The sequence below is a fragment of the Salvelinus namaycush genome, chromosome 18 (genome assembly GCF_016432855.1).
Source record: "Salvelinus namaycush isolate Seneca chromosome 18, SaNama_1.0, whole genome shotgun sequence".
Classification (NCBI taxonomy): Eukaryota; Metazoa; Chordata; class Actinopteri; order Salmoniformes; family Salmonidae; genus Salvelinus; species Salvelinus namaycush.
The window spans coordinates 2514078-2658256 of NC_052324.1; the positions used below are offsets into that span (position 1 = coordinate 2514078).

The 144179-nt window shown below is 43.4% G+C and overlaps 3 protein-coding genes across 8 annotated transcripts; 2 read left to right on the forward strand and 1 right to left on the reverse strand.

Moving 5' to 3' along the window:
• The first annotated feature begins 8880 nt into the window (after positions 1-8880).
• On the forward strand, positions 8881-16730 carry LOC120063013 (phosphoinositide-3-kinase-interacting protein 1-like). Of its 2 annotated transcripts, XM_039013096.1 has the most exons (6): positions 8881-9119; positions 9541-9669; positions 10245-10361; positions 12568-12732; positions 13017-13095; positions 14801-16730. In XM_039013096.1, exons 1-6 carry the CDS (start codon positions 9053-9055, stop codon positions 15012-15014), a joined length of 771 nt encoding a protein of 256 aa, XP_038869024.1. In that variant the 5' UTR covers positions 8881-9052; the 3' UTR covers positions 15015-16730. The 2 variants fall into 2 exon arrangements, with proteins under 2 accessions (XP_038869024.1, XP_038869025.1); XM_039013097.1 differs by lacking the exon at positions 9541-9669.
• Positions 16731-16943: 213 nt separating this feature from the next.
• Positions 16944-49894, reverse strand: LOC120063014 (LIM domain kinase 2-like). 4 transcript variants are annotated; one of them, XM_039013098.1, is made up of 16 exons: positions 49682-49894; positions 46990-47086; positions 33891-34026; positions 29910-30019; positions 29392-29580; positions 28770-28875; positions 24264-24478; positions 23936-24122; positions 23727-23813; positions 23198-23329; positions 22356-22412; positions 21689-21754; positions 20690-20864; positions 20516-20571; positions 20149-20306; positions 16944-19670 (listed from the first exon to the last, which is right to left on the reverse strand). In XM_039013098.1, the coding sequence occupies exons 1-16, from the start codon at positions 49695-49697 to the stop codon at positions 19460-19462; spliced, it is 1998 nt and encodes a 665-aa protein (XP_038869026.1). In that variant the 5' UTR covers positions 49698-49894; the 3' UTR covers positions 16944-19459. The 4 variants fall into 4 exon arrangements, with proteins under 4 accessions (XP_038869026.1, XP_038869030.1, XP_038869028.1 ...); XM_039013102.1 differs by lacking the exon at positions 46990-47086 and having other exon boundaries at positions 49682-49893; XM_039013100.1 differs by lacking the exons at positions 46990-47086; positions 49682-49894 and adding an exon at positions 34701-34829.
• Positions 49895-54205: 4311 nt separating this feature from the next.
• On the forward strand, positions 54206-99522 carry LOC120063015 (sodium- and chloride-dependent GABA transporter ine-like). 2 transcript variants are annotated; one of them, XM_039013104.1, is made up of 14 exons: positions 54206-55133; positions 59709-59843; positions 74051-74261; positions 74498-74630; positions 75077-75211; positions 75414-75517; positions 87138-87262; positions 92274-92386; positions 94047-94187; positions 94508-94607; positions 94750-94850; positions 95054-95224; positions 96029-96164; positions 96418-99522. In XM_039013104.1, exons 1-13 carry the CDS (start codon positions 54878-54880, stop codon positions 96137-96139), a joined length of 1836 nt encoding a protein of 611 aa, XP_038869032.1. In that variant the 5' UTR covers positions 54206-54877; the 3' UTR covers positions 96140-96164; positions 96418-99522. The 2 variants fall into 2 exon arrangements, with proteins under 2 accessions (XP_038869032.1, XP_038869031.1); XM_039013103.1 differs by having other exon boundaries at positions 96029-99522.
• The last annotated feature ends 44657 nt before the right edge of the window (positions 99523-144179 follow it).

Genomic DNA, 144179 nt, shown 5'->3' on the forward strand with positions numbered 1-144179 from the left:
CTCAAACTCTGTCAAATTGGTTGTTGATCATTGCTAGACAACCATTTTCAGGTCTTGCCATAGATTTAAGTCAAAACTGTAACTCGGCCACACAGCAACATTCATTGTCTTCTTGGTAAGCAACTCCAATGTAGATTTAGCCTTGTGTTTTAGGTTATTGTCCTGCTGAAAGGTGAATTCATCTCTCAGTGTCTGGTGGAAAGCAGACTGAACCAGGTTTTCCTTTTTCCTCCTGAAAAACTGACAGGTCGTTAATGAATAAAAGCATACCCATAGCATGGTGTTTGTGTTAACCATCCCACCATATAGAAAGTTTATGACATGTGATTTGTGCACCTTACAGGTTGGGTGCACCTCCTTCCAGCTCTATCCATTTCTTGTGTGCAGAGCCCAAGTGGGTTTGGGGGAGTTTATCCTCTGAGAGCTCCGACCCGAGGCTGTCATTGGTCAGTTGTGCGGCGGAGGGGCGGCGATGGTTTGGGACCAGCATGCAACAGGTGCTGCAGAAAGTCACCCTGCCCAAAACCTACTAACAGTTTTCATGGACTAGTTTTCAACGCACAATATGAGGAAACCAAGGCATTAAAGATATGTTTGACTTAAAACACACTGCTGCATGAGGCTGAAATCAAGCTGAGAATCTTTTATTTTCTCATGAAATGGGTGTGTATCAGCTCACAGCTATTATATACTAACTAATCAGGCAGACCTGAACAAGACCAGTCAAGGATATCCGTCCTTTTTCTCTGTTGTGTCAAAGTCATTATGGGTTCGCTGAGATTGTTGTATTAAAGAAAACTAAGTCAACACTGCACTACATTCTCTCCATAACCCATTGGTGACCAAATAGTGATCTGCCTTTCAGTCCACAAATGTTTCCTGTAGCATAGTCTGATAAGAGCTCTTGATACTTCCTCTATATAAAGAAAACATTATTTTGCCTTTGATAAAAGCCCCATAGGTCCAATCAATATGCTTGTGTCAGTGCCCGTGTTACACCTCCTTCAGTTTCTGGAAAGCTAAGTGTCCCCACCTATTGGCTGCCCTTTTAGTCCCTTTAATGACTCCACATTCCTGAATTGACAATGCTGACCTGACCTTGCTGTGTTATGTTGAATGGTGTTGAATGGCACTCTGCTCCGGCCAACCTGAAGGAGACGCTGTTGGACCAGAGTGTGGAGTACAGCAGGATATACTGTATCTGACAGCCCTAGTGGCAGTGATGACTCTGTCCCAGGACCCATCTCCTTCTCCCACACTGGATGGTCCAGTCCTGCTGGAGTGTGTGGAGCTGCTGCTGGTGGCCCTGGCGGGCAACAGAAGGGGGTACAGAGTTCCTCTCCCAGACCCTGTGGGATGCCAGCCTGCTGCTCTCCCAAAGGTCAGGATACAGATTCAGCACACCACACTCTTCTCTGTTTTTTGCCATGATTTATTACACTGTACAATAACATGTCATTATGGTGTCAGAGACACAATAAACATGCCGAAACCTTCAGAGTCTTTTTCTTCTCCCTCTATCTCAGTCTTCAGACATCTCTGTTTCCTTGCTGGTGCAGTCTGTTGGCGGTCCACCTGGCCCTGAAGGCCCCTGAGGCTCTCAGGATAGCCTGGGCCCCGTCTGGCTGGGGCCACGTCACTGAGCATGGTCCTGAGGGACCACACTCCTCTCCCTGTCTTCAGCACCAGGTAGAGATCTAGAGCAGGGTCGTAGATTAAAAAGTACAGTATACTATACCTACTGACTTCCTCACAATCTGCTGTCGTTTATCTTGTCTCATCATGATAATATCCTCTACTTGTGCTTCCTCTACATGTTGATCAACACAGGGCTTTACCTGCTGCAGGATGAGAGTAGGCCAGGAGAGGAGGGGAGAGGAGCTTGTACCTGATGCAGGTCAATCAGGCTCTGCCCTTCCTGCTGGAGCTGCTGCTGGAGGAATACTGGGATAACGCTGGTGCCCTGGAAGTGTTGCTGTGTCACCTTCCCCAGTCTGACCTGAGACCTGTACTGAGGGAGGCCAGGGACACTGGGTGAGTTACCGCACTCACAGGCAATTAAAATGCTCATGTAGACAGAATATTAGCGATGAGCGATTTAGTGCTTTTTGAGGTCGGTTCAATTATTTAAAAAATGATCACTGTTTCGGCTTCTATTCTTTTCTGTTTTTTTTTACATTAAATGCAATATGCATTATGTAAGTTGAATGCTGTAACAACACAGAATAAAACAATTAATAATGTATTATTTAATTCAAAGTCATCATCTCATCTGTCTGACAAAAATCACTATTTTAGTAGTTCTTCAAAGTAAATAAGGCATACATTTGACTGCTGAATACCAATACCTCATGAAGCAACTGCTCTCTATGCCATGATTTATAATTTATAAGAGCCCTGATAATTAACTACATTGACTCTAATCCATTGCGCGGCTATTTGTCGGGTCTGTGTTTCTTTTACGCCTGCTAGATAAGAAACAGAAGCAATGGAGTATGGTCATTGTAGTTAATTATCAGGTTTTCTGTGCTAAACTATGTAGAACATTGGCCTGTTGGAAACTACAACTCCCTACTACATTGCACAGTTCACGCTTGATCTGATTTATCTCTAGAGAAACTGCAGCGTAATGTGCACATTGAGCCCGTTGGAAAAAAACGAGCCAAATGGAATTTAAATAATTGAACCGATGTCGGTCAATTACTTGTTTAAAAAACGAAAAATAGCTAACATTTCAGTTAATCACTCATCACTACAGAATATGTATTTTGTCACTCAGTCTTATGTACTTTTGTTGTTGTTCATCGTTCACTCTGTGTTTCACAGGTGTGCTAGTCTATGAGCTGGATGAGGTCAATGTGTTTGCAGAACCGTCTGTGATGTCAGCATCTCGGCTTCCATACCTGCTTCAGCTCGCTGAAAGTACCCAGCATCGTCAGTGGTGGCAGAGCGCGTGGGTGTGTGCGCCAGGAAGAATGTTACAGACCTGCTGGAGAACCTTGGGGTCTGCAAAGACCTCCAGCCAGGTAACACAGAGGCCAAGGACCAAGGGCCACATACTTACTGATCGTGTCTAACTGTTCTTCCATTCTAGGTGAGACACAGGACCCGGCCTGGTTGGCTCTTCTCATGGATTCTGGTTTCCATGGTGGCCTGTTGGCCAGGCTAGTATTCCTCCTGTGGCTGCTGGAAATGTCTGATCTACGGCCCCTCTGTGATCCTAAGAGTTTATGTAAGAACATCCAGGAAATTACCTGTATGTCCAGCCAGAACGGTGTCCAGTTGCCTGCTGCCTTTACTGCAGCTATGACTGGAGACCTGCCTGGATGATACAGTAGTCTGGTTCACACAATTTATTTCCTTAGGACCTCCTCTTTGATGATCTAAGTCCAGAATAAATACATCCATGGATGCTGTATGAATGCCTACAGAAGTTACAAACTATGTGGACTTTGAATGGACACTCTGCAGCTGCTTAATTCCTATGTTCCTATCCTACACTACAGTACAATGCAGTAGCATTTGGCAGGAAGGCTCTCAGATGAGTAATGTACGAGAGCTGACTGACTACAGCCAGATGAATGGCAATGATCAGATTACTTACTGCTGCTGATGAGGCCTGCTAAGTATTGAACAGCTATAACCTATGGAGAGCCTCTCCTTACACCTACAATGCCTGAGCTGAGTGTATATACTGACTCATCCAAAGAGCCTCATTTCAGTTGATGCCATTGCTTGTTTTATTAACATTGTGTTTCCATGCATTTGCATGTCTGTGTAATAATAATGCAACCATGATGCAAGTAATATTTTGCATGGTTTTAAAAGTTATGTTTTTAATGTCATAGATTAAATAATCTATTCAAGTGGGATTGTCCTCTCTTTCCTATAGCCTTTCATGTTTAGATGTGTTTTATCTGTAGCCCAACGTTAAATCCCTCTGTTGTACTTGACTAGACCATGAACAAAGCCCCTCTGTGAGGATATGCATACAGCTCTGACTCCCTAGACCGGTTCCAACTGCCTCTGACCACTCCTGGTGTAACTGTCATACCCCCAACAGCCACAGCAAGGCACCCTTCATTTCATTTCAACAATATATTGATAAAAGTCCCCTTGTTCTAGAGAGATTTACACTGTTATCAAAACGTCACGCCAGGGTAAACCTACATGAAACACAGCCCCTATTTGAAGTGTTTCTAAAATTCCCTATGGGAATAATAAATGGTTTAAAAATTATTGGAACCATTTTCCGGTTTGACCGCTAGGTTTTATTGGTATTATGACCACTCCACTGTGGGGTTCTATTACAGAAAAAAAAAAGTTGTTTGTTTCATAAAATGAGCTAATTAGTACAGTTTCATTTCCTATTACACTACTCTGGACAGGTCCATCTCCCTGGTCTCGCATGCACCTAATATATACAACAATCAATGTCTTATACATACACAAGACAATCACAATATGATACACCAAAGGCAGACCATATTCTATCCTGGGTATTTTCTTCTCACCCACGTACTGTAGTCTTACGACACACTTCTTCTTTCTATATTAGCTACGTCTTATTGGGTTTCATCTGCAGCAGAGAGACTCAGACGGTGACGTAATGCCAGCAGTAGGCCGGCAGCAGTAGAGACAGACAGACAGCAGGGTTGGTGAACAGCATGGGAATACAAGGCTTTATGCTCTGTTAGTGGCCGGCCTTCTGCCTGGATAAGTGTCCATTGTCAGACCGCCTGCCTCCCTCCGTCAGATGAAGATGATTGACTGTACTGTAGAGCTGCTGGTTGCCCTGCAACACCCTACACACTAGAACAGTCTTACATCATAATCATTACAGCAGTCCACTCCTTTTGTTGGAGATGTGCATCTATCAGTGCAGGCAAATATTTGATAAGAGGCTACAGCTACTGTGCTGTCCACCCTCTTTGGAAGCGTTTGTGTGTACATTGGGTCTGAATGACCTTTTCTAATATGTCCTTGATGTGCTTGGAGGAGGTCAGTGTGATCATGTGTGATGTAGTGTTATTGAGGCGAGGAGCGTATACACCAGATGTGATCAACAGTCAGACAAATAATAAAATGCTGCCTTCTTGGCCTTGGAGGAAATAATAGTGTGGTTCCAGGATGTGGAGGGCAGCACACAAAGGGGGTAGTGATAACTTAAGAAAACAAGAGTCTATTATCAGAACGTTTGATTCTGAAAAACCATTTCCACATGCCAGCATATCTATGCGGTCTCTTTCAGACATGTTTACATGATCATATATCTGTTTTTCATTGCACTGACTGCCTGTCATCCACCTCATGCTCAAGTGTTGTGGTGAAACTTTTTTGCTACTTTTACCAGGTATGCTTTATTTTCATTACCAAGTTTTTTTTTAAATCCTGTGGTATTTAGTGTTGGTCCCTATTGGTTTACTGTAGACATCTGTCATCTGTCTGAGAGAGGTCTCTAACTCTCGTACCTGTGTTCATCTATTTTATGTAACCACTTCTGAGATCAAATTTGTATTAATAACTCATACATGCCACTTATTCAATCCATGTTCCTAAGACGTCTTAGAAATTAGAGACACAGGGAGATAAACAGGGTGTATAATCTTACAGGATTTAAATATGTCTAAGAGCAGGTACAATACTATAGCACTTTAACATAATCTACTGATTTACCCATTGTGATACCAACACTATGTGCTTTGAAAACAAACAGTACAAATGTTTCTATGTGAACTCTGTGCGACTTACAGACAGACAAATAACATGTTGTGATTTCGGTCCTTGAGTATGTCTGAACACTGAACTAAAAAATACATTATGAAATGAATAATGGAAACAACTTGTGTAATCTTATATACAACCCTTTAGTATTTTCTTGCTCCTTTCACTTCGGTGTTGTTTCCTTGTCTGGCTCACTAACTATGACCTATTTAACTGTCCAATTGTTTTTCCATGGGAAACTTTCCATAGATAATTAAGAAAATGTAAGTTTTTTTCCGGAGTGTGTGTGTGGGTGTGTGTCGGTGTGTGTGTTTCCTGCACTCTGGCTAGGGTTTAATAGGAACCTGGAGGCAGACCATCTGGCCTTATTAGAGCCTTTGTTACCATTCCCTGAGACTGCAGGGTTACCTGGATACAGCCTCAGAGGTTTTCATTAAGTCTGTGTCCATGTAATGAAATGATTAGCCACGGCAGACAGGAACAAGGCCAAGTAAGCATCAAGGCTTTTATGAGCTGTGTGTTCCATTTAAGGTCACAAGGAATCTGCTTTTCCACTCACTGACATATCACTGCCAGTCTTCTGTTCTGGTTAAGAAAACAATAAGAGGGAACATTCACACTTTACTCAGCATCAACACAACATGATTTTAGGTCAACTCAATGTAAAGAGCTAATCAAATATATGAAGTCAGTTTGAATAAGATTGGTTTTAACTTCCTCTTACACTGCTATCAGCAGCAGTGGGTATTTGTGTTTACATGAGAGAAAAAGAGAGCGTGAGAGAGTATTTGTGTTAGCTTGGGAAGAAAGAACGAGTGACTGTAGAATGGGATAGAGAGTTTGAGAGAGAGAGGGAGAATGTTTGTATTGGTAATTGACAAAGCAGGGTGACATTTGTGTGAAAAGCCGCTGCTGAGTGAACGCTGACTGAGTCATGCTCTGTTAGTGGCCTGTGGCTCTCTCCTTCTGCTGGGGTCAGCCAACAATGACAGGGGCCTCTCTCCTTTAAGCACCCAGCTGCCTGCACAAGGAGAGGAGATAGCATTTAACATTGGCCTCCTTCGGTCCCCATGCCCTTATGAAGTCTTGGCCTGTCAGTGACATCAACATGGGTCAGTGACTGAGGCTGAGGGAGAATACAGTAGGGTTGAGAGAGAGGGGCTGTGTGTGGGGATGAAAGGGTCTGTCTGGGATAAAGTGTTGAATGTAAAGTCTATTGCCAGCATTATTTTATAGGGTGTGTCTGATAATAATTAAAGTAACTCTGACACTAAATTAACACTGTCCTTAAAATATTGTGAATATTTTTGGTAAAAGTTTCTCTGGGATTAGACCTCCTGTAAGTAAAAAACCACAGTGAAGTTGAAATCTCTGTCAACAAAATTTGCAGAAAGGATTGTATTTAGAATGAAGGCAAGTAAATCATTAGAGTGTTTTATTTTAGTGTTAAAAAGCAGGAACGTCTGAATAGTAAACTAATCCAGTATGTCTGTTGGCTGAGTGTGAGTTTTTGGGGAAAATCTTTTGACAGCTCAGGAAGGCAGAGATTTGAGATATACAGTGGAACAGTGTCTGGACTCTGAACAGTCTCTAAAGTGATGTTTTGGAAGCTTGCAAAGTAGGGCAGTGGGGCAAATTATTTATGAGTGCTGTAATGTGTTCTATTTGGCCTAGTGGGCCAGCAGGATAAATGGTGAACAAACAAGGGAGAAGTGTTTCAATGCTGCTACTGTACAGGGAGATTGTTCCTTTTTTCTTTTGCTGCATTTATTTTTTCTTTACATGTTTCCTGCAGCCTATAATCTGATTGTCAGGGCAGTTCTATGCTGCCAAAGGAGGAGATCAAGTCTTACCACCATAAAAAAAAAGATTGGAAAAAACTGATCAGTGATCAGTATAACAAGGCCCTTGGTGACCAAGTCTAGAGTAACAACTTCATGGTTCTTCCTCTGTTTCATTTAACACAGGTTTCAGATCAGAAGATCCAAAGGAACCAGATATTATTTACCAATAAAAACAATTATTAAGCCACTCAAATATCAGGAGAAACCATGAGTTATTCAAATCAAACTGCGTTGTATGACCCTCACCATAACTTCATTAAAATGAGTAGCATTCAGTGCCAAATAGGCTTAATCTATTTGAGCATGTACACCTTCAGAAAAAAGGGGTTTTCGGCTGTCCATAGGAGAAACGTTTTTGGTTCCATGTAGGACCCTCAGTGGAAATGGGCCGGAGTGGTGTCCCACTTGTCCCCCATCCCTAGAAAACACAGCTGATTAAAGTAATTGCATTCTAAACTGAAGATCATGATTAGTTGATTATTGGAGTCAGGTGTGTTAGCTGGGGCTGGGGCAAAAGTGTGACACCACACAGGCCCGAAGGACTGGAGTTGCCCATCCCTGGATTAGAACATGGACACAAAGGCCATTTAGTAGACTACTAATTGGGCTTTGCTGGGATTAGTAGTCAGTTGAGTTACCTGCAGCAGGCTCACGTTGTTGTACAGAGACAACATTGCTTCATTTATTTTATTCGCAGTGTCACGCAACAGGTGCTCAAACTTGGTCCCAATGGATAAAGCTTGTTTTCTGCAGTGGTGGAAAAAGTACAAAATGGTCATACTCGAGTAAAAGTAAAGATACCTTAATAGAAAATGACTCAAGTGAAAGTTTAAATATACTTAAGTATCAAAAGTAAATGTAATTGCTAAAATATACTTAAGTATCAAAAGTTCCTTATATTAAGCAAAGCAGGCGGCACCATTTTTAAAATTGTATTATTTATGGATACTCAGACATAATTTACAAACGAAGCATCTGCCAGATCAGAGGCAGTCGGGATGTTCTCTTGATAATAAGTGTGTGAATCAGACCATTTTAGTGTCCTGCTAAGCATTCAAAATATAAGGAGTACTTTTGGGTGTCAGGAAAATGTATGGAGTAAAAAGTACATTTTCTTTAGGAATGTAGTAAAGTAAAAGTTGTCAAAAATATAAATAGTAAAGTACAGATAGCAAAAAAAACGACTTAAGTACTTTACACACCTGTTTTTCTGCATGGAGAGGTTGGCTCTAGGACCTTGAAGATGCTGGCGCCACGGCACGATACTGCAAATGGGACTTCCTTGTCCAAGAGAAAGGCTGTTTACGAAGAAAGCTCTACTCACTTCGACAAAAAAGGGCTGATCTGCAGATGGGAGCAGTTTGACTGAATTATTCAGCATAGGCTCTTCCGCACAAAGTAATTTTTTGGGTTGAGAAATAACCTATCAATTTAATTTTCGTGCATATTGTTTTCGTTTTTATTCATCCTATAAATTCTACAGTATGTTTTTGTCGTTGCACTTTGTTTTGCTGAGCGTCGCTTTTGTGGACAGCGCATCCATTGTGGAAGGTAACATTCATATGACTGAAAATCAATGCTTTTGTTCACATTAGTCCACATTATCCGATAGAATGTGTGCATTTGTTACTTAATTAATGTGCAAGGCTTTGTTTAAAAAGTTATCATCCTATTTTCAGTTTAAAATGTGGATTTTATAGTTACATTATTGTGTAGGACCTGAGAAATGACTAAGCAGTTGCAAAATAAGTTATAAAATGTATTTGTTTACAACAAGAAAATTAAAGAATACAATTTTTGTTGATTATTAAGCATAATTGTGATACTTCCATGGGAATTCCTTTTTGAATGTATGACATTGTGAAAACATCAGACTTTTTTACATTCCACACTTAGTATGTTTTATTTGCTGGTAATTTATCCTCTTAATTTTCAATACAATTTTTCCATAAATCACTGAATGCGTCCCCAGACTGCATCAGATTCAATGGTGTGGAGTACAGAGGGGAGCAACAGAGCTCCTCCACAGGACTAACCTGTCTAAACTGGACCAACACAACCCGGGACTATGATGTAATGGCATATACAGATTCACAAATGGGTAAATTACATTACACAATCAAACATGTAATATGCCATCAAATTGATGTTTCATTGATTTGACACAAGTTTATCATCTGCTACCATTGCTATGGTGTTCACTACAAGTGCCATGATTTAAATGTCACTCACATTTGTTTTAATGGTAAACAGTTTGTTTGGTTATAGATGTTATTTAGAGTGTATAACTGCAGGCTCTAGTCTCTGTGTGGGTTATATTAGCAAGGTCAGGTTTGAACTTTGAATCTTGTTGGCAAAATACCTACCCAGAGTATGCATTTCAGTAGTACAGCATATCAAAGATGTCACATGCATATCTACACACACACACACACACACACATGTTTGTTTAACTATCCTTGTGGGGACCAAACAGTTTATTCCCATTCAAAATCCTATTTTCCCTAATGCTAAACCTAACTTTAACCCCTAGTCCTAACCTTAATTGTGATCCTGAACTTCAGCCTAAAATGGCCTTGTGGGGACCAGCAACATGTCCCCACTTGTCAGAATGTTCCTTGTTTTACTATCCTTGTGAAGACTTGGTTGATGTGTCCTTTTCTTTATGCTCTGTAGGCGTTGGGGACCATAACTACTGCCGTAACCCAGACTCTTCTGAGAAGCCCTGGTGCTACGTGACTGACCTAGACGCACAGGCCCGGAGACAATCCTGTGCCATTGACACCTGCAAAGGTATTTAGCTAGGTTTCCATCCAACTGGCAACACATTTTCATGTGACTATTCTAAAAGCTGCATAAAGAAAATATGCACATTTTCTCACCAGTGGCATGTTTCCACCAAACTGACTTCAGTACGTGATGACATAGTGCACACAAAATGTACTTTTTCACTTAAGTTTTCATGTACCAAAAAAAATCTAAAGTTCAATGCGTTTCCATCGCATTTTCAAAGTTACTGATAGTTTTGTCACTAAAACCGTTGCATTAAATTGCAAATGTGCCTACTCTGGTTTTGGTCTGTGCGCTCTAGCCAAAAGCTTGCGCGGGTATGCTAGTCGACATAATGAGATTATTATGGATAAGGGAGAGGATATTTTTATTTGTCATGTCACCAGAATAAGACCCTCAATATTTATTGGAAAGGAGCATCAAGATCACTGTGCACTTTCACCACCCTGTGAAGTAAATAATTTATTTAATCTGTAGCCTAATAAACTGCACGGTTTCCCAAGTCATAGTCGGAGGACCACACACCATATCAAGTTAACTTCGATATGATGGTTGTTCTATCAATTTTTGGTGTTTCCACTGCCATTATTCACATAATTTATTTTAGACACACAAATATCGCACAATGTTGAACGAACGATCTGTCGGCATTTATAAAATTGTACCGAAACTTCCTGTTTCCATCACAGCTGTCGTGATTTATTATTTATTTTTTATACGGTATGACTTTACTTGCGTAAAACATGTGGATGGAAACGTGGTTTCTGAAATACATACAGTGCACAGGTGAACGCACTATATTGGGAAAATGTATGTAAAATGCTGTTTAAACATAGCTGCGACGGAGGGAATATAAATATTGTGCACACATTGAAATGTAGGTCAAGGCTGGGCAAAATGCATTACTGGATGGGAAAAAGACTGTCGTCTCAGCCCTTCCCTAAATTGAATCTAGATGCAGTTCTTGGAAAAGGGTGTCACTGTATTTGGGGAATGTGTAACTTTTAAAGAGATTAAATGTAAATCTTTTTCTGAGGCTCTTTCTAACCCTGTGAATGTTATTATTAAATCCAAAGTGAGAGTCTGGAAGTGGTATGGTGGGACTTTTTCCCCCCCAGAGTGGGCCGTGAGAACAAAGAAAACACATGGCTCCCCTTGGTTTCTTTCTTGGGAACCTAGAATGTATTTATTCTCATAAGGAAGCTAGAGCACTTTTGCTACAATATTTTTTGACGGTATATTTGTAGTTATTTTATTTTAATGCAACAATTTATACAAGAACTGCTGCAAAATTGTAGAGATCCTATTAAAGTATTCTAATTCCTAATTCTTTGTGCATAATGCCTAATTAGCTGTCTTATTTGAACATCTCTAGAGAAATATCTTCTCCCACGTGAGAAGCTGTGGGAGAAGAAAAGACTAGGCCAGTTTGTCAGTTAATCCACTTTGAGGTTGTTTCCTGGGGTTTGACCTTTGCTCTCACATTGTCTGGGAAGGCGGTGCATGTCAAGCAATAACAAGGGCCCTGTCCATACTGAGCCTGTAGAGCCATAACTTGTTAGGCAGATGGCTGCCTCAGGGTAGGTGTAAGCCCCACCCTATTTCTCAACCCATTGGTGGAAAGTTATACTTTTACCATGGAGACAGTAGGTAATTGGCTACTGATGGTTATGACCTCAGGCTCTTCAACTCCAGCAGAGTTGATAAACAACTTTTTCTGGAGGGGTAGGGCCTGACTCAGTGGAGCTCAAGAGCAGATGTTGACACTAGCAGCTTCCTTTCCTCCGAGACGTGTAGTGCACTTCTGCCCCATTTTGCTGGGAAATGGCTGTCCTTTTTTAATAATTTAATTTCTTTATAGAACTGCTTCCAAAGTGAACAAATGATGGATAATCCAGTAGCTCTCCTCGTCCTACTGAGTCCATGCAGCAATGTTTTTAATGTCAAAGGCAGTGATTTTAGAAACCATGCTGTCTGATTTCTTAAAATAGGACAAAGTGGAAATTATTCACACATTTATTCTACAATAAAAGCACTTAGAGTGAAATGAAACAATACAGTTAAATTGAATCCACTACTACTATCATGTGTTCAAGTATGCAAACCCAAAGGCAACATCAGTGAACCTAGAAAGCAAACTAACATGGTGGTCGGGCGGTGTATGGGGACTGGCTGTTGATCTTATCTGCTTTTCTCATATTGTCCACAGACGAAGCCCCTACAGAGGCAGGCCCCCTTACCACAGCACAGAGAGAGGTCTTTGAGCTGACCAAGTCTGGGTCAGCCCAGGGAGGGGGCGCTGCGGTCCAGCCAGTCATTGGCATCAGCCAGCGGATACGCACAGGACCCAAGAAGAAGGACCTGGGCACTCTCGGTATGTCCTTATCTCACTGCTGAAGCAGAGGGATTAACATAGGGGGGATGTCATAGGGCCATAACGTGAGCCTCAAGGGATACTCTTAAAAAGTGGTCCAGCTTGATGCAGCTTGGCTTGGTACAATAGAATGAGATGGATATAAATGAGTTAAAAAGGACTCACAATATTATCATATGGATAAAATGTGAGGTGCACTGATATGCACATTTTCAAATGCAGACTGTATACAAACCTTTGAATTTAGTTTGGTAACCATAGTCTGTGTGTCTTGTCTCTCTCAGGCTATGTGGTTGGCATCCTCATGATGGCCATCATCATCCTCATGGGGGTGGGCATCACCTTCGGCTACTTCTACAAGAGGTCAGTATCAGCCACTATGCTATACTAGGTGCTCCGACTGGCGACACAGAGCATTACAACCCTAGCTATTGTCTACTACTTTGTTAGGTTGCATCATGTGGTATGTCTGAGTGACATAAGAAGTGGAACCCGGGAACCACTAGACCAAATGGTGCCTCAGAGAGTAGGGACACACAATGTTACATTGATTTGCAACAGATGCTTATTTCTACAGCGCAGAGAGACCGAAATAGAACATTAACAAAATGTTCCGCTATATTGGTGATTCAGAACTCTGATGTAGCGTTGCACAGCTTAGACTTGTTGTGTCCATGACACAGGCAGCAGTTAAAGGCTTGGAACCTCTCAGGCAGAATGTCAGTGGGGTGAGGGAGGGCTTGTGTGGGCAGTTGGCACAGAATGTTACCAGGATGTGGAGCAGAGGCCACAGGCTGCCTCCCCCTCTACCCATCCTGTTGCCTCCCTCCACTACCCATCCTGATAGCTGTCTCTCTCCAATGTGATGAGGCCTGTTCAGAAGCAACATGAAAGCGGAAGGGAGAAAAAAAGAGAGCGCCTGTAGCCTGGCTATTTTAGGCACCCGCGTTTGATGTTTCTGAAATAGTGGAGAGCATGCAGGAGTCCTGGGGGGAGATAGAGAATATACTGCAGTGGTGCAGAGAGAAGGACCCAGTTCTGCAGATGGGGTATTCTGACTGATGGCCTCTGGCACAGAACTAAATGTTCTGGAGCTCCAAGTTTGTCTGTCCAATCTGATTATGTGACTGTCAGCGTTATCTATTCTAAGAAGCTGGGGGGGTGGTGTGTTTCAAATAGCTTGATTTAAATCGGTCAAGGAAATTGATTTCTTTCTCACGTAGTAATATCAGGTTTAAGAAAAAAGTTTAGCCTCTGAAGCCCGTGCTTATCAAGTCAACAAGATTTGGAAGGATGGCCCCACAAGACTAGGAAAAATGTGAATAGTGGGTTTAGGAGTAATTGCTGATTTTTAAAATTACACTATGCAAACCCAATGCATAGGAATCAGTGCTGTAGTGGAGCAGAGCACAGTTGCGTAACGTGTCGCATAGAAGCAGTCAAGCAGGAAGAGGCGCCAGTCCAACAGTATGGCATGTTCCCTGTGTTGGATGGGGTTCAGCAGATCTCACACCCTCAGATTGTACCCCAAATGACACCCTATTCCCTCCATAGTGCACTACTTTTGAGAAGAGCTCTAGGAAATAGGGTGCCATTTGACACTCTGCCCCAGTCAGCTGCCTGGTCTGGCTTATGTCATACTGCAGGATGCCTGCCACCACCTAGCCCCGGTCCCATCAAAACATTCCCTGTGCCAGACCAGATACTGTCTCGAACCGGTCTGTCTGGCCCTGTCGTTTTTGCTACCGCAAGGTTAATGGCCACTGTTGAAAATAGCCTCATCCCAGTGATATGAGACTCAGTATGGGACGTTGCCTCTCGTTCTGGTCATAAATAGAAATCGCTACCTAGCTGTCTCTGTGTTTCGAAAGATGATGCAGGTCATTGGAAGTTTCCGAGGCACGCTATGATGAAACTCTGATTCATAGCAGTGTTTTTTTCCCCTTCAGGTTAAAGACATTAGTCCTGTAAACTGTTAGTGTAAACAACACCATGCGCCTACATAATCTGCTCCGATGATCAGTACCACCGTCATCCTAACCTCTTGTGTCTGTGCTGTTTGTTGCAGGGGTCGGGACCTGAAGAAGCAGCATGAGCAGCGAGTGTATGAGCGGGAGATGCAGAGGATCACCCTGCCCCTGTCGGCCTTCTCCAACCCAACCTGTGAGCTGGTGGATGAGAACTCCATCGTCATCATGGCCGAGGAGCAGACCCCCACCCAGGAGGGCATGGAGGGGGGAGACCCCCTGATGGGCCAGCAGGCTGGTACCCCAGGAGCCTGAGCACTGACCACCCCACTGGACTGGGAATGAACAAGGACATTCGAACCTCAGAGGATCCAAATACTCCCCTCAGCCCCCAAATCACCCCCCTTTTTTAAAGGCCTATGAGGAGAAGGGGAGCAGGGCTGAGCTCCAAAGACTAAACTGTTTCCTTATTGCCCTGGTTTTAACACACGTGTCACCAACAGGGAAAAAAGATGACAACAGGTGGAATTGAAGGACTAATTTCACTCCACATGGAGACCAATCGGGGATGGTTGTGTACAAAAGTGCATGTCAGGGATGCTCATTAAGAAACAGTGCATTTGATATCCAAGAAAACATGATCATGGGCTGACGCTCTGCTATAGCAGTATGATTGTCTTGTGAATGGGATGTGCATCAATCAACAATAATGATGGAGGGTGATGTTATAAGCTTTGGATGAAGAGTAGGAGACAGTGTTTGGAAAGGGGGAAATCATAGCCTTTACTTATTCTTTCTTTTTCATATTGAGGTGTTCGGCAGTTTGGTGTTATGGGCTTACCTGAGAAAACAATGCTACACTTCCCCTGGCCCTTTTGGCTTTGCTAGGGCGGGTATGGGGAGGGCATCTACTATAGGAATAGGATAGCCCTGTTAAACATCTGCGTTAGACATCATAAAGACCATTGGAACAGATGTGGAGTAATTAGTTAGCATCAGGGAACAAAGACCGTTGGAACAGATGTGGAGTAATTAGTTAGCATCAGGGAACGAAGACCGTTGGAACAGATGTGGAGTAATTAGTTAGCATCAGGGAACGAAGACCGTTGGAACAGATGTGTGGAGTAATAATTAGCATGAGGGAACATTTGTCAGATCTGCAAAAGGAAACATCTCCTGCTCTCTGAAGCTGTGACGTTGCCTTAGCATAATGCGTCTGAATGTATTTGTACATGGTTCCCCTGGTGACCTTTCTGTTTAACTCATAAGGCTGGGTGATAGAAACCAAGGTGCAGTAACTAGAAACATCAGGAGTCGTTGGCTTTACATGAGAGGACAGGCTGTATGGTTCCTTAGGTTAGAGACTGACAGGAAAAGGGAGACGTCTTTGTAAATCGGAGAGTCTGTTCTCAGGAGGAAATGCAGCATCACAGCTGTGAAACAGAATACAGCTTAGTCTGAGGTCTGGCTAGAACCGGACAGAGGCTGTCTGAATGACGCTTGGGCAGAACAGAAGTCTGTTTAAAAGTTGAAGCCTGGGGCATTAGATTGAATTTAGACCATTTTGAATTGTGTCCCAAATGTCAGGGCAAGCAGACGAGCAAAGTAAAAGGGTAATAAACAGGATATGAGTCCAAAACTGAGGTAACCTACCATATTAGATATTTACAGGATGGAATAATTGCATAATAAGCAGCCTGTTGCATGTTTTGAAACAGGATGCTGAAAGTAATGCCACAGTTGGTTAGAAAATGTAACATGTTATTGACCAATGTAATATCTTTCTGCTTTACATGATTTCTCTATTCTGCTAATGCAATATCTTGCATCACTCCAAATGGTTGTCTTTTGTGATTTAGAGTTAATCTTTGAAATGGTTGTCATTCTCCATCACTGGTTACTCTTCAATCATTGTGGTTCCTTAGTTTTGGTGCAATGCTGTTTTTTAAATGTTTCTTCACTGTTGCTCATCATTGGAAATGAGTACTTGTAAGTTTGGCAGATTTCAATAAAATTGACTTTGAAAAAGCATAACTGCATCCTCATTCCTCACCTTTTAAATGAGTTCCTTAATTTAGCTGAAACCTGCTAAAAGTGAGTGACTCATGCTCACTGGGAATTCAATAAGACTATCAGGTTTAAGATTCACCCATTCCATGAGCAGCTATCCAAGTTATACACTACCACCCTCTAGTGGTCATCTACACATCCATTTACAAAGGGAGAGTAGGGTTTTTGTGTATCTTTAAAGTTAGCAAAAAAGAAATTGTATTTTATTCATTCAACATCATGGTGATAAGTGATTACAATGTGTACAAATCAGTACCTTTAGATTATGTTAGCATACAAAACCATGTTTATTTAAATCTCTATTCTAAACAAACCCTTGATTCCCTTAGGCATACATACATTTCTTACAGCCAACTTACATATATAAATCCAGTTTTATTTAACTACAATTCACTTGGTCAGGGTTTACAAAAGCAGCCCAATTTAGATATTTCACTAATTTGTCCTTTGACCAATCACATCAGAAAAATATACATTTAGCAGAGCAATTAGGGTTAAATGCCTTGCTCAAGGGCATAGACAGATTTTACCTAGTTAGCTTGGGGATTTGAAACATGTCTTACTGGTCCAACGCTCTTAACCGCTAGGCTACCTGATGTGATTGGTCAAGACGAATGTGGGAAAAATATAATTGGGTTGCCTGTGTAAACAGAGCCTTTTTAGTAAATTGTACAATGCCTTTGAGAGAGAGCAGAGCTCCATTGAGTACACACCAGGTTCATGCTGTCCAATCAGAGTTGAGATTCTGGAGCGCATACAGAGCTCTGTGTTGAGTGGTCCTTAACAAGCACCAGGTACAAGTCTGGTTCTAAAAGGCGTGCTGCATGTAAAAACACTACTCATCCTATAACAAACTCCAAATCAGTCAACAGCTCCAAATCACAATACAATTTTAAATCTGTCCATGTGCACGTGGACAAAAACAAATTCAGAGTTAATTTAGTGGATTAAAAACATTTTGTTAATTGTAAGAAAATCTATACACTACCATGTCCACCCTCTACAGTAACTTTACATTAGTAGATGCCCCACGAACCACAAACCAAATGACAATAAGACTAAAGGATGATTACTGTTAACGGTTGTAGAGTGGATCTGATGCCATCAGTGAAGCTTGGAAGTTCTCTAAAATTAAGGTCACATTTCAAGTTGAATCACTGTTTGACGAGGATTTTCCTGGTCAGTGAGCTCATAACATTCCTTTGACACAGCTCCACATATTTCTCTGACTGGTGTGACAGTGTGTGGCCTCCTCAGAGAGTGCTTGTTTGGTCCCTGCTGTGCTCTTCACACCAAAGGGGTATCCTACAAAGCAAGCTAAATCTACTTAGCGTTTTCTAAAGCTAACTAGTTTCAGTTAGCTTCACATTCCAGCTCATGCTTCATCCGTACTATGACGGTGGATATTGCTTTTCCGCCTGCCACTAACTCTAGCAGAATTATAACTGCGAGTGCATGTTGCACATGGCTAGTTGAATGCTGAACTCTTCATTGCGACAATGCTAAAACTTCGATCCATGAGCAAGTCAGTGCCACATTTTCATTTGTGCTATAGTCAAACTAAAATAAAAGTTATCTTGCAAATTCAGCAGGCTATGGTATATTTATTACTTATCGTTAATGCAGACTTTGGTGTGCGTATCAATGCACAACCGTCTTTCCCCACTCCTATCGATAAAATAACTGCATTAAGTCATACAAGTGGTACTGTGCTGGAAAATGTAAATGCATTCCGTCAATAATAAATGTGATATATTTTAATCAGTCGTCTTCCTCCAATTGAAAGGGATGACGATGCAGTCCTCAACGCGTGGCTCAGTCATTTCAGGGTAAGCAGAGTTACCTGAATTAGCCTGCCCCGGAAAAGGTTAGTTCTGAAGGATTCATTGTCATTGAAATTTACCTGGATAAAAGGTGAATCACCTTCGTATGACCGGTTATTCCGAGTTGACCAAAGTAACCTCGCTAACTACTCAAATAGGATACCCCTCTGTAGGAGGGTACCGCTTCGTAGGATACCCCTCTGTCCTCCTGTTGGTAAACAAACTTCACTCCAAATGCTCTGCCCTGGGTTAACTCCGTCAATCAGCTAGTCTGTCGCACATCTCTATTTTCACTGCTGCTGCCTGCCGAGCGAGTCTTCTCTCCACAATCCACACATAGCACTACAACTTAAGACCCACCCGACGAGATAAAAACAGTCAGTGAAAAACACAACAGCTTTCACATGAGGATTGATATTAAATTGTCTCGATAAAATAAGGAATCATATTGAGAGAGCAGAGAACCAACCACATAACAGGATCTAATAGCATGGTAAACCGATGTGTAAAACCCTGCATGTCCTGGTGTGTGCAAAAAAAAAGGATTTAAAAAATGTAACAGGACAAAAATAAATACCAAACGCCTCTAGTCTTCTCATTGAAATGTGTCTCCTCCCTTGTCTCCAGTCTACACACACTGCAGTTCCTTGGTGCTCTCAGAGCTGTATGGTCACTCACACACATCCACTACAGACCATATCAAAATAACACACAGAGAGAGGAGCTTGGTCCAGCTAGCTCAGGTTATCCAGTTCCCAGATGGCATGAGTTAGGTTTGTCTTCCCCACTCCTCCTCCAGCTGTGTTAGTGCAGTCCAGGCTGTGGTCTTGGAGGGAGGGCTTGGGGATCCAGAGGGGCAGGCGTCTGCTAGGTGCAATTGTCAGCCAGGCTGGACTCCTCTGGAGGGGCTGGAGTTGGGACTGTGCTCTGGGGAGCTGGGAGTGAGGAGCTTTCTTTTGGAGGGTGGAGTCGACACAGTTTCTGGTGCAGCTCTTCCAGTTCGGCTGGTAGACGGATGCCCATCTCCTGGTTAAGGAACAGGGCCTCGAAACAGTCCTCCAGCTTCTGGAAGGCAGGCCTGGGGAGGGAGTGGGGGGAGATACAGGGGGGTGAGAGGTTACAACCAGGAAGGAAGGTCATGGTGTGAGGGAACATGAGGGAGCAATCTGCCTTCTGAGACGGAGATGCTATCTGGTTCTGAAGAGTGTTCAGTTTTTCCACTTGCTTTTGTGGCTCTAGAGGGCAGAGAATAGCCTGGATAGTGTCTCATGGGGAGGCAGGGGAAAACTTTCCCACATGTGGCCGTTCAGCTCAGTTACAAACACTGCTTTCTGTTCCATGTGCTACCCCTCACCCCCTCTCTGTTATCTTCCTCCCTGGTCTCTCTCTCTCTCTACCTTTGTTCTCACTGTTACTTTGAGCCTTCAATTACAGAATGTTTTATATACATGCCTACTACAGCTATGTTGTCACTACACTGACTTGTTTATCAAAGTAATACATTACTCAGCATCTTAAGCCATCAGCCACTGTATAAAACAATTGTCTCAACTCACCTATTTTCAGGGATGAGGTCACAACAAGCCACAGCCAATGGGAAGAAAGCTGGTGGGCAGTTGTCAGGGAGAAACTTCTCCATGAACTTGTCTACATTCAGGCCAAAGTCATAGGTCCTGGGAAGGCACTCTGGGTCTGCATTCACCTGCCCAATAATCTACAATAACAGAGAGAGTTAAAAATGAATATAGACTCCAGATTGCAGTATCTGACCAACACTGTGGACAAATCAAACAAAATAAATGATACTGAAGCAATATTAGCGCAATTTCCAAACACAACAAGTATCCTCCATTTCAACATATAGCCCATAGCCTAATTATGTGAGTAAATATAAAAAGCAGGCCTTTAAAATGGTATTCTTACCTCACAAAGCACAATCCCAAAGGAGAAAATGTCCACCTTTTCATCATAGCGTTTACCTGAGGATGACAAAATGGACAGTTAATTAACAGGCCAGCATACAATGAATGAAGAAGCGTTAAAGTGAATGATACGTGTGATCCACAGCTCCAAGCTAGGTCCTCCTGCTCTGCTCACCATTCAGCATCTCTGGAGCCATCCAGTAGGGGTTCCCCACCACCGTGTAGCGCTTCTTACGGTCAATGCGCCTGAACACCCTCTTCTTATTGACCAGTTTCTCAGGGGGAGGTTGCTTGACCTCCTCCACCATGAGCCGGGATAGGCCGAAGTCTGCCACCACCACTGTGTTGTCCTGAGGGAGGTCAAGGGTTAGAGGTCAACAGAATATGACGTGGCAATGTAACAGTGCCAGGTGTTTTCTTCAGTCAAGGAGCATTTTACTTAACATACCTCAATCAATATGGGTCAAATAACAACAAAAGATAAGATTGTTTCCAAGAGTTGTTGCTTGTGTGTAAAGTCAATGACCAATAAAATTAAATAAATCACAATGAAGTATGGCCAGATGGGTATATACACTGTAAATAATGTGTGTTGTCTTCCTATATATTTATATATAGGAATACACTGAACTGAGACAGGTATACAGTTATACATAGGCCACTACATGTACATTTTTAATCTGTCTGTGGAAATAACAGACAAGACTCATTACACCTCATGGAGGGGTGCCATACAGTGAAAGCTCTGTAAAGACCTATATAAGCCTGTACTTTATTACTTACACAATATGTTGTTGTGAGTTGTGTTCTGCTGCTAGAATAGAACATAGCTCTACTTGGCCTGTACCAACAAGACTACTCTGTCCCAATCAAAGGCTTCTGTCACAACAACAAAACATGTTCTAGAACACCCTGCCTCCAGGTTAATCTAAAACAAGAACCTACACTACCCACAGTACATCAATCTTTAACAGTTTAGAAGCCAAACACACATTTTGGTATAAGAGAGAAACAATGACTGATTAACGAGAGATAATGAAGTAGGAGTTGTATCTGCATGTGTTTCTGTAAATGGATCAGGAAAACTGAAATGGATCTCTGCTCTTCTATATTCTCCTCTACCTACCTATCTTTGAGTTAGCGTGCCATGTACAATTCAGGATAGGTCACCTACCAGTTTCACCAGGCAGTTGTGAGAGTTAAGATCTCTGTGGATGATGCTCATTGAATGCAAGTAAGCCTGAAATAAGGAAAGAATATGAGTCAAACAAACCAATCATCCACAATGGAAGCAAACACAGCATATTAAAAGACAGAAATAGTGCTTTATGCTGCATAGAAAACAATGTAGCTTTAAAACGTCTCCCACTAAGCCTGGCTGATAGAAACTTCATAATTTGACAATGTCTTAAGGGAACAAATAAATGATTTTGTTGCCCTACATACTTGTGTTTCTTTGGAGGGACTGTGGGTTGTAAGGAAAGGGAATCAGAGAAGGAACTGTCAGTATTGAAGTGGTCTCTAGGGAAATGGGAAGACCTGCCACTCTGTTGGCTAAGACAGACAGTAAGGTATGTGGAACATATGGCTATCCCTAGGTCACTGCAAAGCCACACTCCAGTATGACCCATTGGCAAGAGCAATCCCTGCCTCAATTAATCTGATCTCAGTTCATAGAGTCAGATTCAACCTGAAACCAAGTACTGTACCTTTAAAATGCATTGTGTTTAACTACCACCATACATTTTGGAAGCTGCTCCAGCTGAACAAAAAGCAGCCAGTGTCTATATGGACAGTATTTAACCTCCAACAGTAAATATCCCTGGAAGGGGCCAACTCACCATTCCAGAAGCAATGCCTTTGGCGAAACTAACCCTCTGCTCCCATGGAAACTGGTCCTGTAGCAACCCAGGGAAAAATAAACAACAAGAAATGAATAGGTGGGCCCCCGAGTAGCCTTTATGGCTACACAGAATATTGTGGGAGTTCAAAGGAAAGTTACACAAAATCATATAGTGTAACCCACCACTGAAAATCTCAAATCAAATAATTGAAACTCCAGTTCCCTCTGATTGCTGTTGACCATATGTTTTGTTGGACTGCGGTGTAAATGATCCAATCTGGGAAGTAAGGGTGGTAATAAACTCCTTTGAATTTTCACCTGGGAACACTTGCTCTATTTACTCCCATTCCACATCTCTGCTGGTTGACATGCCAGCCAGCCCACCACTGAGCCAACAGCCTTTATCTGAGCAGAGTTTACCTCAGGTCAAGTCAGTCCCAGTCCCACACAGCACAGGCCCTTAAAGGGATACTTTGGGATTGGCAATGAGGCCCTGTATCTACTTTCCCAGAGTCTGATGAACTCATGGATACAATTTTTCTGTCTCTGTGTCCAGTATGAAGGAAGTTACAGGTAGTTTTGTGAGCCAATGCTAACTAGCTTTAGCACAATGTCTAGAAGTCTGACTTCCAGATATTGTGCTTACCTCTAACTTCCTTCATACTTGCCAGACATAAAAATGGTATCCGCAAGTTCATATGACTCTGGGTAAGTAGATAAAGGGCCTCATTGCCAAAATCCCAAAGTATACCTTTAAGGAAAACAGTAAAAGCTATTTATTTATAAACTGGGGAGTGGGAGAGAAGAGAGGGTTAAGTGAATTAATTAGCTGAAACGCACCATGTCTCTAATGAAATCCTTCAGTGTGCCTCCCTCAATAAACTCGGTTATTAAATTCAGCCTCTTGTCCTTGTATAGCACGCCGATGAACTTCAACACGTGGGGATGTTCCAGACTCCTCATCACTTTTACCTGGAGAGAGAGATACACTTAAAGCTGCAATCCTTAATGGTGAAACAGCCACGTCCTGTAAACAACCAACACAGTATTTTCTACCTCGGACATCATTGCACGCGCAATAGAAGACCACAATATGTACTGACTTTGTTGTACTGACTTTGTTTTACCATGCTGCGTGACTCTCCTCAACTCGACAACAATAACAATAACAACGGTGGTGGGCGGCCAGTGGCGCCATTTCCCCTTACTGCAGATTCCATCTTTAAAAACTCACCTTTATGCTTTCAATCTGAACTTTAACACCACAGCAATCAATTTCCACATTTTATCTTTGAAAAGAATCTGAAGCTTATTTTTCCCTCTGAAGACTGAAGCAAATCTGTAAAGATGAGTGGACTAGACTACTGACCTCCTTTAGAAAGGTCTTCTGCGTCTCCTCATCACAGCGAATCAACTCCTTCATCACCATCACCTCACCAGTGGCTTTGTGGGTCACCTGTCAATGAGGAGAAAAACAAAACACTGATGTCTGTGTGAAGACATGTGAAGGCATGGAGTAGATGTGAGAGATTGAGATGTGTGTGGAAAAAGAGGTTGATTGTTGGGTGAGGAGCTGACCTTGATAGCCTGGCCGAAGAAGCCCTTGCCCAGCACTTCTCCGTGGATGAGGTCACAGGGGCGGAAGATGCGATGGGAGCAGCTGCTGGAGGAGCGCAGGGACTCGGAGCGCCCAATGTCCCGGGTCAGGATAGGGCGTTCCTTAGGGGAGGTTGGCCCAGGGGACTTACAGATGCTGTTGCTACGCCTTCCATTTACAGAGAGGGACAATTGTCACTTAGACATACGTAGATCAAGATATACTGGAACAAAATATAAATAACTTTGTATCTCTCCATTTCTGCCCCCAATGATTAGACTCTCCTAAGGTCGGCTGGTTCAGCTGTACCTTAGAGACCTCCTCTTTAGGGTGCCGTCATCCACCACGTCTGTTCTCTCCAGAACACTGTTAGAGGGCGAAGAAAGGCGCATGCGGGAGGTGGCGGGGACCCCCAAGCGGTTTTGCGAGGACCCCAGTCTGAGCCTGTCCAACCGCTGCCTGACTGGATCATACTCTATGAGCAGCTGCAGTGTCTGACTGGTCCTATGGATGAGATCCTCCACCTGAAAACACCAATGAAAATACATAATCTGCTTGGACAAAGTCCTCATGAGCACGCAACACTAAATGAGAGTGGTATTGGTACAAGGCCCATAGAACACGGGATGGAATTAGAAGAACTAGGCAGGGTTCCAATGAGAACAGGTTCCTGATTCCTGACCACCCAAAGAGCTATCAAATTGACTTATACAACATGACTTGAATGGAGCCAAAGAATTTTAATTCGAACGCACTTTGTGGCAAACAGGAAAGGTGGGAACTAAAATGAGATCAGTGAATGCACCATTGGAATGCACATGGTTTGGTAAGGTGGTGTGGTGAGATTGTGTTGAGTCCTTCCAGATGCCATCCTCCCCAACTAAAGAATGTTTAAATTAAGGCAGAATGGACAGAATGCAAAGATCACGTTCTGTCTTCTATCCACCTCATTTTAGAACGTGGCTATGGGCACAGCCAAACAATGGAAGTGATAGATTTGACTTCCGCTTTACTTACCTACTACAGCGGGCCGGTGGCAAACTTGCTAGAGTAAATTATTTGAAGGAGTCAATTTATAGAGTATAAAAGTAAAGTAAACAAGTGTAATTGTATATGTAGCCTATTTAATTCACGTTCGCTAATGTTAGCTAGACCTACTTGTAGTTCTGTTGTGATAATTACGTTAGTGGTGTTGTTTAAGAGTTAAGGGCCATCCACCAAGCCAATAACGATAACTATAATGAGAAATTATAGGCTACATAACTATAAAACGTTGGTGAGCCTGTACAGGAAAGTTTATCATTCTATAGTCCTGCACCTGTTAATCAACTGATCAACGCATCCTACTGCACACTGCCTATTAATAAGGGGGTAACACAAAACCATTCATGAGGTCTCTAACGCACAGATACTGGTTCACACCATTCAGTGCTGTCAAGGTGTGTTTTGTCAGTGACAACTGCAAATAATACTTCAATGTACATGTAGGCCTAACAAAAAATAATATAACCTGTATTTAAATGTAGCAATTCGACAACAAACGGCATTTATCCTGAGCATCTTTTACAGCATGTCATTAACTAATTGCTCAAGTGGTTTGCAAGTGATTTCGGTTTTTCTAACGGTTGTCAATTCCTTTGGGTCTTCTTTTTCACTGTGCTCAACTAGGCTATGCCTGTGCAACTACACTATATATACACGAAAGTGGAGTGGATTCGACTATTTCAGCCACACCCGTTGCTGACAGGTGTATAAAATTCAGCACAGCCATGCAATCTCCATAGACAAACATTGGCAGTAGAATGGCCTTACTAAAGAGCTCAGTGACTTTCAACATAGCACCGTCATAAAATGCCACCTTTCCAACAAGTCAGTTCGTCAAATGTCTGCCTTGCCCCGGTCAACTGTAAGTCCTGTTATTGTGAAGTGGAAACGTCTAGGAGCAACAATGGCTCAGCTGCAAAGTGGTAGGCCACAAAAGCTCACAGAACGGGACCGCCGAGTGCTGAAGCGTCTGTCCTCAGTTGCAACACTCACTACTGAGTCCCAAACTGACTCTAGAAGCAAAGTTCGCACAAGAACTGTTCATCGGGAGCTTCATGAAATGGGTTTCCATGGCTGAACAGCCGCACACAAGTCTAAGATCACCATGCGCAATGCCAAGCGTCGGCTGGAGTGATGTAAAGCTCGCTGCCATTGGACTCTGGTGCGGTGGAAACGCGTTCTCTGGCGGGATGAATCACGCTTCACCATCTGGCAGTCCGACATACGAATCTGGGTTTGGCGGATGCCAAAACAACGCTTCCTGCCTCAATGCATAGTGGCAACTGTAAAGTTTGGTGGCAGAGGAATAATGGTCTGGTGCTGTTTTCATGGTTCGGGCTAGGCCCCTTAGTACCAGTGAAGGGAAATCAACGCTACAGCATACAATGACATTCTAGACGATTCTGTGCTTCCAACTTTGTGGCAACAGTTTGGAGAAGGCCCTTTCCTGTTTCAGCATGACCATGCCCTCATGCACAAAGCGAGGTCCATACAGAAATGGTTTGTATCGATCAGTGTGGAAGAACATGACTGGCCTGCACAGAACCCTGACCTCAACCCCATCGAACACCTTTGGGATGAATTGGAACGCCGACTGCGAGCCAGGCCTAATTGCCCAACATCAGTGCCCGACCTCACTAATGCTCGTGGCTGGATGGAAGCAAGTCCCCACAGCAATGTTCCAACATCTAGAGGAAAGCCATCCCAGAAGAGTGGAAGCTGTTATAGCAGTAAAAGGGGGACCAACATCTAGACCAACATCTATGTTAATGCCCATGATTCTGGAATGAGATGTTCAACTTTTGGTCATGTAGTGTATTTGCAATGCATCAGTGAAACAATGTTATCATTACCGGCCCAAAACAACCACACTAATGCACTTTCTCTCCTCAACTTTCCCCGAAATGCATTTTCTATGCTGTACGCCTGTTTTACATTCAGCAATTTGTAAAAGCAAGTCTGCTTCTTTCCCTGAATCGGTTATTGGGCTTAGTATTAAAAAGTATTTTTTTAAATGTCCTATAGCTTTTGTAGCCTATAGCTTTCCTGGGATTTCAAGAGAAGAGGAATGGCCTATTGTGGAGAGGCGTACGTAGCCTATAGCCTGTTGCGCACGGGAACAGCCGGAAGAGAGAGGGTAGTGATGTGTAGCTGAGGTAAGAAGCTAAATACTAGCTTGATATTAGGCCATTCATTAACTAAATATTAGGCCTATAGGCAAAATAATTACCTGTCAAAGTGTAAGAAAAAAAAGTTAACAGATGATGAAATAGAAAATCTGTAGTGCGTTCCTCCAGGCTGCGCTCTGTGGTCCCTGGGCAGGGCACGCAGAGTTCCACTATTGATTAGGCATAGGCCTACATTTTTAAGACAAGACAATTATTGTACCCGGGCTACAACAACACAGTGCAACAAGAAATGTATTGTCATTCTCAAGTGAATATACAATTATTATCCATAGGTTGTAAACTGCAGTGATGTTGGCAAATTTGAATAACCGCTTAAACGTCCTGTTTTGTTTCATGCCAAAATAACTGCATAGGTCTACAGCCTAGGCCTGATTATGAAACAATATGGATCAGTTTGGGTCTATTCTCCACAGTTTAGAAGCACAAGAAAGGTACATTAGCAGGCCGCTCATATGGTGTATTTTGTCAGGATGTAGCCTATCGATGTTAAGATAGGCCTACTACAAGAAAATATGTGATTCTCCTTTCAAACTCCCCGGGCCGCTAGTGCTGTAGCCTATTTTACATTCAGCAAGCAAGAGCAAGCGCACATCTCTCCTCCTATAGGCTATAAGTAGGCAAAAAAAGACTAAAATAAGTGTTCAACAACATTTTGTAGTCTGCTTTTTCCTGGGACTTCACAAGATGTAAGAGGAATAGCCGTGGCAGCGGAGAGGCCAGGTGCGTAATTGTGCAACAGAACAAAGGCTAGAAATGTAGCCTATAGCATAAGTAGAAGCGTATGCATATTATACCATAATTCATGAGCTCAATGTTAGGCTTAGTGCCGCAGTGAATATGTCCTGTCAATTTACACAGCGAAATAAAAGAAGTTGATCCTGAAGCTGATCCCGAAGCTGTGCTGAGTGTGCTCCCTCCCAGTCCCTGGGAACGAAGCTGGAAAAGCTACATTATGTTTCAGTTTTATAGGGACAAGAAATATCTTACCTAGGCTACAACATCAGAATGTAATGAAGAATATTATTATTGTTTTCAAGTGAGTACAAAACTCTAGTCTAGGCTGTAAACTGCAGTGAAAAGCATATGTAATTTGAATAACCAGTCAAACGCCCAGCGTTTTGAATGCATTGCAGTATTCATTTCGAAATAACTGCATTAGCCTGCCTGATTGGGTAACCATTTGGATCAATTATGGGGGGATTTCTCTGCAGTTTAGTCTACAAGGTCCAGACACATAAGGCCAGTGATCTATTGTATTTTGTCAGGATGTTTCGGCTAACAGAAACATGCTAATGCAGGGATTTCTAGTGGCGCACAAATGAATTATGAATAATGTGCGAGCGAGCGGGAAGTTGTATCCATAGTTTCTGCGTTTGGCTTCCGTGTTTTAAAAGTGTTTGAAAATGAGGTGCATAGTAGAGCAACGGTCACAAATACTTATGTAATAGTCAAACTTATAAAACACCACTGGGTTACTACTGAATAGAGACTACATTTCATTGCTTTATTCAAACTACTGAATGTTAATTATGCAGTTAACCACGTAAAACGTCAGTGAATGGTGAAAAACGGGATCACTCACCTCTTCCTCCATCAGTGTCCCCACTGGAAGACCGTTGATCTCCAGGATCCTGTCACCAACGTGGATGGCATTCCGAACTTCCGGGCTGATATGCATCCCTCTGACTCTGAGAGAAATACAGCACAAATACATGTCTGTCAGAAGCACCAGTATCAGCATGAACTATGACCTGAGTTCATACAGGTCTATCAGAAGAGAGCTGGTTCTATTGACTAATCAGCAGTGAGCACCTAGACAATACAGAGGTGGGTGTGTCGTACTTGATGTTGTGGACAGTCAATCAATCAACTAATGAGCAACTCCTTTGGCCGAGTCCGGATCAAGACTATAATAACGCCACCAAAGTAAAGAGACATGGGATTTAACATCCAGGTTACATAGTCTTATTGGTGATGTGGGACGGCAGGGGAGCCTAGTGGTTAGAGCGTTGGACTAGTAACCGAAAGGTTGCAAGTTCAAATCCCCGAGCTGACAAGGTACAAATCTGTCGTTCTGCCCCTGAACAGGCAGTTAACCCGCTGTTCCTAGGCCGTCATTGAAAATAAGAATTTGTTCTTAACCGACTTGCCTAGTTAAATAGATATAGATTCACTGGCTGTGAGTGACAGTTAAATCCACTCACTCTTTGACTTGCACGCTAGCCAAGCCGCTGGCCGCGTCCCCTATGACAGAGACAGAAAAGCCCCTCTTGCTGTTGGTGGCAGAGGGCATGGAGATGAGGGTGACCGTGTGAGGCAGAGAGTCCAGGGAGGAGTCGGCCGAACGCTTCTCCAACACGGGTGCCAGGACTACCTGCTTATAGCACTTCCCACTGAGAGGAAGAGGGAGAGAAGAAGGAAGTGGGGCAGTGTTGTGGATAATGTTATTAAAGTGTTCATCAACGTGTTCTACTTCACCTATGTCATCTGTCTGTACATTGTTTCAAAACTATTGCCCTTTGGGAACAGTAAAGTTTTATTGTAGAAAAATATGTAGAGAAGGAGAGAGCAGGTATGGCGAGAGTCAGGTGTGACAGACAACAGATTCATCAGAAATAGAGCGATGCTGCCTGTTTCCAATAATATAAATCACATTCCCTAAACTGCCTCTATCAACATCAGACTAAACAAAAGAATTGAACAGAATGAAAACAACTCTCACCAGTACAGTTTGGAGCGCTCCACCAGGGCATAGGTGTCCCTGTCCTCGATGACAACTTTGCAGCTCAGACACACAAAGCACTCTGGGTGATACTTGTATTCTCCGGCCACCTGGAAGAACAGATACAGGTGGTTTGTCTTTCCCATGGCTTTCCAGCTTCATGGAGAGAACTGTGCTGTGTGCTGTTCTGTACTGTCCGGTGTTGTGTGCTAGATGGTGTTGTGTTCTGTGTGCTGTCCTCCTCTCTTTGTGGCAGTGACACAGTCAGTAACAGCTGCTCCACTCTGAACATATCTGGAATATGGTATGATGTAATCCACCCCCCTGGGACCCAAGCCCTGCCTTCTCTAATGACAGCCTCTCATTGACGCTCTCTCTTTTCACACATTAACAAACTCTGAAAGAAAGTCTGGTTCTCTCACGCATGTGCAACAGCTTACTCATTCACATGTTACTTCTCTATAACTTAAACACTCCTAATCTATTGGTCTTGCTCTCATGCTAAATTAGACAAAGTATCCACCTCCTGAAGCAAGTGACACACACACACTCCTACACACATGGTATGTGCCATAGAGGAGGTTCAGAGGCCACTTCATGTGGGTTTGAACTTCATTCCTGGATCTGAAGTGATCATGTGATGTTAAGGCTGGGCGGGCAGCTGGAAAATCTAAAATGTGCTCCTGTACATGAGGCCTGGAGAGATAATCTATTTTAACCAGTCAGTGTTAACAGACTTCAATTTCATTGGAGTCTTAAGTCTACAACAACAACAACAAAAGAGCTGCAATGCCTTCTAAAGCTTGAATTCAATTTTGGTTAGAGATTTTGTCTCAAGACCTAAGCTCCTCACCAGATCATTTAGAAACAGGATCATTTCTAAAGAATGTGAATATATGAATGAAAACCTGTAGTCTTTGAAGTGGGATAATATGTTCCATTCTCCCCAGCTCTTCATTGTAGGCTGCTATGAGTAAAAGTGTTGGGAAAGGATCTTGTTGCTGGTCCAGGAGGCACTAGGATTAGGCTGAGTGATGTAAGCCATGTGTGCGTCTGTGGCTGTGACTCCCTCCCTCCAGGCTGAAGCATTACCACACTGACCCCAGTCAGAAACAGCCTGAAGGAACCCCAGCTAGACACACACAGCTGTGTCATAGTCCATAGGTGGCTGTGTGTGTGCAGACTCTCTCGGCAAGGGGAGGCTAGTGTGTGTGTGGAGCTGGTCTAATTTGAGAGGATTTACAACTGTCAAGAACTGTAAAACATCTCCACAGCCACAGAGAAAAGTAGGCAAACTGAAATGAAATGCCATGTGACGATCTCCTCATCAGAGAACAAAATGGCATTTGGTGCCATAGCCTGCCCCACAAACACACAACAGCTTTAAGTAGCTGCATGCTCCACACTACTCTCCTCTCCTGAGAGACCCAACAGCTTTAAGTAGCTGCATGCTCCACACTACTCTCCTCTCCTGAGAGACCCAACAGCTTTAAGTAGCTGCATGCTCCACACTACTCTCTTCTCCTGAGACCCAACAGCTTTAAGTAGCTGCATGCTCCAAACTACTCTCCTGAGAGACCCAACAGCTTTAAGTAGCTGCATGCTCCACACTACTCTCTTCTCCTGAGACCCAACAGCTTTAAGTAGCTGCATGCTCCACACTACTCTCTTCTCCTGAGAGACCCAACAGCTTTAAGTAGCTGCATGCTCCACACTACTCTCCTCTCCTGAGAGACCCAACAGCTTTAAGTAGCTGCATGCTCCACACTACTCTCCTGAGAGACCCAACATTTAACGCAGTGTTGGTTCGGCTGCAGTGTAAGAGAAGGCTGCCAATTCAACCCTGCCAGAAATACTTGGCACTTCGCGTACAGAGCCAATGTGTCCAAAACCAAATAGAAAGGCCCATTGTGTGTTTTGCTTACTGGCAAACTTCAGGTTAAAAAAAATACTTAATTTTGGGGTCCACTTTAATCCAGTTAAAGAGAAATGACCCTTTTGTGACCAGCAATTGTTTGTGTTTTCAGCAGTTCTAGTTGTATTTAGACCTGGTTTAATAGGGACCATAACACTGTTAAAATTAAGTTCCATTAAAAAGCACAGCACTCCAACCCCATGCATGGGAATTCCATAGCACTGATGAAACAAGAAGAAAGCTAACCAATATTCAGCCTTCAGCTACACTTTAATAGCATAACCATGAGCTCATGATCTAATCCTGAAAGATGAACATTGATTTGACAAACGCAGTCGAGCCAAACATTCTTACCTTCCCTTAATAACAGATACTTGATCTTTCAAAAACTGTCTCCAATAAACACTGTGGTGGTGTGGTGGCAGACTGGCCGTGCAGTGTGGGTAGTATCTGTTGCCTTTCCACCGCAGTGCACTGAATCAGGTGATGGACTGGTACCAAAACCACTCCACGTTCTCCATTTCCCCCCCAAAGTTCACTATGTGCTGGGGGAAGTGAACTGTGGAGACTGTACAGAGGAGAACTGAGCGGGGCCATGACGGGGGAACCTAACTAACACACAGACACAGAGAGAAGGACCATGCTGGGGGAACCTAACTAACAGAGAGAGAAGCATCCACGATGGGGGAACCTAACTAACACTGACACACACATTGTGCTGGGGGACCTAACTAACACAGACACACACATTGTGCTGGGGGACCTAACTAACACAGACACACATATTGTGCTGGGGGACCTAACTAACACAGACACACACATTGTGCTGGGGGACCTAACTAACACAGACACACACATTGTGCTGGGGGACCTAACTAACACAGACACACACATTGTGCTGGGGGACCTAACTAACACAGACACACACATTGTGCTGGGGGACCTAACTAACACAGACACACACATTGTGCTGGGGGACCTAACTAACACAGACACACACATTGTGCTGGGGGACCTAACTAACACAGACACACACATTGTGCTGGGGGACCTAACTAACACAGACACACACATTGTGCTGGGGGACCTAACTAACACTGACACACACATTGTGCTGGGGGACCTAACTAACACAGACACACACATTGTGCTGGGGGACCTAACTAACACAGACACACACATTGTGCTGGGGGACCTAACTAACACAGACACACACATTGTGCTGGGGGACCTAACTAACACAGACACACACATTGTGCTGGGGGACCTAACTAACACTGACACACACATTGTGCTGGGGGACCTAACTAACACAGACACACATTGTGCTGGGGGACCTAACTAACACAGACACAGAGAGAAGGTTCAGGTCCAGTCTGCCATCTTTTAAAGCAACCAGGATACAGAGCATGGTTGCTCTGTGTGGATGATTACTGCTGTGCCAGTGCCCAGCCCCCATGACCTCTCCTGTACATAAGTATTGACCTCAATCACCAAGGAGATGTGTGTTACAACATAGGGCTTCAACCTTCCCTGTAGGGATTCTGCTGAAAGTTGAGGAGAGGGGGAAAAGTGGGTAAAGCTGACAGTTCCCTGACAGTTCATTTGTACACATGGAGTAAAACAGATCCTATTGCTGCACAACCCACTGAGCTCATATCAAAGAACAGTGATTCACTGTGAGTTGGTGTTATCCGAGTGTGGCCCTACACATCTAACCTCTGAATACAATAGTAATCCTGACAGTGAATTATTAATATATTATCTAATGTACAGCTTTGTCTGACTATTCTCCATACCAACATGGTCGTCTTTATGTTCAATGAGATCTAAAAGTGAACCAAGCCTGAAGCCTACTGCATTATAATACCTGATACTCTGGATGCTGGGCCAACCTAAACGGCAACCAGGGTTCTTCTTGCTTTCACACAGTGATAGAACAGACCAGGTGTGCAGAAGCTCCAGGATCACAATCAGACTGGGATATACTGGTATGTGGAAATGACAAACCATAGTCTCAGTGTCTACTGACAGTGAGGTGAGGAGGATGGAGTGGGGTGACTCACCATGGCAGGTCCAGTCATGAGCAGAGAACAGCCGTGACACAGCTCTCCAAACTTCTCCCAGTAGTGTTTACGGCAGTACAGCTTGCCATCCTTCTCATAGTACCAGTTGGTCAGGTGGTCACAGCACTCCGAGCACCTGTGAATGGGAAAAACACTTTACCTCTGCAAGAAATGAAGAGAGAAGAGTGGACATACGGATCCTTTCAGCAGAGACCATATCAAGTGTAGAGCAAGCTGTTTCAAGGTGATTTAGAGGAGAGTCCCCACAAAGCCTGAGTGTATCATTTCAAAGACCTGTTGACAATCTCAAAGGCATGTGTTAGATTTCTGAAAGATTCCTATTGAGCAGAGATTCCCACCACTCAAACAATGGAGAGTCTGGGAGATGACATGCAGATAGAACCAATAAACAATAGACAAAGCTGGAGCAGAATAACTAGAAAAAGATTCTCAAAGAAAACAGCATCTGAAAAAGACAAATACACTGGGGACTTAGTGTGCGATCTAAGTCAGTTAATATTGGAAATACCTTAACCAACACGTAAACAGTTGACCTGTCTGTACACTTTCCCTCAACCAATCCTCTTTACAAAGAAAGTGACGGTGAAAGTATCCCTTAACGAGAGGCACTGGCACTGTAGACACAGCGCAGCAGAAGCCATTCATCATGTGAGAAATTACACTTGTGAACATGATACCTTCCACTCCCATGTTGCACTGGAGTGCAGCGGTTGCTTCAGGCCTTTCTTTAGGATGACGGTATCTACTTGTCTCTGATCGCCAGGGTACGATGTAAAGGAAGTAGGTTACCTTGTTCCTGAGACATGTCACGTCTCGTTGGTGTGATCCATCACAAGGTAGGTAACACTGTGAAGAGAGTGACTACACACACAATGTCTACATGAGGGCTGTGGTTTCCCAGAAGAATAAAGCGATAAGCAGCAGACCTTGGGAAACGCTGATCATTAACCTTACCTAAATACCAGCAACTAACACCAAAGGCTGCCCTCAGCTCTCCCCATCCACAGCCACATTCCAGCATCTTAATGTGTTCCAGTTGTTTCTGAGGAGGATGAAGCACCTCTCAGATAGAAACCCTGACAACCCTCTACACAGCCTGGTGGAGGGGGGGATCAACAAAAAATGTGGTGAATGCACTGATTTGTCTGAATTTATAGTTGAGTAATGCTTGATTTGATTAGGTTGTTGTACAAAAACCTTCATTTTTCACAAAACAATTCTGCCGCCACACCTCTACTCCAGAGCTGATTGATCCATATCCTTGACTGGAGAGAAACTTGGCAAATCAGGCAGAAATGTATGGCTTCAACAATAGAGACGGAATGTTCATAGAGTTAGGAATGCTGGAGTTGCCGAGAGATCAGGGAGCACCTGCAGGCTATGAGGATGAATGAAGTCTAAGTGAGACCCCTTGACTGGAGGACACTCGGTAAACTGGAAGCAGAAAAACATTGAGGTAACAGTCTTAACAAATATGCCAAGCAGCTGCCTGTCTGGGGTATTGGGGTAGTTTTTCCCTTTATAAAGCACCAGAACATCCCAGTGCTAGCCTGGGTCTGTGGGTGGGGCTCATTTTTATTTTATTTAACTAGGCAAGTCAGTTAAGAACAAATTCTTATTTACAATGATGGCCTACCCAGGATCAAACCAGGGTCTGTAGTGACGCCTCTAGCACCGCAATGCAGTGCCTTCGACTGCTGCGCCACTATGGATCACAGTTCTCTTAACCTGCAGTAGAGTTGATTCTGGCTCATCAGCGTTTGGAGATAAAATCCACTCCTGGAGATTAGGCAGGTCAATTCCCGTTTACAATGGTTCATTCTAACACAACACTTATTACTGGTAACTTGGACAAAATCTTATGGAGGTGGTTCATGGCTTCTGGTACATTGTGTGAGAAAACTAATGCTCCAAAAACATGCAGCCTACACACACAGACAGAGAGATTAAAGCAAGAATAGGTAAGCAGGAAAAGAGTGAAAATGTTATTTCCAGGCCTTCCCGTGCACACAGCCTGGTCTCATAGACTAGACGTAACATAGCAAATGTAAATCCAGGACACTCTAATTAGTATGATATGTTAAGTTTGGTATGGTTACATAAGACAGATGGTTACTTAAAGGTGGTCCGGGGTGGATGGTCGGGGTGGATGGGTGGGCGTATAATGCGAAATTATAGCAACTCAAAAGGTTGCGAGTTTGAATCTCATCATCACAGAAAACTTTTGCAACTTTTCAACTACTTACTACTTTTTAGCTAATTTGCATCTACTTAGAATGTTAGCTAACCCTTCCCCTAACCTCAACTCTTATATCAAAGCTTAATGATTCTTTGATTATTTGAATCAGCTATGTAGTACTAGGGCAAAAAACAAAACATGCACCCCTTGGGGTCCCCAGGACCGAGTTTGGGAAACACTGCCTTCACCTTTAAACAAACTCATAAACTTAACCCTAGCCTAGCTAACGTTAGCCAGCTAGCTAGAATTCATAACATATCATACGCTGGGCAAATTCATAGCATATAATACAAATTGTAATTCGAAATGGGTGATGGACATCCACAAATTAATACATACCATACAAAACGTAACATATCATACTAAATGGAGTGTGACGGATTTACGAACAGAATAATACGAAATGCTCCGAGACTAGGTTGGTGCACAGAGGGATGGCGTGGAAAAGCAGAGGGGTGCAGAAAGGCTGTCCAGATAAAGATCACATTAGTGAGGGGAGTGCTGTATGTAATAGGGAACGCTGCCCTCGGACTGGCCTAACGCCCAAATTAGATCCTTTTGTCTGATGGAATGTTGACCAGTCTCTGTACTACTGAGACTGTTTAGTGTGTTAGCCAATCTGTGGTCAGTAGTAGTGCCCTACTCTATGTGATAGTAAACCTGAATATTGCATGTACACTCACGCATGCACTGTATGTGAGTATTTGTGAGCAACCTGTATATCATCATTGTGTGTGTAAAGAGCCAGAGTGTTTTTATAACACAGTCATGGAAACGGACAGAAACAGGAGGCAATGCTGAAATACACGCACGCACGCACGCACGCACGCACACGCACACGCACACACACACACACACACACACACACACACACACACACACACACACACACACACACCTGTGTACGACAGATGTGAAGAATATCTTGTCTCCAGGTGTGCGTTTCAGGGAAACCAACTTTCACTGTAAAACTGAACAACGTAAAGTTTGGATGGTCTCTGTTGAGTCATAGTGTGTCCTCCCTCCCTGTCATACCAGAACAACCCAATACCTGAGGAGAAACATTGGATTGGTCGGTCCTAGTGTGGGGGATAAAGGATAACTGTAGAGTACACAGTCATGTCCCTGAATAAATAGCCTAAAGACCAAAACAAAGATTATTTGATCTAAAAAAACAAAAAACACAATCATTAGAGTAAACAACCCTGGTGCCACTTGTCAACCAAGAATGAAAGAAAAACAAAGAGACTTGTCTCAGGTAAGAGGAAGGACTGGTCCTCCCAACAATGTCAGGGACTTACCCTGCTTAAACAAACGCCAACAGGCAAACATTACTCATTTGATTTCCTCAATTCCACATAACTAGTGGAAGGCCTTTACAAATGCCTTTTGTTTTAGTGTACTAGAATCTCCCAGGCAGGTCGTGCAACTAAAGCTGGTCTTAAACTATGTTTCCATCCAATTGGCGACAGATTTTCATGCAAATATTCTCAAATCTGCATGAAGAAAATAGGCACATTTTCCCTCCAGTGGTGTTTCCACCAAACAGACTTATTGCAGATAAACAAAAATATTTAAAAAAATCAGTGCATGATGACAAAGTGCACACAACATGTACTTTTTGGCTTACATTTGTATGTACCCAATAAAAATCCAAAGTTCAATGTGTTTCCATTGCATTTTCAACTCTACCAACATTTTTCTAATGAAAACGGTTGCCTTAAATAGCTCAAATGTGCCCACTCTGGTTGCAGATAGTGCAGGTAGGTTGTGTGGGTAGGCTAGTCTACATGATGAGATGATTTTGGATAAGAGTGAGAATATTTGTATTTGTCAAATAGCAGTCAAGCATCGATCATCATAGCATCAGAATAAGACTCTTGATATGTATTGTAAAGGATCATCAAGCTCATCACCATGCACTTTATGAACACTTAAGTTCATCAGTACTTATTTCATCTGTAGCCTAAAAACTGATTGGTTTCCCGAGTCGTAGTGGAAGGACCATATACCATGTCATCCAGTGACTCCAAGTTTGTTTGGATTTGCATAACCCCCCCCCCCGAACCCCTATCATTTTACATTTCAACTTCAATGGGGTAGGGAGGAAGTCCCAAGGATTCCGGATAGCACGGACCCTTATCTCAGGGTGACTCTGTTGTGCTCCCATGTTACACTACTAGTTTCTGAGAGGGAGAGAAAACCACTCCTCTAATTCTATTGCAAGGAGGTTCCATAGAGAATTCATACTGAAATGTATTCTAAAATGCTGGAAACTGACACTAAGCATTAAGCCTATAGGGAAGCAGTGTTGTGGGAATGGAAACAACACAAACACTAGTTCAAGATGCCGTAGGACTCCCTTTAAGACTACCCAGAAGGCAACCAATGTGAACAGATAGTTACAGTTCTAATCAAACACATCAAGGTTACATAATTGGACCCCACAGACAATTAATGAGGGGATAAGATTGTCAGTATGACTTGAGCCAGAAGGCTTCACTTCTTTTACAGGAATAACATTGACTCATAAAGCACAATCCTTCGGGACAAGCCAGGATCCAGTTTTCCATGGCAAAAACAAAGGACTTTGTGCAGTGTCTGGCGCTGCGGGCCCACGACTCTGAATCGCTGTCTAGGAATGCAGGCACACAACAAACACACTGTCCAGTCTTTACCTATACGTTTGCCTCACAATGTCAGCTTTACTGGAACAAGGATAACGTCAGCCTTTAACAATGCTGTACAACTTGGAGGAGGTGCAGAGCTCTGTGTGCACAATAGAACAGAGCGGGGGGTAACATGGAAAAGGAAACTACTGTCGTTGCTTTAGAGTTTGACAATGTCCCACATGGAGTGAGAATAATTCTGTATTACAATGACAAAATGAATGAAGTTACCAGAAAAGAAGCTAACATTTGAGGAAAAGGAAGATTTTGGGCCAGGGGTTCTGACTGTTGAATTCCAGCCCACTTGGTTTAGCGTCAGTATGGTAGTCTGGATTGGAGTTTTTTTCCAAAGCAGATGCGCCATCTGAAGAGTTAATTTCACAGAAAATGTGTGAGGTGATTTGTGGGTGGGTGGGGGGCAAGAGAGAAAGAAGGAGCTAGAAAGAGAGAGAAGGAGCTAGAGAGAGAAAGTTGCACAACTGCATCAAGGACTTGGCTTTTGAACTGACACTAGGTGCAGTGGAGCTATAAAAGAGTAAATTATAGAAATACTGCAGTGGAGCTATAAAAGAGTAAATTATAGAAATACAGAAAGAGACCCAAATACTGGGTTATGTAAGAACATTGTGCTGCTAAAAAGCTTTGCTAGAAATTTGAGTGCTTGGGCAAATTTGAGTTGAAAAAAATAAGGAACACTCACAAATGGCAAGTCCCTTCTACTCTAGGGAGACATAATCGGAAATACCTCATACTAGGATGCACAATTCAGGTAATCTTAGACTTCATTCATTTATTATATTCAGGGGCAATTCAGAGCTCAAGAAAAACAGCTATACTCTAATCAGTTCTATTCAACTAGTCATTAGTTCTACTCTTTCATTCGTGTTACGTAACCTTGTGTGCTGGATGGGCACAGTGAGTGTCAGAAACACACTCCCTCTCCTCATTATATTAACAAAGCTGCCGTGACTCTGCCCTCAATCCCAGCTTCCCCTCTCACAAAAGCCCTGTGGAGCGCATTGTCATCTTCTAGACCATGACCTGTCCATTCTTGGATTGTCTATCTGAAGCCCCATCGTCAAATCCATAAATTATCTTCAGGTAAAGTAAAACCTGAGTGATTGCATTTCACAAACAGAGCTTTAGAGGAGCTAAATGTTTGTTTGAGCGTCTGTACATGGACAATTCCACAGTGCAGATGCAAAGTTCTGAAAAAATGACGGCACAAACAGGTATTCTGTTTACAAACTTTGCATCTGCACTGTTTTTCAAGTAAATGTGTTTTTGTAAAATATTCAGTGTAAATTGTTAAAAGTAGTCCTTGTGCATAGAGTTGTTTGTTTTGTTGACCTTTGCAATCATTGGTTTTTGTGTGACATAGATATATGAAAAATCTGAGTCTCAGTGTCACTCTGTTAACGTGGAATTGACCACATACAGTGCCGACAAAGTATTCAGACTCCTTGACTTTTTCCACATTGTTACATTACAGCCTTATTTTAAAATGGATTAAATAGTTGTCCCCCCTCCCCATCAATCTACACACAATACCCCACAATGAAAAAGCAAAAACCATTTAGAAATATTTTCAAATGTATAAAAAATACAAAACTGAAATACCACTTTTTTTAAACTAGGCAAGTCAGTTAAAACACATTTTTATTTACAATGACGGCCTAGGAACAGTGGATTAACTGCCTTGTTCAGGGGCAGAACGACAGATTTTTAGCTTGTCAGCTTGGGGATTCAATCTAGCAACCTTTTGGTTACTGGCCCAATGCTCTAACCACTAGGCTACCTGCCGCACCATTTACATACAGTACCAGTCAATGGTTTTTGGTTATTTTTACTATTCTCTACATTGTAGAATAATAGTGATGACAACACTTTTAAATAACACATATGGAATCATGTAGTAACAAAAAAGTGCTAAACAAATACAAATATTTTATATTTCAGATTCTTCAAAGTAGCCACCCTTTGCCTTGATGACAACTTTGCACACCTTGGTATTCTCTCAACCAGCTTCATGAGGTAGTCACCTGGAATGCCTTTCAATTAACAGGTCAGCCTTGTTAAAAGTACATTTCTGGGATTTCTTTCCTTCTTAATGCGTTTGAGCCAATCAAATCAAAGTTTATTTGTCACATGCGCCGAATACAACAGGTGTAGTAGACCTTACAGTGAAATGCTTACTAACCAACAGTGCAAAAAAGGTATTAGGTGAACAATAGGTAAGTAAAGAAATAAAACAACAGTAAAAAGACAGCCTATATACAGTAACGAGGCTATAAAAAGTAGCGAGGCTACATACAAACACCGGTTAGTCAGGCTGAATGAGGTAGTATGTACATGTAGATATGGTTAAAGTGGCAATGCATATATGATGAACAGAGAGTAGCAGTAGCATAAAAGAGGGGTTGGTGGGTGGCGGGACACAATCCAGATAGTCCGGGTAGCCAATGTGCGGGAGCACTGGTTGGTCGGCCCAATCGAGGTAGTATGTACATGAATGTATAGTTAAAGTGACTATGCATATATGATAAACAGAGAGTAGCAGCAGCGTAAAAAGAGGGGTTGGGGGGCACACAATGCAAATAGTCCGGGTAGCCATTTGATTACCTGTTCAGGAGTCTTATGGCTTGGGGGTAAAAACTGTTGAGAAGCCTTTTTGTCCTAGACTTGGCACTCAGGTACCGCTTGCCATGCGGTAGTAGAGAGAACAGTCTATGACTGGGGTGGCTGGGGTCATTGACAATTTTTAGGGCCTTCCTCTGACACCGCCTGGTGTAGAGGTCCTGGATGGCAGGCAGCTTAGCCCCAGTGATGTACTGGGCCGTACGCACTACCCTCTGTAGTGCCTTGCGGTCAGAGGCCGAGCAATTGCCGTACCAGGCAGTGATGCAACCAGTCAGGACGCTCTCGATGTTGCAGCTGTGGAACCTTTTGAGGATCTCAGGACCCATGCCAAATCTTTTTAGTTTCCTGAGGGGGAATAGGCTTTTCAGTTGTGTTGTGTTGTGACTAGGTAGGGGTGGTATACAGAAGATAGTCCTATTTGGTAAAAGACCAAGTCCATATTATGCCAAGAACAGCTCAAATATGCAAAGAGAAACAACAGTCCATCATTACTTTAAGACATGAAGGTCAGTCAATCTGGAAAATTTCAAGAACTTTGAAAGTTTCTTCAAGTGCAGTCACCAAAACCATCAAGCGTGATTACGAAAATGGCTCTCATGAGGACCGTAACAGGAAAAGAAGACCCAGGGGTACAGTTGAAGTCGGAAGTTTACAGACACTTAGGTTGGAGTCATTAAAACTCATTTTTCAACCACTCCACAAATTTCTTGTTAACAAACTATAGTTCTGGCAAGTCAGTTAGGACATCTACTTTGTGCATGACACAAGTAAGTTTTCCAACAAATCTTTACAGACAGATTATTTCACATATAATCACTGTATCACAATTCCAGTGGGTCAGAAGTTTACACATACTAAGTAGACTGTGCCTTTAAACAGCTTGGAAAATTCCCGAAAATTATGTCATGGCTTCAGAAGCTTCTGATAGGCTAATTGACATCATTTGAGTCAATCGGAGGTGTACCTGTGGATGTATTTCAAGGCCTACCATCAAACTCAGTGCCTCATTGCTTGACATCATGGAAAAATCAAAAGATTTCCCCATGTAGACCTCCACAAGTCGGGTTCATCCTTGGGTGCAATTTCCAAACGCCTGAAGGTACCACGTTCATCTGTACAAACAATAGTACGCAAGTATAAACACCATGGGACCACGCAGCCATCATACCGCTCAGGAAGGAGATGCGTTCTGTCTCCTAGAGATTAAAACCTCTACCGAATCACCCTCCCGGATCCGGGATCCTCCTCATCAGAAACACTGACTAGCATAGCCTAGCATAGCGCCACAAGTAAATAATAGCATATAAATATCATGAAATCACAAGTCCAATACAGCAAATGAAAGATAAACATCTTGTGAATCCAGCCAAAATGTCAGATTTTAAAAATGTTTTACAGCGAAAACACAACATATATTTATGTTAGCTCACCACCATATCCAAAAAAACACAGCCATGTTTTCACAGCAAAGATAGCTTTCACAAAACCCACAAATAGAGATAAAAATAATCACTAACCTTTGAACAACTTCATCATGTTTATAACTTATAACATCATGTTATACAATACATTTATGTTTTGTTCGAAAATGTGCATATTTATAGCTACAAATCCTGGTTTTACATTGTGAACATGGCGCAAAAATGCTCCAAATTGTCCGGAGAAATTTTAGAGAGTCACGTAATCTAACAGAAAAACTCATCATAAACTTTGCTGAAAAATACATGTTGGACATATAATTAAAGATACACTGGTTCTTAATGCAACCGCTGTGTTAGATTAAAAAAAATAACTTTAGTAAAAAGCACAGCATACAATAATCTGAGACAGCGCTCAGCCATTCTCCGCCATGTTGGAGTCCAAAGAGTCCACAAAAATACGAAATAACATCATAAATATTCCCTTACCTTTGATGATCTTTCATCAGAATGCAGTGCAAGGAGTCCTAGTTCCACAATAAATCGTTGTTTTGTTTTAGAATGTCAATTTCTTCTGTCAAATTAGCAACTTTGGCTAGCATAGTGGAGCTCACGTGTCCATGAAAGTTTGACGCATGGAACAAAAAATTCAAAAAGTCATAATAAAAGTCAAATAAACTGGTCAAACTCAGTTGAGAATCCATCTTTAGGATGTTTTTCTCGTATGTATCCAATAACGTCCCGGACGGAGCATTTCTTCGTGTCTACCTAAGGCATTGCAGACAACGATATGGTGCACCCAGGTGTGCAGCAAAATACTGCCAATATGGCTGACCTGTCACTCCAAAAGCTCTTATTCGATCCCACATCAGGCTAGACACCTCATTCAACGTTCTACTGCCTGTTGACATCTAGTGGAAGGCGTATGAAGTGCATACATATCCATAAATACAAGGCAATTGAATAGGCCTTCGCCTATTCAATTGCCTATTCCCTTCACAGAGACCCATTTCAGAATTTTCACTTCCTTTTTGGAAGTTTGCCTGCCAAATGAGTTCTGTTTTACTCACAGATGTAATTCAAACAGTTTTAGAAACGTCAGAGTGTTTTCTATCCAATAGTAATAATAATATGCATATCATATGATCTAGAACAGAGTACAAGGCTGTTTAATTTGGGCACTATTTTTTCCCAAAGTGAAAATAGCACCCCCTATTAAGAAGTTTTTAACGTACTTTGTTGCGAAAAGTGCAAATCAATCCCAGAACAACAGCAAAGGACCTTGTGAAGATGCTGGAGGAAACAGGTACAAAAGTATCTATATCCACAGTAAAACGAGTCCTATATCGACATAACCTGATAGGCCGCTCAGCAAGGAAGAAGCCACTGCTCCAAAACCACCATAAAAAAGCCAGACTACGGTTTACAACTGCACATGGGGACAAATATCGTACTTTTTGGAAAATGTCCTCTGGTCTGATGAAACAAAACATATAACTGTTTTTGGGACTGTAATTTGTTTTTCAACAGGACAATGACCCAAAACACACCTCCAGGCTGTGTAAGGGCTATTTGACCAAGAAGGAGAGTGATGAGTGCTGCATCAGATGACCTGGCCTCCACAATCACCCGACCTCAACCCAATTGAGATGGTTTGGGATGAGTTAGACTGCAGAATGAAGGAAAAGAAGCCAACAAATACTCAGCATATGTGGGAACTCCTTCAAGACTTTTGGAAAAGCATTCTAAGTGAAGCTGGTTGAGAGAATCCAAGAGTGTGCAAAGCTGTCATCAAGGCAAAAAAAAGCTGGCTACTTTGAAGAATCTAAAATATATTTTGATTTGTTTAACACTTTTTTGGTTACTACAGGATTCCACATGTTATTTCATAGTTTTGATTTCTTCACCATTATTCTACAACGTAGAAAATAGTAAAAATAAAGAAAAAGCCTTGAATGAGTAGGTGTGTACAAACTTTTGCCTGGTACTGCAAGTATTCAGATCCTTTACTCAGTACTTTGTTGAAGCATCCTTGCAGCGATTACAGCCTTGAGTATGACGCTACAAGCATGGCACACTTGTATTTGGGGAGTTTCTCCCATTCTTCTCTGCAGATCCTCTCAAGCTCTGTCATGTTGGATGGGCAGTGTCACTGCACAGCTATTTTCAGGTCTCTCCAGAGATGTTCAATCGGGTTCAAGTCTGCGGTTTGGCTGTCCAACTCAAGGACATTCAGAGACTTGTCCCGAAACCACTCCTGCGTTGTCTTGGCTGTGTACTTAGGGTCGTTGTCCTGTTGGAAGGTGAACCTTTGCCCAAGTCTGAGGTCCTGAGCACTCTGGAACAGATTTTCATCAAGTATCTCTGTACTTTGCGCCGTTCATCTTTCCCTCGATACGGACTAGTCTTCCAGTCTCTGCCGCTGAAAAACATCCCCTCAGCATGATGCTGCCACCACCACGCTTCACCGTAGCGATGGTGCCAGGTTTCCTACAGACATGACGCTTGGCATTCAGACCAACAAGTTAAATCTTGGTTTCATCAGATCAGAGAATCTTGTTTCTCATGGTCAGAGTTATTTAGGTGCCTTTTGGAAAACGCCAAGCTGGCAGTCATGTGCCTTTTACTGAGGAGTGGCTTCCGTCTGGCCACTACCATAAAGGCCTGATAGGTGGAGTGCTGCAGAGATGGTTGTCCTTCTGGAAGGATTTCCCATCTCCACAGGAACTCTGGAGCTCTGTCAGAGTGACCATCAGGTTCTTGGTCACCTCCCTGACCAAGGCCCTTCTCCCCCGATTGCTCAGTTTGGCCAATCGGCCAGCTGTAGGAATAGTATTGGTGGTTCCAAACTTCTTCCATTTAAGAATGATGGAGGCCACTGTGTTTTTGGGGACCTTCAATGCTGCAGAAATGTTTTGGTACCCTTCCCCAGATCTGTGCCTTGACACAATCCTATCTCAGAGCTCTACGGACAATTCCTTCGAACCTCATGGCTTGGTTTTTTCTCTGACATGCACTGTCAACTGTGGGACCTTATATAGACAGGTGTGTGCCTTTCCAAATCATGTCCAATCAATTGAATATACCACAGGTGGACTCCAAGTTGTAGAAACATCTCAAGTTTGATCAATGGAAACATGATGCACCTGAGCTCAATTTCGAGTCTCATAGCAAAAGGTCTGAATACTTATGTAAATAAGGTATTTCTGTTTTTAATTTGAATACATTTGCAAAAACCTCTAAAAAACAGTTTTCGCTTAATCATTATGGGTATTGTGTGTAGAATGATGAGGGAAAAAAATAATTTAAATACATTTTACAATAAGGCTGTAACGTAACAAAATGTGGAAAAAGTTAAGGGGTCTAAATCCTTTCCGAATGCACTGTATGTCCTATTGTACTGCCCTCAGTGTTCAGCTTAAGTCCAGAGGTTTCTCAATGGGGGCCAGTAACCTGGGAATGCCAGATAGTTAATGTCAGTCTCCATCCAGACAATGATTAAGCCACCGGACAAGAGAATCTGCCAGGGCCAAAGTCCTCAAGGCCAGAAATGTGGTGGGATCCTCCTCACATTGTGTCCCGGTGACCCACCCAAATTCATGTGTGAGTGTTGCCTCATACATGTTTACCATTTTCCCCTTTAAAAGGCAAAAGGACGACAATCATCTACCACCTCTAAGTTGTTAACTTGTTGTACTAACAACAATGGTTAAAAAGTAGAATGGTGGTATCTGCCACTGGGATGTGTACAGGAATGCACTGTACAAGAGTTCTGCCTCACTGTAGAATGGTCCGAACACTAAAACGGAAACATTCCTGCCCACAATGATGCTAAAACATTCCACAGGTAGAACTCTCCAGGACTACCCACATGTCAATTTGTAAGCATGTGCATACAGCATTTGACCACAAAGAATACCTGAAATAGTCAAAAACTGCATTTTAACCAACAGAATATATTGTCTCTATTAATTTCATTGCTGCTTATTCCATGTCATAAGGAAACCAAGCTCACGTGTCTACTGCACAGACAGTAAGTCCTACAAAAAATTATTTTAAAAAACATTAAACAGTGAATGTAACTGAAATCTACATTTAAAAGTATGACTTACTGAAAACAGGCATTGTGCCAAGTTCCTTGAAGAACCTTCACATTGAATGTGTCTTGAATTGTTCCCCCGCAACCCTCACAGTGGCATCCATCTGTACCTGTAGGGTTCAATTATGTCACTACAGGAAAAGCATACTCTATCCATTCATAAAAGTAAATCACAGTAACAATGCATTTCTGCATATATTTTATTGACTGAACAAAGGTGTGACTTGTAATCTGTATGCATAGACACATTTTTTTAAGAAAATAAGAATATATGGAAATTCCCTGACCTATAATAACAATCAATTTTGAGTAATTGCAAATACAGTCAGTCAATGATTATAGGGATAATGTTTTTGTAGAACATAGGCTGACAGAGGTTGTTTACATTATAATGTTCAGGCTATAAATTATTCTCCAGTAAAAAGGAAAACGTTTAGACAAGCCTGAGCATCATTCTTCTGTTATTTATATATACACACACACCAATCAAAAGTTTGGACTCCTAATCATTCAAGGTTTAAAAAATGTTTTTACTATTTTCTACATTGTATAATAATAGTGAAAACATAAACTCTTTGAAATAACACATATGGAATCATGTAGTAACCAAAAAAAAGTGTTATACTAATCAAAATATATTTTCTATTTGAGATTCTTCAAATAGCCACCCTTTGCCTTGATGACAGCTTTGCATACTCTTGGCATTCTCTCAACCAGCTTCATGAGGTAGTCACCTGGAATGCATTTCAATTAACAGGTGTGCCTTGTTAAAAATTAATTTGTGGAATTTCTTTCCTTCTTAATGTGTTTGAGCCAAACAGTTGTGTTGTGAACAGGTAGGGGTGGAATACAGAAGATAGCTTTATTTGGTAAAAACACAAGTCCATATTATGGCAAGAACAGCTTAAATAAGCAAAGAGAAACGACAGTCCATCATTACTTTAAGACATGAAGGTCAGTCAATACGGAAATTTCAAAAACTTTGAACGTTTCTTCAAGTACAGTCGCAAAAACCATCAGGTTCGGGGCGGCCGGTAGCATAGTGGTTAGAGCATTGAACCGAAAGGTTGCTGGATTGAATTCCCGAGCTGACAAGGTAAAAATCTGTCATTCTGCCCCTGAACAAGGCAGTTAACCCACTGTTCCCCGGTAGGCCATCATTGTAAATAAGAATTTGTTCTTAACTGACTTGATTAGTTAAATAAAGGTCAAATAAAAAATCTATTTAAATTTAAAAAGCGCTATGATGAAACTGGCTCTCATGAGGACCGCCACAGGAAAGGAAGACCCAGAGTTACCTCTGCTGCAGAGGATAAGTTCATTAGAGTTACCAGCCTCAGAAATTGCAGCCCAAATAAATGCTTCACAGATTTCATGTAACAGACACATCTCAACATCAACTGTTCAGAGGAGACTGTATGAATCAGGCCTTCATGGTCGAATTGCTGCAAAGAAACCACTACTAAAAAGGACACCAATAAGAAGAGACTTGCTTGGGCCAAGAAACACAAGCAATGGACATTAGACCGGTCGAAATTTGTCCTTGGTCTGGAGTCCAAATTGGAGTTTTTGGTTCCAACCGCCGTGTCTTTGTGAGATGCCATGTGGGTGAACGGATGATCTCTGCATGTGTATTTCCCACCGTAAAGCATGGAGAAGGTGGTGTTATGGTGTGGGGGTGCTTTGCTGCTGACACTGTGATTTAAAAAAAAAAATTCAAGGCACACTTAACCAACATGGCTTCCACAGCCTTCTGCAGCGATACGCCATCCCATCTGGTTTGGACTTAGTGGGACTATCATTTGTTTTTTAACAGGACAATGACCCAACACACCTCCAGGCTGTGTACGGGCTATTTGACCAAGAAGGAGAGTGATGAGTGCTGCATCAGATGACCTTGCCTCCACAACCCCATGACCTCAACAAAATTGAGATGGTTTGGGATGAGTCGGAAGGCAGAGTGAAGGAGAAGCAGCCAACAAGTGCTCAGCATATGTGGGAACTCCTTCAGGACTGTTGGAAAATCATTCCAGGTGAAGCTGGTTGAGAGAATGCCAAGAGTGTGCAAAGCTGTCATCAAGGCAAAAGGTGGCTCCTTTGAAGAATCTCAAATATAAAATATATTTGGATTTGTTTAACACTTTTTTGGTTACTAAATGATTCCATGTGTGTTATTTCATAGTTTTGAAGTCTTCACTATTATTCTCCATTGTGGAAAACAGTAAAAAATAACAACCCTGGAATGAGTAGGTGTGTCCAAACTTGAATGACACTGTATAAGTCTAAAAATATATGTAGCAATTAAAGATTCCAGTTAGATCTCTTTCATTTGTTCTCAAACAAGCCTGCATTCACAAGACTACTATGCAATAAATATTGAGTTTTGAAATGAATGGATCCAAGCTGCTAAATTCAAGTAACATTATTTTACACATCTGCCCGAACTTAATGGCAGAATCATTGACGTTGTTACAAAGTAACTATGCATGTTATGATGATCAGATGCATTGTAGCGAGTTCTCATTTGACAAACAATATCAGCTCGCAAATGTATCAAGTCTCGAAGATCGTGCATCCCCCTACTCGATTTAGCTTGGGCTTCCCTTTCCCCAAACAATAGATTGTATGTATAAATAAAAAAAGTCAACATTGTTATCCACATGTAAGCGTAACTATCAACTGGGAGAGAAGTTTAGACTGCTCACCTTCCAGCTCCTCCATCTAATTGTTGTGTCGTCGATATTTGTTATTTTTTCCCCAGAAAGTTCTCAGTGATCCAGTGTGTGTTACATTCAGGGTTATTTATTCTAAGAATCCAAGAATCGTATATAGAAATAGTAGTTTAAATCCCGGGTACATTTTCTTATGAGGGAAAATATCGCCGTTCAGTTTTGGAATAGCCTACTTTGTTGGCAGGATGACGTCATGCAGTTGAAATTCCTGTACGGAGACCGGAAGGGCTCGGCAGCAGCAACACCTGGAACAGGAGCAAATTGGAGCCGAAAAGGCAAATATCCACTACACTGAAACTATAGCACCATCTACTGCCAAAAAGATTTCACGTTATTATTTTTGTTGAACCATTTTCATATATGAATAACTTATATTATGACATTCCCTGAGCATCTGTAATGCCAGCTTGTTATGACTGAGTCCTACACGCAGGATAGCCTACTGTTCCCCAAGTATGTCTGTGCGGCGAGTGGATACTTATACCTGAAGATAAAACACGACTTTGACACTAGTCAACCAAAATTGTTGCAACCATCAAACTGAATAAGCTACCCTGTAACTCCAAATCGAGCAGCTGGGAAGAAGGAAACTTCTAAGGGAACCCATAGTTGCCTGTGCGGTTGATCCATTTGGCTCTACATCAACTTTTCAAATCGCTGTTAGTGCATTCAGATTTATATCACCTGAAACATGCACAGAACCATATAAACATGTGCACGAACTCGGCAAGTATGCATGCATATATTTTTTATCTTGTGCGCATGCTTCAGGTGGTCGAAATCTGAACGCACTACCAGCGTTTTGAAAAGTTGATGTAATTATACTTTCCTGTGGATATCGTCTCACATTCCTATTGCCAAACGACCAACCACACGGACAATGTTATTCAACATTCTGGCCTGTAGAAGTCGTGAGAGGAACTCCTGATTCAAACGCTAATTTCTGCCTGACGTAAAATGCAATGGAAATCAACGTCGGTTTTCCAGGCAAACTGCATAGGTGCAGTGGCCTAATGACTTAATTTTTAATGCTTTACCTAAGGTATTGTGCCTATCTAATCTATAGTATGTTGACGACTCTTGTGGTTACTTAACCTTACTTAAGTGTCTGAGGTCTTATCGCCCTGTCCTGCTTGATGGACATTCTTGTTACATTTTCACAAATGGAATGACCACCTTGCTACAGTATTATGTCAACTGCCCAAACAACCACCAGACTGCATTACTATATTGGCTTAGTTTAGTGTTCAGCCTCGTCATGGGCGTGAACCAATTATGTGTATAAACCCTGGATGACAGACAGGGGGCGTTGTATTGAAGGCACCACGCAGCCATCTTCTCGATTGTAAAAATATTTTGGAAGGTATAGAAATGCATATATTAAGGTCTACATTCATTTGACACATTTACTCTATTACAATACCTTAATGCATACTTTTAAATTATGCGAGCTAAACATAAAAATAAAAACATATTTTTAAAAAATCATTCAAGTCGTTTTTTTATTGAGTACTAGTGTTACTGTCCCCACTACAACAAAAACATATTTAAATACATGTAATTTTGTCCTTGAAACATATAATTGAAATACAGTAGAATTCCATTCATTCCCATGGAGGATTGCTCCTACTATGGAGTGCCAATAGACAGGTGGCATCATAGTCTCTCAATGGCCAATACCTAGCATCAGCAATCCAGGGTTTATAAACACAGCAAAAAAAGAAATGTCCCTTTTTCAGGACCCTGTCTTTCAAAGATCATTTGTAAAAATCCAAATAATTTCACAGATCTTCATTGTAAAGGGTTTAAACACTGTTTCCCATGCTTGTTCAATGAACCATAAACAATTAATGAACTTACACCTATGGAACGGTCGTTAAGACCGTACAGACGGTAGGCAATTAAGGTCACAGTTATGAAAACTTAGGACACTAAAGAGGCCTTTCTACTGACTCTGAAAAACACCAAAAGAAAGATGCCCAGGGTCCCTGCTCATCTCCGTGAACGTGCCTTAGGCATGCTGCAAGGAGGCATGAGGACTGCAGCTGTGGCCAGGGCAATAAATTACAATGTCCATACTGTGAGATGCCTAAGACAGCACTACAGGGAGACAGGGCGGACAGCTGATCGTCCTCCCAGTGGCAGACCACGTGTAACAACACCTGCACAGGATCGGTACATCCGAACATCACACCTGCGGGACAGGTACAGGATGGCAACAACAACTGTCCAAGTTACACCAGGAATCCTCCATCAGTGCTCAGACTGTCCGCAATAGGCTGAGAGAGGCTGGACTGAGGGCTTGTAGTAGGCCTGTTGTAAGGCAGGTCCTCACCAGACATCACCGGCAACAACGTCGCCTATGGGCACAAACCCACCGTCGCTGGACCAGACAGGACGGGCAAAAAGTGCTCTTCACTGACGAGTCGTGGTTTTGTCTCACCAGGGGTGATGGTCGGATTTGCGTTTATCGTCGAAGGAATGAGCATTACACCGAGGCCTGCACTCTGGAGCGGGATTGATTTGGAGGTGGAGGGTCCGTCATGGTCTGGGGCGGTGTGTCACAGCATCATCGGACTGAGCTTTTTGTCATTGCAGGCAATCTCAATGCTGTGCGTTACAGGGAAGCCATACTCCTCCCTCATGTGGTACCCTTCCTGCAGGCTCATTCTGGCATGACAATGCCACCAGCCATACTGCTCGTTCTGTGCGTGATTTCCTGCAAGACAGGAATGTCAGTGTTCTGCCATGGTCAGCGAACAGCCCGGATCTCAATCCCATTGAGCACATCTGGGACCTGTTGGATCGGAGGGTGAGGGCTAGGGCCATTCCCCCCAGAAATGTCCGGGAACTTGCAGGTGCCTTGGTGGAAGAGTGGGGTAAAATCTCACAGCAAAAACAGGCAAATCTGGTGCAGTCCATGAGGAGGAGATGCACTGCTGTACTTAATGCAGCTGTTGGCCACACCGGATACTGACTGTTACTTTTAATTTTGACCCCCCCCTTTGTTCAGGGACACATTATTCCATTTCTGTTAGTCACATGTCTGTGGAACTTGTTCAGTTTATGTCTAAGTTGTTGAATCTTATGTTCATACAAATATTTACACATGTTTAGTTTGCTGAAAATAAACGCAGTTGACAGTGAGAGGAAGTTAAAAAAAAATGCTGCGTTTATATGTCATTATATTGAACCAATGATTTATATATACACTAGATGACTGACCGGGGGCGCTGTGTTGATGCCACCCTGCCTCAGTCTTGGCACTCCCCCACCAGTGTAAAAAATAAATGAATAAAACCCATAAAACCTAGCAGTCAAACAGGGAAATGGATCCAATCATTTTTCCACCATTCATTTTTCCCATAGGGGATTTTAGAAACACTTTAAAATATGGGCTGTGTTTCGTGTAGGCTCACGCTGGCGTGACGTTTTGATTACAGTGTAAATCTCTATATTTGCTTGTATAGAGTGTCGTACCCCATCAGAACCCAAAATATATGCTTGTAAACAAGGCAATAAATGTAAACATTTTGGGGCGGCAGGTGGTTAGAGAGTTGGGCCAGTAACCGAAAGGTTGCTGGATCGAATCCCTGAGCTGACAAGGTAAAAATCTGTTGTTCTGCCCCTGAACAAGGCAGTTAACTCACTGTTCCCTGGTAGACTGCCATTGTAAATAAGAGTTTGTTCTTAACAGACTTGCCTAGTTAAAAATGTCATTCCCCACGAATGATGCAGCGCTCCCCTTGGGCCAATTGAGATTAATTGAGATATTGCATGCGACTAACACATTTCTGTGAATTACTACAGCTCCCGCCTTGGGCCAATCAGTGAATTTTTTAAAATGCCGGATCTCTATGACAAGACGCAGCATTCACCCATGTTTCGTCAAAATTGGGCCAGTGCTGTCTGAGATATCGCGTGTAACTAAAGTACTTATGGATGGAGAAAGATTCACAGTCCCCTCCCCGATTTCATCGTGGGGACAACAAACACTGTACAGCCTCAAAACATGGTTAAAACTATAATTTTGATATCATGGAGGGTCAGTCCTTGCATCTATGAATTTGAGCGTTTTCAAGGCCCATCAAAACGGAGGCGGGTTTTGTCTTTGTTATTGTTTCAGTTAAAGATTCTAGCTTCTTCAGTAGGTCTATTCGAACAGTGTTTGGAAGTACATCTGATCATATGTCTTCATACAGGGGAAATGATTTGAGTCATGGATTGTAATGAAGTGTGCATCTGCTTTCTCTTCCACTGAAAATGTTTTCTATTTTATTTCATTTCATTTATTTGTATTACAATAATAAATCGATACAAAATGTGAATACAAGTATACTTAAAGAATTTACAAAGGACAGTTGAGTTAGTCCTAGGGGGTATTATAACACGTAACACTAAGACCTTCAGCGCCAATAAGACAGAGACGTTGGATGAGGGGCGGGGCTACATCGGACATCACATTCGCGCTCGTCAGAAGGTCATCGCTACCAGAGAGGAAGAGGCGAACGAAAGGGTCCACTTTCGTCAAAATTTGTCCAAGCGGTAATAAGCAGACCGCCTGCATTTCCGATTTTGGGACAACGCCTCCAATTGTAGGGGCGGAAACAAGACCATCTCGTCATTATTATTATACAGTGTAGCTAACGGAAAACTACGGCACGTGGGGGCGGGTTACCGAACATTCTTTTTGTGTAACACTGATGGTACATAAGCAGGTAGTATGATAACTTGCAGGTCAATGTTGCGGTGGGTTACCGGGAGTTTAGGGCATATTAGTCTGCATGTTAATTACGAGTAGATCGGGGCATTTCATCTTGTGATATGTCAGGCAGTTATTGAATGAGATGTCTGATGCCTACCGTCTAGATAGCGCACGTCGTAGACTTAAGCTACTTGCAATACAATTGTGTTTCATAAGGAATTTAGTTGTTGGGATTGTCTTTAATTGACTTAGACATATCTTAGTCGTGTGTCTTATCAATGTCTTGCTCTATGCTTTGTCATAATATGCAGAATAACGGTTCTGAAAGACAGGTTCTCTCTCGTCACATTTAGCGTATGTGTAAATTTGAGTGATATTATCTGTTTAGTAATAGTAGCATAATAGCCCATAGCGTAATTGAAATTGTTTGGTGGGAGTTAAAGACTACTAGTTTACACGTTAAAATGGGAGTGGGGTCCGAAAATGCAGCATCCACCACCAAACTATCCATTCGCCATGGGGTTTACAAAGAGGAGACGAATATCGATCTGAAAGCACCCTTAAACGTAGAGGGTATGTTACCAAAGAAAGTGGGGCACATGACTGCAGAAAGAGCCATCTGGGGCCGCCGCCTTGAGTTTGTCCTTGCATCCGTGGGGTACGCGGTTGGACTTGGGAACGTGTGGCGGTTTCCATACCTCTGCTACAGGAGCGGTGGAGGTAAGCACATGTAGGCTATTATTGCGTCTTTGGGTCCATAGCCTATAAAATACTGGCAGAACAACGGAAGGAGAGGGGAAATGTAATGTCAATAATCTAGATTTAAAGTGTGTGCGTTCCACACTGCTATTGTGCATAAGTCAGATCCTGAACATGTGGAAATGTAAATACAGAATGCGGTTTAATTTATAAACCAGTCTAATTACTGAACCAGCTTAGGCACATGCCATATGTTTGCAACCCTGTAGGCTAAACTTCATGAGCCACATGTGAGTGCCTTTGGTTGAACAATGGCCTCAACCAGAGATGAGTGTTTTCACCATGAAACAAGGACTTGCTTTCAGAATAAAGATAATGTATTCATTGTTTAACCCATTACAGTCAAAGCCCTGTCTAACTGTGGCTTAGACTTTTATCAATTTTTTTACATGTATTTAACCCCTTATTTTTGTCATTAAACAGTCTCCATATTAACTTCCATGAATGTTTCCAACTGGTACCGGTGAACATACAGACAAGTCTTGGGAGGTCTGTAGGTGTCCTAGAGCAAAACAACCAACAAGTGAGAGTCTCACTTTTCCAGAGAGGGTCATATTAGTGTGTAGAACAAACTGTTTGGACGCTACAGAGAGAAGTTGGTAGATCAGTTGTACCAACTTCAGATGTGTTCCAAGACGCTTGTGGGGGTCGTATAGCAAAACGGAGAACACCGTTGTGTTTGTGAGAGTCATCTTTCCATAGAGGGGTAATAGTTTGTCGGCCAAACCGTTCGGATGCTACAGACGATTTTGTGAGAAGACCGTTTTTCGTGATGTCTCATGGTCTGACAAACACTGCTCTAGCTCTGTCACCTTTCACTGCAGATGTGGAAGTGCAACATCGGCGGATACAGTGGATTGAGACGCATCCGATGCAAAAAACATATTTCTAGCTTAAACTGACACATTTTTATGGGGATTTTTTTAAACGATGCTAATTATATTTCAGCAGGAGCGCATCGACTTTTATTGATGTTGGATGTTTGTTTCTAGATGGATGTATGACATTTGACCTACTTGATCTAATCTTACTTGCTGATCTAATCTTACTTGCATGTCTTTAGAATAGGATTTAGCTAAACTACGCCAAGGCTACGCCAGGTTGAGATTAACTTTGATGTTATGAAGTGGACTTTTTGAAAGAGCCAAGAGGCAACTCTCCGCCATGTTACTATGTACATTTATTGGGGAGAAGAAACCTATGGTTGTAATCCAGTAGGACTCACTGCACCACCCTCACTTTTTAGACTTCTGATCTATGAGTTGAAATTGTGCCGAAGAGGAACAAAAGAGATTTTGAAAAGTTAGTTCTTGGCCAACCGGTTGGGGGTTTCCTGTTTTTGCAACAACAACAAAAAAACGTGAACATAATTGACAGTAATTAACAAGGTGATAAAGGTCCTGAAACAAGACACATAAGTACATCAGAAGAAGTATGTTTCGTGCTGAAAATTAACCGCTAGGTAAATGATTATGATAGTTAACTATAAGTGTGAGGAGGACCTACAAGGGCACAACGATGACCAAGCAATTTGTTTCAATGGCATCACTGGTTTTATATAATTTGTTTAATGTCGTGACTTTGCATTGCCTTGGCTTGTCTGGCACAGTTGAGATCTAGCTGAGATGCAGGCATATCAAGAATGACACAGCAAAACAACAAAAAATCTCAACAACAGACACTGATGATTGTGTTCTGTTGTATTTCCCTGTTTATATTTTATTCGATCCCCGTTATCTTTTGCCGAAGCAGCAGCATCCTGGGGTCCACACAAACATGACAAGTAACAAAACACTGATGGACAAGGACAGTCACAGAAATGTAAAATGCAATGATATACAACAAAAAAAAATAATAGTACATACAATACAACAACAAATTCTGTGTAATGTGTGTGCGCGTGTACCCTCACTGTCCCCACCATTCCATTAAATGTTGTTTAATTGTTTTTAATGGTAATTTTGTTGTTTGCTTGAGTAATTGGAGATGGGAGTTCCATGCTAACATGGCTGTGTATAGAACTGCACGTTGTTGTGAATTCGTTTTGAACTTGGGGATTGTGAAGAGACCCCTGTTTGTGTGTCTGAGCCGAATGTTATTTGATTATGCAGACAATCTGGAATTTTCGTTACAGTAATACTTCTCATAAAAACTACAAGAGAATCAGTTCATCTCTCGTAAACCCTCAAAAATGAAAGACTGGCATGTTGTTGATGTTAGTTCTGTATGTGCAGTTAAGGGCAAGGAGTGCTGCTCTGTTTTGAGCCAGCTGCATTTTTGCTAGATCTTTCTTTGCTGCACTTGACATTATTACCAGACAGTAATCAAGATGGGACAAGACCAGAGCCTGAACAACTAGTACAGTTGATTTGTGTGAAACGCAGAATATCTTTTTATAACAGACATACTCCTCCTCATCTTCACAACAACATTGTCAATATGGCTTAACCATGATAACTGATCATCCCTAGGAGTTTAGCTTCCTCACCTTGCTCAATGGTCACACCCTTTATACACAACTCCAGTTGAGGTTTCGGTCTTAGAAAATGTTTTGAACCAAATACAATGCTTTTCATTTTAGATGTATTTAAGACCATGTTATTGTTAATCACCCATTCTGATACTGACTGGAACTCTGTTAACATCACACACACTATCAAGCATTTCACACACATGATCTAGATACTGACTTAGCACTTGGTGGCCAATAGCAACACCCTAAAATAATAGGCCTTAATAGGTGAAGCTGCAACCATAACACTTGACATGGTACTCCCACCGGCTTTGGTCTTTGTCATGGTAGCAACGTAGGCTACAATTTATTTTCAAGAAAACCCTCTCAGAATCAAACAGAGCTCTCTTTCATTCCGCGTTCAGAATGTGTTGCCCTCTTCTGCCTTGCCATGGGGTTTAAAATAGCTTCGCTAACCCCAAAGTCAAAGTTCAGGGATGGTTTAGAAATGGGCAGGATTCATGTCTTTGTGTTTATAAATCTTGCCACGGACCTCACTGTATAACAGAAAGGTGCTACCTTGACGAACACGTCACACTGGTTTGCTCAGGCACTAAATTAGCAGGCTCTAAATTCCTCTGTCATTCATTCACATCCCAGATTGTGTAGCAGACATGAGGGTCTCTTGATGAGGGAGCCCTCTTGGTCGAATGGTCAAGACGGTGATTTCTCCCACGTGAGACCAGTGTTCAGAGGGGGAGGAGGTCAAAGGGGGTTGAATGTAGCGGACATGAGTCGGGCTCGTGATGAGGTAGCCGTGTCTGCGACTTCAAAATCAGATCACGCCCGTCAAAATTACAATGAGGAGCCTGTATCTCATTCCCTTACCGGAGGGCTTGAAACAAGTATACTGCTGTAATGACTATCCTAGTTGTAATGTAGGGAAATTAGACACTGTCATTATAGTAAGACACCATGTGTTGTCTATTCATCCTTCTTAGTGTTTAGCTAGTTGTCATATGGGAGAACCTCCTGGAAGGACAACCATCTCTGCAGCACTACACCAATCAGGCCTTTATGGTAGAGTGGCCAGACGGAAGCCACTCCTCAGTAAAAGGCACATGACAGCCCACTTGGAGTTTGCCAAAAGGCACCTAAAGGCTCTCAGACCATGAGAAACAAGATTCTCTGGTCTGATGAAACCAAAATTGAACTCTTTGGCATGTTGGTGGCAGCATCATGCTGTGGGGATATTTGTCAGCGGCAGGGACTGGGAGACTAGTCCGTATCGAGGCAAAGATGAACGGAGCAAAATATAGAGAGATCCTTGATGAAAACCTGCTCCAGAGCACTCAGGACCTTAGACTGGGTTGAATGTCCACCTTCTAACAGAACAACGACCCTAAGCACACAGCCAAGACAACGCAGGAGTGGCTTCGGGACAAGTCTCTGAATTTCCTTGAGAGGCCCAGCCAGAGCCCGGACTTGAACCTGATCTAACATCTCTGGAGAGACCTGAAAATAGCTGTGCAGCAACTCTCACAGAAGAATGTAAGAAACTCTCCAAATACAGGTGTGCCAAGCTTGTAGCATCATACCCAAGAAGACTCGATGCTGTAGTCGCTGCCAAAGGTGCTTCAGTACTGAGTAAAGGGTCTGAATACTTATGTAAATGTGATATTGCAGTTTTTATTTTTAATACATTAGCAAAAATGTCTAAACCTGTTTTTGCTTTGTCATTATGGGGTATTGTGTGTAGATTGAGGGGGGGGGGGGATAAGGTTCCGGTCTCGTTTTGACTACGAGACCGGAAGTGACTTTCGTAGCATCTTAGAACTTAAGCAGCAGGTTAGGAAAATTTAACGTAGCAGGTTAGGAGAATTAGGTGAAGGTTAGGAAAAGGGTTAGGGTTAGCTAAAATGCTCTCCTAACCTGCTACGAAAAGTCACTTCCGGTCGTAGCTGTTCTTCGTCTAGTCACAACCGTGGAACAGATCCACGGTGGTCTGTAATTACTCACAAATTAAACAAGAAATGGATTTTACTGTTCTTATATTACTAATCTATTTGTGTCCTTCACTTTAGGTGCCTTCCTCATTCCTTACTTTCTCATGCTGTTTCTGTGTGGAATCCCCCTGCTCTTCATGGAGTTTGCCATTGGGCAGTACACCCGACTGGGACCAGTGCACGCTCTAGCCAAAATCTGCCCCTTGTTCAAAGGTGAGTGATATCCACAGGCCTATTGTTTACCAAGGCCTCACATTATGTGCAAGAACAGCCACAGGCTGTTTTTATTAAGCATTTAGCTACCATTTCCTGTTTGTTTTTAGTCAACGTGGAACAGTCCAGCAAAGAGGCAATGGTGTTTTAATAAGTGCATACAAACAGTAGGCCTACTTGGCAGAGGTAAAGGGATTAACACATGGAGGCTCAGTCAGTTTGCCACTGTTCAAAAGGGGAAGGGATAAATAACTGTCTTATCAGGTTCCGGTGTCACTCAACATTGCGCATGGTTACATTCACATGGTAATGCAATTTTAGTCTGGTCAGATTTAATAAAATAGTTTGATTACTACAATTACACCGATTTCCCTAATAATCCTGTTTACACGGACAAATCTGAAATCAGGCTACCTGATGGCACTCTGATAAATGTTCTACCACAGAGACCATGTTATTTTTGGGAAGCATATTTGATTCTGAGTTCAGACATGTAAAGTTTGTATGTGAAACTACTTCTAAGACGCATACAGTGCCTTCAGAAAGTATTCCTATCCCTTGACTTATTCCACATTTTGTTGTGCTATTCAAAATGGATTCAATAATTTTTTCCCTTCATCAATCTACACACAATACCCCATAATGACAAAGTGAAAACATGTTGGACATTTTTGCAAATGTATTGAAAATGAAATACAGAAATATCAAAGAGCTTTCCATCATTTGTCCATTTTATTATTTTCAGAATTCTTCAAGCTCTGTCAAATTGGTTATTGATCATTGCTAGACAACCATTTTCAGGTCTTGTTATAGATTTTCAAGAGGATTTAAGTCAAAACTGTAACTCGGCCACTTGGGAACATTCACTGTCTTCTTGGTAAGCAACTCCAGTGTAGATTTGGCCTTGGGTTTTAGGTTATTGTCCTGCTGAAAGGTGAATTCATCTCTCAGTGTCTGGTGGAAAGCAGACTGAACCAGGTTTTCCTTTAAGAGTTTGCTTGTTCTTAGCTCCTTTCCGTTTCTTTTTTTATCCGGAAAAATTCCCCAGTCCTTAACGATTACAAGCATACCAATAACATGATGCAGCCATTACTATGCTTGAAAATGGGGAGAGTGGTACTCCGTAATGTGTTGTATTGGATTTACCCCAACCATAACACTTTGTATTCAGGACAAAAAGTGAATTGCTTTGCCACTTTTTTGCAGTAATACTTGCCTTGTTGCAAACAGGATGCATGTTTTGGAATATTTGTATTCTGTACAGGCTTCCTTCTTTTCACTCTGTCAATTGGGTTAGAATTGTAGAGTAACTACAATGTTGTTGATCCCCCCTCAGTTTAATGGCTGAGATATGAGAAACTATGTCGCTCTGGATAAGAGCGTCTGCTAAATGACTTAAATGTAAATGTAAAATGTAACTGTTTTAAAGTCACACCATTGGCCTCATGAGCAGTTTCTTTACTCTCCGGCAACTGAGTTAAGAAGGATGCCTGTATCTTTTTAGTGACTGGGTGTATTGATACACCATCCAAAGTGCAATCAATAACTTCACCATGCTCAAAGGGATATTCAGTGTCTGCTTTTTACATCTTTACCCATCTACCAATAGATGGTGACAAACACCTTCCAATCCACACATTGGCATTTAAGGAGTAAGAAAAATATTTATTATATAACTAACCAAGTATAAAACTACAAAGGAAAACTAACCTGTGAAGTGTGAAAGTAGGCATGTGAGGGGTGTAATGGAGATGCATGGATGAAGGTAAAATGTGTGTAAGTGTTGAAGGGTTCACCTAATCAAAAAACATAATCAACCAGATCACAAAACAAAATGGTGCTTGTGGAGAGAGAGAGCCAGGACTGGGCACCAGGAACTTTTATCTCCTAGTTGATCCCAAACCCAGGTGCAACTGGTCACCTTAACGACCCAATCAGCTCCACCTGTCCCCAATCTGCAAATAAAAGCACAAACACAGAGAAGGCGGCAGGGAGCGTGAGGGGGGCGTAAACACCCCCTCCCATAAAAATCGGGGACTAACAAGGACCCGAAAACACAATCTACAATTACAACTGATCAAAAACCATAACTAATAAAGGTTCAGACACAAAATACTATACAAACCATAAAGGTAAGAGGCCCACCAGATGCCCATGACACCAATCCAACCAAATTGCCCCCCCCCCATCCAACCTCCGCAACCACGGTACCCGGAAGTACCGTGGAGACCGGGTGACGAGAGCAGAAGCCAGAGCAACAGGAAGGACAAAATAAACCCTGTACAGACCACCAACAGAAAAGAAAAACGAACGCAACAAAGGTGTCCAAAGATTGACTAAATTGGTGCACGGGAAAGCGCATCAGCCACCACATTATCCACACCTTTTACATGTTGTACATCCAAATGGAACGGCTGCAGGAACAAACATCAGCGCATAAACCTGCGATTTAGGTAAAGCATGGTGTGCAGGAAAGTAAGGGGGTTGTGGTCAGTGTAAACCACAATAGGGACCACACCCAACCCCACATATACCTCAAAATGCTGCAACGCCCAGATTAAGGCAAGGGCCTCCTTCTCCCCCACTGAATAATTCAACTGATAGCCATTTCTCCTGAAAGTTTAACAGCTAACAGGACGTTCAACACCTCCATCTGCTTGAAGCAACATGGCACCTGCCCCCACATTACTGGCATCCACATATAGGCTGAAAGGCTGTTCCAATCGTGGGGCAGCCAACACAGGGTCAGAGCTAAGAAGCAGTTTCACATTTTCAAAAGCACTCTGACATCATCTGGTCTTCCTGCTATCAGCCCTCTTCAATAGATCAGAGGTGCTACAACCGTGGAGAAGTTGTAGCAAAATCCCCGATAATACCCAACCATACCTAGGAAGCGTTGCAGCTCCTTCTTGGTGGTGGGCGGTGGAAACCGATCGATAGCGGCCACTTTAGCCCACACCAGGAGAACAAGACCCTGCCCGACCACTCTGCCGAGGTAGGTCACTGTTGCCTGGGGAATCTCACATTTGGCTAAGTTCCCAGTGAGACAGGCCTCAGCCAAACGCCCAGAGTCCGTATCCGCACCAGATGTTGCTCCCAAGTGTCACTATAAACAACCACATAATCTAGATAAACAGCACAGCCTTCAAGGCCAGAGATCAGCCTATTCATAAGACGCTGAAACGTAGCAGGAGCGTTGCGTAGGCCTCATGACTCATGACCGTATAGGAGAAAAGACCTGAAGGAGTAATAAAAGCAGATATTTCACGAGCTTTTGATGACAAAGGCACCTGCCAGTAACCCTTCAGTAAATCAAACTTGCTGACAAACCGGGCAGCACCAACCTGGTCAACACAATCTTCCGTCCGTGGGAGTGGGTAACAGTCCGGTTTTGTCACACTAACCTTCCGGTAGTCAGTGTAAAACCTAAGAACCATCTGGCTTGCTCACCAAGAGACACGGGGAGGCCCAACTGGAGAATGATGGTACAGCGATATCATTAACTAGCATGTACTTAATCCCTGAGTCCAAGTGACGTAGCTTCTCCAATGAGACACGATAAAAACGTTGTTTAATGGGGACAACAGTCTCAATATCGTGCACTACCAAATGTGTATGAGAAGGTATCAGCAAACAGACTGAAACTCAGTGATCAAATCAGTTAACTCTGCTTGACAATCATCAGACATGTGACCCAACAAACCCAACAACAAAAAGTTTGCAAGGGACTCTGAATTCATCAACCTACCCTGCAAAATACCATCAGGGCCCGGCACCCCCTCACCATCACACTCTGCCACTGTATGTGAAGGTGGAGTGGCTGACCTCAGATCAACAGATTCCACCAAAAGAACAGGACTAACCACGTCAGTTTTAGCACAGTTACGATTTAGCAAATTCAGAAGACAAACGAGCACAGCTCAACGGTCAAACAACCTTTTCAGCCTCACCTGAGAGGATGCTAGTTTTTCTTTAGCCATTTCACAAGCTACATACAACCTGTGTCGGAAACCACTAACATATGACGAAACATTTTGGGGAGGCTCAACCACCTTCCAATCCTCCTTTTAATACAGCAAGGGGACCATGCACAGTATGCCCAAAAACAAGGTCATTAGGACTGAACCCAGTGCTCTCTTGTGATACTTCTTTGACAGCGAGTAGCAACCAGGGTAACCCCTCTTCCCAGCCACGTTCTAATTCAGTGCAGTACGCACGTAACAGTGACTTCAAAGTCTGAAAACGCTCAAGGCCCCCTTGACTGCGCATGATAAGCACTGGGCTGATTATTATGTTTTTTGTGACTTGTGACTTGTGCGAAGTGAAGTTGGAACCCTGATCGCTCTGAATCACCTTAGGTATTCAAAAAATTGAGATGAACTGTGACAAGCCTTCACAACAGATTTAGTGGTAATGTTGCGAAGTGGATAGGCTGCAGGATATCTTGTAGCCTGACACATCACAGTTAACATGTAGGTGCTACCAGCTTTAGAATAGGGTAAGGGTCCAACACAATAAATAATCAAATGCTCAAATGGCTGGCCTGTAACAGGAATAGGTTGTAGCGGGACTGGCCTTAACATCTGATTAGGCTTCTCAGTCAGCTGAAGAGACCACAAAATTCGATCATAGGGCTTAGTAAAACCTAATTGACCAGAAACGTCATGAGACGTTTTAAAAACTAGATCTCGAAGCTTAGAAGGAACCACGATCTGAACAATAGTGTCATCCACAACTTTTGCTGTGAGGCGTTAATTTCCTCACCAACAACTGATCTTGAATGTAGTGACCCTGGGCAGCACTCCTTACCACCTCAACCGGAAGTACTTCATCAAATAAACCTTTTTAAGGTAGGATCAGTGGACTGCTCCACCACAAGATCACTACAGGACATAGGCAAAGGTAAATCATTTAACGGATTATCAAACTGTTCGACTATGTGTTGTGTAAGTTTCGTTTTGACCGTAGTGTAAGCACGGCTCATAGCACGAGTCACAGCGCATGCAGAGAATACCTCCGGGAATCTCTGTACGTTTTCATCGATAATCCCTACAGGGGATGGGTATAAGAAACCACCAGAGGAGACACGACTACCGGCTAAGTTGTTACCCAAAATCACATGAACACTGTCAACGGGAAAAAAGGGACACCAAGGGAAACCTCACCTTGCGCTAGGTCAGATTTAAGTTTGACTTTGTGCAAGGGACATTCGTTCTTCCAGTGGCCTTCACCTTTACAATAATTACAGATTTTACTTGCATCATGACGAGTACATCAACGATTGAATTGAGAACTCAACATGGGACTGTTTTTCAACGTTCTGAAACGCTGTCGATACGCTTCAGGGACCAACTCGTAAGCATGCAGGACAGCAGTTTTAACCTTTTACGTAATCAGCGCTATCTGTAACGCTAAGAGATGAGTGAGCCTTACCGGTCAAAACACACTGTAGCATCAAAGTACGGTGTGCATCAGACCTAGCCCGAGAGTCTGCTACACGTTCAAATAACATAAAAAATAGATCAGGATCCTTTTCAATCAAATTTAGGCAACAACTGGAGATTACCAGCAACATCAAAAGGTGGAGAACGACCAAGGGAAGAGCGGCCCATTGGGGAGCTTGAATAGTCATTCTCAAAAGAAAATTCACCTGAAAGCTTGCCTTCTCTGACAAGTTCTAGCCGCTGATGTTGCAACCGCAGTTCAGCTTGTTCCGTATGTATCCTGCTTCAACCTTTCCAAATCAAGTTATTTTAGCTGTTTCAACCTTTCCAGATCTTTGTCACGATGTAGCTGCAATAAAAGTAACTCCTTTTTCTGCTCAAATGTCAAACCAGCACTGGACACAATTGGAACATCCAATACAGCTGGACTAGGCCCTTCTTTGCGAGGCATTGGAAAACCTCCCTGGTCTTTTGTGGTTGAATCTGTGGTTGAAATTCACTGCTCGGCTGAGTGACCTTACAATTATCTGTATGTGTGGGTTATAGAGATGAGGTAGTCATTCAAAAATGATGTTGAACTAAATTATTGCACACAGAGTGAGTCCCTGCAACTTATGTGACTTCTTAAGCACATTTTTACTCCTGATCTTATTTAGGCTTGCCATAACAAAGGGGTTGAATACTTGACTAATTTCAGCTTTTCATTTTCAAAAAATTCGCAAAACTTAATTCCACTTTCACATTATGCGGTATTGTGTGTAGACCAGCGACAAAAACATCTCAATTTAATCAATTTTAAATTCAGGTTGTAACACAACAAAATGTGGAAAAGGTGGAGGGGTGTAAATACTTTGAGGGCATTCAGTTGTGCCGAACGCACTTCACTCGCGCTAAAGAGGGAGGCTCGTTCGGCTGGTGCTAGCACATGCGCAGATCAAATAGCTGTAACGCCGATTTTACGGTGTTTACATGTTCTAATTATTTGAAAGATTGCTCAGAACCAGGTGTTTTAATTGGCGTATTCTTCAACTTTGACTTAACTCTGCTTATCTTAAAAATCGGCGTAAAGGTATTTACGTGACTTTTGCATAATCTGCCTACTGACATAATCTGTTTTAATATCAAATTATTACTGTGCAAGTAATCATACTCAGACACGACTCAAAATTGGGTCTTAAAAATATGCTACACCTTTTGTTGACATCAGTTATTTACACATTATGCGTTGGGCGGATAGCCTACTGGGTTTGCACAGAATAAAAGATTAGAAAATGAATGCAGTCAACTCCCACTCATGAGTATTTACACTATACCATCCATGCAGTAACAATATGTAGCCCACTTGTTAGTGTAGTGATCAATAATATTTAACAATCTACAATTGATAAACCTGACTGACTCCACTGTTGGGAGAGGCCCGTAAGTAAGCATTTCACTGTTAGTCTATACCTGTTAACGAAGCATGTGACAAATACAATTTGATTTGATTATAGTAAAACCATGTGCATTCAAATATTGTGCATTTAGCTGACTAAGATCAAGGAATGGTCATGAGAAGAGAATGCAAAACGCAAGTATTTTTTAATAACGTTGTAGAATGAATGGATTCACAAAGGCATAAAGCTTAAGATACAAAGCAATACTGAAATTTAACATAGCAAAGAATGTACAAAGATATGCCTACTAGGCCTGAGGCCTAGAAGCCTAGGAAATGAGAATTGATCATCAGGATAAGAGGGCGAACAACAGACCTTCATTCCATTTATACCAGATCTGACTTGTTTGTATTCAAAATCAATTGTTGACCAAACCAAAGGTAATAAAACTAAGATATCAGATCAAACCAGCCAACATCCTCTAGGAAGGGCGTCACATCTACACTATATATACCAAAGTATATGGACACCCCTTTTGTGGATTCGGCTATTTCAGCCACACCCGTTGCTGACAAGTGTATTAAAATCAAGCACATAGCCATGCAATCTCCATATACTAACATTGTCAGTAGAATGGCCTTAACTGAAGAGCTCAGTGGATTTCAATGTGGCACCGTCATAGGATGCCAACTTTCCAACAAGTCAGTTCATCAAATTTCTGCCCTGCTAGAGCTGCTTCGGTCAACTGTAAGTGCTGTTATTATGAAGTGGAAATATTTACGAGCAACAACGGCTCAGCTGCGAAGTGGTAGGCCACACAAGCTCACAGAAAGGGACTGCAGAGTGCAGAAGCGCGTAGCACGTAAAAATCGTCGGTCCTTGGTTGCAACACTCACTACAGAGTTCCAAAATGCCTCTGGAAGCAACGTCCGCACAAGAACGGTTCGTCGGGAGCTTCATGAAATGGGTTTCCATGGCCGAGCAGCCTCACACGAGCCTAAGTTCACCATGCACAATGCCAAGTGTCGGCTGGAGTGGTGTAAAGCTCGCCACCATTGGACTCTGGAGCAGTGGAAACGCGTTCTCTGGAGTGATGAATCACGCTTCACCATCTGGCAGTCCAACGGACAAATCTGGGTTTGGCGGATGCCAGGAGAACGCTTCTTGCCCGAACTGTAAAGTTTCGGTGGAAGAGGAATAATGGTTCAGGCTAGGCCCCTTAGTGCCAGTGAAGGGAAATCTTAACGCTGCAGCATACAATGACATTCTAGACTATTCTGTGCTTCAAACTTTGTAGCAACAGTTTGGGAAACGCCCTTTCCTGTTTCAGCATGACAATACCCCCATGCACAAAGCGAGGTCCATACAGAAATGGTTTGTCGAGATTGGTGTGGAAGAACTTGACTGGCCTGCACAGAGCCCTGACCTCAACCCCATCGAACACCTTTTGGATGAATTGGAACGGCGACAACGAGCCAGGCCTAATCGCCCAACATCAGTTCCCGACCTCACTAATGCTCTTGTGGCTGAATGGAAGAAAGTCCCTGCAGCAATGTTCCAACATCTAGTGGGACGCCTTCCCAGAAGAGTGGAGCCTTTTATAGTATCAAAGGGGGGACCAACTCCATATTAATGCATATTTTGGAATGGATGTTCGACGAGCAGGTGTCCACATACTTTTGGTATGTTTTGTATGTGTGATAACCCAAGGGGGTGGGCTGGGAACACTTGCATATTCATCAGTCTGTTCCATGTCCATTTTTTGCCTAACCACACATAATCTAGTTCCCAACCCATATCTCCACAGATGGCCAGGTTAGGAATCAGTTTGTGCACACCAAGAAAGCAGTGGATTACTCTGTTTTGAACATTGTAACAATTACACTTGCTTCATGACAAATCATTCAAGTGAAGTGTTTTATTTGTTCATTATGGTTTGGCCTTTTTGAATTACAGGGATGTGTACTTGATCTGGGTTGTGACTCTGTGAAAGCACTCGTTTGTCATTTTGCTGGACTGTGGTAATAGGAGCACATTATCCTGAGAACCGCCTGTGTCTGCTTGTTTAATCAATTATGTGTATTGTATTGAGTGTGATTGATATTTTCTGTTCTTTTATTAAATATACAATTCTGTCTGTCACAAAACCAAATTATTTCAGATGATTTGTTGTTGGCTGAGACCTTGTACAATGTCAATTTTAGTACCTCAATTAGTCTCCAATTATTTGGCCCTGCTTTTCTGGAAGGCTTATTTTGATTGAAATCTAATCAGTGGGGGCTTTTGTTTTGGAGCTGACGTGCACACATGTTCAAATTACTCAAGGAGTGAAATGTAGTACATTCTGAATAACAATAGCCAAATAACAGTAGCCAATTCAAATCTAAATTTGGAATCAAATATGGGTGATTCAGCATGTGTTCTTGATATACACAATATTTCTCTTGATCGGAATTCACATTGTTTTCATGAGCACCTCTTAGAACCCCCCCCTCACCACCCTTAACACATCAAATTAGCTCAGGATCAGTGGCTCTAAACAAATCCCTCCAATGTCTTCAGTGTTTTACTTATCACATGAGAGATGAGAGCATAGTATGTTCTCTTTCTAGTGTCCGCTGCAGGGCACTATTTTTCATCTAAGTTAAAGATTTCAAACTTTCTGCCTGGATCTTGTTCTGCAGTCCAGGAGGCACACTGCTAAGTATTCAACTCTCTAAATAGTGAGAGTTGTATTTTGTTTAATTCATACACAATAATTCAGATAAAAAAATAAAAAACAATTCTTTTTGAACACTGAATGGCCTCTGCCTACAGAACACTAGCAATCACGTAATGCTCCCTCCAATGTTCAAGAGCCCAGCCATCAACATCCATTGACTCTTGGGTTTGAATCAATAAGGTCACCTGTTCTAACTGAAGACTTTTCTCCATAGTTATCTCCTCAAAAACAGAGACAGTCTACCCGGTCAAAGCGTATGGTTCCGTCCCTTGATTTATCGCTCATTTCAGACTGGTAATGGCTCTGTGCTAAGCAGGGGACAAAAGCAGGTAGTTCTTTCTGTATATTTTTTTGATTGATATTACTATGCCACACTGTGATACACATCTCTCCTCTGTTAAATAAACAACATTTACACACTGGACTAATGTCTTACAGTGTAATTACTTAATAGTATATGAATGTATCATTGTAAAATCCTCTCCTATTCCTCTCAAACCCACCATTGTATCTTTCTGTGGGTTGTATTTGTAATGTGATTTGTAATTCCATATTTTGGTGGTTGAGCTTGGATACAGAATGCAGCACATTCCTATTAATCCCTAATGTGATTCTATTACAAATCCCATTCCACATAGCATTGAGGAATTGATCATACACCAAACTCATAAGCTCACATTCTATACAACTACGTCTGATGGTTTTCTTCCGTTTCACGACAGCTAAAACTGAGCTGACGGCTCTTCCTTTGCAAAATGCTTTATTACTTCTAAAAACCCTCTGGTTTAGGGGCATATTTTGTTTTACATTTTTTATTAAAAAGACCAAGCTTTGCTTTGATTTGTTTTATATTTTGAGCGGCCTTGTGTGTACTGTGTTTTGGCTGATTGTCTGTTTGGTGTCCCTGAGATGTGTCTTCTAATTCGTCAGAGGGTTTGGGTTTGAGTGGGGGGTGAATACTCCTATGGGGACCGGGAGGGGCTCAGCTTACCTGATTGCTGCTAACAACGTATGTTTGTGTGTACATATGTGTGTGGATTTATATACACAAACAAAACAATGATTAGTTTTATTAGCAGATGGAACCAGTTCTTCTTAATCATAAGATAACCTGTTTGTCTATTTTGTTGTTGGCAGTATCACAGGCATGTCAGGTGACTTCACCATGACTTAGCTTTACAGGTGCAGTAGCAGAATCTACACAGGGAAACTTTGGTCATGAAAAGGTTAAGTTGAACACAATGGGTTAATATTTGAATAATAGATGTACGTGTAGCATTGGATCAGAAGAGCTTTTGTTTCTGAAATCGTAAACCCTGCCAATTAGTTTAGTGGCTGGCAAGATTAGCCCAAAAATATGTTTCAGTGTTGCAATAGTAAAAGACAGAGATTGTGTCAATGCTGCAGTGAAAGATTGAGATCGACTACAGCATGTGTTAGGGCAAGGTCAAGCTAACTTTATATTTGTAAACTGAGGTATTTTATCTGCTTTTTCTTAGTAATTTTCTGACAAAATAATTATTACAGTAACTGAACATTACTTACAATTCACATAATGTACCTACATAAAATTTAACAATTCATAAAATGTTCTAATATTTTGTACTACTCCTACTGAATTCTCCCTCGTTGGCAGTATTGCAGCTCTGGGTTGTTATTGAACACTAGGTTGAACTCTTTGACAGGGAGAACGCAAACACTATTACGCCACTCTGGGTGTGTTTGGACAAGTCAATAGAGCAGACCATCCCCTTAATTAGTGGTGTGAAGGGAAAGCGCAAACTCTGGGATGGATGAAAGGAAAGGAGGCTTATGGTGTGCAGTAGTTCCACCTGATCCTGGAGGTCTGTAGGGTTATATTGGGTTGACAGAGGTGTTTTCTAGTCGACCCACCCTCCATATTGTCCACAGCATTCCATTATTCTTTCTCTGCGAACAATGCCAATATACACTGAGTGTACAAAACAGTAGGAGCACCTTCCTAATATTGAGTTGCACTCACTTTTGCCCTGAAAAGCCTCAATTTGTCGGGGCAAGGACTCTAAAAGGTATCGAAAGAGTTCCACGGGGATGCTGGCCCATGTTGACTCCAATGCTTCCCACAGTAGTATCAAGTTGGCTGGATGTCCTTTGGGTGGTGGACCATTCTTGATACACATGGCGAAACTGTTGAACGTGAAAAACCCAGCAGTGTTGCAGTTCTTGACACACTCAAACCGGTACGCCTAGCACCTACTACCATACCCCGCTCAAAGGCACTTAAATCTTTTGCCTTGCCCATTCACCCTCTGATTGGCACACATACACAATCCCTGTCTCCTCCCCTTCGTCTACACTGATTTGAAGTGGATTTAACAGGTGACATCAATAAGAGATCATAACATTCACCTGGTCAGTCGGTTTTGTACACTCAATATATTTTTTTAAGTTTAGGGCATGAAGCATTTTGGAGATTATTTTGTGAGGCACCAAACATGACCTGACCTCACAGGGATTTGTTTGTCAAGACACAGTTCTTCTATCAGAGTACATTAATGTACAAAGAGTCCAGTGGAATGCTTTATGAACAGTAGACAGTCATTACACAACTGCTAAACTGTTGGACCCTCGCTACATATTCTTGGAGCTAAGGACTAAATAACTTTTTTAATCAAAACTATTTAGAGAAGAGAAACACTCAACACTGTTTCTGACTAATGCAATTATAAGATTAACTTGTTGATAATTCTAAATCGGCTGGCTGCCACAGTTAGTTCCAGCTCTCCGTGATGTTTTCTTAAGAGAAATTGCACAACGTTTGGTTATTCAGTGTCCAACTGAGAGACCCAGCACAGCAGAGGACCCATGTCAAGTTCGGGTAGTAAACCTGGACTACTCTTATCATAAGGTCTAATCATGCCACAGGGGCGTAGTTCTAATACTTGAGTCATTGTGTACGCTACTAGATTTTTTTATTTTATCCCCCTCAACAATAAAAAAAGAAACTGCAACAAAAAGCTAAAGAATAAACAACTGAAACGATGTATGCCTGTTTCGTTTTTCTAAATTTGATCAATTTTGTCATGTTGTTGGACTGTGTCGCAAATGAAATCCCAACTCATTATATCCACAGATGCCTGGAACTGGATGTCCATATGACTCTTCTTCAGTTCCCATAAAAATAGAGTGGATTTATTCAAAATTACAGACATATGACTCTTCAGTTCCCATAAAATAGAGTGGATTTATTCAAAATTTACAAACTGCTGGCCTATTTAGTTATGGCCAATGTCAGGGCCGTGCACAGACGTTTCAGGGGGCAGGAGCAATAAATAAATAAAAGCATAGGCCTATTTTATTTCTGCAACAACACACTCATCACAAATTGTAAGCAAGCTAGTTGCCTCCTAAAGACATGATTGATATCGGAAAAAGTGGGTGGGCTGTCAGCCGATCGTTGATGATTGATTTAAATCTGCTAGCAAGCTGGCTCAATAAATCACAATCCGTAAAATGATTATCTAAATAACTTTATAATATTCATAATCTTCTCACTCATGATATGGCTGGCTGGTTATGTTAGTATATGATGGTTAGCTAGAGTCGACTATCTCAGTTGCTGCTGCTGATAAACATGTGCAACTCCCAACTAAAGAAAGGATGGAGTTGGGTCTGTAGATGCAGCCGCTCCTCTCTCTTTACCTGTCTCTGTTGCTCGTATCAGCCAACCAGACCTAAATATTGATGATGTAAATCAAGTGTTAATTAAATGTTATGCTGCAGCTTCTGTGGCAGTACTGTTGATACAGTATTCAAAAGAGGACCAGTGCGCTTTCTCAGAAGTTTGGTTGGTGTGCAAAACCTGTGAATTCATCAGAAGGCTGCAAAGCCGAAACGTGTGTACGCTATCCCTGATGCAGTGAAAATATTTTTTTTTAATTAATATTTTTGAGTGCGGACCCATCTTTTTAATTGTGTTGATATTTAAAATAGGTAATTTGCTACTCATACATCTCAAGACATTCATGTTTGGATACTGTACACGCAATCTCTGTGGGCAGACCGGGAAAAAGCAAGCGATTTGTGTGCAAGCTCCAGGGCAGACCGGGAAAAAGCAAGCGATTTGTGTGCAAGCTCCAGGGCAGACCGGGAAAAAGCAAGCGATTTGTGTGCAAGCTCCAGGGCAGACCAACAGGTGCAATCAAGGGACTGGGTGGTGACTTGCGGTCAGTTGGTTCAGAACAACAATGACAAACTGTCCATGAAAAAAAAGATTATACCACCACCCAAAAAGGCACTTGGCAAGTGGGAGGGCAAAGGGGCAGGTCTCTATCTGTGTACATGCCAAACCCACCGCTTTGAATCGGTCAGTCCTGTTAGTACCGGAACATTATTTATTTTTTTGGGAGGATGCTCAAACTTTTTCTTGAGCTTTGGCTTTCCTGGAAAGCGTTTGTTGGATTTTAGGCACATGCATGAATCTTTTGTCCACAGCTAATTGGTAATGGGAGCACTACCATTGTAGTTTACCCATGCTTACCTTTATAGATCTACATACAGTACACTCCCGAAGGAGGCCCACACACAAAAGACACCAGAGGAGAAAGTAGCTACTGCTGCTGGGGCATCACCACTGTAGGAAAGTTCCATGACTTTTTCCCTTTTGCCCTACCTGTTGTTCTACAGGTGTGGGCATTGCCACGGTCGTGATCTCCTTTGTGCTCTGCACCTACTACAACGTTCTCATGAGCTGGGCGCTCTACTACTTCTTCAACTCATTCCGAGCCCCCTTCCCCTGGCAGTCCTGCAACAACACCTGGAATGCTGTCGGTAACTGCTCCATCGGTTTCCCTGGCAACACCACCCACTTGCATTCGGCCAGTCAGCAATACTTTGAGTAAGCATCGATCTTCAATGAATCACATTTTTATTGATGTAGGGTCTAGAAGTCACTGGCATGGGTAGGGCCCAGGACTCTTGTGGTTATTGTTATAGCTTGTTTTATCACAAAACAAAGAGGTCCCATCCAGATTACTGTAAAGTCAGGGCTCTTGTATTATTGAAGGATAACAGTATGATTATGAAGGTTTCTTTAGCTTTGTTTCCCATCCTGACCCTTATTTCCTCTCTAAGTCACAGGCTTCTGGAGATAACCAATGGTATTGAGGAGGCAGGAGGACTACGCTGGGAGCTGTTTGGCATCCTTATCCTGGCCTGGGTCATTGTTTACTTGTGCATCTTCAAAGGTGTCAAATCCACTGGCAAGGTCAGAGTGTATTCTCTTCCCTCAACAGCAGCTACTTATGGGTATTCCTCTTTAGAACAGTAGATTGTTTAGTGTTAGTAATTTGTGGTATTGGCTAACAGAAATGTATAGATATTACTGTTTCATTTTAAATGGTTGCATTCACCAGATACTCTTTGTTCTTAAATGTATACATTTATAACTTTTGTATGCTCTCAGGCTGTCTCATCGGTGGGGAATCATTATTCAAATTTAAAGGTTTTCCATTGCCTTGGTCTACATTGTTGGTGGGTGTTGGAGGAGAACAGATGGGTGTCAAATATCATGTTTCTCCTCCTGGTATTTAGAGGAGACAGAATTTGTTCCACCTCTGTTGCTTCATACACCTTGTATGTTTTGATCGACAATAAATTTAAAATCATGTTATACTTACTGAGTATTTGTATTCTTCTCACTCTGTGCTTTAGGTTGTTTATTTCACCGCCACGTTCCCATACTTCATGCTGTTTGTCTTGCTCATCAATAATGTCCAGCTTCCTGGAGCCAAGAATGGGATGCTTTACTTCCTGAAGCCTAAGTGGAGCAAGCTGCTTGACGTTCAGGTGTGACATACTGTATTAGAGGATGAATGACGATTAATGGACAGTTTCACGGACACAGATTATGCCTAGTCTGGGACAAAAAAAGGATCCATTGAAAAAGGTTTCTAGTCCAAGATTAGTATTTGTGTTCTTGTTTTACAGTATGAGTAAAAACATTGTGTGCATCGCTCACCTTTGTCCGCTTATCTCTGCCTTACTGCAGGTGTGGGTTAACGCTGCAGCCCAGGTATTCAACTCCATTGGAATAGGATTTGGTACCATGATCTCCATGGCCAGTTACAACAAGTTCAACAATAACATCCTCAGGTTAGAGATGCAGTCTCCTGTACCACTATAGGACCACTTTGTCTTTGCCATCACATGATTTATCTGCAGATACACAATTCTATAGTTCAAAAATATTAACTGTCTCATGGTGACTAAGAGCAGTTAACTGTGTCTGCTCAATAAGACCCAACATGCTTTGTACATCAAAGTATCTGTCAATCAAGTGAGGGCATGTAAGGTTGTCAATTATTAAAACTTAATTATAATTTATGTAATTTAGCAGATGCTCTTATCCAGAGTGACTTACAGTAGTAAGTCATATTTTCTTCGTACTGGTCCCCCTTCATACATTCTTCAAAGGGAGGCACTGCTGCGCCTCCTTTTTGAAAATCTAGTTTAAATCAGTTATTTTGTTCTCTCTTATTTCTGTGACAACAGCTAAATAGACATAGCGTGTGCGATGGGGGTGTTTTGCAGATGGTCTATGCGAATTGAGAATACTTGGCTTCGACAAAGGCGTAAAGCTTCAGTGGCAATGGTTTCTAAACAAGGGCCTGGTTACTCCTCAGAAGCAACCAAGCACGTGGCTTGTCCCTTGCTTTATGAGTCCAAAGGGGGAGGGGTGTGACTAACAACTGGTGCACTGCTTCCAGTGTGAATGAAATCTCAAGCTTTTGCTTCACTGATATAGAATACCTCATGGTAAGCTGCAGACCGTTTTATCTACCAAGAGCTTTCTCTTCTGTAATTATCATGGCTGTCTACATCCCTCCACAAGCCAACGCCACTTTGGCATTCAACGAACTGTATGGGGCCATAAACAAACAAGAAACCGCCATCCAGAGTCAGCATTTCTGGTGGCCGGCGACTTTAACACAGGGAAACTTAAAACTGTTCTACCTCAGGGCCTCCCGAGTGGCGCAGCGGTCTAAGGCACTGCATCGAAGTACTAGAGGCGTCACTACAGATCTGGGTTCGATCCAAGGCTGTATCACAACCGGCCGTGATCGGGAGTCCCATAGGGAGGCACACAATTGGCCCACCGTTGTCCGGTTTAGTGGAGGGTTTGGCCGGGAGGGCTTTACTTTGTTCATCACGCTCTAGCAACTTCTTGTGGGGGGCCGGGCGCCTACAAGCTGACCAGTTGAACGGTGTTTCCTCCGACACATTGGTGCAGCTGGCTTCCGGGTTAAGCGGGCGGGTGTTATGAAGCACGGTTTAGTGGCGCAGTGGTCTAAGGCACTGCATCGCCGTGTTAGCTGTGCCACTAGAGATTCTGGGTTCGAGTCCAGGACCGGTCTCCCGCGACCGGGCACACAATTGGCCCAGCGTCGTCCGGGATAGGGGAGGGTTTGGCCGGCAGGGATGTCCATGTCCCATCATGCACTAGCAACTCCTGTGGCGGGCCGGGCGCAGTGCACGCTGACACGGTCGTCAGTTGTGTTTGTGTTTCGGAGGAAGCACGGCTCTCGACCTTCACCTCTCCTGAGACCGTACGGGAGTTGCAGCGACAAGACAAGACTGTAACTACCAATTAGCTAAAGCTAGCTACCCCAGAAGTTGCGGTCAAACAAATTATGCTTTATTACCAACGGGGTATTGTAAACACATCGTTCGTGGCCGGTGTTTTCTTGTTTGCAGACTTTTTTTGTACAGCATTGACAGTGCTACTGTATCTTTTTTGACACGCAAAGACCCAAACGGCGTTCCATAGTATGTATGTTGTGAAGCTAATAGCAGTGACGCTATTACTGTGTAACTCCGGTAGGGCAACATCTGAAAAATAGCGCACTTGATAGTGTGCACCGGTGCTTGACCAGTCGGCGAAAGCCAACATCACTCACGACAGAGAACGATTGATTGTCAAGGGCAATGAATTCCATTGTCTTGGCTTTAATGTATTTCGCCTTTGAGTTGTCTCGCTGAAATGTTCTTACTCTTACAAATGACTGCTGAAATGTTCTTACTCTTACAAATGACTGCTCGACTTGTTGACTGCTCGATCCACACAGCAGACATTGTGGGCTAGGTTTGGAATGCTGTGTTGCACGTGTAGCACAACATTTTACGTAGCATCATTACACCATGTACCTATGTTATATAGGTAAGCACGGTAGCTTTGACATCGGTTTTTAACATTGGTGTTAAACTAGACATCGGCCGATGTAGGCATTTTCAGCTAATATTGGCCGATTCCGAAATGCTCACCGATATATCGTGCATCCCTACTCAAAATGTTATAGGAGCCAGCCTAGGCTACTGCTCAAATGCTGCTGTAATAGGCTTACATGTTTCTCCTTTGCATGTTTTTTTTGGTTATTCATTGTCAATCTTTTAAAACCGAAGCCAGACTGCAACATTTTAGTAGCCTAGCTAGGACTATGGCATGTGTCTGTACACTTTCCCTCCGCTGACGCGGTAAATGGAACACATGATGGCAGCACAGTTGACATTGAATTTACTGATGCAAGGGCATCAGGCTGTAATTTCATAAAGTAGATGACTCAACTGTTGACTCATTTATACTTGCTTGTGTATCCTATTGTTCTTTTAGTAGTAATGTATACCCGCGTGGCGTGTGGATACTTTTTCTTATAACTTTTTGACAATTGTCACGATCGTCGTAATAACATTCGGACCAAGGCGCAGTGTGATATGGGTTCCACATCTTTTTATTTGTGAAACGCAAAAAACAATAAAAAGCAAACGACATGTGAAGCTATGGAGTGCTCACAGGCAACTACACATAAACAAGATCCCACAAAAAAACCAGTGGGGAAATGGCTGCCTAAATATGATCCCCAATCAGAGACAACGCTAAACAGCTGCCTCTGATTGGGAACCATACCAGGCCAACATAGAAATAAAACAACCTAGATTACCCACCCTAGTCACACCCCGACATAACCAAAATAGAGAATAAAAAGGCTCTCTATGGTCAGGGCGTGACAGTACCCCCCCCCCCAAAGGTGCGGACTCCGGCCGCAAAACCTGACTCTATAGGGGAGGGTCCAGGTGGGCATCTAGCGTCGGTGGCGGCTCTGGTGCAGGACGAAGAACCCGCTCATCCCGCGGATCCAGCATTGGTGGCGGCTCTGGTGCGGGACTTTGCCCCCGCCCAGACCACGGGTCCGGCCATGGAGCCGTGTAGAACTCCGTGCCCGGACTGGACCTCGGCGCAGAGGAGGACCCCGGCCATGGAACTGGGTTGAACGCCGCACCTGGACTAGGCATCGGCGCAGAGGAAGGCTCTAGCCATGGAGCTGGACTGGACACCGTACCCGGACTGGGTACCGGCACAGAGGAAGGCTGCTGCCCTGGAGCGGGACTGGACACTGTGCCTGGACTGGACACTGGCGCAGAGGGAGGCTCCTGCCCTGGAGCTGGACTGGACGCCTTGCCTGGAAGCTCCGGACCGTTGACCCTCGCCGGAGGTTCCGGACCGTCGCCGGAGGTTCCGAACTGGTGACAAGCACTTCCAGGCACGTGCGAGGAGCAGGCACAGGACGTACCGGACTGGGGAGGCGCACTGGAGGCCTAGTGCGTGGAGCCGGCACAGGTGGTACCGGACTGGTGACGCACACTTCAGGGCGAGTGCGAGGAGCAGGCACAGGATGTACTGGACTGGGGAGACGCACTGGAGGCCAGATACGTGGAGCCGGCCCAGGTTTCACCGGACTGATGACACGTTCCTCCAAACGCCTGCGTTGCCGCATACTCCTAGCCAACTCCATTCTCCGGTACCCCTCCTCACACTGTTCCAACGAATCCCAGGCGGGCTCTGGTACTCTCCTTGGGTCGACCGACCACCTCTATCACCTCCCAGGTGGTCTCTGGCTCTCTCCGTTCACTCTCCTCCAATTTCTCCATCTTCTCCCAGATGGGCTCTGGTTCCCTCCTCGGCTCCGCCGACCACCCCGTGTACCACCCTCCAAATTTTTGGGGGGCTGTCCTTTGGGCTTCCGTTGTGGCCGCGAACCCTTGCGTCGGCCCTGTCCTCCCTTCTCTCCTTGCGTCTGCCGCCAAGGAAGGCGATCCTGTCCTGCCAGGATTTCCTCCCAAGTCCAGGATACCTTCTCCTCCTGGGCACGCTGCTTGGTCCTGGTGTGGTGGGATCTTCTGTCACGATTGTCGTAAAAACATTCGGACCAAGGCGCAGCGTGATATGGGTTCCACATCTTTTTATTCATGAAACGCAAAAAACAATAGAGCAAACGACACGTGAAGCTATGGAGTGCTCACAGGCAACTACACATTAACAAGATCCCACAAAAAACCAGTGGGGAAATGGCTGCCTAAATATGATCTTCAATCAGAGACAACGCTAAACAGCTGCCTCTGATTGGGAACCACACCAGGCCAACATAGAAATAAAACAACCTAGATTACCCATCCTAGTCACACCCCGACCTAACCAAAATAGAGAATAAAAAGGCTCTCTATGGTCAGGGCGTGACAACAACCAAGATGACATTTTCTGTAGGCAACAGCAATGACCATTGGAACCAAAACTTGGCATTGACATTTAGCCTACAACATGTTTAAACTTTTGTTCCGGTAGAAGATTCGGCCCGTACCATTTAGTGATGATATGATACACTGCACTACAGTGTGGGTGTGGGTCTGGGAGGAGGGGTGCGTGTGTGGCAATGTACTGCCGTTTGGCGTGCAGCACATTTGCAGTACTTGCTGTGACTTGTAGTGCAGCACATCGTGGGCTGTATGGAAACAGGCCAAAAATGAATGACAACCCAAATAATTGTGCGGGCCAGGCAGAAATGTGTCACGGGCCGAAATCGTCCCGTGGCCCTTGTTTGACACGTGCTCTAAGGGCACATGGTGTGCGATCGATGACAACAATGTTAAGTGGACAAGTGACAGTGACCGCATGGAATTCAAATGAGGAGATGGTCAGGTGAGTGAGGGAGAAAAGAGAGAATATCCACTTAGGAGAAATGAGCAGCCCTGTGCCACCACCGCGACAACCAGAAGCTGTCGGACTATGAGAGAAAATGTAGTCAAATCAGCTGGGGTGATCCATGTCTCTGTCAGGGCCAAAAAGAGAGAGCAGCTGGGGTGATCCATGTCTCTGTCAGGGCCAAAAAGTCTAGGGACTGGGATGAACTCAGCATTCTTGACCGCAGATCGGCAGTTCCATTGGAGAGCGTGATCACAGTCGTCCGGAACAGCTGATGCTCTCATGCATGCCTCAGTGTTTCTTGCCTCGAAGCGAGCATAGAAGTGATTTAGCTCGTTTGGTAGGCTTGTGTCACTGGGCAGCTCGCGGCTGTGCTTCCCTTTGTAGTCTGTAAAAGTTTGCAAGCCCTGCCACGTAAGACGAGCGTCAAAGCCGGTGTTGTACGATTCAATCTTAGCCCTGTATTGACGCTTTGCCCGTTTGATGGTTCGTCGGAGGGCATAGCAGGATTTCTTATAAGCTTCCGGGTTAGAATCCTGCACCTTGAAAGCGGCAGCTCTACCCTTTAGCTCAGTGCGAATGTTGCCTGTAATCCATGGCTTCTGTTTGGGGTATGTACGTACAGTTACTGTGGGGACGACATCCTCGAAGCAGTTATTGATAAAGCCAGTGACTGATGTGGTGTACTCCTCAATGTCATCGGAAGAATCCCGGAACATGTTTCAGTCTGTGATAGCAAAACAGTCCTGCAGTTTAGCATCTGCTTCATCTGACCACTTTTTTGCAGACCGAGTCACTGGTGCTTCCTGCTTTAATTTTTGCTTGTAAGCAGGAATCAGGAGGATAGAATTGTGGTCGGATTTACCAAATGGAGGGCGAGGGAGAGCTTTGTACGCGTCTCTGTGTGTGGAGTACAGGATCTAGAAGTTTTTTCCCTCTGGTTGCACATTTAACATGTTGGTAGAACTGATTTTAAGTTTCCCTGCATTAAAGTCTCCGGCCACTAGGAGTGCCGCCTCTGGGTGAGTGGTTTCCTGTTTGCTTATTTCCTTATAAAGCTGACTGAGTGCGGTCTTAGTGCCAGCATCCGTCTGTGGTGGTGTTTTTAATGGGTAGCCCTGGTCTCCTGCAGTTATGAACACAACATTCAGATATTGTTTCCCAGTATAGATCTAACATGGCAAATAAAACATAAGTCACTTACCAATTTGCCATCCATCCTCAACAGCTTCTTCCTGGAGGTTAAAGCCGACTGAACTGTTCTGCAACAATGAATGAATCGTGTCCCACCTGGCCATTTTGCCACTACATTCAACAAAGCCAAATGTGAATCACAGATGACCTGCACATTGACAGAATGCAAACCTTTTCTGTTGACGAAGTTGAATTCGTTCAATGATGGTGCTTTTATTGCGATGTGTTTGTAGTCAATTGCTCCAATGTCATTGGAAATGGTATGCAAATCCCTTTTCACTCTGCCTGCAATCCCTTTTCACTCTGGCCTGTTGCACAGCAGTGTATGGACCCTGTATGTATTGTGGGGTCAATTAAATAATGCCATGAAGGACTGCAGGCAATATCCGGCTCATGGTTGGTTGTGAAATGCCAGACCGATCCGCAATCTCCCGTTGGAGTGTTCCAGTGGCCAAAAATCCCAGGGTGGAGAGGACGTGGGTATGCACTGGGATGGCATTGGTGCGTTTCGTCTCCCTTTCTGGAGAGAGTTGGTTGCAGAGATACAATAAAATATGCCTTGGAAAACGAAATCTACTAATAAGCCAAGTGTCGCTCTCAGCAAAAAAAACTGCATGCTCATTGAAAACACGCTCCCTGCGTAATGCTGCTTGTGCCAGATCCTCCAGCAATGCAAGATTTGACATTTTGGACAAGTCACAATGCCTCAGTGTTGCCTTTTTATATTGTTTAACTAAATTGCCTCCAACCTTACATACCACTCTCTTTCTAATTGACTTTATTATTCAATTAGGCTTAAATGGCTTCATGTTTATGAATTCGATAGCACCCTGAGAGAACTATTAGTAGCTTAAGTGTCTATAAAAGAACTACATGAATAAACTATTCATGTATTATCTTTTTTCTTCATAGATTATGATTTGGTCCACTATGTCAATCTTTTCTCCATTTGGTGGATGGTATTTCATTATCAGTTTGACTTTTCACCCAAAAGGTGCTGTGGGTGCGCATGGTCAGAGGTGTGCTTAAATTTACCCACATTCTCAAGTAGAAGTACAAATTGATAAATCCCACACATTGCTTCGAAATGATCGCACGCATGGTTTATGAACATTTCTGTTCGTACTCATCGTTGATAAATGAGGGCCCTGGACTTCCTGATGGGCAGGCCCCAGGAGGTGAGGGTAGGCAACTACACATCCGCCACCTCAGGGGTGTGTGCTTTGTCCTAACGATGGTAGGTCTGATTGCCGATGGCGATGAGACAGAATACAGAGTGGAGATCAGAGACTTAGCAGTGTGGTGCTAGGACAACAACCTCTCCCTCAATGTCAGTAATACCAAAGAGGTGATCGTGGACTACAGGAGAAAGAGGGGAGAACACATCCATGGGGCTGTAGTAGAGCAGGTCAAGAGCTTCAAGTTCCTTGGCGTCCACATCACTAAGGACTTTAACATTGTCCACACATACCCTCCCAGTCGTGAAGACGGCTCTCGGACCAACAGGCTCTGAGAAGGCTTCTACGCCCAAGCAATAAGACTGCTAAATACTTAATTAAATGGTTACCCAGACTATCTGCACTGACCCTATCTTGCACTGACTTCACAGTACAAACAGTGCACTCTGAAAGTATACAGAGCCCTTGACTTAAAAAAAAAAAAATACGTTATCCTTATTTTAAAATGGATTAATTCGTTTTTTTCCCTCATCAATCTACCCTCGTGGCCGAAAGTTCTGAGAATGACACAAATATTAATTTCCACAAAGTTTGCTGCTTCAGTGTCTTTAGATATTTTTGTCAGATGTTACTATGGAATACTGTAAGTATAATTACAAGCATTTCATAAGTGTCAAAGGCTTTTATTGACAATTACAAGAAGTTGATGCAAAGAGTCAATATTTGCAGTGTTGACCCTTCTTTTTCAAGACCTCTGCAATTCGCCCTGGCATGCTGTCAATTAAGTTCTGGGCCACAACCTGACTGATGGCAGCCCATTCTTGCATAATCAATGCTTGGAGTTTGTCAGAATTTGTGGGTTTTTGTTTGTCCACCCGCCTCTTAAGGATTGACCACAAGTTCTCAATGGGATTAAGATCTGGGCAGTTTCCTGGCAATGGACCCAAAATATTGATGTTTTGTTCCCCGAGCCACTTAGTTATCACTTTTGCCTTATGGCAAGGCACTCCATCATGCTGGAATAGGCATTGTTCGTCACCAAACTGTTCCTGGATGGTTGGGAGAAGTTGCTCTCAGAGGATGTGTTGGTACCATTTCTTTATTCATGGCTGTGTTCTTAGGCAAAATTGTGAGTGAGCCCACTCCCTTGGCTGAGAAGCAACACCACTCATGAATGGTCTCAGGATGCTTTACTGTTGGCATGACACAGGACTGATGGTAGCGCTCACCTTGTCTTCTCTGGACAAGATTTTTCCAGATGCCTGGAAAATTACTTTACCCCAGTACTCAGCAGTCCAATCCCTGTACTTTATGCAGAATATCAGTCTGTCCCTGATGTTTTTCCTGGAGAGAAGTGGCTTCTTTGCTGTCCTTCTTGACACCAGACCATCCTCTGAAAGTCTTCGCCTCACTGTGCGTGCAGATGCACTCACACCTGCCTGCTGCCATTCCTGAGCAAGCTCTTTACTGGTGGTGCCCCGATTCCGCAGCTGAATCAACTTTAGGAGACGGCCCTGGCGCTTGCTGGACTTTCTTGGGCACCCTGAAGCCTTCTTCACAATAATTGAACCGCTCTCCTTGAAGTTCTTGGTGATCCGATAAATGGTTGATTTAGGTGCAATCTTACTGGCAGCAATATCCTTGCCTGTGAAGCCCTTTTTGTGCAAAGCAATGATGACGGCATGTGTTTCCTTGCAGGTAACCCTAGTTGACAGAGGAAGAACAACGATTCCAAGCATCACCCTCCTTTTGAAGCTTCCAATCTGTTATTCAAACTCTAACAGCATGACAGAGTGATCTCCAGCCTTGTCCTCGTCAACACTCACACCTATGTTAACGAGAGAATCACTGACATGTCAGCTGGTCCTTTTGTGGCAGGGCTGAAATGCAGTGGAAATGTTTTTTGGGGATTCAGTCAATTTGCATGGCAAAGAGGGACTATGCAATTAATTGCGATTCATCTGATCACTCTTCATAACATTCTGGAGTATATGCAAATTGCCATCATACAAACTGAGGCAGCAGACTTTGTGGAAATTAATATTTGTGTCATTCAAAACTTTTGGCCACGACTGTACACACAATACCCCATAATGACAAAGCAAAAACAGGTTTTTAGAATTTTTTGCAAATGTATTATAAAAAAAAAAAAACTACATTTACATAAGTAGTCAGACCTTTTACTCAGTACTTTGTTAACTTCTCTTGGGTACGTGAGACGTTAGCGTCCCACCTCTTCAACAGCCAGTGAAACTGCTGGGCGCCAAATTCAAATACAGAAATACTCATTATAAAAATTCAGAAAACAAAACATATTTTACATAGGTTTAAAGATTAACTTCTTGTGAATCCAACCACGGTGTCAGATTTAAAAAATGCTTTACGACGAAAGCATACCGTACGATTATTTGAGAACATAGCCCACTAGACAAATCATTACAAACAGTAACCAGCCAAGTAGAACAGTTACACAAGTCAGAAATAGAGATAAAGCAGCCGGCCGCGACCGGGAGGTCCGTGGGGCGACGCACAATTGGCATAGCGTCGTCCGGGTTAGGGAGGGTTTGGCCGGTAGGGATATCCTTGTCTCATCGCGCTCCAGCGACTCCTGTGGCGGGCCGGGCGCAGTGCGCGCTAACCAAGGGGGCCAGGTACACGGTGCTTCCTCCGACACATTGGTGCGGCTTGCTTCCGGGTTGGAGGCGCGCTGTGTTAAGAAGCAGTGCGGCTTGGTTGGGTTGTGCTTCGGAGGACGCATGGCTTTCGACCTTCGTCTCTCCCGAGCCCGTACGGGAGTTGTAGCGATGAGACAAGATAGTAATTACTAGCGATTGGATACCACGAAAATTGGGGAGAAAATGGGATAAAATTTAGAAAAAAAAGAAGAAAAAAAAAGAAATAGAGAGAAAATTAATCCCTTACCTTTGATCTTCATATGGTTGCTCTCAGCAGACATTCATTTACTCAATAAATGTTCCTTTTGTTCGATAAAGTCTCTTTATATCCAAAAGCCTGTAATCCACAGGCTCAAACACAGTCAAAACAGGAAGAAAAAAAAATCCAAATTGTATCCGTAAAGTTCATAGAAACATGTCAAACGATGTTTATATTCAATCCTCAGGTTGTTTTTAGCCTAAATAATCAATAATATTTCAACCGGACAATAACGTTGTCAATTTAAAAGGTAAACAAGAAACGCACTCGCTCGGTCTCGTGCATGAAAAAGCTCTGTGACATGGCAGGGTCCACTCATTCAGACTGCTCTTACTTCTTCATTTTTCAGAATACAAGCCTGAAACAATTTCTAAAGACTGTTGACATCTAGTGGAAGGCATAGAAACTGCAACTTGAGTCCTAAGTCAATGGATACTGTAATGGCATTGAATAGAAAACTACAAAACCAAAAAGAAACTACTTCCTGAATGGATTTTTCTCAGGTTTTTGCCTGCCAAATCAGTTCTGTTATACTCACAGACACTATTCTAACTGTTTTGGAAACTTTAGAATGTTTTCTATCAAAATCTACCAGTTATATGCATATCATATCTTCTGGGCCTGAGAAGCAGGCAGTTTAATTTGGGCATGCATTTCATCCAAAATTCCGAATGCTGCCCCCTACCCTAGAGAAGTTAAAGACCCTTTGGCAGCGATTACAGCCTTGAGTCTTCGGTATTACACTACAAGCTTGGCACACCTGTATTTGGGGAGTTTCTCCCATTTATTCTCTGCAGATCCTCTCAAGCTCGGTTAGGTTGAATGAGGAGCGTCACTGCACAACTAGTTTCAGGTTTCTCCAGAGATGTTTGGCCTCTGGCTGGGCCACTTATCTCCCGAAGCCACTCCTGCGTTGTCTTGGCTGTGTGCTTAGTCGTTGTCTTGTTGAAAGGTGACCCTTCGCCCCAGTCTGAGGTCCTGAGTGCTCTGGAGCAGGTTTTCATCAAGGATCTCTCTGTACTTCACCTCAATGACCAAGGCCCTTCTCCCCCGATTGCTGAGTTTGGCCGGGCGGCCAGCTCGGGCGGCCAGCTCTAGGAATGACTGTCCTTCAGTCAAAAAGTCTGGTTTTGTTTTCCTTAGTGATCCATTTGACCATGAGAAATGTTATCATCAGCCTGACTGTGTTTGTGTTCTGGTCCTCCCCTAGGGACACATTGATTGTCTCCTTAGCTAACTCGGCCACCAGTATCCTGACTGTGTTTGTGTTCTGGTCCTCCCCTAGGGACACATTGATTGTCTCCTTAGCTAACTCGGCCACCAGTATCCTGACTGTGTTTGTGTTCTGGTCCTCCCCTAGGGACACATTGATTGTCTCCTTAGCTAACTCGGCCACCAGTATCCTGACTGTGTTTGTGTTCTGGTCCTCCCCTAGGGACACATTGATTGTCTCCTTAGCTAACTCAGCCACCAGTATCCTGGCTGGTTTTGTGATATTCTCAGCCATTGGCTACATGGCTCATGTCCACAACCTCCCAGTAGACGACATCGCCACAGATGGTAAGTACTTCCTGTTCAAGTGAGACGTCTTTGATGTTATTCATCCATCTATTTATATGCCTCTTTAATTTCCAGAGTGTCTATTTAATGTTTGGATGGGTTATTGTCTCCTAAAACTTCCTCTCATGGTCCCAGGGGATCATGATTCATCACATCTTTTAACCACTAAGTTTGTTAATACCTTGAATAGTGTTCATTTGTCATAGTCAGTAGGTATTGGTAACGTGCCAAACTAATAGTACCACCAAACAACTTCACCATTGACAGATAGATGTTTAGGGCAGTGTATGAAGGGAAGTAGGTACGAACGTGACCCATATACTCCTGTGAATAACTCTTGGGAATAATACTCATAAAAGTCCAATTGAGTTCAGAACTAACACCTTCCTCATTTTATTAGTTCCTGGAAAACTTACACAGAGTAGAATACAAAGGGATTCATTCACAAGGATGCACTTCTTTCTGGGGTGCTAGTGTGGAAAACTACAGCATTTGGAGTAATTGCTTTTGTACAGGCAGACAGTCCTCCCTACCTAACAGGCAGACAGTCCTCCCTACCTAACAGGCAGACAGTCCTCCCTACCTAACAGGCAGACAGTCCTCCCTACCTAACAGGCAGACAGTCCTCCCTACCTAACAGGCAGACAGTCCTCCCTACCTAACAGGCAGACAGTCCTCCCTACCTAACAGGCAGACAGTCCTCCCTACCTAACAGGCAGACAGTCCTCCCTACCTAACAGGCAGACAGTCCTCCCTCCCTACCTAACAGGCAGACAGTCCTCCCTCCCTACCTAACAGGCAGACAGTCCTCCCTCCCTACCTAACAGGCAGACAGTCCTCCCTCCCTACCTAACAGGCAGACAGTCCTCCCTCCCTACCTAACAGGCAGACAGTCCTCCCTCCCTACCTAACAGGCAGACAGTCCTCCCTCCCTACCTAACAGGCAGACAGTCCTCCCTCCCTACCTAACAGGCAGACAGTCGTCCCTACCTAACAGGCAGACAGTCGTCCCTACCTAACAGGCAGACAGTCGTCCCTACCTAACAGGCAGACAGTCGTCCCTACCTAACAGGCAGACAGGCGGAGCTCAGAGGGCTGGGCCAGGCTGCATCACACCGGTTTGAGTCCCAGTAATCTCTCTTTTCTCCCGAAGAGTGCCCTTGTTCACTTCCCTTCATGGATTTGAATGGAAATTACTTGTACATAGAAAACTCCCTTTAGCCCATGTCTACACCAATCTAATGCTTTTAAATGTGTGGGGAGTAGTGAATGAGTGCACACTTCAGGAAGAAGGAGAGATTATTTGGACACACCCACTGAGTAGACCTGGGTGACCAGTTAGCATGCCAGTGAGACAAGCGTCACCAGAGCTTCCAAAGTAGTTTCTGTCATGACCCGTGTAAAGACATTTGAATCAACAGAACATTATTTCTAGCCTCAGTCCTATCCTAAGCTGTGGCCGAATAGGAATTTTCCCATATTTGAAAAAAATAAATATATTTAACCTTTATTTAACCAGGTAGGCTAGTTGAGAACAAGTTCTCATTTGCAACTGCGACCTGGCCAAGATAAAGCATAGCAATTCGACACATACAACAACACAGAGTTACACATGGAATAAACAAAACATACAGTCAATAATACAGTTGAAAAATAAGTCTATATACAATGTGAGCAAATGAGGTGAGATAAGGGAGGTAAAGGCAAAAAAGGCCATGGTGGCGAAGTAAATACAATATAGCAAGTAAAACACTGGAATGGTAGATTTGTAGTGGAAGAATGTGCAAAGTAGAAATATAAATAATGGGGTGCAAAGGAGCAAAATAAATAAATACAGTAGGGGAAGAGGTAGTTGTTTGGGCTAAATTATAGATGGGCTATGTACAGGTGCATTAATCTGTGAGCTGCTCTGACAGCTGATGCTTAAAGCTAGTGAGGGAGATAAGTGTTTCCAGCTTCAGAGATTTTTGCAGTTCGTTCCAGTCGTTGGCAGCAGAGAACTGGAAGGAAAGACGACCAAAGGAGGAATTGGCTTTGGGGGTGACCAGTGAGATATACCTGCTGGAGCGCGTGCTACGAGTGGGTGCTGCTATGGTGACCAGTGAGCTGAAATAAGGCGGGGCTTTACCTAGCAGAGACTTGTAGATAACCTGTAGCCAGTGGGTTTGGCGACGAGTATGAAGCGAGGGCCAACCAACGAGAGCGTACAGGTCGCAATGGTGGGTAGTATATGGGGCTTTGGTGACAAAACGGATGGCACTGTGATAGACTGCATCCAGTTTGTTGAGTAGAGTGTTGGAGGCTATTTTATAGATGACATCACCGAAGTCGAGGATCGGTAGGATGGTCAGTTTTACAAGGGTATGTTTGGCAGCATGAGTGAAGGATGCTTTTTGCGATATAGGAAGCCGATTTCTAGATTTAATTTTGGATTGGAGATGCTTAATGTGAGTCTGGAAGGAGAGTTTACAGTCTAACCAGACACCAAGGTATTTGTAGTTGTCCACGTATTCTAAGTCAGAGCCGTCCAGAGTAGTGATGCTGGACGGGCGAGCAGTGATCGGTTGAATAGCATGCATTTAGTTTTACTTGCGTTTAAGAGCAGTTGGAGGCCACGGAAGAAGAGTTGTATGGCATTGAAGCTCGTCTGGAGGTTAGTTAACACAGTGTCCAAAGAGGGGCCAGAAAAATACAGAATGGTGTCGTCTGCATAGAGGTGGATCAGAGAATCACCAGCAGCAAGAGCAACATCATTGATGTATACAGAGAAGAGAGTCGGCCCGAGGATTGAACCCTGTGGCACCCCCATAGACTGCCAGAGGTTCGGAACAACAGGCCCTCCGATTTGACACACTGAACTATATCAGAGAAGTAGTTGGTAAACCAGGCGAGGCAATCATTTGAGAAACCAAGGCTGTCGAGTCTGCCAATAAGAATGTGGTGATTGACAGAGTCGTAAGCCTTGGCCAGGTCGATGAATACGGCTGCGCAGTAATGTCTCTTATCGATGCGGTTATGATGTCGTTTAGGACCTTGAGCGTGGCCAAGGTGCACCCATGACCAGCTCTGAAACCAGATTGCATAACGGAGAAGGTACGGTGGGATTCGAAATGGTCGGTAATCTGTTTGTTAACTTGGCTTTCGAAGACCTTAGAAAGGCAGGGTAGGATAGATATAGGTCTGTAGCAGTTTGGGTCTAGAGTGTCACCCCCTTTGAAGAGGGGGATGACCGCGGCAGCTTTCCAATCTTTGGCAATCTCAGACGATACGAAAGAGAGGTTGAACAGGCTAGTAATTGCAGCTCTTTCAGAACATCAGCTATCTGGATTTGGGTGAAGGAGTATTATATATTACAGTATTACAGTTTGGGAAACTGGATTTGGTGAGGCTCTTAAATACACACAGATCATTTTGGAACTATAAAAAAAATCTATATAAAAGGACACATTAGTCACTAATGACTTGTGGAGTGGGTTGTTCTTCCCCAAGTAAATTAAGAACACGATGCGGTCAGGAAATGAACCTTTTAAAATGAACCCTTTCTATTTCTCTCCCTCGTTCTCTCTCTCTCCCTCGTTCTCCCTCTCTCTCTCCCCCTCGTTGTCTCTCTGTCTCTTTCTCTCTGTCTCTCTGGCTCTCTCTGCTATCATTTAACAGGTGAACAGTGTGACTTATGTGAAAAGAGGCATAAATCCTCTGACGGAATACCATAACTACTGTACTGGTTATAGGGATAGACAATGGAGTAAGAGATGAAAGTGCGCTCTCTTTCTCACCACAAGTGTTTATTACTGGCTCAATATTATGGATTATGAAGTAGTTATTTCATGAATGAGTGTGTCATAGTCGGTGGATAACCAGGACAGAAAATACCCAGCAAACAGGGAACATTCCCAGAACATTAGTTAAGATTCCCATTCAATTCCTCTGAAACTTTCACAGAACCTATTTTGGTTTGCTGGGTTGTAACTAAGTAAATACCCACTGTAGTTATTTAAGTTTATCTATGCGGAGACAGTAGAAAAGGAGGGTTCTTAGTTAACATTAGTTAACTAAGAAGATTAGTTAAGATTCCCATTCAATTCCTCTGAAACTTTCACAGAACCTATTTTGGTTTGCTGGGTTGTAACTAAGTAAATACCCACTGTAGTTATTTAAGTTTATCTATGCGGAGACAGTAGAAAAGGAGGGTGCTCTGAATAGTGGATGTCAACCTACCACTTGGATGTCTACCTCTAGGATTTTGTTCTAAAACAAATACTGTATTATATATGAAATGAATGGTGAATTAAACTTGCTAAACTTAGCTTGAGATGAACTGTTGGTGTAACAGCAAAAGTTTCCATTGTTCACACAGTGTATTAGGACCTTTTGAAGAAAGTAAATTAGGGATTAGCTGTTGTGCCTGCTGGGTTCTGCTGATGAGCACCTGCTCTGGCTTGGATCAGTCCCAAATATGGTCTTGGATACCACTGACTCACTGCTGACTAACTGTTTGACACCCACTGACCTCTTGTGACTTCAGAAGTGTTCAGTGTTCAGTTGCCTCTGAGTTAATAATTTATGGAAGATGACTTATGATGAATGATTAGATCGTTTTGTTTCCCATTCCAAGCGTGACACTTCCTCAGGTAATTGTGAATGGAATGAAACCGACCCAGATATATTTATTACATGACCATTGCTATCATCTTTCTGTATGCCACAATTTTTTATTAATGTAACATATTTTTTGTTAGGTCATATTACTAATGAGGTCAACTGCATGAGGGTGGAGAAGGTGTCCCGTCTACCATGTTTTGTTATTGAACGCTTTGACTTCCTAGTGTCGGATGAGATAACCACTGGTTAATCAGTGCCAGGGAAACCGGTTCATTAATCTGTACGATGTTTCCAACTTGACTTCGTTGGCCTTGTCAACTTCTAAACCAGTGTCTTTACCTGTGCTAATGTTGTGGGTGTTTTCCTACCCTTCTTGTTTGACATCCTATGGTGCGTTTGTGTGCCACAGGTCCTGGGCTGGTGTTTGTGGTGTATCCAGAGGTCTTCTCCACTATGCCTCTGCCCCAGTTGTGGGCTCCTCTGTTCTTCTTCATGCTTCTCTGCCTGGGACTGGACAGTCAGGTTAGACACTCGCACACGCACGCTTGTGGTTATGGTATGAAGCCAATAATAAAAAGAAGAAGCCATTCATAATTAATCATAGTTTTTAGTGCACATGTTTTTCCCATATCAGTGCATACAGTGTAACGATAATATACCCACTAATAACATGTTTCTGTCATAGTCGTCTTTTTCTTTGGCCGTCATGTAATATATTTTCGGAGACCACTTTTGGTAAAAACAGACATTGTAGGTCATCTTTTAATATTTATTTAGATTGATTACATTTGACATTTACATTTGAGTCATTTAGCAGATGCTCTTATCCAGAGTGACTTACAGGAGCATTTAGGGTAAGTGCATTACTCAAGGTCACAACAACAGATTTTTCACCTAGTCGGCTCAGGGATTCGAACCAGCAACCTTTTGGTTACTGGCCCAATGCTCTTAACTGCTCGGCTGACTGATGAGGGAAGAGAGGAAGCAGGGTCGCCGGCAAATGTGTGGCGAGCAAGGCATTTGTTCCACCACTTTTTATTTAGTTTAATACCCTTTTTATTTTATTTTTTACTTTTCTGCCCGATTTCATGACATCCAATTGGTAGTTACAGTCTTGTCCCATCGCTTCAACTCCCCTACGGACTCAGGAGAGGCGAAGGTCGAGAGCCGTGTGTCCTCCGAAACACGACCCTGCCAAGCTGCACTGCTTCTTGACAAACTCTTCGCGTAACCCATAAGCCAGCCACAACAATATATCGAAGAAACACTGTCCAGCTGGTGACCGAAGTCAGCTTGCAGGCGCCCGGCCCGCCACAAGGAGTAGCTGGAGTGCGATGGGACAAGGAAATCCCGGCCTGCCAAACTCTCCCCTAACCCGGACGACGCTAGGCCAATTGTGCGCCGCCTCATGGGTCTCCTGGGCATGGCCGGCTGTGACACAGTCTGGGATCAAAACCGGGTCTGTAGTCACGCCTCAAGCGCTGCGGAGCAGTGCCTTAGATCGCTATGCCACTCGGGAGGCCCATTAATACACTTTTTTTGGCGTAAAAGCGTTGAAAACAAAGACAAAATAGACCTACTGTTTTTTGGGCGACTGAATTGCCTCATTTGTCAACTTGAGCACAATTAGTAGCCTATGTCCTGTGTGTGTCTTGACCAATAAGATTCATGGAAATCACATGTTGGGCATGGCGCACATCTATAGAAAGCAGAGCTCGCTCTCCACTTTGCTGTTGATACCTAGCCCTACCTAGTTTTCTTGCTAGGTGACTACCGCTTGTAAAGTAAATCACCCCCTGTGAGAGCAATAAAATAAAGTGGCTCGCTCTCCACGCCCTGACCAAAAGTTACATTTCCAGTGTAGCAGGTTTAAAAAAACAGACCGCTTTTGCGATGCCTCAGTGTAGACATGTTAGGCTACAGGAATTTTGGGAAGTTTGGTTGTTTTCATTTTTATTTTATTTTAAATCCCCTGCCTAATGGAACAACCACAGAGCAGGCTCAACTTGCCTGGCTGCCATAAATTGTCTGTCTTTCGCTTAAACAATGGGGATAGTATAGGCCTAGTGGAATTCCTTAGTTTTGTTGTTTTCAGAAAAATAAATCACCTGAGGCAACTTTAGAGCAGCCTCAACTTCCACAACTGCTCAGTTCACTTTCCCCACTGTATTGTGCTCTGCAGTTTGCTATGGTGGAGGTGGCGGTGACGTCCATAATGGACGGCTGTGGCCCCAAGGTGCTGCGTGTCCTGAAGAGACAGGAGGTCATCGTTCTGGCTGTCTGTGTTATCGGCTTTCTTCTAGGCATTCCTCACATCACTAAGGTAAGGTGGTCCTGTCAGATATTATTACTATCCATCGGGTAACGCCCCGCCCCCTCCTCTCGGAATGAGACCGTATACTCATGTTTGGACCTGTTTTATTTTGGTTTCTATCAGTAGACGACTAAGACACATACAGCCAGTAAGTAGTGCATGGTTGACCAGCTGATTTTTTGTCTTGTGGAGTGGGTTGCTTTTCCCCCAGTAAATTGAGAACAAGATGCAGTCAGGAAATGAAACTTTTTATAATTAAACCTTTCTCATTCTCTCCCGCTCTCGTCTCCCCCCCCCCCCCCCCCACACACACACACACACATATACAGGGGGGAATGTACGTGTTCCAGCTGATGGACCACTACACTGCTGTGGTGTCTCTCATGTTCCTGGCCTTCTTTGAGGTCCTCGCTGTCTGCTGGGTTTTTGGTAATACCCTGCACCTTCTCTCCCCTTACGATGAAATTCAACAACCTGTTGTGTATTTATACAAGAAAATAAAACACTTTGCTGAATAGACAGTATGTATGTCTGAGTAAATGTAAGTATTTAATGCAATGTGTTATTGCAGGACAGCGGCGGATGACCATCGTGATCAAGAGGATGTTGGGAAAGGCTCCCAACATCTATTTCCGCTCCTGCTGGATGTTCTTCTCCCCTGTGCTGGTCCTGGTGAGTGCTATGGCTAACTCATGTCTTTTTTGATGATGGTGATGAGGAAAGTTAGCGCAATGACCGTGATGAGGATTTGTTGTGGTTTATAGTTGTTGATTTTACTTTTTGTAGTCGTAATAGTAGTGATAGCCGTACCTAAGACTTAATGATCCATTTGTTGTATTAGAGGTTTCATCCAAGTGTAACCTCCTCCCCTGCAGTGCATTCTGATCTCCAGCATCGTCCAGTACACGCCCGCTCGCTATGGGAAGTCCTACACATACCCTGTCTGGGCAGAGGTGGTGGGCTGGGGAATCTCCCTGGTCTCCATCGTGTGGATCCCCCTGGGAGCCCTGCACGAGATCTGCAGAAATAAGGGCACACTGATGCAGGTGAGCATCCGTTCAGTAAACCAAACCAAACACGCATACTGATACATTTAGATCTCAGATACTGTTTTAGCATCGTGCATACATACTGAACAAGTATACTGGTACTCACGCATATACACACACAGTCACGCACACACTCACACACAAATCAATAAATCAAATGTATTTTATAAAGCCCTTTTTACATGAGCAGTTGTGATTTACAGATACCAACCTTAAAACCTAAAAGAGCAAGCAATGCAGATGCACGGTGGCTAGGAAATACTCCCTATAAAGGCAGAAACCTAGAGAGGAACAAGGCTCCGAGGGGTGGCCAGTCCTCTTCTGCCATTGCCGGGTGGAGATTATATGGCCATTAAGGACAGATCGTTCTTCAAGATGTACAAATGTTTATAGGTGACCAGCAGGGTGAAATAATAACCACAGTGGTTATAGAGGGTGCAGCAGTTCAACACATCAGGAGTAAATGTCAGTTGGCTTTTTACGAGAGAGAGAGAAGCATGTCCGGTGAAACAGGTCAGGGTTCCATAGCCCGGCCGAGGGGACTGTGGACAGGGACATCCATGAGTCGTCAGGCCAAGTAGTCCTGAGGCACGGTCCTAAGGCTCCGGTCCTCTGGGAGAGGAGGCGAAGAGAGAGACAGACATATATTTGATACTGTACATTTATCCCACATGGCAGTCATATAAATAACTCAAATGCATGATAAATATGTTCTGGGCATTGGCAGAAACCGTAGAAACCGTAGTTAAACTATGTATGCGACTCTGAACCTCTTCTTTTATCGATTCTCTGTGCCCCCAGAGGATAAAAACAGCCATGACTCCTACAATAGAGTTGGACCCTGTCAACCATCTACCAGAGAAGCAGAGAGTGGACATACCGGAGTCTGTTGTCTTTATCACTCCTCTGTGAACAGGGACAAAAGCACTGTGTCTAGGTTTGTGAGTCACGGTGACTGTGTGAGTGCTCTATTAGGATAGGGAGGTGGGGAGGTTGTTCGGTAGTTTATGTAAATAACTTTTTCAAGTATTTACCCTAATATTTATTCTATGAACTGATAACATGACACCTTACCTATAGTGAAATAGACAGGGTAAACAGTCAAGGTAAAACCATTAGTTATGGACCTCAAAGATGTCCTTCAAGTGCCATGACATGTCCTTGTTCTGAAGCCCTTTATTGCCTTACAGGTACTGGATACCCACGTGCTTACACACACTTTTTATACTACAAGAATTACAGGGTAGCCTACTCTGACACTTACAAACATATTAATAAAAACGATGATGTCTGATTCATATAATTGGACAACGAAAAGGGGAGACACCAATACAATATGACGTCCATCTAACCTGGAGGAGGAAATGATTGTCCAAAAACAAAAAGTGGCGCAGACCCAATGACAACGACAGTGAAAATGCACACTCACCTGGGATATGGCCGATGTTCTCCGCTGGTTCCAATAAGATGGGCTACAGGTTGGAGGCTGTGCAATTTAAAACAATCAACAGCTTTTTTTTAATAAGCTATTGATCCTCTGTGGCCAAATCATGCTTTCTGGTGTAGCCTATTTTGAATAATTGTATAATTTTTTGTATTGACAGGATCAAGCTAATTAGGCTATATCATTTTGTCAATTTGAATGAAATGTACTTTAGGGAAAGCTTAGCTTCCCATAGCCAAACACAATGTTTTCATCTGATTGTCAAACAATCACTTATTAAGAGGCGCTCTTGTAGGCTACACAGAGGCGCTCTTGTAGGCTACACAGAGGCGCTCTTGTAGGCTACACAGAGGCGCTCTTGTAGGCTACACAGAGGCGCTCTTGTAGGCTACACAGAGGCGCTCTTGTAGGCTACACAGAGGCGCTCTTGTAGGCTACACAGTGGCGCTCTTGTAGGCTACACAGAGGCGCTCTTGTAGGCTACACAGAGGCGCTCTTGTAGGCTACACAGAGGCGCTCTTGTAGGCTACACAGAGGCGCTCTTGTAGGCTACACAGAGGCGCTCTTGTAGGCTACACAGAGGCGCTCTTGTAGGCTACACGCGCACGCACATTCATCCAATCCAAACCCCAACAGTGCAACCGCAATTCGATGAATGGAAAGAGACATCTGTTATAAAACATCTAGGTGTATTGTAATGACATTCTGTGATTGCCATTAGGCCTACACTTGTAGCCTGAATTGATGCATCCACTGTTGTCCACGCGCGCCTCTGTGTCCGCCACTCATCTCCGCCTTTTCCGTGTGCGTCTCCGCCACTCATCTCCGCCTTTACAAAGTGGAGGCTAAGTGTTCTCCTCAAACTACAATGCAATTTGGCGCATATACCACCCAATTTCAAGTCCATTTGCAAATTGTTCATGCTGCTGACATGCAGTAATGTTAAATAATGGTGTAATAGGCTCACGTTTTACCACCTTACTTTCACCCCTGATTATGATATGGTAAAACATCATATTCATCATGCCACAAGACTATGAACTACGGAGAACAACTCGTCCCTCTGGTAATCTCTTCAACCAGCTCTTCTCCCCGCTGGACCTAACATATTGTGTCTCCCAACATAAACTGACAAACAATTTTCACCAAATGTAAAAACCAATGTAGCCAATACACACACAAGCGATAGCGGCATATTTCATATCATCCACAAAATGACACACTGATCAACTCAGCTCAGCCTTAGACCGATGAAGCATCCACAGTTACAACCAATAGGTGGCCGCTCAATGCAACAAATGATGGCTAGGCAAATCAGCGAGAAAACAAACCTTTTCCCAGACTGATTTCATGGACTAAGGTCCACATTGAATCAACATCTTCACCTTGTGGCCAAGGTTTTTACTCACCGTGAGGTCAGATGGGGCTCAGGTGAATATTGATCAACAAAGTAAAAATCTGTTGTTCTGCCCCTGAACAAGGCAGTTAACCCACTGTCCCCCGGGAAGGCCATCATTGTAAATAAGAATTTGTTCTTAAAACTGACTTGCCTAGTTAAATAAAGGTAAAAAATATATATGCAATTAGATGTATAGAGGAGAGGTTAACTGTGAGGAGGGAAACCACTGCAGTGCTGCTATGACATCCGTTAGTGGGGAGAGTCCAATGTTCTGACGGTGGTTAGTGGGGAGTGTCCAATGTTCTGACATCATTCATCAGCAGTTTTTACACTTGAATGGACTTTGAAGTTTTGGGGTTCTGGTTGGAGTTTTCTATTTTACTTGCTCTGCCACAGTTTGTGCCTCAGTTGTGTGTCTTCGTGTTTGTTACATCAATGACATTGGATCTCAGCTTTACAAGGAGTGCCTTTTGTCATTAAAAGATCCAATGACATTACACTATGGGACTGAAAGGCTCAAAGAAATAAATATGATTAGACATGATTTAGATGGTCAAATGTATGAAATAAATATTATTAGACATGATTTAGATGGTCAAATGTATGAAATAAATATGATTCGACATGATTTAGATGGTCAAATGTATGAAATAAATACAATGGGCTATTTTGAGGTGTGAAGTGAAGATACGTTTGCCACCTGCCACAAGTGCCATGTATCAAAAATATTGATTTTGGGTTGTCAATATTTGATGAAAATACCAAAAATATATCATAGAGATTATCACCAACCCATCTTAAGGATCATTAAAAAATTCACACAATTATCATTTAGTGTTAATTCTCTTTTGATATAAAACAAGATCAAATTCCCATTTAGTTAGCTGTTTTAGATGCATTTTGTGTCTGTCAAACAGCATTTAGTTTTGACTAATTAGTTTATGATGACAATTGTCTATTTCTACCATTGCACAAACCAGAATAAGAGGTTAAATCATGTAATCATGCCTAATACACTTTTGTTATTCTATGCAATTGTATGGTTGTGTCACAAAATGCGGGGTTATTGCTGCTGGTTGTTTTTTATTCATTGTTCTCATACCAAATATTTTACATTTTATTTATTTTCAAATGTTTTTTGTTGTATCAAACAAAATGGTATATGAAATAACAAAGACACTGTTACTATTTCTCCATTAAGTTCTCCATGGTGGTACTACTTTAATGGTAGAAATGTTTATGCTCATATTACGCTTTTAAAATAGCAACTTTCTCCTTTTTAAAATTGATTTAGCATAAAATAATGATTTATCTCTTTTTATTTACATGTATCCTGTTTAAAGTGTACTTTCTGTTGGACTTATTTTTGATCTGAAACGTTGAAAAAGAAAATGAGATTGATAATACCTGTTTATCACGCAGAGATATTTGTGTCAAATAAAGAACATTATTGGCAAATATGTTTGATTTTTACGAGCCCTTTCAATTCATCAATGTGTCTGTTCTGAAGAGCATAATTTAACAGTAGATGGCAGCAATGTACAGACAGTAATAATATGCAGCTCAGGGGCATGTTGCCATACAGGCCAGTACAAATGTCTATGATTATTCTTAACAAGCATTTCTATGTTCATCAGCTTATGTTAATACAATTTGGAAAATGTATCATTTTTAGTTGTGGTATTCCTAAAAACTCACTCAAGCTGTTTTAGTGACTTGTATACAGGAGATGATAACTACCAGCTAGTATTAATACGCTCATTACACATTTTTAGCAGACTATAATCCTATAGTATACCCTACCTCAGAAACTAGTGGACATCTTTCAGCACTTTAGACAAATATTGTATACTATAGTTATAATTTGGCATGCAAACAGACAGCTGAATGTATCTGGTTTCCTGCTTGCAGTTATGCACTCACCAAATCTTGTTTTTAATTTATCTAATTAGTCACTGTGAAGAATTATTGGCATAATTAAGCACAAATCCATTTCCATTCTTCATTTGAGAATGTTTTATTGCACACTGCAGGAATCCCACAGGGTCAGATCTGTGCATGGAGAGCGGGAGTCAGAGCAGAGCCTATTTGACTGTAGTGCCTTTGGAGGTGGGTAGTTAATTAGCCTCACAGTGGAGCAGTGAGCAGGGTCAGTACCATAGGCCTGCAATGTGATCGATATCCCCTCCCTTCCTGCCCTCTTCGTGACATAAATGTATGGCAGTCACTAAATTACTTCTGGCGGGGCTGCTAGATCAATGGCCATAGACTTTTGCAGCCAATGGGGCAGGAAATTCATGGGCAGGAAAGGGTGGATAGTAGTGTATGTGGGTCTGTCTGGTGTGATGGAAGAGGAGATTTGTTAAACGATGGGCCTCTGGTAAAAGTGGAGCGGCATCTGGGAGGAAAAAATCAACTAGCGCACTGGTATTCTTGAATACTTCAGAAACAATTTAGACCTAATGGATTTGTTTTCTCCAACGTTTCCATTCTGATCAATAAAGTTTCATCAGAGTGGAAAGACAGGCAGGGATAGGCAGGCAGAGAGAGAATCGAAAACTGAAGCGGTTCCAGGCCTTGGCTGACCTCTGCAGTAGAAACAAACACTCGCTCTAAAGGCAAGGGGGGGAGTCATTTGACAGAAAAGCAGAGCACATCCGCTTTCTCAGCCTCTCGGCCCATCTGATTAGCATGGCCTCAGACTCCCAGCAACACTGCAGGTATTTGAGAAGCACTGTGTTTGTGTGCCGAACAGGGTTCAGTGCCTGTGAAAGACGAGATCAGCAATCATGGGAAATTAAAACTTCTCTTTCCCTGGCTCTGACAGACTTACACAGGCAGAGCAGCATTGCTACAGTATATTCTCTCACTCATTCTGTATGTTTGCCATTATAGTGAATGACTATGTTCAAAATAAAATAAGGAACAAATAAATACTATAACATACATTTAGAATGATTAAATTAATGTTCACTAAATCATTATTTAGAAACATTTACAAATGTCAGTTAAGATGTGAATTTGGGGGTGGTGGTTGTGGCTGAGGATCATCACGGCCTTCAAATCTACAATGTCATAAGCCATAAGGTTTGCTGAGCGATAGTATGGCTACATTGATATGTTGTTAGTTACAATGTTAAGGCTTGGGTCTGTGTTGACAATGATGTGTCCAATTGTAGCTAAACTATAAAGATAAGAACATTAAATGATTGAAAGAGGCTTTTATTCTCTCCTATTTGTTTGTGATGCTCCCCTAATCTCCGATGGCAAAGGCAATTCATCTCAATTTATTTTCTTGTCCTTCAAAAGAGCAAACCATTTGATGGGCTAAAGTAAGTGTCAGGGGACTTTCTGTTGGCAGAGTGAGTGAGGCTGCTGATGTGGCGCTGACCGATGAATCCATGTTCTGATGTCACATTTCAGCCCTCCACCCTTTGGAAACAAATATATCTGACAGTTTGGACATGGAGGGGGAGGTAAATTGATGTGTCATCATCTGACTTGTTCTTTCCATGTACAACACCAGTTGAGGTTGCGAAAGGTCGCTGGTTCGAATACCTGAACCTACAAGGTGAGAAATCTGTTGATGTGCCCTTGAGCAAGACACTTAACCCTAATATGCTCCAGGGGTGGTGTACTACAATGTCTGACCCTGTGAAACAACACATTTTACTGCACCTATCTGGTGTATGTGACACTTTTTTTCTACATGTTTTTTTCTATGGGAAAAATTGTTTGGGTTTGAGAATCATACAGCAGATGTTGTATGAATTACCATGTAGATGACAAAGTACATTGCTTACCCCAGCTGGTTAATATAACCACTGTTCATTTTCATGTGCAATTAATTGTAAACTCCTTGGTTGGAATGCAATTTGAGGATGCAGTTACCTTTGGAGAAATGAGAAGTGCAATTAGCTAAGAAAACATCCAGACCAAAGGCTTGGTGCTAATTAGAGACCTGGGATGACAAAGTGGAGGAGGAGAGGAGAGGTGCTGGTTTGAGACCTGGGATGACAAAGTGGAGGAGGAGAGGAGAGGTGCTGGTTTGAGACCTGGGATGACAAAGTGGAGGAGGAGAGGAGAGGTGCTGGTTTGAGACCTGGGATGACAAAGTGGAGGAGGAGAGGAGAGGTGCTGGTTTGAGACCTGGGATGACAAAGTGGAGGAGGAGAGGAGAGGTGCTGGTTTGAGACCTGGGATGACAAAGTGGAGGAGGAGAGGAGAGGTGCTGGTTTGAGACCTGGGATGACAAAGTGGAGGAGGAGAGGAGAGGTGCTGGTTTGAGACCTGGGATGACAAAGTGGAGGAGGAGAGGAGAGGTGCTGGTTTGAGACCTGGGATGACAAAGTGGAGGAGGAGAGGAGAGGTGCTGGTTTGAGACCTGGGATGACAAAGTGGAGGAGGAGAGGAGAGGTGCTGGTTTGAGACCTGGGATGACAAAGTGGAGGAGGAGAGGAGAGGTGCTGGTTTGAGACCTGGGATGACAAAGTGGAGGAGGAGAGGAGAGGTGCTGGTTTGAGACCTGGGATGACAAAGTGGAGGAGGAGAGGAGAGGTGCTGGTTTGAGACCTGGGATGACAAAGTGGAGGAGGAGAGGAGAGGTGCTGGTTTGAGACCTGGGATGACAAAGTGGAGGAGGAGAGGAGAGGTGCTGGTTTGAGACCTGGGATGACAAAGTGGAGGAGGAGAGGAGAGGTGCTGGTTTGAGACCTGGGATGACAAAGTGGAGGAGGAGAGGAGAGGTGCTGGTCTGAGACTTGGTGCTCTACTATTTGTAGTGCCAGGTAGTGGCTGAATTCAGTAGACCAGGAGCATATGCTCAGTTTATTTGAAAATAATCCCCCGGGATCCCTTATGTTCTCATGTAGGCCTACACACCTTTAATCTTGCATTTTTAAATAAGCATTTTTTCATTATTTATATTGGGCTTTTCTACCTATTAAAAAAGTAACTATAACAACTATTCATCCTTTATTTAACTAGGCAAGTCAGTTAAGAACAAATTCTTATTTACAATGACAGCGGGTTAACTGTCTTGTTCAGGGGCAGAACAACACATTTTTACCTTGTCTGCTCAGGGATTTGATCTTGCAACCTTTCAGTTATTAGTCCAACACTCTAACCACTAGGCTACATGTCGCCAGATTCTACAGATATGCAGATTCTACAGTGAGCTCCTGCGGCACGTTCGTTCGTTCCCCTTTAGTTTAATAAGGGTTGTTGTGTTCGTTTTGGTAATAAACGAGCCGAGCCCAAAATAGAGCTCACCTCCCAACAGATAATGAGGGCAAAGATCAAGGCTTTGCTAGGACTTCCTTTCTTCTACAAGAAATGCATTGTCTTCAGATTCTTTTGTAGTGACAATTCCCATGAGTCCCTGCTGAGGATGCTGTTGTGTGTATGCCCAAGTAAATAGGAAGAGTGGTTTGTATGTGAGACAGAAAAAAACAAAGGTAGCTCACTTCTGAATGTATGGCTAAGCCCAACATGCATATATCAACATTTTACATGGGCTTTTACAGGCTGAGGTTCCACGTATCTGAAAATCAATGCTGCATTTGACATTTTAAGCTGGTTTACCCCAAGTACCCACATTTTCCTATTGGCTATATGGTGATGGGAGGTGTCCTCTCCAGTCCTCTCCATGCATCCTTGAGACAGCATATTGGCTGTTTGCTGCTAACAGTCCTGAGAGTGAATGAGTGCTCTTATGGGCCATCAGATGAATGTGTTTTTCTTGTTCCCGCTGATTGAGCGGGAGGCTGGGATTCTATGTGGAGCCTGGAGCCAGCCAGGCAGGCGGCAGCAGCTGAATATGCATGAACTCTGGAGGAGCCCGATTTATGGGTCTCCAAATAATAAGAACTTTGGTGAAGTGTGGGCGTGAATCTACCAGCCATCCTCAAAGAAGTCTTCGAAGAAGGATTATATAAAAAGACACGTGGGTTTAAAACAGAGAAAATTATGCAAGGTTGTAGGATGATGGGATGATAGAAGATGGCATAGCTGTGATGTGTTTGATATGTGTGGGTAGGCATAGCTGTGATGTGTTTGGTATGTGTGGGTAGGCATAGCTGTGATGTGTTTGGTATGTGTGGGTAGGCATAGCTGTGATGTGTTTGATATGTGTGGGTAGGCATAGCTGTGATGTGTTTGGTATGTGTGGGTAGGCATAGCTGTGATGTGTTTGGTAGGTGTGGGTAGACATCGGGTGCAACTTTGGTTTTAGAAGTGGGGGGGACATAACTTTGCGGGGGATCTGGGGGTCCTCCCATTTTTTGGGGCATCTAAAGCACCTTTCCTGTATTTCTACACAATCTAATATGACACATGGTCCTTCAATAATCAATATTGTGTTGCACCTTTAACCAATAGCCTAACAAATGAACAACTTTTACAAGACTTTACTTTCTATTTTTATTTATTAAGACATCCTCTATATCAAATTTCAGCCAGACTGCCCAGCCAGCCCGAACCACCTGCACGCCCGACCCCCACCAATCTAATCAATAACTTAACTCTCTCCCCAACACAACTTCCTATCTTTTTTGGGGGGCTCAAGGGAAATGTTTGGAAAAACCAAAGTTGAGTGAAAACACACATACACCTACACATTAACACACAGAAACAGTACACCCTCCATATAATGTATATCATAGGCCCAATAGTACTGTAGAGCTCTTTTTACTTGCACACTATATAGATGGGTCACCCCATCCTGCCCCTAGGGGTCCACGGCCCTGTAACGCCCCAACCCAACACACCCCACTCAGCTTTAGGATCATAGTGAAACATTCATTATTTGTTTCAGGTTTGTTAGGCCAAGGCCAGCGTGACAACAGTACAGCAGACCCCCAGTACCAGGACTGAGCAGCCCAGCAGCTAGGGATTGCCTATATGGGTATCTCCCCTGACGTGGGCATGTTTTCGATACAGACTCCTTTTGTCGTACAGTATTCCATATAAGGCATCCAGACCTTATGAAAGTTGCACAGTATACCCTTAATCTTGTAATAAAACAAAAATAGTGATACTGTACATAACTTGACGTTTCGTCCATACATTGTGGGAGGATAACCAACCTTCCAATTAATGGCAATGCATTTCTTAGCCGCTATAAATGCTAGGTTACACAGTTCTTCCAATAACAGTCTCCAGTAAAATTTCCAAGCAAACAAAAACAGGGAGAAGGGAGAATCTGTGGACATGCTGAGATAAAAGAACATACTTCGCAAGACCATAACATATGCAAATATGTCCCCTTTTGTGCTTTACACTTCCTGCAGAATAATACATTTTCTGAATGCATGATATTCAGTTTCACTTGCATATAGTACGTTCTACGGATGGTCTTAAACTGCAGTAATTTATGTCTGCAATTATGTGAACATGACTGGGCATTTTAAACATACAGTGGGGAGAACAAGTATTTGATACACTGCCGATTTTGCAGGTTTTCCTACTTACAAAGCATGTAGAGGTCTGTAATTTTTATCATAGGTTCACTTCAACTGTGAGAGACGGAATCTAAAACAAAAATCCAGAAAATCACATTGTATGATTTTTAAGTAATTAATTTGCATTTTATTGCATGACATAAGTATTTGATACATCAGAAAAGCATCACTTAATATTTGGTACAGAAACCTTTGTTTGCAATTACAGAGATCATACGTTTCCTGTAGTTCTTGACCAGGTTTGCACACACTGCAGCAGGGATTTTGGCCCACTCCTCCATACAGACCTTCTCCAGATCATTCAGGTTTCGGGGCTGTCGCTGGGCAATACGGACTTTCAGCTCCCTCCAAAGATTTTCTATTGGGTTCAGGTCTGGAGACTGGCTAGGCCACTCCAGGACCTTGAGATGCTTCTTACGGAGCCACTCCTTAGTTTCCCTGGCTGTGTGTTTCGGGTCGTTGTCATGCTGGAAGACCCAGCCACGACCCATCTTCAATGCTCTTACTGAGGGAAGGAGATTGTTGGCCAAGATCTTGCGATACATGGCCCCATCCATCCACCCCTCAATACGGTGCAGTCGTCCTGTCCCCTTTGCAGAAAAGCATCCCCAAAGAATGATGTTTCCACCTCCATGCTTCATGGTTGGGATGGTGTTCTTGGGGTTGTACTCATCCTTCTTCTTCCTCCAAACACGGCGAGTGGAGTTTAGACCAAAAAGCTCTATTTTTGTCTCATCAGACCACATGACCTTCTCCCATTCCTCCTCTGGATCATCCAGATGGTCATTGGGAAACTTCAGACGGGCCTGGACATGCGCTGGCTTGAGCAGGGGGACCTTGCGTGCGCTGCAGGATTTTAATCCATGACGGCGTAGTGTGTTACTCATGGTTTTCTTTGAGACTGTGGTCCCAGCTCTTTTCAGGTCATTGACCAGGTCCTGCCGTGTAGTTCTGGGCTGATCCCTCACCTTCCTCATGATCATTGATGCCCCACGAGGTGAGATCTTGCATGGAGCCCCAGACCGAGGGTGATTGACCGTCATCTTGAACTTCTTCCATTTTCTAATAATTGCGCCAACAGTTGTTGCCTTCTCACCAAGCTGCTTGCCTATTGTCCTGTAGCCCATCCCAGCCTTGTGCAGGTCTACAATTTTATCCCTGATGTCCTTACACAGCTCACTGGTCTTGGCCATTGTGGAGAGGTTGGAGTCTGTTTGATTGAGTGTGTGGACAGGTGTCTTTTATACAGGTAACGAGTTCAAACAGGTGCAGTTAATACAGGTAATGAGTGGAGAACAGGAGGGCTTCTTAAAGAAAAACTAACAGGTCTGTGAGAGCCGGAATTCTTACTGGTTGGTAGGTGATCAAATACTTATGTCATGCAATAAAATGCAAATTAATTACTTAAAAATCATACAATGTGATTTTCTGGATTTTTGTTTTAGATTCCGTCTCTCACAGTTGAAGTGTACCTATGATAAAAATTACAGACCTCTACATGCTTTGTAAGTAGGAAAACCTGCAAAATCGGCAGTGTATCAAATACTTGTTCTCACCACTGTATCTGTGTCCATTCATCATCATCAATAGCGTCTCCCAGGTCTTCCTCACATTTTTGTTTGACATGTTTAGTGTCAGCTGTAAAAGCCTCTATGAACCCAGTTTGGAAATCAACTTTAGAGGTTTGTCAGACTGCCTTAAAATAGTTAAAATCTTTTAAGCTTCTTGCTTGTCCAGTGTTTGCTGCAAAGAGAGAAGAAAGTTTTGTATTGGCAAACGTTCACCTCTGTGCTGTCACAGACTGGTCTTGCCTGGCTGCCTGACCCTGATGAGACCCCTGTCACCATCTGATCTTGCTCAGATAGGGCATGACAAAGAATTACATTGGTGTACATTCATACATTATATTATCCGTGAATAGAATCAGTGGTTAAATAAATGAAATTACCATTATTCCCAGATCCCAGACTGTAGCCTACCCATAAACTCAAGATGGAACTTTGTATCAATTCACTAATAATATACTGCAAAATTCACCTGAGCTCCGTAGACTGGTCTTCTCTGGCTGTCTGACCCTGCAAGGACACCTGTCACCATCTGATACTGCTAAGACATGATGAGCGTAGTGTTGTTTATTGACCATGACAGATTTTGCTCCTCCCTTCCTATAGGCAGAAACTCAAACAGGAAGTACCCATGCTAAGGTCTATTCAATGCTAGTAGTACCAATCAGAATCCATGCTTCAAGACTGTTTTGATCACGTGGACTGGGACATGTTCCGGGCTGCCTCTGAGAATAATGTTGACGTATACACTGACACGGTGTATGATATGTTGGATAAAGGAATAAAGTCAGACGCCAATGTCAAGTTCAATAGCCTTGTTATGCATTGTACAAATCCCTATGCGTGGAGTCCGGGGAACAGTCCGGCTAGTCGAATACCTATCAACTAGACTCCGTAACATCATCCTTTTCAATAGAAAGTGCAAACATAATGGCATAACATTAAGTTCTTATCAGTCAAGTCATAACAATTGGAAAGCATTACATTTTCTTTTAACTTCAGTTGTCATCTTCCTTTTTAAAATTTTTATTTTTTAATTAACAGACGACAAGTTAACAGTCTCTTGCTTACAGAGTAAGCCTGTCGGTTGGCTTGCACAGCCGACCCACCCGTGAGTAAGTATTGGCTCTGACAGGGGTAGGATTAGGGCCACGAGCTGGAGAGCTTGGTGGGGTAGAAGCCTCACCTTCAGTTGGCTCATGTCTCAATTCTGCGCCCCTTACCCTTAGGCCTGGACTGTGATCCAGCTCATCTAGGTGAGTGTATGGCGTGTTCTGGTTTGTCTGCTCTGCTACGTGCAGATCCACCCGATTGCGACGATAGAGGGAGCCACCAACATCCACCAGGTAAGAAAACTCTCTGGTGGAACTCTCTGTAGGCATGTGCCCAGCCTCCAAAGTCCTGTGTGGTCTCCCGGCAGCGGTTTCATCCTTATCGGTTCACCCACCTCCAGCTCTGGTAGGTCTCGAGCAGTCCGGTCGTAGAAGCACTTAGCGAACTGCTTTCTGTGACGCAGTTTGTCCGTGACGCCAACCATGACGCAGGGCTCAAGTAGCTTGTTAGCTACGGGGATGGTAGTCTTCAGACGTCTGGACAGAAGGCGTTGTGCTGGGCTGCTGTCCATGTTTTCAGTGGGTGTGTTCCTCCACTGTAAGATCGCTTTCCATGGGTCGTTGCTGTAGCGCAAGGCCCTGCTTAACAGGTTTTTTGCAATCTTGACAGCTGATTCTGCCTTGCCATTTGCTTTTGGGTGTCTTGGAGAGGAGGTCACGTGGTCAAACTCCCATTCTGAGGTGAAACGCTTGAACTGTGCAGTGAATTGTGGGCCATTGTCCGTGATTACCTTGTCAGACTGACCTTGCCTTGCAAACTGCGCCTTGCAGTGCTTTATGACCGTCTCTGCAGACAAGTCAGGGAGCAGTTCAGTTTCCCAAAAGTCAGAGTAGTGATCAACGATGAGAAGATAGTCCTTTTGTCTGTGGCTGAATAAGTCCATGCTGACGATTTGCCAGGCCCTTGTGGGCAGTTCGTGTGACATCATGGTTTCCTTTTGCTGTTCATGAGCATACTCGTTGCATGTGGTACAGTTGCTGACAAAGTCTTTAATTTCTGCTTGCATGTTTGGACAGTATAATGTTTCACAAGCCTGGCGGTAGCATGCGTCACCTCCAACATGACTGGAGTGTATGCGGGTAAGCATCTCTGGACGTAGTGATTTGGGAATAATGACCTTCTGACCTCTGAACAAGACACCATTTTGCACGCTGATCTCATCTTGAAAGGTCCAGTATTCTCTCACTGTGAAAGGTGTCTCCTCTTTCAGGTATGGCCAACCTGCAAGAGCCATGGACTTCAGTGACTGTAGGTGTTCATCCTTGTCAGTGTGTTGCCTGATCTGGGCTAGGCGGTGATCTGTGACGTTTAAGTAGTCTGCCTGATTGATCTGTTGAACATCTTGTTGTTCCTGCTGTATCGAACAGATGGCCTGCCGCTGATAGACAGTGCCTCTGCCTGTACATTGTGCTGTTGCCCTGCTTAGTGTGTCGCTGATGTACATCTCTGGTCCTGGCTTGTAAATGACCTCCAGGCTGTAGTTTTGCAGAGTCAGGAGCATGCTTTGAAGCCTCTTGGGCGCGTTGAGGAGAGGTTTACTGAATATGGCAATGAGTGGTTTGTGGTCAGTTTCAGCGCTGACCAGCTCTCGACCATATAAGTAGTGATGGAATCGCTGGCAGGAGAAGATGATGATGAGGCACTCTTTCTCAATTTGTGCATAGTTTTGTTCGGTGGGGGTGAGCGCTCTCGAGGCAAACGCAACGGGCTGGCCTTCCTGCATAAGGCAGCAACCAAGTCCCCTTTGGCTAGAGTCGCTCTGGATTGTGACAGGCTTCGTGACGTCGTAGTAGCGCAACACTGGCATGGATGACGCCAGAGACTTCATCTGCTGCACTGCGGACTCGTGCTTGGGTAGCCAGTGCCATGGTGTGTCTTTGTCCAGCAACCGGCGCAGAGGCTCACAGACTGCTGATAGGTGTGGCATGAACTTTGCAAGATAGTTTGCAAAACCGATGAGACGCTGTACTCCTTTTGCATCAGACGGGTTTGTCATGTCGAGGATCGCTCGGACCTTGTCTGGGTCCGGCTTCAGGTCTTTTGCCGAGAAAATGTGGCCATGGAAGTGGACGTCTTTCACCTTGAACTGCAGCTTCTTCAGGCCAAAACGAAGCTTAACTGATTGGCAGCGCTCCATCAGTGCCAGGAGCTTCACATCGTGGTCGCGTTCTGCTTCTTCGTCTGTGTCACCACAGCCTACAATCAGGACATCATCGGCGATGGGTTCGATGCCCTTGAGCCCAGCCAGTAACTCGTGCTGCTTGCGTTGGTATACCTCAGGCACCACTGAGACACCAAACGGGAGCTTGAGCCAGCATTTCCGACCCCAGGGGGGCCAGAAGGTAGTCATGAAGCTGCTTTCTTCGTCCAGGTTTCATTGAAGGAATGCATCTCGGGCATCCACCAAGATGAAAATCCTGGCCTTGGGAAGCTTATAGAGGACATCCTCTAGTGTCGGCATGATGTAGTGGGATCGTTTCAGTGCTTGGTTCAGATGCTTTGTGTCGATGCAGACCCTCAGCTTCTCTGGTTTTTTCACTATGACCATATTGCTGATCCAGTCAGTTGGTTCAGTCACAGATGTCATGTGGCCATCGGCCTCATACTTATACCAGCTGGGCCTTCACAGCCACTTTCATTGCAATGGGCACATTGTGAGGAGCACATTGGACTGGAGTGATGCTCTCATCCACTTCAACGTGTACCTCCCCAGGCACGGATTCAACAGGCATGTTGAATACATCGTCATATCTGCTGAGTAGTTGTTCTTTGGACAGGGGTCCATGCTGGACATGATCCACAATGTGCAGGTCATTTGGTACAGTGAACTGCATCAGTCCCAGGCGTTCGCATGTAGAGCCTGAGAGGAGAGGATGTTGACTGGTTTTCACAATCTCAAACTTCAGCTTGTGTTTGCGTCCCCGAATAACACATTCGGTCTCAAAGGTGCCCATAGAGCTCATTAGTTCTCCTGAGTACAGCTTTAGTCTAGTATCACTGGGCAATAGATCTGTGTCAGGTGCCAGATTGATTTTGTCTTTGTAGCTCATTACGTTGCATGTAGCACCGGAATCCAGTTGACATTGTTGTTGCTTGTTGTGTAATCGTAGTGTCACAAACCATTTCTTCCCTATTGAGTGTACAGCCCCAATGGATTCATGCATGTAAATGTCACTTTCACTGTTCAGCTCTGATCATCAACACAGTGACTCTTGCCCTCACTCACCCTTCTTTTGCTTTTGAGACACACTTTTGCAAAGTGATTATTAGTTCCACAAGCTCTGCATGGTTTTCCGTAGGCAGGGCAGTGCTCTTTGCCACGTGTGTGTGTATTCCCACAGTATTTACATGCTACGGGGCTCTCTGTGTTCACCGTTCGTGGTGATTTACTCTGCCTCGATTGGTTTTGTCTGAATGTCTGCCTAGCAACAGCGTGAACGGTATCAACGTCGAAGCGTGGGGTTTCGATTTCCATTGCTCTCATTCTCATGTCAGTGACTTCAGCAGTGCGGCACGTTTCGATGGCAGTTACTAATGTTAAGCCTCTCTCTCTCAGTAGACGCCGGCGCGTATTCTCATTTGCAATTCCCAGTACTATTTTGTCACGAATCAATTCATCTTTCAATCCCCCGTATTCACAAGTGGCGGATTTTCTCTCAAACGGGTTACAAAGTTGTGTACTGACTCACCGTCTTCCTGTTTGCAGCTTCCGAAAACGAACCGCTCGTAAATGACGTTTCTGGCGGGTTTGAAGTAATTCTCCAATGCATCCAATATAGCCTTTGCATCACACTGTTGTCGTGCTGTGAGGGTGAGATTGTGCCGGTAGATATGCCTGCATTCGCTGCCCATTAAACTCCTCAGAGTTGCCGCTTGTACCTCGTTGGGTTTCTCATGTAGACCGGTCTCCAGCGCATAGTCCTCGAATTCATCCCTGAAGTTGTCCCAATTAGTATTCCAGTCCCCTGTGAGAACCATTGGATTTGGTGGCGGAATGTTCGCTGTCATAGCAATGGAATAGGAGATTTCTTTGCCTTCAGTCATCGAGGTAGATAGTAATGCTAGCTAGCCAGCTAACAACGAGTTGATCAGCGTTGTGAGTAGGAAACGGCGTGTGTTCGCATATGGAACGTAACTGCGCCTATACTGTACTTAGCTACAAAAATAACAAACGTGTGTTTTCCGAGCCACTTCTGATACCATGTTTCAGTATGATATGTTGGATAAAGGAATAAAGACAGACACCAATGTCAAGTTCAATAGCCTTGTTAAGCATTGTACAAATCCCTACGCGTGGAGTCCGGGGAACAGTCCGGCTAGTCGAATACCTATCAACTAGACTCCGTAACAATAGCTGTGATGTGTTTGGTAGCTGTGGGTAGGGTAGACTCTCAACCATTGTTACTCTTCCTTCCAGGATGGCTACAAGGCCCTCCCCTGACCTCCCTTCGGTAAATCAGATCACAACTTCATTTTGCTCCTCCCTTCCTATAGGCAGAAACTCAAACAGGAACAACCCGTGCTAAGGTCTATTCATTGCTTGTAGTATCATTCAGAATCCATGCTTCAAGACTGTTTTGATCACGTGGACTGGGACATGTTCCGGGTTGCCTCTGAAAATAATGTTGACGTATACACTGACACGGTGTATGATATGTTGGATAAAGGAATAAAGTCAGACGCCAATGTCAAGTTCAATAGCCTTGTTATGCATTGTACAAATCCCTATGCGTGGAGTCCGGGGAACAGTCCAGCTAGTCGAATACCTATCAACTAGACTCCGTAACATCATCCTTTTCAATAGAAAGTGCAAACATAATGGCATAACATTAAGTTCTTATCAGTCAGTTCATAAAGAAGTGTATAGAGGATGTTGTTCCCACTGTGACAATTAAAACCAATCCAAACCAAAAACCGTGGATAGATGGCAAAACTGAAATTGCGATCACTTCTATCATCATGAAGTGCTTTGAGAGGCTAGTTAAGGATCATATCACCTCCACCCTCGACCCACTGCAATTTGCATACCGCCCCAATAGATCCACAGATGATGCAATCGCCATCGCACTGCACATTGCCCTATCCCATCTGGACAAGAGAAATACCTATGTAAGAATGCTGTTCATTGACTACAGCTCAGCCTTCAACACCATAGTACCCTCCAAGCTCATCATTAAGCTCGGGGCCCTGGGTCTGAACCCCGCCCTGTGCAACTGGGTCCTGGACTTCCTGACAGTCCGTCCCCAGGTGGAGAAGGTATGCAACAACACTTCCACTACGCAGACCCTTAACACGGGGCCTCACAAGGGTGCCTGCTCAGCCCCTTTCTGTACTCCCTGTTCACCCATGACTGCATGGCCATGCATGCCTCCAACTCAGTCATCAAGTTTTCAGACAACACAACAGTGCTAGGTCTGATTACCAACAACGACAAGACAGCCTACAGGGAGGAGGTGAGGGCCCTGCCGGAATGGTGCCAGGAAAATAACCTCTCCCTCAAAATCAACAAAACGAAGGAGCTGATCATGGACTTCAAGAGACAGCAGATGGAGCACGCCCCCATCCACATCAACGGGACGCAGTGGAGAAAGTGAAAAGCTTAAAGATCCTTGGCGTACACATCACTGACAATCTGAAATGGTCCACCTACACAGACGGGGGGTGGTGAAGAAGGCGCAACAGCGCCTCTTCAAACTCAGGAGGCTGAATAAATTTGGCTTGGCCCCTAAGACCCTCACAAACTTTTACAGATGCACAATTGAGAGCATCCTATCAGGCTGCATCACCGCCTGGTACAGCAACTGCACTGTCCGCAACCCAACGCATCACCGGGAGCACATTGCCGGCCCTTGAGGACATCTACAGCATCCGGTGCCAAAGGAAGGCCAAGAATATCATCAAGGACCTCAACCACCCGAACCAAGGCCTGTTCACCCCGCTATCATCCAGAAGGCGAGGTCAGTACAGGTGCATCAAAGCTGGGACAGAGAGACTGAAAAACAGCTTCTATCTCAAAGCCATCACACTTTTAAATAGCCATCACTAGCCGGCTACCACCCGGTTACTCATCCCTGCACTTTAGAGGCTGCTGCCCTATGTACATAGACAAGGAACACTGGTCACTTTAATAATGGAACACTGGTCACTTTAATAATGTTTACATACTGTTTTACCCATTTCATATGTAAATACTGTATTCTAGTCAATTCCATCCTATTCAACAATTGCTGTATATATACCATTACATCCACATATTCTTCAGATGTACTATACAGCTCTGGAAAAAATTAGGAGACCACTGCAAAATGATCCGTTTCTCTGGTTTTAGGTGTGTGTTTGGGTAAAATTAACATTTTCGTTTTATTCTATAATATAAACTACTGACAACATTTCTCCCAAATTCCAAATAAAAATATTGTCATTTAGAGCATTTATTTGCAGAAAATGACAACTGGTCAAAATAACAAAAAAGATGCAGTGTTGTCAGACCTCGAATAATGCTAAGAAAATAAGTTGATATACATTTTTAAACAACACAATACTAATGTTTTAACTTAGGAAGAGTTCAGAAATCTTGAAGGTTTAGGGTTGAGTAACCGGGTGGTAGCCGGCTAGTGATGGCTATTTAACAGTTTGATAGCCTTGAGATAGAAGCTGTTTTTCAGTCTCTCGGTCCCAGCTTTGATGCACATGTACTGACCTTGCCTTCTGGATGATAGCGAGGTAAACAGGCCGTGTGTCACGCCCTGATCTGTTTCACCTGTGTTTGTGATTGTCTCCACCCACCTCCAGGTGTCACCTGTTTCCCCCATTAGTCCCTGGGTATTTATTTCCTTCACGTTCCCTGCTTGTCTGTTGCCTGTTTGTCTTGTCAAGTCAACCAGTGTGGTTTTCCGTGCGCCTGCTTTTACTTATCTCCTTTTTGCTAGTCCTCCCGGTTTTGACCATTGCCTGCCTTGACTCTGAACCCGCCTGCCTGACCATACTGCCTGCCACTCTGTACCTCCTGGACTCTGACCTTGTTGATGATCTTTTGCCTGTCCACGACCATTCTCTTGCCTGCCCCTTGGATTATAATAAATATCAGACTCAAACTATCTATGCCTCCCGTGTCTGCATCTGGGTCTCGCCCTGTGCCCTTATACCATGGCTCAGGTGGTTGATGTGTATTTTCTTACGAATTCTAACTAGCTGGCTAACGTTAGTTAGGGTTGGGGTTAGGATTAAGTTTAAGTTTAGAAGTAAGGTTAGCTAAAAGGGTTAGCTAACATGCTAAGTAGTTACAAAGTAGCTTTCCACCCCGAACAACCACCCTACTTTTGTTTTTGCCTTAAGTAACCATATGTCTTATTTAAACAAACGTAACATATCATACTAATTTGAATGTTCCGGATTTACGTTTCTATGTCTAGTCTGAGACCAGGTTGTGCCAGCTCAGGGATTTAAACCAGCAACCTTTTGGTTACTGTCCCAACACTCTAAACAACTAGAGTGCCTGACTCCCCAGTAGGTCATGATGCTACTGTTGGACACAAGAGCCATAAAGAATTCCCACTGTGTTATCTGGTCAGATAACATTTCCAGAAGCTGACACTGGGCTTTTAGAGAGACTGAATATTGCTTCAGTTAAGATTGATTGTCTACAATTACTTGTCAGAGTTAAACAAATTTAATAAACTATTTTTATCTCTTACTTCACTTTATGGTTCACAGCTACACTAATAACAAAGCTGACATATGAGATACACTGTGAATACAAAACATTAGGAACACCTAATCTTTCTATGACATAGACTGATCCAGGTGAAAATTATGATCCCTTATTCAATTTGTGTAGATGAAGGGGAGGAGACAGATTAAAGAAGGCTTTTTAAGTCTTAAGACAATTGAGACATGGATTGTGTATGTGTGCCATTCAGAGGGAATGGGCAAGACAACATTTTTAAGTGCCTTTGAACAGGGTATGGTAGTACTGTAGGTGCCAGGCATACTGGTTTGAGTGTCAAGAACTGCAACACTGTGTTTTTGATGCTCAACAGTTTCCTGTGTGTATCAAGAATGGTCCCCCACCCAAAGGACATCCAGCCAACTTGACACAACTGTGAGAAGCATTGGAGTCAACATGGGCCAGCATCCCTGTGGAATGCTTTCGACACCTTGTGAAGTCCATGCCTTGATGAATTGAGGCTGTTCTGAGGGTATCGGGGAGGGCGGGGTGCAACTCAATATTAAGGTGTTCCTAATGTTTTGTACATTGTGCATATTCTCATTCTGCACCAATTAACTTTCTGAGAAAGTAAATGCAGATAGTTTGGGAATATGAACAGAATATCTAGGGAAAGTATGGCTCACTCAGAGGCTGATGTTTATGGCTGAGACAATCTTCTCAGGATTCTCTCTGCTCCAGTGTTTTCCTAATGTGGTACGCTCACCATGTGAGCTGAATCTCTGAGACCTGGGCTGAGTTCCAAATGGCCCCCTATTCCATTTATACTGTAGTGCACTACTTTTGACCAGGGCCTATAGCCAACGTGCACTATGTTGGGAATATGGTGCCATTTAGAAAGCAGACCTGAAACAGCTCTCTGCACTCCCACCGTGAGCATCCTGAGCAACAAGACCCACCTGGACTACATTAGGCAGCCAGTCCTTCTCAGGTTCATGCACCAAACACAAGGTCTCAGAGCACTCATGGATCAATGATGATGAAACTAGACATCATGTACTGTACACTGCCTGTGCCCTTTTTTCTTTCCCTGTTAAGAGTTAACCCAATGAGGGTACATTTAGCAGCGAGGGCTACAGTGCAGTGACCGCAGTGCCCAGGAAATGGGGCTACTGACCGTAACATCACAGACAATGCGGATGAGAGACTAAAGAACAGGAGATTAAAAAGCTCATGAAACTCACTGAAATATATAATTATAATTTCTAGTGATCATCACACAACCTTGTCAAAAATATGTACAGTAATGTCAGCTCAGGGTGCATTCCCGAGAGACGCTCCCGGAATGAAGCTTGGATTCACATACATCGTTACTACTCTTCATACTGTATCAACACTTTTCACCAAGTAAAATAAATGCCTGATCTTTGGTCTGTTGATTGCCCCAGTGTTATAGCCACGGATTGTAGCAGAGCGCTTAGGATAATCTCTTTATTAATTCAGAACCCTGCTAATTAAATCTGCATGTCCTGTTAATAATGCAGGGTCGATTTTTCATAGTTTTCAGAGAGAGCCTGGTGAATTATTGATAACATCATTCACCAGATCTAATAAATATAGGTTGCTATTTCAGTTCAGTTCTCCTCCTGCTTCAGTCATGACATACTCACTCTCAACTGCCTAGTTAAAGCCTGGTCATAGCCTGTTGATGGGGGCATATTTATGTGTACTGTATTTTGCTTCTATATCAGTTTAGCATTAACAGGTTGCTTGATTGACTGTCATTTCATTAACATAACCACATTGTTATGCTGCTGTGCCATTAAGGACTGTTAAATAAGTACTGTAGGCTATGCTTATGAGAGAACTTTCAACTTGTAGGGACTGGCCATTTCTCCCAGAACCACAGGTATATCTCTCTGGTCACCCCCAAAACCAATTCTTCCTTTGGCCGCCTCTCCTTCCAGTTCTCTGCTGCCAATGACTGGAACGAACTACAAAAATCTCTGAAACTGGAAACACTTCCAGTGTTTTACTTGCTATATTGTATTTACTTCGCCACCATGGCCTTTTTTTGCCTTCACCTCCCTTATCTCACCTCACTTGCTCACATTGTATATAGACTTATTTTTCTACTATTATTGACTGTATGTTTGTTTTACTCCATGTGTAACTCTGTGTTGTTGTATGTGTCGAACTGCTTTGCTTTATCTTGGTCAGGTCGCAATTGCAAATGAGAACTTGTTCTCAACTTGCCTACCTGGTTAAATAAAGGTGAAATAAAAAATAAAAATAAAACAGAACAGAAGATGCCCTCTAACAGTTGATGTCGATTAAGAGAAAAGTTTTTATGCAACTAAGCACATGAGCTTTTGTTTGTGCTTCAGGAGTTAAGAGCAGCTTAGCAGAGAGCTGTGCTTAGGGCATTCTACCCTGCAGCCTCCACAGCCTTCCTTAATGGCATGCTATGAAAGGAATTGTGTCTGGGATATCACTCAGTTAGTCTGCTTGTTCATGCAAGCAGTACAGATTATTATCAACCTACATGTATGGAGAAAGAGAGGAACACAAATGGGAAGTGAAACCCCCTAAATGTATCTTACAAGCGTGGATGACTGGGATGGCATCCATCAGGACACAGTTGTAGTCCGCTCAGCTATGTGTTGTGTTCTTAAGTGCCTGAGGATACTTTCTAAATCAACTATCACCTTGACTCTCCAAGCTTTGATGCACTATAAAGACAATTTTATCAGGATACACAGGAGTTGGCATTGTCCTCATCAAAACATCCGTTCACTTTAAACCTCAACTCCTGTCACAAGACTAACAGCAGTGTGTCTCTCTTTCTCTCTAGCTCTGTTTCTAGTTTATTGAGATCTGTTTACTGCCATTAGTGGTGTACAGTGGTGTATAGTTCTGTTTGACAGTAATCTAAGGACTGACTCTGTGCTCCTTAGACAACATTGTGAGTGTGATACATGTGTATGTTGGTTCATTGTGTTCTCTCAGTCCGACCCCTCTCTGTACCCCTGCAGGGAGCAGTGTCAAGGTGAGAGTGATGATAAACTATAACAGCTCCATGGCAGCTCCTCATAGCCTGCAGCCACCAGAGGAAAATGGGCTTTTATTTTTAGCCCCTTGCCTTGTTAGGATTCAGATGCCGGGTTCACAAATGATGCTTAATATTCAACAGTGGATGCTTTCCTAATGGCACCATATTCCCTTTACAGTGCACTGCTTTTGACCAGAGCAGTGCACTATGAAGGAAATAGGGTGCATCAAGTGTCTGACATTGTTATGCATGGGCAACTGACCACTCACATTCATGAACTAGAGGGTGGAAGAAAGGGTTTAAACTGGCGGTGGCATTATGTCAACAAAAATGATTCATATCTGAACACTCTGTACACACTCTCATGAAACTAGTTTGCTTAGGAAAATATGTACTTTTTATGTTTTGAAGTCATTAGTATAGGCAAGTAGTAATTCTGACACCAAAAGAATTGAGGAGGATCGAAAGCATTTCTTAGAGGTAATCTATTATTTTCTTGATGGTTGCACAACAGTGTTGTCAGTGCAATGCCATTCCCAAAGGTCAAATCACACTGAAGCTGACAACCGGGTGATTGAGTTTTTTTCCACAGCCGATATTCTGCTTGTTTTGAATCAATGTGTGCTATTCTGGGAGAGGAAGGAACTAGGGGAAATGAGATATCTGATGAACGAATGCAACCCATCTCAGTATTCTATACAAGGTTACAACATACTCCCTAAGTGATGCTGAAGGCAAAATATGGCGAAATATAGTTTCCTCCTCTAGAGACTATCCTCTTCATTCCTCTGACCCATTCAGACTCATAGTGTACATGCCAAATGGCATCCTGTCCTCTATATAGAGAATAGGATGCCATTTGGGACAAAACCAAAGACATCGTCATACATCCACATCCTGTTAGACCTGACTGGAGGTTAGCTACTACACAGCACGTCCCAGTGAGGGACACTTAGTATTTATTTAGTATTTGAGTGTTTATTAGGATTCCTATTAGCCTTGAGGTGATTGGCCTGATTGGCCCCGATTTGCCTGATTGGCACAGAGGGAAACAGGCCAACAGACAAATGACAATACAGCTAATCAATAAACACAACATATGATTACGTAAAGCATTTTGTGACAATTGCTGATTTAAAAAAAAGTTTTATTGATTGAATTTGATTGATAATCAGCTGGGACTGAAAAGAGCAACGATCAGTTCCAGCAACATCATCATGGAGAATGACAAAGGAAGGGTTCATTAATTCAGGACACCAATTTACATAAGTGGCTCATCAGAGTTGTCCCAAAATTGCACAATTCTGGACTGCTTCAATGTGATTTCATTGTGGGATATCCATAACCTGGTATTCCAAATGTCAAACAAATTATTATTTGCTTATGGATGGATCATTTTTCTCATGTGAAAAGATTGGTTTTTAATGGTCTCTGTAATCTCTTGATTTGCCTGTGCTTACTGTATTTCCTGTACTGGAATTAAGTTTATTATGTTGTATGAAATGTATTGTGACAAGTAACTTAATTTTCCTGATGTCCGCGGATGTCTATTTGTGTTGGATGAGTGTATGTGGGAAGAGAAGGGGGGTTATGGACGGGAAACTACAGCCTTAAATCCATGGCCTCCTGGAATCCATTAGAAGATTGCACCTCTTAGATCCCCATTGTAAATAATCCCTGTTGGTCTGACGACACGGATAGTCGGGAGTCCCACACGCATATTGTGTGTTTGTTGATTATTTTTAATAGGGAAACAGCACATATTAAATTAAAACATCGCTGTAGACCTTCAAGCATTTTCACTGCCACCACATTCCACTTAATATACTATATCTCTCTCTCTCTCTCTCTCTCTCTCTCTCTCTCTCTCTCTCTCTCTCTCTCTCTCTCTCTCTCTCTCTCTCTCTCTCTCTCTCTCTCTCTCTCTCTCTCTCTCTCTCTCTCTCTATCTCTCTCTGTCTCTCTCTCTCTCTCTCTCTCTCTCTCTCTCTCTCTCTCTCTCTCTCTCTCTCTCTCTCTCTCTCTCTCTCTCTCTCTCTCTCTCTCTCTCTCTCTCTCTCTCTCTCTCTCTCTCTCTCTCTCTCTCTCTCTCTCTCTCTCTCTCTCTCTCTCTCTCTCTCTCTCTCTCTCTCTCTCTCTCTCTCTCTCTCTCTCTCTCTCTCTCTCTCTCTCTCTCTCTCTCTCTCTCTCTCTCTCTCTCTCTCTCTCTCTCTCTCTCTCTCTCTCTCTCTCTCTCTCTCTCTCTCTCTCTCTCTCTCTCTCTCTCTCTCTCTCTCTCTCTCTCTCTCTCTCTCTCTCTCTCTCTCTCTCTCTCTCTCTCTCTCTCTCTCTCTCTCTCTCTCTCTCTCTCTCTCTCTCTCTCTCTCTCTCTCTCTCTCTCTCTCTCTCTCTCTCTCTCTCTCTCTCTCTCTCTCTCTCTCTCTCTCTCTCTCTCTCTCTCTCTCTCTCTCTCTCTCTCTCTCTCTCTCTCTCTCTCTCTCTCTCTCTCTCTCTCTCTCTCTCTCTCTCTCTCTCTCTCTCTCTCTCTCTCTCTCTCTCTCTCTCTCTCTCTCTCTCTCTCTCTCTCTCTCTCTCTCTCTCTCTCTCTCTCTCTCTCTCTCTCTCTCTCTCTCTCTCTCTCTCTCTCTCTCTCTCTCTCTCTCTCTCTCTCTCTCTCTCTCTCTCTCTCTCTCTCTCTCTCTCTCTCTCTCTCTCTCTCTCTCTCTCTCTCTCTCTCTCTCTCTCTCTCTCTCTCTCTCTCTCTCTCTCTCTCTCTCTCTCTCTCTCTCTCTCTCTCTCTCTCTCTCTCTCTCTCTCTCTCTCTCTCTCTCTCTCTCTCTCTCTCTCTCTCTCTCTCTCTCTCTCTCTCTCTCTCTCCCTCTCTCTCTGTCTCTCTCTCTCTCTCTCTCTCTCTCTTCTCTCTCTCTCTCTCTCTCTCTCTCTCTCTCTCTCTCTCTCTCTCTCTCTCTCTCTCTCTCTCTCTCTCTCTCTCTCTCTCTCTCTCTCTCTCTCTCTCTCTCTCTCTCTCTCTCTCTCTCTCTCTCTCTCTCTCTCTCTCTCTCTCTCTCTCTCTCTCTCTCTCTCTCTCTCTCTCTCTCTGTCTCTCTCTCTCTCTCTCTCTGTCTCTCTCTCTCTCTCTCTGTCTCTCTCTCTCTCAATTCAATTCAATTCAATTCAATTGACTTTATTGACATGGCAAGTTCGTTATTACTTACATTGTCAAAGTATACATATCGAAAATCAAAATCAAATATATATGTATATATATACAAAATATATATATATTTATATATAAATAAATGGTGGGACCAACAGCAATAATAACAGTAGTAGTGGACATGGGATCACCATTAACAACAACTACAACAACAATATTAATCTGTCTCTCTCTCTCTCTCTCTCTCTCTCTTTCTCTCTCTCTCTCTCTCCCTCTCTCTCTGTCTCTCTCTCTCTCTCTCTCTGTCTCTCTCTCTCTCTCTCTCTCTCTGTCTCTCTCTCTCTCTCTCTCTCTCTCTCTCTCCTCTCTCTCTCTCTCTCTCTCTTCTCTCTCTCTCTCTCTCTCTCTCTCTCTCTCTCTCTCTCTCTCTCTCTCTCTCTCTCTCTCTCTCTCTCCCTCTCTCTCTCTCTCTCTCTCTCTCTCTCTCTCTCTCTCTCTCTCTCTCTCTCTCTCTCTCTCTCTCTCTCTCTCTCTCTCTCTCTCTCTCTCTCTCTCTCTCTCTCTCTCTCTCTCTCTCTCTGCTATCATTTAACACAGGGGAACAGAGTGACTTATGTGAAAAGAGGCATCAATAGTGACTGTTATTCTCCACCCGACCCCTTCCCCCTCAGACAGAATACCAGAACTACTCTACTGGTTATAGGGATAGACAATGGAGTAAGAGATGAAAGTGGTCTATGAATAAATGTTTTATAGAATATTATGTTACGAATGGATTCCAGAACACATCTAAGAGAGGCCAAAGGGCAAAGGATATGGTGTTTAGAGTACAAAGAGAATATGTTGTTTTGGGCCAGAATTACAATGACACATGACACTGTCTCTCTGTTCCAGCAACTGTCAGTAGAAGGCATCTTATGTGTGGAATAATTAATTTAGGCCAAGTTTATTTAACAGTGCCCTGTGTGTTAGGTAGGGATTCCTGTGAATAATATTGATGTGATGTTGACAGTACCTTCTCCAAGGAGAGCGATTTCTTTGATGCTTTTATGCAAATCATGTACACCTTTCATACAGATGTAGGATCTTAATTTGAGTCAGTTTGCTACAGCAGGAAAATAATCCTACAGCAACAGGAAATGTGAATTATTATGTGGATTATAATTCATGGAAGTTTTTGTAGGGTTTGATACATTTTTTGTACGGGTAAATCAAGTCTGAAATGTAAAAGTTGAAATACACTAAAAGTTTTTTTTAAATGTCCTGCTTTGCAGGAAAGTTCTCCTGCATCAGGGTGATCAAATAAAGATCCTACAGATGTATGAGGTGGTAGAGTTACTGAAATGGTTTTGTTACTACGGTTCTGGAGGTTCCCACCCAGGACCTTTACCTTAACCGGATCTTACATGATTATTAATACATGTTTAACAATTTCAAAAATGGATTAAGAACAGACACAAACAATGGCTACCTGACAATGGTGCTTTTGAAAGGTGCAGTTACAAATCGGGATGAATTCTTGGTCTATTTCACAGCTCACTATGAAGGTAGGGTAAAATGGTTTGTTTTCATACTATGAGAGCTACCATTAAGAGGAGAGCTGCCATTAATATGGTTGTTCACATAAATATCAGGTCTCTCGCACCTGGCATTCGATGTGACATCTAACCCAGAGGACTATTTCTCATGATCAGAAATGACGAACAGCAGCCCAGTGTTCTGGGGTAATGGTCATATGGAATACATGTTTACTGTTCTAAAGGTATCCAATGACAAATGAGGTGCCCTTTCTCTTTCTCCTAGCGAGACAAAGAGGAATTTGCATGCTGTATGTAGAGAGCTACACCATAGCTGTAGCCTTAGATTTCCCCTGAGACCCTTGTTTACAGGATAAAACCAGAGCTGGGTTGTTGATGGGGACCTCTATGAATACTAATATTAATGGGATATAAAATCATACATATACTTTTTTTTCAGAATTTGACAAAGGTTTGTATTGGCTTTCAAGGCCTTATTTGTATTGTGTTTGAGCAGAATATGCACAGTGGAAAATGTGTAAAACATTATGCCATACAAGTAGAGTGTGAATGTGCCTTCCAAGTAAAATACGATCATGAAATCATTGCATCTTTTATATTTAAAAATAATATGTCTATTCTGGATTACTGAAATTTGTATATTCTCTTTAATTTTACATCGCAAGCAGCAGAACATTTTGCCAACACATCGCATGTCTACGAAAAGAGGAAAGGAAAAGAAAAGCAGTATTTACAGTGCATTCGGAAAGTATTCAGACCCCTTCACTTTATCCACATTTTGTTACGTTACAGCCTTATTCTAAAATGGATTAAATAAAACAAATGTCCTCAATCTACACTCAATATCCCATAATGACAAAGTGAAAACAGGTTTTTAGAAATGTTTGCAAATGTATAATTTTTTCAAACAGAAATACATTATTTAAACAAGTATTCAGACCCTTTGCTATGAGACTCGAAATTGAGCTCAGGTGCATCCTGTTTCCATTGATCATCCTTGAGATGTTTCCACTCCACTATTGGAGTCCACCTGTGGTAAATTCAATTGATTGGACATGATTTGGAAAGGCACACATCTGTCTATATAAGGTCCCACAGTTGACAGCATATGGCAGTGCAAAAAACAAGCCATGAGATCGAAGGAATTGTCCGTAGAGCTTAAATCGAAGGAATTGTCCATCATTCTTAAATGGAAGAAGTTTTGAACCACCAAGACTCTTCCTAGAGCCTGCCTCCCGGCCAAACTGAGCAATCAGGGCGAGATGGGCCTTGATCATTGAGGTGACCAAGAACACGATGGTCACTCTGACAGAGCTCCGGAGAAGCTTCCAGAAGGACAACCATCTCTGCAGCACTCCACCAATCAGACATTTATGGAAGATTGGCCAGACCGAAGCCACTCCTCAGTAAAAGGCACATAACAGCCTGCTTGGAGTTTGCCAAAAGGCACCTAAAGGACTCTCAGACCATGAGAAACAAGATTCTCTGGTCTGATGAAACCATGATTGAATTCTTTGGCCTGAATGCCAAGCGTCACATCTGGAGGAAACCTGGCACCATCCCTATGGTGAATCGTGGTGGCAGCATCATGCTTTGGGGATGTTTTCCAGTGGCAGGGATTGGGAGACTAGTCAGGATCGAGGGAAAGATGAACCTGCTCCAGAGCGCTCAGGATCTCAGACTGGGGCGAAGGTTCACATGCCAACAGGACAACAACCCTAAGCACACAGCCAAGACAACGCAGGAGTGGCTTTGGGACAAGTCTCTGAATGTCCTTGAGTGGCCCAGCCAGAGCTCGGACTTGAACCCGATCGAACATCTCTGGAGAGACCTGAATATAGCTGTGCAGTGACACTCCCCATCCAACCTGAAAGAGCTCGAGAGGATCTGCAGAAAAGAATGGGAGAAACTCCCCAAATACAGGTGTCCCAAGTTTGTAGCGTCATACCCAAGAAGACTTGAGGCTGTAATCCCATTATTGGTTACACAGACTTTTGGCCTTCCATCCTATTCTAACCACCTCTCGCCGGCTTTGTATTCATGTTACCTGATGAAATTGCTGTACAATATGATCTTGTTGCCATCTGATGCACATTCAGATGTCATAAATTAGAGCTCTCCCTGTACTATGCCGTGCCTTGATTGATTGATGATATCTGGAAATGTGCATGTACACCCTGGCCCATGTAAAGTTGCTAGCCCCAATTCTAACTTGTGCTCTGATATCTGCTTCACTGATTTTTGCTCTCTTAAAAGCCTGGGTTTTCTGCACTTTAACACTAGAAGCTTATTACTTAAAATGGATCAATTGAAAGTGTGGGTTCACAGCTTGAATCCAGATGTGTTGGTCATTACTGAGACGTGGTTAAGATATGTGGGACGCTAACGTCCCACTTGGCCAAAAGCCAGTAAAAATGCAGAGCGCCAAATTCAAATAAATTACTATAAAACTCAAACCTTCATGAAATCACACATGCAATACACCAAATTAAAGCTACACTTGTTGTGAATCCAGCCAACATGTCAGATTTCAAATAGGCTTTTCGGCGAAAACAAACGATGCTATTATCTGAGGATAGCACCATAGTAAACAAAGAGAGAGAAGCATATTTCAACCCTGCAGGCACAACACACAACGCAGAAATAAAAATATAATTCATGCCTTACCTTTGACGAGCTTCTGTTGTTGGCACTCCAATATGTCCCATAAACATCACAAATGGTCCTTTTGTTCAATTAATTCCGTCGATATATATCCAAAATGTCAATTTATTTGGCGCGTTTGATCCAGAAAAACACCGGTTCCAACTTGTGCAACGTGACTACAAAATATCTCAAAAGTTACCTGTAAACTTTGCCAAAACATTTCAAACTACTTTTGTAATACAACTTTAGGTATTTTTTTACGTAAATAATCGATCAAATTGAAGACGGGATGATCTGTGTTCAATACAAGATTAAAACAAACTGTAGCTAGCTTTCTGGTCACGCGCCTCTATCTAACAGTACACTTCAAGTTACCCTCGTTCTGGATGGCCGTACTTCTTCATTACACAAAGGAAAAAACCTCAACCAATTTCTAAAGACTGTTGACATCCAGTGGAAGCGGTAGGAGCTGCAAGAAGGTCAATTAGAAATCTGGATTCCCAATGAAAACCTATTGAAAAGAGTGATCTCAAAATAAAAAAAATCTGAATGGTATGTCCTCGGGGTTTCGTCTGCTGAATAAGTTATGTTATACTCACAGACATGATTCAAACAGTTTTAGAAACTTCAGAGTGTTTTCTATCCAAATCTAATATGCATATCTTATCTTCTGGGGATGAGTAGCTGGCAGTTGAATTTGGGTATGTTTTTCATCCAAACGTGGAAATGCTGCCCCCTATCCTAGAGAAGTTTAAGAAAGAGTGTTTTGAATACTGATGTTAACCTTTATGGTTATAACCTTTTTTGGCAAGACAGATCTTCCAAAGATGGGGGAGTGGCAATCTTTACCAAGGATCACCTTCAGTGCTCGGTTGTCTCCACCTGTCACGACTTCCACCGAAGTCGGCTCCTCTCCTTGTTTGCGCGGTGTTCGGCGATCACCACACCGGCTTTCTAGCCATCATATTTCTATTTGTTTTGTCTTGTTTCCATACACACCTGGTTTTCATTATCTAATCACACTGCATGTATTTAGTCCTCTGCTCCCCTCCATGTCTTTGTGTGTAATTGTTTATTGTTATGTGAGATGTTCACGCGCTATACTTTTGTACATGTTCCGTGTTTTCTTTTGAGCACTTTGATGTCATTTTGTGCCTATTTCTTGACCGGAATAAAAGTGTGCCTGTTAAATCTACTCTGCTCTCCTGCACCTGACTTCGCCTCCCGTACACAGCCGTAACACCACCAAGTCTGTCCCAAACAATTTGATTTGCAGGTTTTAAGCATTAAACTTTCAAATAGCTCTTTGTTGACTGTTGCTGGGTGCTATCATCCTCCATCAACACCGGCCTGTACCCTACCGGTCCTAAGCACTCTCCTGGCCCCTTACACCAAGTCTGAATTTGTCCTGCTAGGTGACCTAAACTGGGACATGCTTAAACCACCTGACCAAGTCCTAAAACAATGGGACTCCCTACATCTTTCTCAGATTATTACCAATCCCACAAGGTATGACTTCAAACACCCAGAAAAGGCTACTCTTCTTGATGTTATCCTCACAAATAATCCTGATAGGTATCAGTCTGGTGTTTTCTGTAATGACCTTAGTGATCACTGTTTTACAGCCTGTGTTCGTAAAGGCTGCTCAGTGAAACGACCTATCCTGATTTGTCATAGACGCTTGCTAAAAAACTTAAATGATCAAGCCTTCCTTCATGAACAGGCCTCTGTAAAATGGTATAGAATCAGCTTGATCCCCTCTTTCAAAGATGCTTGAACCTTATTTTTTTATATTTTCATTGGTATTGTTAACAAACACGCCCCCATAAAGAAAATTAGAATTAAGCACAGGTTCAGCCCCTGGTTTGACCGTGATTTTGCAGAGTTACTCCACCTCAAGAAATGCATTTGGCGAAAGGCTCGGCACACGCATACTCAGGCTGACTGGCTATCGTTCAGGCAAATGAGAAATAAGTGCACTCAGGCTACCCAGAAGGCCAAAGTTAGTTACTTTAATGAGCAGTTCTCTCTCTGTGGGTCTAACACCAAGAAGTTCTGGAAAACGGTTAAAGACCTGGAGAATAAACACTCCTCCTCACAGCTGCCCATGTCCCTTAATGTTGATGATGTGGTTGTTACTGACAAGAAGCACATGGCTGAGCTCTTTAATCACCACTTTATTAAGTCAGGATTCCTGTTTGACTCAGCCATGCCTCCTTGCCCATCCAACATCTCCTCATCTCCCACCCTTTCTAATGTGACTATCCCCGATGCTCTTTTCCCTTGCCCCGCTACAAAGTTTCTCCCTGCAGGCAGTTACTGAGTCCGAGGTGCTAAAGGAGCTCCTTAAACTTGACCCCCAAAAAACATCTGGGTCAGATGGTTTAGACCCTTTCTTCTTTAAGATTGCTGCCCCTATCATCACCAAGCCTATCTCCAACTTTTTTAACCTGTCTCTCCTTTCTGGGGGGGTTCCCATTGCTTGGAAGGCAGCTACAGTTCGTCCTTTATTTAAAGGGGGAGATCAAGATGATCCTAACTGTTATAGGCCTATTTATATTTTGCCCTGTTTATCAAAAGTGTTGGAAAAACTTGTCAATAATCAACTGACTGGCTTTCTTGATGCCTATAGTATTCTCTCGGGTATGCAATCTGGTTTCTGCTCAGGTTATGGATGTGTCACTGCAACCTTAAAGGTCCTTAATGATGTCACCATTGCCCTTGATTCTGAGAAATATTGTGCTGCTATTTTTTTTGCCTTGGCCAAAGCTTTTGATACGGTAGACCATTCCATTCTTGTGTGCCAGCTAAGGAGTATTGGTGTCTCTGAGGGGTCTTTGGCCTGGTTTGCTAACTACCTCTCTCAAAGAGTGCAGTGTATAAAGTCAGAAAAGCTGCTGTCTCAGCCACTGCCTGTCACCAAAGGAATACCCCAAGGCTCAATCCACGCTCTTCTCAATTTACATCAACAACATAGCTCAGGCAGTAGGAAGCTCTCTCATCCATTTATACGCAAATGACAGTCTTACACTCATTTGCCCCTCCACGGATTCTGTGTTAAATGCTCTACAACAAAGCTTTCTTAGTGTCAAACAAGCTTTCTCTACCCTTAATCTTGACCTGAACAGCTCTAAAACAAAGGTCATCTGGTTTGGTAAGAAGAATGCCCCTCTTCCCACATGTGTTATTACTACCTCTGAGGGTTTAGAGCTTGAGGTAGTCAGCTTATACAAGTACTTGGGAGTATGGCTAGACAGTGCTGTCTCCTTCTCTCAGCACATATCAAAGCTGCAGGCTAAAGTTAAATCTAGACTTGGCTTTCACCCCAGCTGCCAAGCTAGATTACAGAGACATAATTTATAGATCGGCAGGTAAGGGTGCTCTCGAGCGGCTAGATGTTCTTTACCATTCGTCCACCAGGTTTGCCACCAATGCTACTTATAGGACACATCACTGCACTCTATTCTCCTCTGTAAACTGGTCATCTCTGTATACCCGTCGCAAGACACACTGGTTAATGCTTATTTATAAAACCCTCTTAGGACTCACTCCCCCCTATCTGAGATATCTACTGCAGCCCTCATTCTCCACATACAACACCCGTTCTGCCAGTCACATTCTGTTAAAGGTCCCCAAAGCACACACATCCCTGGGTCGGTCCTCTTTTCAGTTCGCTGCAGTTAGAGACTGGAACGAGCTGCAACAAACACTCAAACTGGACAGTTTTATCTCAATCTCTTCATTCAAAGACTCAATCATTGACACTCTTACTGACAGTTGTGGCTGCTTTGTGTGATGTATTGTTGTCTCTACCTTCTTGACCTTTGTGCTGTTGACTGTGCTCAATAATGTTTGTACCATATTTTGTGCTGCTACCATGTTGTTGTTATGTTGTGTTGCTACCATGTTGTGTTGTCATGTGTTGCTGCCTTGCTATGTTGTTGTCTTAGGTCTCTCTTTATGTAGTGTTGTCTCTCTGCTTGAGTGTGTTTTGTCCTATATTTATATTGTATCTTTTATTTTTTATCCCAGGCCCCCGTCCCTGCAGGAGGCCTTTTGGTAGGCCGTCATTGTAAATAAGAATTTGTTCATAACTGACTTGCCTAGTTAAATAAAGGTTAAATAAAAAATATATAAAAAAATTGCTGCCAAAGGTGCTTCAACAAAGTATTGAGTAAAGAATACTTTTTTTTAGCATATAAAAAAAAAAAAATGCAATCATTTCTAAAAACATGTTTTTGCTTTGTCATTATGGGGTATTGTGTGTAGATTGATGACGGAAAGAATACGACTGTAACGTAACAAAATGTGGAAAAAGTGAAGGGGTCTGAATACTTTCCGAATGCACTGTATGACTCAACCTTTGGAAATCCATGTGATCCAATGGAAATGCCATGAACTGTTGAACAAGTTTTCTTGTAAATCCCTGATTATATCATTGTGTTCCGGGTATGTGCCCCCTCGTGTATAATACAAATGTATTATTCCACATGTGTGGATCTTGATTCAAATCCTGTTGAATAATAAAAAGTTTGGTGTATATCTCCACAATTTCAGTACAAAGTACTGTAAAGAATAGCATAGAACACACCAATACACAGCATATGTTAGGATTTTTCCTGTCCTGACCATTTGTATCCCAATTCTCAGGCTGGACATAGCAACAGACATAACCGTGAATAAATCAAGGGGGAGGTAATGGCCTCTGAACAATATGATTGATTGCATTAGACAAAAGAGTGAGCAGGAATAATCTGTCCAACCCTGCCTTTCCACCAATCTCATTTTAGAGTGAACAGATTTCTAAACAATGGATTCTTTGTCGTTTTCCTCTGTCTATGTATCGGAGGGGCAGTCAAATTGTGGGTCACACACTACCAGCTGCTTGACTGAATTCTTTGACTGCTGACTTATGAGGTACCACCTGACCATCCATGGGTGGGCTATTGGGACCTGACCTCTGACCTGACCTGGCTCCTTATCTCTGGCTAGAGGGCCCTCTCCCAATGGCTCTATGGCCTCATCCATTAAGAAGAGGGGTTCTGGGAGAGGAGGACAGACACAGCCCTTTACTCCATTCTGGGTCTGCATCCCAAATTGAACTATTTCCTATATAGTGCACTACTTTGGTTAGGGCCCATAGGGCTCTGGTCAAAAGTAGTGCTCTATAGGGAATAGGGTGCAATTTGGGACACACCCTGGGTCATCTCCTGTAAAGGTATTAAACTAACAGTATGACATTTCACAACCTCTTGCAGATCAACCCAGGTTTACAGTATGTGACCTGTGCTGTTGATGGACAAAACATTTACAGAATGAAACTTTACCTTTGGCATATCAAACAAACATGCACATAAACGCAAGACGCTGTCTGGTCCTTTTACTCCAGAGTCCCAGAGGCTTTTGACATACATTAGAAGAGACAGAGGCATGACCCTGTCTGCTTCAGCATGAGTAATCTGACTAGGACTCAGTGGACAGGTCAAGGTCTTCCTGTATGTTAACCACAGTCTTCCCGGTCACCGCAGAGCTAGGTGATGTTAATGGGTGGTGACAGTACCAGGGGCCATAGTGCAGGGAGAAACCGTCGTCCCCCTGCATACCCTTAGATGATGATGATGCTTTGGCTTGGAATGTGCACTGTCATGTCTGTTATGTCGTGTCAGCAGACTGACTGCTCCTTGTAGATGGGTGAACAAGTCGACATAAAAGAAATAGCGCTCACACACTCATGAGCTCCACCACGTACCTCAGCCTGGTCTCATAGACTAGACGTAACATAGTAAATCCGGGACACTCAAATTAATATGATATGTTTAGTTTGGTATGGTTACATGAGAAAGATGTTTCCTTAACAAAAAACAAAAGTAGGGTGGTTGGTCGTGGTGGATGGGTGGGTGTATAACACAAACTTCTAGCAACCCAAAGTTTGAGAGTTTGAATCTCATCATGGATAACGTTAGTATTTTAGCTAATTAGCAACTTTGCAACTACTTAGCCCGTTAGCTAACCCTTCCCCCAACCCTAACCTTAACCCTTTAACCTAACTCCTAAACTTAACCCTAACCTTAACCCTAACCCCTAGCCTAGCTAACGTTAGGCACCTAGCCATTTTGCAAATTCGTAACACATAGTACGTTTGCAAATTCGTAACATATAATTCTTAGCATATCCTTAGCCACTGGAAGCAGGGTTGCTGAGGGTGCTGCAGCACCCCCTGAAAAATCTGTATAAAAATGTATATTAATAATAAATAAAAATGAAAAAAAATATTTATTCACAAAAGTAGTGCACTGGCCTTTAATAGTCCTGTACTAGCGGACCGATATAGCCATCTGCAGTGCCCCCCCTTGGTGACGAAAAAAAATCACCACACACCCAAACTACTTCCCGCTGCTGTGAACATATCATACGAAATGTGTGATAGACATCCACAAATTAATACATACGAAACATAACATATCATACTAAATGGAGTGTGTCGGATTTAAGTACAGAATAATGTTGAATGCTCTGAGACTAGATTGCGTACCTTTATCAATAAACAAACAGCATTTCGATCCTACAAGGATCTTCCTCAGGTCATTTTACCGGAACTTCACCAATTTTACCGGAAGTTCACCACACCCACATTTATAAACATAAGACAAGTACCGATTAGCGCGGTCTATACATAATTAAGTTGAAAGGGGGAGCACATTTAGGGGTAAAGGATGGAAACTGTTTCCCCGCAGACGGATGGTTGTCAGGTCAGATTTGTCCCCCCCAAAAACGGACACCTTCCTTGACCATGTCCAAGAGGGCAATTACAGGTGCACACATTGCACACAGTGTAATTTCACAAGCAGATGCCACACATTCAACCATCCTATGACAAGAAAACCTTTTAAACTGAAGGTATTATAACATCCGCTACAAAGAATGTATTCTACCTACTGAAATGCCCTTATAAGCTGGCCTATGTGGGCAAGACGCGCCGGGCACTCCAGACACACATATCTGAACATAGAAGTAGCATCAGAAACTATGACCCCAAATGTCTAGTCGATATGCACTTTGACTGCCAGACACAATGTTGCCTCATTAAAGTACATGGGTATCGAGCATGTCAAAGTCCTGAGGCGAGGTGAGGACATCGATAGACTTCTATTGCAAAGAGAATCCTACTGGATATTCCAATTGGAAAATTCCAATGTATCCAAAAGAAATTAATGAGGATTTTCCCATTGGCCATTTCTTGTGAACACAATCTGATTCATTTATTATTATGACAACCACAGTTGAGTATTGGAGCATGGAATTCCCTTAGTATAGTTGGATCCAATATATCCCCCACCGGGACCCAGCACCTCTCCTCCGGCCCGTACCCCTCCCAGTCCACGAGGTACTGCAGGCCCCTCACCCGGCGTCTGGAGTCCAGAATGGACCGTATCGTGTACGCCGGGGACCCCTCGATGTCCAGAGGGGGCGGAGAGACCTCCGGAACCTCACCTTCCTGCATGGGACCAGCTACCACCGGCCTGAGGAGAGACACATGAAACGAGGGGTTAATACGATAATACGAAGGAAGTAACAATCGATAACACACCTCGTTTATTCTCCTCAGGACTTTAAATGGCCCTACACACTGCGGACCCAGCTTCCGGCAGGGCAGGCGGAGGGGCAGGTTTCGGGTCGAGAGCCAGACCCTGTCCCCCGGTGCAAACACGGGGGCCTCACTGCGGTGACGGTCAGCGCTCTTCTTCCACTCGCCTGACGCAATGACTCCTGGACGGCTCTCCAGGTCTCCTTAGAGCGCTGCACCCACTCTTCCACCGCAGGAGCCTCGGTCTGGCTCTGATGCCATGGTGCCAGAACCGGCTGGTACCCCAACACACACTCAAATGGTGACATGTTGGTAGAGGAGTGGCTTAGTGAGTTCTGGGCCATCTCTGCCCAGGGGATGTATCTTGCCCACTCCCCTGGCCGGTCCTGGCAATACGACCGCAGAAACCTACCCACCTCCTGGTTCACTCTCTCCACCTGCCCATTACTCTCCGGGTGATAACCCGAGGTCAGGCTGACCGAGACCCCCAGACGCTCCATAAACGCCTTCCATACTCTGGACGTGAACTGGGGACCCCGATCAGAAACGATATCCTCGGGCACCCCGTAGTGCCGGAAGACATGGGTGAATAGTGCCTCCGCAGTCTGCAGGGCCGTAGGGAGACCGGGCAACGGGATAAGACGGCAGGACTTAGAGAACCGATCCACAACGACCAGGATCGTCGTGTTCCCCTGAGACAGGGGAAGATCAGTAAGAAAATCCACCGATAGATGGGACCACGGCCGTTGTGGAACGGGGAGGGGTTGTAATTTCCCTCATGGCAAATGCCTAGGAGCCTTACTCTGGGCGCACACCGAACAGGAGGAGACATAGAATCGCACGTCTCTCACCAAGGTAGGCCACCAGTACTTCCCTCTAAGACTTCGCACCATCCTCGAAATACCCGGGTGACCTGACGAGGGTAGACTATGAGCCCATCGAATCAATTGATCACGAACAGCAAGCGGCACGTACCTACGACCCTCCGGGCACTGTGGAGGTGCAGGTTCCTCCCTTAGTGCCCGCTCGATGTCCGTGTCCACCTCCCATACTACCGGTACTACCAGCTTGGCAGCCGGAATTATGGGAGTAGGATCAATGGACCGGTCATCAGTGTCGTATAGGCGGGACAGCGCGTCGGCCTTAGTATTGAGGGAACCTGGTCGATACGAGATCGTAAAACGAAATCGGGTGAAATACATGGCCCACCTTGCCTGACGAGGATTCAGTCTCCTAGCTGATCGAATATACTCCAGGTTACGGTGGTCAGTCCAGATGAGGAAAGGGTGCTTAGCCAGTGTCTCCACACCTTCAGAGCCTTAACCATGGCCAACAACTCCCTATCCCCCACATCATAATTCCGCTCCGCTGGCCGGTGCTTCTTCGAAAAAAAAGCACAGGGTCAGAGCTTCGGTGGCGTACCCGAGCGCTGGGAGAGCACAGCCCCAACCCCAGCCTCGGATGCGTCCACCTCAACTATGAACACCAAAGAAGGGTCAGGATGTGCCAACACTGGCGCGTCGGTGAACAGCGCCTTCAAACGACGGAAAGCTCCGTCCGCCTCTGCTGACCACTGCAAGCGCACCGGCCCCCCCTTCAGCAGGTAATAGGGGCCGCCACCTGACCAAAACCCCGGATAAACCGCCGGTAGTAATTGGCAAACCCTAAGAACCGCTGCACCTCCTTTACCGTGGTCGGAGTCGGCCAATTACGCACGGCCTTGACGCGGCCACCCTCCATTACCACCCCCGAGGTGGAAATGCGATAACCCAGGAAGGAAACGGCTCGTTTGGAAAACTCAGATTTCTCTGCCTTCACGTACAGGTCATGCTCCAGCTGTCGCCCAAGAACCTTGCGCACCAGAGACACATGCTCGGCGCGTGTAGCGGAGTAGATCAAGATCTCGTCAATATACACCACTACACCCTGTCCGTGCAGGTCTCTGAGAATCTCATCAACGAAGGATTGAAAGATGGCTGAGCATTCTTTAACCCGTACGGCATGACGAGGTACTCATAATGGCCAGATGTGGTACTACACGCGGTTTTCCACTCATCTCCCTCCCGAATACGCACCAGATTATACGTGCTCCTGAGGTCCAATTTCGTGAAGAATCGCTCCCCGTGAAATATTTCCACAGCCGTAGCGATGAGAGGTAGTGGGTAACTAAAACCCACAGTGATGGAATTTAGACCTCGATAATCAATACACGGACGCAAACCACCCTCCTTTTCCTTCACAAATAAGAAACTCGAGGAGACGGGTGACATCGAGGGCCGAATGTACCCCTGTCCCAGAGCCTCCGTGACATATGTCTCCATAGCCAACGTCTCCTCCTGGGACAACGGATACACGTGACTCCTGGGGAGTGCAGAGTTTACCTGGAGGTTTATCACGCAATCCCCCTGTCGATGGGGTGGTAATAGGGTCGCCTTCCTCTTACTGAAGGCGATAGCCAAATCGGCATACTCAGCAGGAATGCGCACGGTGGAAACCTGGTCTGAACTCTCCACCGTTGTCGCACCGATGGAGACTCCTAAACACCTGCCTGAACACTCATCAGACCACCCCTGGAGAGCTCCCTGTCTCCACGAAATAGTGGGATTGTGAATAGCCAGCCAGGGAATCCCCAGCACCACCGGAAACGCAGGTGAATCGATAAGGAACAGACTAATCCGCTCCTTATGATTCCCCTGTGTCATCATCTCCAGAGGAATCGTGGCTTCCCTGACCAGCCCTGACCCTAACGGTCGACTATCTAAGGAGTGCACGGGGAAGGGGGGGTCTACCTTGACTAACGGAATCCTCAACCTCTGGGCGAGTCCGTAATCTATAAAATTCCCCGCTGCGCCTGAATCGACTAGAGCCTTATGCTGGAGAGAGGGGAAAAACCTCAGAAAACAGATTAACAAAAACATGTGACCAACAGGAAGCTCTGGGAGAGTGTGGTGCTGACTCACCTGGGGTGACCGAGGAGTGTTCTGCCTGCCCTCTCGACTCCCAGATGGACTCCTCCAGCACCGACTGGAAGTGGGCCCTCTCCGGCCACACTGGGTACAGGAGGAGCCTCCTCCTCCGGTCTCCCTAGACGCAGCCCCTCCTAGCTCCATAGGAATGGGAGCGGGGGGGGGCAGGAGGTGGAACTGACAGGACCCTTTCAGAACGTCCGCGAGCAGCCAGCAGATGGTCTAGCCGGATAGACATGTCAATCAGCTCATCCAAGCTGAGCGTAGTGTCCCGACAAGCCAGCTCCCTGCGGACGTCCTCTCTTAGGCTACACCTGTAATGGTCTATCAGGGCCCTGTCGTTCCACCCTGCTCCAGCGGCCAAAGTTCGGAAGTCCAACGCAAAATCCTGCGCGCTCCTCGTCCCCTTCCGGAGATGGAACAACCTCTCACCCGCCGCTCGGCCATCCGGGGGATGATCGAACACAGCCCGGAAACGGCGGGTGAACTCCAGGTAGTGACCCCTCGCTGAGTCGGGCCCGTTCCAGACGGCGTTGGCCCACTCCAGGGCCCTACCCGTCAGGCAGGAGACGAGGACACTCACGCTCTCCTCGTCCGAGGGAGCAGGCCGAACGGTGGCCAGGTAGAGATCGAGTTGTAGCAGAAATCCCTGGCACCCTGCCGCTGCTCCATCGTACTCTCTCGGAGGCGTGATGCGCAGGGCGCTGGCACCGGATCCTGCTGGAGGAGATGGTAGAGTTGCTGGTGGGAGGGTGGGTGGGGTAGTAGGGAGACCACTCCTCTCCCAACGGTCCATCCTCTCCATCATCTGATCCATTGCTGATCCAATGCGATGGAGGATGGACGTATGATGAAGGACTCTCTCCTCCATCGTGGGGAGAGGGGTGGTCGCTGCTCCTGCTGACTCCATCTGGTGGTGCGGGCTTCTGTAACGACGGGTGAGTGAAATGAGTGAGGAGTCAAATGCAGAGAGCGAAATGAACGGGAAAACGCTTTAATGTCCTTCAAAAACGTAACAGGTCCAAAACATGGGTGAATGCCCAAAACACTGGCGCTAAACAAACCCCAAACCTCGTTACAAACACTGGACAGCGAAAAACCCAAAACAAGACACGATGCATCACCAAACGTAACAACCATATATATATATTATTGTTTTGTGCTGCCCATTTCATCTGAAATATGTATAGACCACCCTAATAGGTGCTTGTCTTACGTCTATAAATATGGGTGTGATACACTTCTGGTGAAATGACCTGAGGAAGATCCCTGTTTGATTCGAAACGTTGTTTGAAAATTAAATAATCCTTAAGAGTCATTTTACGCACCTGTGCCCACATCTGTGCGTCAGTCTAAGTAGCATAATAAAAAAATCCCCATAAAGATCTGTCAATTTAAACTAGAGATCTAAGGTTTTTTGCATGGGATGCGTCTCAATCTATCACATCTGGCTATGGCGGTGTTTGTCAGACCACGGGACATTCTGAAAATCGGTCTTCTCACGAAAACGTCTGTAGGGCCCAAACAGTTTGGCCTGCAAATGAATATGACCACTCTAGGGAAAGGAGAGACTCACATGAACACGATGAAGTTCTCCGTAAAAAAAATGTAATTCATGTTTTGACTGGATTTTTTCCCATCTATGAATGTGTTTGTTTTTCAATGCATTTCTATGGGCTATAGTAGTAAAGGCCAAATTCAATATTTTATCAAATAATTGTTTTATATTTTTGGGGGATACCTAAAGGGGTCCGAAAATTCTAAATCAAATATCTAAATGATTCATGGTTTGACCATCTTAAAACAATTCCATATGTAAATGTGCAGGCTCTATTTCTTTTATATCTACTTTGTTCGGCCCCGCACCCCACTAAATGATGTGCATTTGATCACACTTGACTACTGAACAATAACAAGTGCAATGTGTTGACTGTTGACGTGCTGTGAAGTGGAATGCTCTTTAAATTAAGCTCAATTTCAACAATTTCATTGTCCAGAGATGGTCTTGGGTTAACTATTCAACTACCGAGACATTTTTACTGCATAATGTTGATGTGTCGGTTACATGGAAAACGTGTCATAGTTCTATTAGAGAAGTGTGATTTTTGATGTCTAATCCAAGTGAAAATGTTTTGAGATATTTTTAGAGCATAGAATATTCATACTTTGCATTACTCAGCTCAGCTCTGATTAACAAACAGGTTTGTTAAGCTATTTGTTTTCATTTCATGTATTGTGGATGACTCATGTGCATGGAGTGCCTGAGTTTCTGCTTACCTGGTCTTATTGGCTCAGGGGGTATTTCATTGGACTTATGTTCTGGTTCTGTGAGTGTCTGTGTCTGTTTTTCATTATGTGTTTGTGTGTGTGTGGGGGGGGGGGGGGGGGGGGGTGCATGCTGGCCTTTAAAAGCCTGCTTAATGCTGTTTCTGTGCTATTGATTCCAATGCCATCATTTGCAGTGGGAGGCTGATCAAACTGTGATCAGCGAGAGTGTTTTACACTCGAGGAAGGTTTGTTTCTGAGCAGAGCATATGATAGCTCTAGCCACTAAGTTAAGAGATCCTTGTGTGTGCCGGTTAAGCATGCAGCAGCTGAACAGCTGGACTTGGATTTGAGAAGGCTGAGGCAAGGATTGTGTGGTGCTCTGTATAGGCTTCTTCAAATGAGATGAACAGCAGTGAAGGTATCTGCTCTATCCAATACATCCAATTTATAGTCAGGGCCATATGGCTGAAATTGTAGTTATGGAGACGGATGAGAGTGGGTGAGAAATACTCAATTCAAGAGAAGTAAAAATTTGAACATTGTGGTTCAAGGCAGCAACACCCCTCAATATGTAAGTAGATGAAGAGAGAGAGAGAAAGATGGAGAGAGAGAAATAAATAAAGGAGAGGGGAAGAAAGAGGGAAAGAGAAAGAGTGTGAGAGAGCGGGCGAGCCTAACTTTCATTAGGCTAGTATGATTCTCAAGCCAACTGCTGTAAACTGTAGAGATTCCATGTTGGAGAACTTAATCCTGTTTTCATGAAAACATAATTAGAGGTAGAATGTTTTGGTGCATTGTTGTGACATTACATAGTCGAAGCTAATCTGTCATCTTGTCAAGGTGACCATGCTCAGACCTGCCCATGCCCCATATAATTAATTCAAGACATGAACGTACATAAATAGCTCAAACTGTAGGATAAATGTACCATGATTCGTTTGACGTGCAGGGTGGCCTGTATGGTTTATAATGTTTCATATATGGAATAGAAAACCGCGCAGTGAAATCGCTGCGCCCTTGGTTGCGCGTCTTTTATGCTGTGTCTCTTTAAATACAGTAGGCAGTGCTGTCGGCCTGTGTGGAGCGCAGAGCGCAGTTACCGCTATGGTGTGCACGATCCGCAGGGCTGTTTGACAGGCACTCTGGACACGGAGAGACAAGTCGCCTCACCGTGACACGCTGGCTGCATCATACCGATTTTGACCTAACAGCAGATTACGGGGTACGGAAATGATCGTCTCCTGCGTACCGTCATCAACATAATTGAGTTTGCTTCAAGGACCATATGCTATTCTGCCTTATTCTGTCCTTGTAAATAAGCTTGTGGCAGCATCCACAGAATGCTGTATTGAACTAGACAGAGATTGGTTTGTAACGGGATTGAGAATCGCAGTGACAGAGGACAGAGGACGGACGTCATGGTGAATACATACATGAGATACCCTATCGCAACATTTAGACTACCACTGGATCTATACTCTTCATTTTGTGAGGAATTTTCACGGAGCACGGACCAAGATTGTGAATGAGAGCTATATCAGACCGATTCTTATTTCAGAGTTGCGTCTTTCCATTAGGTTCAGCCAAATATTACCGTATATGCGGTAACGGATTGTATTCGACTCTCCCTTGGATTACTCTCTTATGACTCCTATTTGAGGTAGGTTATGCACCTTATCATATTTTATTTATTTAAATGGAACAATTATAATTTTTTTTGCCAGATATGAAATTGTAGGCTATTATGGGCGTTTTCTATAAGCAGATGAACATTTACATGTAAATGTATTGTACGCTATAACGTCTATCAGCAGATTTCTGATGTATAAAATCTGGTTCTATCAGCTGGTTTCTATATAATATCTGAGAAATGTGCCCCCATCACAATTGTTGACTTTCAGACAGTGTAGTGTAATTTCAGCAAACCCCATGCAGTGTTACAACTTGTTCACTACTCATCATTGGTCCTCTTCTCTCCCCTTGGATCTTTATGTACGCTGCAGTGGGCTCTGACATAAATGTAAGTAATACAAACATCTGAATGTAGCCTACAGCCTATAGCTTATTAAAAGTAGACCATTATTTTTGGTTGTGGTGAGAGACCTACTTGTTGTGTTTACTGTGTGTACTGACATGTATGTGTAACTGATAGATGCGCGCGCACACACACACACACACACACACACACACACACACACACACACACACACACACACACACACACACACACACACACACACACACACACACACACACACACACACACACACACTACATGTTAATGTATGTCAATTGTAAAGTCTTTTGTCTGCAATGTCTTTTCCGTTACGTGTCGGACCCCAGTATAACTAGCTGTCGCCATTGGCGTCAGCTAATGGGAAACAAAATCAAAAACCAAATGATCACTGGTAGCTAATGGTGGAAAGAGTCATTATCACTGAGCTGACATGGAAAACATAACAGATGTGCCTACCATTACCGGACCAGGATGCCTGCTTTATTTATTCTAACAGAATCTAAAAGCAAGAATAGTTTTATTTAATTCATTTTCTTGCATATGTTCTACATACAGTATATTACAAAGAAAGAGGTCAGAAAAGAGGGTAAAACAATAGTCCCATTAGCAAGTTATTTGATTTTGGACTGGGTATGTGATGCTATCTATATCTATCTGATTCACCTCAACCCCAAATAAGATCAATTTGTTTAATTTGTGACTGCCAGCACTGAACACAGTGTGGATCTCACAACAACACCTTGTGATACATGCAGGGTTTATTTGGATTAGTTAAGTGCTGATGGAAATGTGAGAGCGCCCTAGTCTCCACCAGTAGCCAACTCATCCCAGCGTGTGCCATCATGCCGAGTCAGTGGCTCAGCTAGGCTGCATGTAAGTATTCCCCTGCCTGTTCTGGAGGGCTGGCTTTATGTAAATATCATGTGGCCTTGAATCAACACATCGCCACTCTCACTTTACCCAAAGTGTGAAGTAGCTGGACTTTCTTTAGAGCCCTCATGCTAATGTTTAACTAGCATAATGATTTGCAGATCCACCTCAGAGAGCAGAGGAGACCTGCCTGTCTCTCTGCCTTCCTGACTTTCTGCTTTCACTTCCTTCACCCTCTGTTGTTCTGTTACTAGAGCTAATGACATGCTTCGATATATGTTAGGAGATTTATTCTCCTTTGTGGCAGCTCAGTAATGGGGCAATTGACTGAAGTGATATTCAGTGGTATTTATCATGAAGCATCATCATCTGTCAGCAGGTGCTCTCCAGAAGCATATTTATTCAGTAAGTACTGGAGGTAAGCAAACATTCCCACATTTAATAGCTTTCTTGGGTCAGAATAACAGAATAGCAATATCTTAAGTCTGTAAAATGACAACAAGGCCTTGAAATGCCCAGTTATTAATGCTAGTACTGTTGCCATTGTTCAGTAGCCTATGGGCAATTCCACGGTAACAGAAATGTATGACAAACAAAAACCATTATTTGAAAGTTTAACAAACCATACTACTCTATGCACAAGGACTACTTTTAACAATTACCACATAAAAACATACAAAAACGAATTCAGTGGAAAAACTGTGCAGATGCAAACTTGGGTAATGTAATTACAGTAAAATCCCCCTCAGGTTTTATGTAACCACGTTTTCCAAAAACTCTGCAGAAAGATAGGGGTGTCAGCTATGACATGGCACCTTGAGTTTGTTTATTGAACTACAGTAAGTGAGGTGAATTTACACCCGGTAACGGAATTACATCATGGGTCCCTGATCTGTACAACACAGAAATGTTGACTTTCACAAGTTTGGACATCACAGCTGAGAATTGCAGGGCACAGTAGAATACAGCACGGTACAATACAGCACAGCAATGCAGAGTAGAGTTTAGTACAGTGCAGTACAGTACAGTAAACTAGAGTATAGTTCAGTACAGTATACAGTACAATATACTGTACTATACTATACTTTTCTTTACTGTGCTGCATTGTACTGTACTCTACTCAATATACTGTATTGCACTGTACTCTACTTAATGTACTGTATTGTACTGTACTATCTAAACTTGGGAAACATATGTCTATGATAGTTTCAGATGTGGTCTAGTCTGGTCCGTCTGTGGACGTTAACATCAAGGCCAGGGTGGACTGACCAAATTTCAACTACTTTTCAACGTCTATGGACGTCCGGTGTCGGCCGGTGCTCAGTGGGTGAGGATGCTGGTTACAGGAAATGGAAAGAGAGGGGCTCATGGGTAGGTGTCAGTAAGAGCTGGGAGAGGTGAAATTAACTGGAGAGTGAGAGAGAAAGGCAGAGAGAGAGAGCGAGAGAGAGAGAGAGAGAGAGAGAGAGAGAGCGAGAGAGAGAACGGGAGAGAGAGAGAGAGAGAGAGAGAGAGAGAGAGAGAGAGAGAGAGAGAGAGAGAGAGAGAGAGAGAGAGAGAGAGAGAGAGAGAGAGAGAGAGAGAGGGAAGGGTTGTCCAGACTGACTGTTTTACTCTTGGTTTGATCACCAGACGACAGAAAGACAAAGAAAACAGTTATCAGTTGAACATAACATTACGCCAGTGGAAGGGAGGACAGTAGCAGGTAACACAACTGTGGTTTGTGATTTTAATGATATCCTATTGTAGCCAATTCAGTTGCAGTAATTCCATTACCAATTTGGATAATAGAATTACGAGTTTTAATCACTTAATAATTCATAAACAAAATAGACAAAATGTAACTATAATTTAACTATAACTAATTGGTAGGTCTATCTTTACATGTTGCTTCTGTGAACTTTCATTATCCTCCCTCATGACAAATTAGAAAATATCTTAAAGATATGTGGGTTTTTGGCAATATTTCTTAAACTTACAGAAGGTAACAATATCTCCAAAACGAAATATAAGTGTTGGTATTAGTTGACAGGGGTGTTTACGTCAACATTATTGCCTTTTGATGTATTTCTGATACCCTTTAACACTTTTTCTTGTTGATTTCTTTTCAGACCTCTTTTCCATCCATAAATCAAAGCCTTTACTTATGTATGTCTAATTTTTAAGATGGAAAATGGTTGAAAAATGTATCTGTGCCTTCATTTCCCAAAAATATAGAGTCTTAGCT

Excerpts from the sequence above, each read along its gene's own strand:
- LOC120063013 (XM_039013096.1), top strand. The coding sequence starts at position 9,053 with ATGTTTTTGTCGTTGCACTTTGTTTTGCTGAGCGTCGCTTTTGTGGAC. Across the intron at positions 9,120-9,540 it reads CAGCGCATCCATTGTGGAAG|ACTGCATCAGATTCAATGGT; the intron begins GTAACATTCATA and ends ATGCGTCCCCAG. Across the intron at positions 13,096-14,800 it reads TTCGGCTACTTCTACAAGAG|GGGTCGGGACCTGAAGAAGC; the intron begins GTCAGTATCAGC and ends TGTTTGTTGCAG.
- LOC120063015 (XM_039013103.1), top strand. The coding sequence starts at position 54,878 with ATGGGAGTGGGGTCCGAAAATGCAGCATCCACCACCAAACTATCCATT. Across the intron at positions 87,263-92,273 it reads AGACGACATCGCCACAGATG|GTCCTGGGCTGGTGTTTGTG; the intron begins GTAAGTACTTCC and ends TGTGTGCCACAG. Across the intron at positions 94,851-95,053 it reads TCTCCCCTGTGCTGGTCCTG|TGCATTCTGATCTCCAGCAT; the intron begins GTGAGTGCTATG and ends CCTCCCCTGCAG.
- LOC120063014 (XM_039013098.1), bottom strand. Across the intron at positions 20,572-20,689 it reads GGCTCCAGAGATGCTGAATG|GTAAACGCTATGATGAAAAG; the intron begins GTGAGCAGAGCA and ends TGTCATCCTCAG. Across the intron at positions 19,671-20,148 it reads GACCTCATCCCTGAAAATAG|GCCTGCCTTCCAGAAGCTGG; the intron begins GTGAGTTGAGAC and ends CTCCCTCCCCAG.